Source organism: Pseudoliparis swirei, chromosome 23 (genome assembly GCF_029220125.1).
Source record: "Pseudoliparis swirei isolate HS2019 ecotype Mariana Trench chromosome 23, NWPU_hadal_v1, whole genome shotgun sequence".
NCBI classification, from domain to species: domain Eukaryota; kingdom Metazoa; phylum Chordata; class Actinopteri; order Perciformes; family Liparidae; genus Pseudoliparis; species Pseudoliparis swirei.
This window is the reverse complement of record NC_079410.1, coordinates 7088736-7232914: the sequence shown is the minus strand read 5'-3', so window position 1 is coordinate 7232914 and position 144179 is coordinate 7088736. Positions and strand designations below refer to the sequence as shown.

The window sequence follows — 144179 nt, the reverse complement described above, 5'->3', positions numbered from 1 at the left end:
GAAAATGTATCGAGGTACACTGAATGATGGATAAGATTGGGGACACGGAGGGAACACACACACACACCATTATTAATGTCAGGAGAATAGAGTGCTTGAGAACTCACAAAGCCGTTGGCCATAATGCGGTACAAGCCTTTCAGCGACTCCACGTCTTTGTTGGTGAAGAGAAACTGCACCATTCGAGAGTTCCTGAAGAGGTGACCTAAGGTTGTCTACGCAGACGGGACTTTAGTTATGCATCGTTCATAAACAACATATTCAAAAACAACAACAAAAAGAAAAAAAATAGCTAAACAAGCCCTCACCAGTAGTTGCTGTGGAATCAGTTGCATGATGAGCTTCTGTGGCCACTGGTCTGTGTTTCTGTGGGGAGACACAATGGCAGCGGTGAACTGTGTGCGCTCAGCTCGGGTCCGGAGTGATTGATCGTCTCACTCACAGGTTTTCCCCTTGGTTCACGTGCACTTGACACGGCAGAGAACGCGTTAGTTTGGTGGTTGAATCCATCGAAGAGGCTTTAGGCTTCTGCGGGAAAGGGGGGGGGGGGCAGTGAGGGGTGACACAGACGGAAGAGGAAAGTTAGACCGTGAGCCGGTGGAACACCTGGAGGATCTCGATGCAAACGGCTAACAATGCAACAACTGTGACGTGATCTTTCAAGATATCGCAAAACCAACATTTAAAGAAACAAAAGCCGTCCGAGCCGACACGCCGTCCATTCAACGAGGTCAACAGAGTGCATTCTAGAATGGAAAGTGAAGCATAAATCCTGATTGCGTTTCATAAAATAGTTGTGATGATAGTTTGAAAAGGTCCACCAGTGGTTCCACGCCGCGTCTACAGGAGCCGGTTGAGAGTAGATATGAACGACTCGCTCATTTTAACATTCAAATGCTTTGAGAAGAAATGGGATGGGTGGCGTGTTCTAACCGACTTGGATTCAACAGTCTTCTGCCAACATGCTGGAAAGGAGACTCCACATGATGCGCTCAGGTTCACGAGTCACGTTGGCCAACATTTGTACTTTCACAACTAATTAAATGGGGATAACAATTTCCTACTCGTTGACCCTTCTTTGTAAATTTGGCAAACGCTTAGAGCTGCAGAGGCACTGCCTGATTATGGAGTGCATGGGTTGCTGTGGTGATACTCACTACACTTTACTCTGCCTAATCCTTCCACATGACCTTGGGGAGGAGTTGGAGAATGCTGCTGAGGAAAAGAACGCGTGGCGGGCAGCTCGGCTCACCCCGTTGCCACCGTGAACCCTACCAGGACACGCAATTATTTATTTTTCTAAACGGATGGATGGATGGATGGCTCTTTGGGAGATCTGCAGATAACCTGTGCCTTAGTATAATGTCAGGAGTGAAACGGCATAAAGAACCACTTTCTAAGTGCATCAATGCTGCAATCCCACTGGGAAAACCGCCAGCACACTTCATCTGCAGAGCATCAATGAAGAGATCGATGACCGATCAATCACACATTAGTCCGGCCTACTGTAGTCCCTGGGCGGTCCGCTGTGAACGCATTGTGCTGGGCGCTCTCTGCAGAATGATGGGTTATCCATGTCAGGGACGCCGAGATGCCAACAGTAACAAAACAATCATCTTCAGAACCCATCTACCCACATTAGTGGCGGATTAAAGAAATAATGGGAGGAGAGCCCTTCTGGAAATGTAGCCCACATTTTAGACAAATGCAGCTTTTGGGAATTAACAAATGGAAACCGAGCCAAAAAAACCGGGGAGAACCATATTGATAACGCTTGTACTGAAGGAGCAGCTCCAGCCAAGTGTGCTGGCATCCCCTTGTGAGAGTTGCCATCAACAGCCATTTCTTCACTACGACTTTCAGTGTCTGCGGTGTAATTCTCAACATTACAGATTACGCCACCGCAGAATCACTTACAGGCCTGAACGCCTAATGAGCGAGCCGGAGGAGGAAGTTGCGGATTAAGAGAAACACTTCGAGCTCCCGATCTGCACTCCGGTCGCTCGCAGGCGAGATTCAGGAGTTTCCCGAGCTTTCCGATCTCACGCCGGTCCATTTAACGTGAATCATTTGACCGACGCAGCAGGGAGGATGACACTTTAGTCGACGGAGGCGGTTGATCCGAGTCCATCCACGAACAAACACTGGAAGGCCTCGTGAGTGTTGCGTTAAAGCCATCAACGTCCGCTTTCCCAGCGCCGCAACCGCAAACTCGTTTCACTGCGGACGAAAGCTCTCGCAGTGAGAAATATGTGCAATGAATCACACGTTACGACAATCGATGAGATGTCGTTATTAGGACTCACACCAGTGATATCAGGGTCATACACATGTTGACCAATGGGCTTCCAGGACTTTAAAGCAAATTTCTATGATCAAACATAATGTGTACTCTCGGTACCTTAGATGACACACATGAATGAGACAGTAGTTTGATTAAAATAATTATTTCTAATTCTTTTAATCAAACTGTGCAAATGAACATATGAGTATTACAAATTTACACGACTTTTCCAACACTTTTGGGATTTAATTTTTTTCATAGACTTTTCCAGGCCTAGAAATAACCATTTTTTAATTCCAGGACTTTTCCAGTTTGTCCATGACAGTACGGACCCTGTGATTGGTCCTAGACCCAAGTCCAGTTCTCAGACTACAACGTTAACTAAAACAACGAGTCATTGGTTTTCTTACTCAGGGTTGAACCATTCAATAAATAGCATGTCATATGTTGGATATAAATATAAAGGTGTGCCAGCAGCTAGTTAGCTTAGCATCTAAACTGTAACAAAAGGTGGGAAACGGCTCACTCTGCTCAAAGGGAACAAAATGCAGCGACCGAGACTTCTTCCGAGCGCACTGATAAAAACATCGTCTCTCGTTCCTGAAGTCGTGATGTCACGGTGAGCTTGCCAGGCAGCCTGCTAAAAATTCAAGCTGGCCAAGAAAAAATCCGCAAGATAACTACACAGAATCCCCCACAAAAACACATCTTGTTGTTTTTACAACAGAAAAATAAAGAAATAATTTTTGAATTTGTACATCAAATAAAAAATATATTACATGTTGGTAACTTTAGAGGTGCTTGTATGATTTTGTTGAGACTGTGGGTCAGTGGTTAGCAGGTCCGTCTTTCAATCCCCACCCTAGTTGACCCCTAAGTCGCTTTAAATAAAGGCGTCAGCTAAATGACATGGAAATTAAAGTTGTGTTTCCAGAGAAAATGCTGACATCAGCCAACAAGCTGCAGCTTCATATTTACAGTACAGAGATGAGATTGGTATCAATCTTTCTCCCAGCACTCTTAGCAAGAAGTCAAATAAACAGAGTTTATATTAAATGTTGAACCATTCCCTTTTCTGACATTTGCCCCCTTGAACTGGCGGACTAAAGTCTGGCAGCACTGAGTTACGACGGCTTCAGCTCAGCCAGAAGAACTTTAGCAGAGTTGTAACACTCGAACCACTTAATGTCCAGTTGTCAGTACAGTCGGTGACTAAAGTTCAGGGATGGATCCGATTACGCCTTTCTCTTAGATCTTTATAATATTGCATTATTTCACAGCTGTATTCTCAAGGCACCAACTACTCAGAACCAAACCTTTTCTAAGGCATTACCTCTTGCCACTCCAGGACGCCGGTCCACGCGACAATCTTATTCGCCACGCCTTGCTGAAGCCCAATTGGATTTACAACGCTCGGAGATCCAGACACACTGGGCTGTTAGGACAATAGAAGAGGGGAGGGAGTTGGTTAACAGTTTGTCAATTCAAAAGGAAACAAAAGACACCGACTAGACTAAATAGATGAATAGAAAGCATGTAATTCTGTACAGCTGATGATTATGAAATATTACATATGGCATATTTTAGACAGTTTATTTGATACCAACATGAGATTCACGTGTATGATGTAGTAGTAAAAGAATTACTGAATGAACTGTAAAAGAGTGAAGAAACGACACTGAATGAACCCACAATGATTTTCTCTGGAAAAAGGGACATCTTGAGGTTCTGATCCGATAATAGTACTAACATTTAAAATGTATTTTGATATTAGACTGCAGTAGAGTGTTAGCCTGCAAACTCCGCTCTTGGCTGCTGGCAGTACAGCATTGAGTCGTGGGCCTCTGATATGCAACAGGGCCACTTACATTTGAAAGTATGAATAAGATTTAAACATTGATAGTGTTTACAAGGGGTTGGGAATACCAAATCAAGTCTTCAGCTGAGTGCTTTGAGTTGTTTAAACAGAATGTTGGCGATGATTCACTGAAACACAATTCAATACAAGGCTCATAGCAAACCTCTCACATGTCAGGCTCTGGTCACCAATCTGCGTCGCGAAGAGTTTGAAGGTTCATTCAGAACGATGGCATACAAATCTAATAATCAACATTTGAATGTTGCGCAGCTTTTTTTCCTCTAGTATTTTTCTTCATTCTGTTAAAAGCAGCTATTTCTGCACAGTTGCAGGGAAACATTAAGAGAAACAAATATTATTAGTTTTATAGTAGTTGTAGAATTAAATTCTAGTTGCGCAGGATTGTTTTTGACTTGTGCGATACAAATATTTTCAATAACGCCAGAGCAAAAGTTAGTGTAAATCAAAAAAGATAGATGTAATTATTTAAAAAATTCACAATATGTTTTCACTTCTATAGTTTATATGTTTAATTTGATCACTCACTGCAGTCAAAAACTGTTCCCTTCTGAATACGTGAAATTATAATATTATTTAGGTGGAGGCACAATGCCTCTTCCTGCACTGTGATGTCATTTATCTCCATTATGTTTGTGTATTTTCTTTTTTACTACAAACTTGCCGATCCCACATTGTGAAGTTCTGTGCGCAGTCACCTGCTTTTTTAATCCGCCCTAAAGTCGCATCTTTATTCAATTAAAGTTGAGTTTTCGTAATGATCAAAAAAACTATTCCAAATGTTTTTCCTTTTGTATGTACGGCTATTTATCTATCTATTCACGTTTCAGACATTACATTAAATTGTCATTTACTCTGCGTTTGGTCAGATGCTTATCTTTTAGTTTTTTTCCCACCAGACTCAGCACACCTCGTTTACAGCAACAAAAGCAAACAATTATTTTTGACATTTCAGCACAGTGTCATTTGATGAGTTGGAGTAAAAATATTTAGAGCAAGACAAGCTGAATATGTGCATAATAATCTAATTTGAATTGACTGCAAGAGATGCAACCAGACCTTGGTTGGGATCTTAAGCTGTAACTATAGCACCCCCTCGAGGCAATTAGTATTATTTATTTGAAATATGAGAATGCAGTAAAGAGGTGCCACAGTTCCCACAATAACTCTTGTCCACTCTTTTCATTGGCCTGTAATCTGGGGCTTCATAAACAAAATGTTTTGGGCAAAAACATCAATGTGTAAATTTACACAGACAATTAAATAAAAAGGCAGCAATGCATGCATTTCTCAGAATATTTATCCTACATTATTAAAGTTGGACTAGTGTTAAATGAGAAGATTAATACCCCTTTTATATTCTTTCATGAAATTTTAAGCTACAGCCAGCTAAATTAATTTAGCTTAGCACAAAGCCTGAACGCAGGGTGAAACAGCTGGCCTCCCAGCACCTCTAAAGCTCACTGATTAAATCTCACAATGGTGATGGGCTTTTTAAGACCCTGTAGTGGAAAACACCCATAAAAAGCAAAACAATAAAACTGATGGTATTATATAACTTACCATGATGGGCTGTGCTGAAGGCACTGTGGGCTGACTCACAGTGGTTGGCTGCGGAGGTGGTATCTGCGGCTGCTGGATTGGTACTGGCTGCACTGGGGGTAGGACTGGCTGATTGGGAGGAACTTGTTGCAGCGGTATCACGGGCTGTGACGACGTCGTGACGGTCGCGATGTTGGGCTGGTTGAGCTTCACTCCGGCGACTGATGGGAGAGTTGGCTGACTGGTGAACGGAGGACCCTGAGTGACTATTCCCGGGACTGGAGGAGGCAGCGGGAAACACAACAATGTAAAAAAAAAAAAAAGCCACAGTCACACGTACAGCATGAAGACTGAAACAACTAAAAGCTTCAGAAAAGGCCCACAGCGTCTCCTGGTAACTCACAGCGACTCTTCTGGTTGCTGGCTGCCTCCACGGCCATCTGCGCCGCCAGCTGAGCGGCAGTCAATGGGGCCGTATTCTGTCAGCAGGCGGATGAGAGGAAGACAATGCTAGGTGATCGTTTGAGGGAAGGAACGTAGACACCAGCGTCTGAAACGGAGCCAAAAGACTTACGTTTTGTGGCTGCGTGCCCATTACCTGAAACGGGTGGGCTGTGCTGATGGGTGGGGGGGGTTGTGAAGGAACACCAAGAGGCTGATTGACAGGCAGTGGCTGAGGAGGGAGGACGGGCTTGAGCGGCCCAGGTCCTCCAACTGAGGAAACTGGAGACAGACGGCGGGATGAGCTTCAGAGTTTTCACACAGTTCTGAGATGGGAACTTCAGAATGCTCCCGATGTCGGCGTAAAATGGGGCTTTGCATCATGTGACGGAGACAAAGACAAATTTATATATATATATATTGTATATATATGTATATTTTATTACATTGTTTTCTATTATGTGACAATAAACTTGAAACTTGGAAACAAAGGAACTCCGGCCTCGTCACGGAAAGGTTTAGGAGCGACCCTTAAGAATAGCTCATGTCTTTAATTACTATTGCTGAAGCTACCACCAATTAAAGAATGACTTCACGTGAAGCATCACATCAGCTTCTGCTGCAGTCGACACACGTGAGATACAACCGTATTAGTCCGGAGGATATTACAGGAAACAATAATCAAAACACACTGGAGGTTGGAGGAAAGTCTGCTACTCCTAGGGGGGTACCTCAGGGAAAATGCATTATTAAAAAAAAGCAACTTTTTATGATGCATGGACGGAGACACCAACATTACACCAGCTATTATAAATCAGGGACATTTTCGTAAGGATTAATACAGATGGCCCCGTCACACATGCGTGTTAAATGTGGTTTCTCACCAGGCAGCATTATGCCTCTGACGAGCACCATGTGGAAGGGGTCCTGACTGTAGTCCACATGGGGTTCAACCGCCCCGCCTACCGGAGACGCACGCTCAAACAAAGACCGCAGAGCCGGCAGTTTCCGAGGAGCCACGACAGAGAAGTGAATTCCTCTCTAAGAAAGATGAACATGAAATGTATTCAATGACCATCCTGCGTTTTACCTCATCCAATAAAGTGCACCGAACACAAACATCACCCATACTACAAAACTCGTAACAATACTGAGGCATATTAAGAATGTCTGAAGCGAGTAATGGAGACAAAAGAAGTGGACTCACGTCTCTGATGATTTTGACCAAGTTGTCTGCTGTGCAGCCGGTGTAGCTGATGCTCTCCACGGCAGGAAGCAGGTACGGAGGAGAGTTGCACAGAAGCACACACACCTTGTGGGTTTGACCTCTGGCAAATGGAGAACAAAGAGAAGGCACAAACTATTTTGTCACTAAACACCTGCATTCAAGGGAGGGATTTGGAGGATATTCCCATGATCAGAGTTGTTTATGGTCGTCTTGCCCTTAGGTCGCCATCAAACAGAGAAGACGCAATAAATCCCCACCATATTTTTCCATAAACAAAGTTCTGTTACCTTGATCGCATACACAGATTTCAATACTTTGTAAATATGATTCCCTGTGGAGCCCTTTGACTGATTGGCATCTCAGGCTTACAAAGACCAAGCCCCTCCCCCAAATAGTTTAGTAGACAGAAATCCTCAGGAATAGAAAGACAGGTTCTCCCAGGTGTTCAGTGTGCCACGATCAAACAACTTTAGATCTTAAATATTCATGATGCACTTATCCAGTTCACCATTAAATGTGGCACATATTCTTATGTTTATTCTGTATGCAATCAATATAATTTAGGAAAGAAGATCATAAATAAGGGATATCTGTGACGACACCCATTAGACGGTGGTACTGGATCAATAAATGGTAGAAGGACAATGTCTCTGTTTTTTTGTTTATCATTTACATTTCACTTCATCCTGTTCATATTAACCTTGAGAAGTCTCGAAGGAGGGAATTATGTCGTGGGTTTATTTGCAATGATCAATAACACTATTCATTCATAGAAAACATATATCAACGTTCACTGATCATAAAACAAGGAAGATAATATATTTATAGATGGTATTGATCTCCAAAGAGTGTGCAGTCCTTGGTGAACTGGATTTGAGTGACAGAAGTTGAAACCCCCGAATAACCCATTAAAAAGGGAGGTAACAGGAATTGCTACAGGAGGAATATCTAGTGTGTGAATACATAAGCCAGTGTGATGTGTGTCGAACTCAGTTGTGTACTTTGACATGAAGAAACTTGTGCAAAGAAAGACCGACCCTGGAAGCGTCTTCCACTTCATGACCAAACGAGAAACGCTTCCAACGTTAATACATGAAGCGTTGAACACTTTTTAACGGAGCGATGATTGCTTATGATCCTTCCATTGGTGGGCAGAGAGTATACTTTGAAAATGTGCGGACTGTTCCATGGAATTAGTGAGCAGTGTGAAACAAAAAGGCCGCCTTACATTTGCTCTCTCATCTTCTTAAAGTCATCAAAGAGCTGCAAGGCCACCGACAGCCCCTCAGCAATGAGACTACAGCTTTCTGCTCCACCGCCCATGAACCTGTGTGGAAGAAAAATAGGGGCATATGGAAGTTCTGCTAAATCATTTATATCTTGTTATGCGGAAATATAGCAATGTGAAACCGACAAACGGAGTAAATTTAGTTATAATCATGTAAATCATTTGAATTACTTACTGGATGCTGTCGATCCACGACACAAACTCAAAGGCAGAGCTCGTTGGTGCGTGACACTGGACGTAGGACTCAGGCGCGCAGTCTACTGTGTTGAACACCACGAGGCCGTACTGTGTCCCTCCATACTAGAAGGACAAAGGAAACACAGGAATATGTATATTAGCAATATTAACAGACGTGTTTTAGGATCCATCTTCTGAAACCATTGACAAAGAATGTGAAACACTCACGTCTCCACCGAAATCTGTTTCTGCTGGGGGCCCTCCATTAAAATATCTATGGTAAATAAAATGAAAAAGTAAGACGGATGCATTTATAACAAAACATGAATAATGAAGGAATAACTTGGCAAAGGAGGGGCGCCGTAATGCTCTTACTCAATGGCTGGCAGTATATAATGTTTCCTTAGAGATTCAAAGTAGGGTCCAAGGTTTGCCGTCCCTTCAATGACAAATACCACATCGGACACCAGCTTCGTGGACGGCTCCATGAATGCCGAATCTGCCACCCTGAAGAGAGGACAGATTGAACATGTTTGTGCAAGTCGAAATGAGAGATCTCCATAGCACAGAAGAACATCTACTATGATGGTGTTTCAACCGCAACCACTAGGTACTGCATTTATGTCCTGAATTTAAAGATTCAAAAGTAGCACAACAACGAGGAGAGGTGAGCAGCACTACTTTACAAGCGTACCAACAGTCATACGATTGCAATTAATCCATTCATAGTAGTGAAATAATGACATGCATTCTAGTGAAAAAATTACATGAATTATATTGCAATGATTGCATTCATAATAGCACATAAAAGATATTACACAAGTGAAACTATTACATTCATATGAGTGAAATAATTAGTCACACATACTAGTGAAACTATATATTCATACGAGAGCAATAATTGCATTCATACTAGTGAAATAATGGCATTCATCACCTTTTAAAACTAGAACGGGCACTCGGTAGAGCGCATACCTTCGCCGCAGCCACTTTTTTGGTACCTTTTCATGACCTTGACCCGATCGATCCCAAAATCTAATCAAATGGGCCGCGGATAATAACCAATCATCCCACCAAATTGCATGCGATTCCGTTTAATACTTTTTCAGTTAAGCGAATAACACGCAAACAAATAAACACAGCGATCAAAACGTAACCTTCCGCATTCTCGAATGCGAAGGCAATAATATATTATATTATGCGTTTTACTTATTATTTGTTTTTGTGTGTTTTTTTTAACTAGCAATGATCAGGAGTATCGAAGTGATAAGTAGCTCCCCTTGCTGGCTGTCATGGAAACGTTAATCCGGGCAACCGCATCGCTTAAAACGCGCTCCGAGTTGAGCATCTCCGAACTCCTCAGTGAAGCTCGTGTTGGCCCCACTGGAGTAAGTTAGCTAGCCGGAGGGAGCAGCTTGATTTGAGGCAGTCTGACTGTAGTAAACGGTCTGCGCGAGAGTCGTGGGGTCCGATGCGCCTCCATCACTGTGACGTAGCGGAGACACGCTCGGTGCACAAAGTGTGAAGCCGGCCGGCGGTGTAACAACGTGAAGCAAACTGACCGAAGCGCCCCGAGAGAAGCCGAAAGGCGACGAGGCGACGCTCGAATGCGGCACAACGGGTCGCGAGCGAGGCGGCAATATAGATAGTGTTGCCATAGAAACGTTAAAAGCCAGAGAGAACTACGCGCTGTGAACGCGCACGGGCCCTCGGAAGTGGAGGTTATTGTCACAGAGCGATGGGAGCTTCGGTTCTCTCCAGCGGCCTGAAGTCGCCCGCCATCCCGCTAGAAAGTGACACGCACTGACCTGGCGGTTTCGCGGCTGCCAGTCGACACGTGGGATCACTCAGCCAAGTAGAAACTATAACGGGAAACAAGTTTGAAACTAGCTCCCACCACACAGGATGCTAACGTGAGCCATTTGTTGTATTTAAGACGGAAGTGACAACAAAACGACCCGCCCACAAGATGTGACGTAGCGATTAGCTTCTTCTTCTTCGTTTCTATTTTGTGCATACAACACGTTCTGCGGCGAGGTGCTGCCTCCCACTGTTAACAGCCCTGAATCAATGTGGTTGTGTGTGTTTTTCTCTTTTCTTTATTATTTAATTTTCTTAAATTGAATATGTTCTTCTTTGGTATTGTATTGTATTTTAAATATTGAGCATTTTCATATTGAAAAGTGTTATGTTTACTGTTACAAACAAATGTCCCCATGGGGATGAATATATCTATGACTTATCTATCTATCTATCTATATATATATATATATGTATATATCTATATTACATTGCATGCTCTGAATGAATAGCACCAAATAAAGGCAATGGCAAACAGAAGATAGTGAAACAATGAGAGTTGAAAGAGGCCTAAAGATGTCTGGACGGTCCACAACGTCGCAGCAAAATAGAAATGAAGTTGGTCCCATCCATACTATGACACACAAGAAGCCATGGTGCAGAGATCTGAGCATCTAGACTTGTTTTCTGAATTACTTGTCTGATTGACTTCATTTATAGAGGGACCTTTGAGGACAATGAATAGTAAAGTCTACTATGGATAAAAGCTTTTCAAACTTTTTTTGTTTGACAATTTATATATAATACATTGAAAAATTATTTGTATGTGTAGTTGTGGTAATGTTGAGTCTCTTATGTACCTGTCTCTATGAGTCACATGTTGTAGGTGAATGCAATGAATAGCTAATATTCCTTAGCTAAATGGATATAGCTTTCTATCTTGTGCATCCATTGAATTTCAATGTATTCTATTCCTGTGGCTGCACATGGAGCTATCTGCTTGTATACTAAAAAACAAAAGAATATTATAGATGCTCACATTTGGAGTAAATGAAGCTCGGAGGCAGGAGGTCATCTCTGATTGTTATCTTGGATCGTCACTCTTTTAAAGTGCTCTGCCGGCGGCAGAAAGGTCAGCTGTTATCGCATCTGCATTGTCACCATCTAATGGCCATCATGAGACAGAGCCAGGGACTCGTTTTAAGGTTAAAACTGAGAATCTAGACAATATATTTAATATCCTGACAGGCGAATAACTTGTTACGGTGTGTGGCGCGGAGGACCCAAACGCAGCCAGAGTTTCTTGAAAAAAACCAGCTTTATTTTTCAAGAAAGGAACACGTACGAACAACACACAGGAACAAAAAGGACGATCCGACAACAGACAACAGAAGGACACAGATTAAATACACAGGGGAACGAGACACAGGTGGGGACACAGGTGGAAACAATTAGGGCGTGGCTGGAAACAATCAGGAAAGAAACAGACAAGCACAGGGAGGGAAGAGCAGGGAAACAGGAAACGAGACAGGGACTTCAACATAAAACAGGAAACACTCAAATCCTAACATAACTAGTATTACACAATTAGCCAGTGCCTTAAACAGAGAACAATGACAGAGACGTGATCATCAGGTTTGCTCTTAACAAGCTCAAGCTCATGTCCAGTTGTGTCTTATTAAATTAACACGTTTGAGTTTTGAATCATAAACACGGAACACATCTGGACAGCAGCAGAGTTGATGCCGCTCAAAGACGTGCTGAACCACAGCCCTCTGAAACATGACCGCATGCTTTTTGCAGTGAGCCCGAAAGTGAGGTGACATTAAAGAAACATGCACCATTCAAGGATCAGCCTCGTCTGGAGATCCCCGGGATGCTGTTGATCTACATCTCCAGAAGATGTCAGCAAATATCTACGGTTAGTAGACTGGTCTTTATCAGAGAGGCAGAGTTACAGATCGTAACTTCAAGGGCCTTCGGTTGTGTATATACTTATATTTAGATTGGGTAAAGTTACATCAGAGCTCTCGGGACAATAGCACGGATACACTGTTGTTTCTTTCCTAAGAAACTGTATCCAACCAATATCTTGATGGCATCTAAATGGACATAGGCCTACGATGTTGTTGATTTTCTATTTGAAACCCTGAACCTGGTTTTCAGGTTTAGATGCTGTGTGAGTCTTCCTCTATTATAGCTTTTCCATTTCAGCTCTTCACCCCTCAGCACTCTCCAAAACCACCGCCGCTGAAAATAGAATCAGCGTAATGACTCCATCAGCATGGTAACCCGCTGTCAGATCACCGCAACGCACCAGCGGTTCACCTGTAGTCCTGAGGCTAACTTCCCCTTAGGAAAGAGTAGTCCACTGATTTAATCCAACTCTGTATGGAGCCAATCCTTGTGTTTTAGCGGGTGGTCCTGCCAGGAGATATAAATCCAACTGAAATCCGTTCAACACTGTACAGAGCCACACAAAACAGTGTATTTTTGTTCCTTATGGTTTTCAGCAGGTGGGGTCGTGAACTCCATCTGCCAATTACTGCCCACGAACAGAATCCTTAGTGCCGTGAACTGAGACAGATTTCTTCTCTTTGTACTCCTGGACAATATCAAGTTGTGCTTGAGACAATGTCCAACGCAGAATCCCCCAAATGCTTCATATATATTGTTTTTATCATTTCGTTTCTTATTCCCCCCTCCTTTCTTTACTCATTTTCTCCTTCTATACCTCCTCCCATCTGCAGCTCAGCTCAGTATCATCTTACATTGTTACAACTTAAACATTTCCCCACAATAGGTTAGTGACAAAGTATGAATCTCAAAACAAAAAGAACTAGAACGGGCACTCGGTAGAGCGCATACCTTCGCATATCACAAGATTGGGCATTGAATTATGAACATTTTGGCATTAGTTGCATGCCAAGTGGATAAAAGTTGACCGCGCTATGGTAAAAGGAAGATTTTGACTTTACTTTTGACTGACCTTGATTTTGATTGATCCAAATCTAATCAAATGGCCCCCCGGATAAAGCAATCATCCCAGAAAGAGGAAGTGGCTCCACTCGGCGGCTGGTGCAACCTGGCCCCCCCTGAGCCGACCTGTGAAATCTTCCGATCGGCCCCCACCTGGTTCCCTTCACGAATCACAGAAGTTCGCTCAAGACATGTTATTCTTATGGTTAGTAAATCTGTTAAACACACAGGGCAAAGTTACAAATACAATGTCAAGATACACTTATTGATTATACTCTATTCTCAGATCCTTCCGGGGTCTTATAATCCAGGAACTTGGGCCTTCTGTTTCGGCCAGCTTCTCTGGGATCTCAATTCTTGAGCAGACGTCTCGTCCCCTGTGGCCCTGCCAGCTAGTCAGCTCAGCAGCGTGTTGAGCAAGGGGCTTCAGAGCTCATCAAACTCACAACCTCCCACAGAAACAATGCCCCTCATCACTTTAACCCACAATTCTAGGGAGTGCAAGAAGCTGTGGGCTCAAGCGGCTTTTACAGCCAGGCGTCGGTAAGCAGGGCCGAAGAAAACATTCTCCGAGGGAAGGTTTATGCCCCCCTGGATGCACAGATTAAACCCCACACAACGCAGAGCGTTTTTATTTCTGACGGCGCTATGTGGGCAAATTAAACTGACAGAATGTGTCTGTGTGAGAATGTGTATGCGTCGGCACCCTTGATGCTTTATGCTGCTCTGAGGGATACACAGTGTGTCTCGCTGCTTTGAACCTACACACACACAGTGTCAGCGGTTGCCAAGCAATTACAGAGAGCCTGCTCTCTGGAAGCGCCTTTTAGAAAACCACACAATGTTTAAGTTTTTTTGTTGTCCATTTGGTTGATTTTTTTGTTGGGGTCGGAGAATGACATAATGAAATATGAATGAGAAATACGGGGGCTGCTTCGATGTCTGCGAGGTCCAGGTGGTGCGGTAAAGGCAATCCGTCTCCTGACTGTGGTATCCAGCTGGGACGCTGAGGGCCAGATGGTCTGCCCACAACAGGTAATCACAGCCAGCATGCTGATACACTGACATCCACACAAATGGGCAACCAGAAGGACCCAGAGCGGTGGGGATGCTGTGAGAGCACCTTCCCCTGCCGGTCTCTGGGGCTCTCATCCAGAATGGCACCGGTTCTGTAAAGTAGCAGTCTTGAGTTTTAGAAAAGGGGCTCAAATATGAATTTCACCTTCCAATCCTAATTTAAGGCCATGATAGCATAGGTTAAATATCAAAGGATGTTTCAAATGAGTTTCTGTTTGTTAGGTGAATATCATTAAGTTCATCCACGAAGAAAATCTATTTCTAGTGAAGGTCAGCTCCTGTAATAAAACACTGCTCCCCTGCAGAGGCAAACTACTTTAATACTCCCGCTGTTTGAGGTTTCCACTTGCTTGCTCTCATTGAATTAATTATTTCGAAAGGGTTTGGGTATTATTTATGGTGTTTGAAAAGAAATGTGAAAAACTGTATACGTGGCGTAATAAGTTCTCGCGTGAAAAGGTCAGGGTCCCTTTCCGCGGCGCTTTTTTACAATGAGAAAACAAAAGTTTGGAGTTTCAGTCACGAAAATGTTTTCACAACGTGTTGGTAATGTCATCGTATGAGTGCATTTTAAACACGTTCCCTAAAGATGTACATTCAGATGGCAGACGTCAATACGACGTCAGTATCACCCAAAGCAGTTGCATTTGGGATGCGAGGGAAATCATAATGACTATGGATAATAATCAGATATATTAGCAATAAGAGCTAACGCCTTGCTGTCACTGTCATCTTAATTTAGATAAATCCCTCCAGTGTGATGCAGACACCTCCCCCAGTCTCTAACTCGCTCCCCCTCCCTCTCTCTGCCTCTTTCAGCTCACTGAACTGAGTGAAATGTCTTTCCGACTAAATGATTTTTTTCCTGCACGGTGGGAACGTTGCCATGGAGACAGCAGCCCCTCCACCCACCCCCGGGCCCCTCCTTCCACTTTTCTCTCAAAAGTCGACAGCGTTAACTGGTGCCTTGTCACGTGTGCATGTCCATGTGCATGTGCGTGTGTGTGTGTGTGTGTGTTTCGCTCTTTCTTGAACTGTTATCACTGTCAGTATGCTGCCGGTGCCCCGTGATGAGTGTGTCTATATACAGAGCTATCCTCCTCCACCTCCTGTCTCCACTTCCACCCTGCATGTGTAGCTATCCCACTCTCTTCTCCAGGTTTTCCCACATGTGTCATCCTCCTCCTCCTCCTCCACACTGCCATCCTCCCGCTCTTCATCCTCCTTCATTTGTTTAATCCTCTCTTACTCCTCCTTCTCTGTCATTCCCTTGCACATCTGATCTCTCGTCTCCCTCCTCATTCTGTTAAAGTGCCGGAGCATGCAGGTCACGACTGGTTTGAATCTTTTGCTTTGGCGAGAGATAATATAGCCACATGACAAACGTGAGTGTTTTAAAAATAAAAGGAGACAGTGTACGGGGCAGGCAGCAGTGCTCCGTTTTGCATTTCGGCAAAATGCGGCCACAATAAAGAATTCATGGCAAAGTGGCTGAATAATTACACACGACTTAATGCACAGCAGAAAGTCCGAGAGCTTAGTGCTAAGTTGGGTTCGGACTTCTGTCCAGGTAGTGTCTTACCTCCCATGCCTGAGTCAAATATAGACTGTGTACATCTGAAATGCCCAGGGCCTTGCAGAAAATAAATATAGCTCACTGCCTGGGATGTGTGACAGTAGCTTCACCACTTCTCTTGCTTCTGCCCAGTGGATGAAAAGAAGTCAGAAACACGACGCTGGATGATACATATCATTTATTTCCATGATCATTGCTTCAGCCACACTGTTACTTACACATTCACCAACATCCTGCGACCTGGCACAGCTGTCCCGACCGAAACAATCGCCCTGACTGAACCCCTCATTCAAATTCTCAGCCTTAACCAATAAAAAAGTAAACCTCTTGAATAAATTATACGTAAAAAAAAAAATTGAATACCAATCCAAGGAAGATAAATACAGCATAAACAATGTTTTTTCATCATCGTTGTTTTTGACCACAGAGATAAACAATTGCTGGGCCTCCATTTAGTCGTCATTAGTAGGATTAGTATCAAGTTCATTGTCTGATTTTGCTTAAAGCATCACTTTTATAATTTTTCATTGCATCAAGTTGACATCATTCATGTTAATATAAGCATGCAAACATGTTTCCCCATGACCATTCAGAACTGCACTAACACAAGACAGTGAGAGGGATTAGAGAGGATGGAAGGGGGGGGGGGCGTAGACAGAAGAAAAAGAGGGCAAGATGGAGGGATGTGGGATAGAGGAGGGAGCAATAGAAAAGAGCAGAGAGAGAACTGGATAGTTGAGGGGAGAAGGTAGTGTGTGTGTGTGTGTGTGTGTATTGGGGGGGGGGGGGGTTGCTGTAGGACAAAATGAGAGAATGAGTAATCAGACAGTAATTAGACAAAAAGAGAGGGAGGGGAGAGAGAATAAGGGGATGTGCTGGTTCCACTATGAGCTTTGTAATCTATCACCGGGCAGGAACACAAGGACTAAATAGGGTCGACACCAGCAGAGAGAGGGAGAGGGAGAGAGAGAGAGAGAGAGAGAGAGAGAGAGGCTGGGAAAGAGATCATTATGGGGCCTCGAGACCAATGGGTCAATATCATATCTACTTATACAAGCTGGTCGATAATCCCCCAGTTGGCAAACCACACAGAATCCGTGCAGGTATGTATACCTCCCGTATATACCAGATCGAGCACGCCGGTGAGTAAGAGAACGAAACTAGATCTCCCACCCCGAAACACACACACACACACACACTCCTGCACCGACGTGTGTGTGTGTGTGTGTGTGTGTGAGAGAGGAATGGCAACGATAGCAATACAGGGAGCTGTAGTGAGGTGTTGCACTGTTGTTTACAGTCGTAGTGGTAGTAGCAGTGACAGACGTGGCTTTATGAGTCCGTACCGCTTCTCACAGGAAGTGCAGAGATCCCCGGCGCTCGTTTTCTCACGACACCTCCTCCTTGTTCGTCGTGCTTTTATGAGGGATCCAAATTCGTCATTATCTGTAGGCCGCAATAAATTATCCCTTCACGTAAAACACCCCCCCAACAATTACATGTTTGATCACTGTGCCATCTGTTTTCTTCCCTTCGGACATACAGTACACACATTACTGAAAGAAGTACACAATCAACACAGTTACTTACATCAGGCAAAGGGGTAGAGGGGGAGGGGAGGGTTGAAGGATTGGCAGCTGAGTTCTGATTACGACGTACACAATACCAACTAATGTCTATGAAAGACAGTGTTTCCCAACCTAGTGCAATGAGGCACGTATAGTACACACATACACACACACACAAACATTCACACACGCGCACATAAAATGGCTCTTTGTAAAAACACGGGACAATAGACACATTTGGCTCTGTGTCCGTGGATGCTGGGATTTGGGGAGTGAGGGAGGCAAAGACAGCAACGGACGAGGGGAGGGAGTGAGCACAGAAACGTGTCACGCACACAAGGTCACAGTGACGCACAGGCATACACACACGCGCGGACGCGCACAAATACAAAACAAACACGCCCACAAACACGTAAACACACTAATCAAAGCAATACAGACACGTGTGTCTTTCTAACGTTTTGTCGGGGACATGATGTGGACTTAAAGAGACATTATTTTTTGGAATTTTTGTTGTTGTTGAAGCTGGACGATGAATTCTTGAGAAAAAGAAAAACAGTCCCGGAATGATAGAAAAATAAAGCAGAGTGGTGACATCCTTCCCTTTGGGATACATCCCCCGGCGAGTGCGCTCCAAACGGATGCTGGTCCGATCCTGAAGGCAGGATTTCGTTGAACCTGCGTCGTCCTCCGTGAGGAGAAAGTCTGCCCATTTGTCCAGAAAGCAGAGGACGATCAAACAGTCACAGCGGCGCCTCTCCAGCGGACTGTAAAGATGGCATGAATGGAGAAATTCCTTTGCTGATGGACGTACGCGTATTTGTATCACACAAACAGAGCAAAACGATAATAAGAAAATTGCAGTCGATGAGCACCACGAGGATGATGACAAAAAGCGTGAGGAAGAGGAACACATTTCAAGGTTGCGTAACATGCTTAAACCGATGAGTCTGTCCTCATTTTTCACTCCTCTGACATCAATAAAGACCACTGGACGCTTTGTCGCCATGTCCTCTGTGGATAACAAGCCATTCGAGTCTGAAACAAGAGGATGCGGAGCCTGGAGCAGGCGTCCAACATGGCCGGGAGAATCCACCTCTAATTTTGATTTTCTTTTGTCCTGCCGAGTACCGAGTGTGAGATGTTTTCCCCACACAGTACGGCAGATGCTGTACACCAATATTGCAAAGAAAAATATCGACATAGTGATGTTCTTCTTTTATAGTCTGTACAAGGGCATGAACCTTTGGTCCCGGTTGAAAAGGCCATTCTAGGATGGCTTTCTTTTTAAATTTTTTATTTTTCAAGAGAGAAATGTTTGTCACATCACGCTCCTCCTAGATGAAATACACTAATCTAAAGCACACATGAACTATAATGCAAACTCTCTCTGTGTGTGTGTGTGTGTGTGTGTGTGTGTGTCTGTGTGCGTGTGTATGTGTGTGTGTCGGTTCACTTGCTATAGCTCACATTTACAGTGACGGAATCAGTCCCACCGTACCATTTATTATCTGCATGTGTCTGTGAATGCGTGGTGTCTGATGCTCGTGAGGGATATTGTTCGTTCTGCACAGGACTTGAAGGATTCATTAGCGGGAGCAAAACAGCACTAGCAGCTGGACACAAGCAGTGTGTCTCCGCGTCTTTCTTCCTTTGATGGAGAGAATTATTCACAGATGAGAGGAAAGAAAATGAAAGTCTGGAGCTGGAGAGATGATAACGACCTGAGGAATGAGGATAAGGGAGAAAGAGGCAGATTAAGCAAGAGAGATAGCAGGGGGCGAGAGAATATATAAACACTATGCAGTAATGTAAGTGTGGAGGGGGTGGGGGGGGGGCTGCATTACATAACCCAGAACGTCAAGATTATACAGATGCTTCTGCTTTAGAGCTCCTACATCTGATGGGACCACAGCTTCGTCTTCATCACACAGGTCGAGCCTTCAAAGGCTTCCTGTGTAAATCTGACCGGAGAGCATCTGCTGCACAGTTTGTGAATGCACTTTGATATTCCAACACAGTGAGGCCTGTTTGCAAGCAGAAATCACGGAGGAATTGGATCGAATGTGAAATCTATTCCAATGCACTGTTGCTTAGAAATGACTCACCCGGTCTGTGTGAAACCATGCAGACAGGAGAAAGAAAGAAAAAACCCCAATATGTCCGATCAAAGCGTGGAGAAGCTCACAGTGTTAATCGGAGTGAGGACTGTCCACCACGATGTTCGGCTTCGGGGAGGAGGCTGTCGCAGTCTTCGACACGAACGTACCAATTGCTTTTTCCTGCAGGGAAATACAGAGATAAAGATGACAAAATTCCGCCAGGAAATACAGAAATTCATTATTCATGATGAAAAGAACCACATTTTTAAACAATGAGGTTGATGAAAAGCTTTTGTATTTCCACTGGTTTAATTTCACCACTATTAGGGCTCCTAACAAGCCTGTAATACTCAAAAGAAGTATCGTTTCGCTTGGGAGGATAATCAAGGTGCATCGTCTAAAAACAAGTCCCTGTGTCTCACTGAGATGTTACCTGGTCATTGATTGTGTCTTATTAGGTGTTATGAGATATTTTGAATTGTAAGTAGACACATGTTTAAAAGATGTTGGACTTTTGCAGTGTACCACCACTACATGTTCTACTACCATCGTTAATACTGCATTTGGAAAGCAAGTACGTACATTTACTCAAATCCTGTACAAGTTTGGCACTTTGATAAACAAACTCATTCAACAGTCTCATTTCTGTTCGGTATATTATAAAGCTACAGCAAGCCGCTAGTTGGTTTAGCTTCATGTAGTGCAACAAGGAAAACAGCTAGCCTAGCTTTGGCACAAGATAACATCCCTCTACCGGTACCTCTTAGGGTTATATCATAACGCATCATATCTCATTTGTTTAATACTCACACAAAGAAGTGTTAGCCTATGAAGAAATGTTATGGTTTAAGGACAGGTTAGCTAAGCTAAGTTAACAACAATATCAGAGATGAGACGTTTCAGAGGGAAACAAATAAAACTCACCAGTTATAGTTCATAATTGCTGATCAAGCAGAACCATTCTAAACATTCTTTGTTGCAGATTAATTACCCACAAATATATAATGGCCCAATCAGTTTATAGAGCTCATTTTATTTAAAAAAATATATTAAATATTTTTGCTCATACCTAAACACTTTTATGTGAATATGACACTTTAATGTTTTTGGACCACTATTTCTATACTATCATGACGACTACTAGTACTACTACTATTACTACCACTACTATCACTACTACTACTACCACTACTACTACCACTACCACTACTACCACTACTACTACTACCACTACTACTACTACCACCACTACTACTACTACTACCACTACCACTACTATCACTACTACTACCACCACTACTACTACTACTACTACTACCACTACTCAGGCACGTGCACAGGCATTTTGGGGGGCAGGTGCTCAAACCAAAAAAAAGGGCACCCATCGCCAAAATGATTTTTCCAAGTTAAGGAGTTGGTTGCTAGCAACACTTGAAACACATTGTGTCGTGAGAAGACATGAGAGTTGAACAAAATGACATGTTTTCTTTTAACAATTACAATTTATTTTCATTTACAAAATAATAGGAGCCAAAAATGCCATATAATAAACAACGTACTAACCTCGACCGTTCGGTCATGCCGGGAAATATCAAACTTCTGTAAAAACGTTATAAGGCCTCAATCTGATATTTCCCAGCATGACATCACTCTTGGTTCGTAAGAAGCTATTACAAGTGTTGTTTTTTCTTGCGTTTACTCTTTTCACCCTCTGCAATTACTCATACAAGATTGATCTTTGTAAAACTGGAACAGACAAAACAAAGAGAAACATACCACATCAAACAATGTGGCACATGGATAGCACGACACCGAGAGCTATTGTTAGCATAGTTTAGCTGCTCTGTTCTAGCTGTGAATTATTGTGACATTTATAAAATGAATTAATAAATTCAACATACTATCGAAATTGTCTAAATGGCATTTATAAGACAGATCTCTCTCTCTCTCTCTCTCTCTCTCTCTCTCTCTCTCTCTCTCTCTCTCTCTCACTCTCAAACATGACGTCAGTAAACAGCTGGACTAGGCTTTGAAACGGATTTCGGGAATTTGTGTTTATTTTTTATTTTTAGGAAACGTCGAACCAGTTGTGACGTAATATTTTCAGTTGTGGTTAATTTATCACCAAACAACGTCAGGGGACAAACACCGTCATGACTCATGACCTGTGTGTCTGGTGCTGAGGGTCAGAGGAGAAGGAGGTGCACCCGTTTGGTGGCGCGAGGAGCACTGCGCGGAGGAGGAAGTGGAGGAGGAGGAGGGAGGGGCGCGGCGGGGGCGCGGCTGGGGCTCGTGAGCGCCCGCGGAGCATGTCGGGGCGAAATTCTCACAAGAACTCCAATAAATGCCCCGACAGATATCCAAACACATTTGGGAGGACATGATGACAGAGACTATTACTACTACTACTACTACCACTACTACTACTACTGCCACTACTACCACTACTACTACTGCCACTATTACTGCTACTACTACTACTGCCACTACTGCTACTACTACTGCTACTGCTACTACTACTGCTACTACTGCTACTACTACTACTGCCACTACTACTACTGCTACTGCTACTGCCACTACTACTGCTGCTGCCACCACTACTGCCACCACCACCACCACTACTACCACTACCAAATAACTACCACCACTGCTGCTCACCACTGACTAACAATAATCAAATGGAAACATAATTACATTACATTACATGTCATTTAGCAGACGCTTTTATCCAAAGCGACTTACAATAAGTGCATTTCAACCTAGAGTACAAACTAAGAACAACAAGAATACAGGAAGTAACATTTCCTCAACATAGTCGAACTACAAAAGTACCATAAGTAAGTGCTATCTAAGTGCCACTGAAGTGCTAATCTGTGATAATTGCGGTTATCAGGACCAGAACCAACAGAGGAACTGAACATAACAAATGTGGTAGGGGATGGCACATGAATGGACACGCACACACACACACACACACACACACATACACACACGATCCTATGCTCATTACCTCCACAAGCTGATACCAGTTCTCTATGGGTTTGCGTGGATTGGCCAGCATGGCCGTCCAGTGCTCCCTCCCTGGACCGTCAGCTTCGCTGCCCACACGACACATCCCTATGACCTCGTTATGACCAATACTGACACGGAGCGAGGGAAGGAAGCAAGGACAGGAGAGACAGAGCGACAGAGAGAAAGAACAAGGCAGAGAGGAAGGCATAATAAAGCAGGGAGAGAGAGAGAGAGGGAGAGAGAGAGAGATCTTGTAAGAAACACTCAGACAGTCTCATTTATCATCCTGGAGTATTAGGACAAGAGTACAGCTGCTGAGGAAGGATATTGAATAGCAGCTCACAAATACACACAGACAAACATACAGACGCACACACCTATGGAGATGCCAAATGGATGGCAGACTACATAATAGGGAGGCGGTGCATTTGTACACAAACACATCGACCGGCCAAGTGTTGCTGAAAGTGTCAGACAGGCAAACACTGGCAGGGTTACGCTTCTTTCCGTCACCATTAGCATAAATCATGCTTATTCACGAGGCCCTCGTCTATGCAGAACAGGGAACGTCCACCAGGAGGCTGACTCGTGAGGGGGGGGGGGGGGCTCCTCTGTGTTCAACACAGCCGCAACACCACGAAAATGTGAGGACCCAAAAGGCGACAGCAGACATCCCACTGCTGTGTGTGCAGACACACACACACACATTCAATAAGCAGCACACTTCACGGTAATGATCGGCTTGGTCCTTCAAGCCCCGGAGCGTGCCGCCACATCACAACACCTCTGCCTCGCTCACCAGTCATAGTCCATCACGGCAATGATGATGGATACGCTTTCTATATTTTCATTGGGGATGTCGAACACCAGCGCCTCGTTGTACGTGGGGTTCAGCGTGTTCTTCTTAATGGAGGTCTTCCTCTTCTTCAGCCGGCGCCCGTCGCAGATCAGAGAGGCCTTCACGTACGGGTCTGGAGGAGGGACGAGAGAGACGAGGAAAATGAGAGGCGCGAGAAAAGAGAGAGGGGTGCAGAAAGAAAAGAGAGTCGCGGGGGGAGAAAGAAGGGAAGGAAGAGAAGGAATTGGCATTAGAAGCAGCGTAGAACAAAGAGAGAGGGAGGAAAGAGAGGAGGGGGGGGGGGGAGCAGAGAGAAAAAGATGAGAGGAGGCTCCTGCAAAATGCTGTTTGGCATTGAGCTCACAGGTATCCGCGTCTGCAACACATAAAAGGCATGAAAATCAAGTCACCGTGGCAAAACTGGATTAAGAACACAAAAGGGAGAAAAGCAGGACAGGTTGAATCACTCCGCTGATCCGTTCAGCGCGTGCAGCTGGGGAAAACACACACACACACACACACACACACACACGACGACTCCATTTTAAGCAGCATTTTAAAGCATCTTTCTGAGGGCAGTGCAATTATCTGGGGATCACCGGGGCAATAATTACGGCGTGCGGTCATTATCATTTGAGATCTCATTGCCGTTGCAATCACGCCTGCAGGTGAAGGATAACCAAAGAATAAAAGCTTTTGTAATACCGTCGTTAATTCAATATTAGCATTAGCGATCACATCTGTTAGCATCATAGTAACTGTTGTTTTTGTCTTTTCACTGCAGATGTAATCGCTGCTCCTCCTGCAGCGGATTTTGATGGCAACAGAGCACATTGTGCCTCATTTTTACAGGTGTTCGTTTGTAGGTAATTAACTTTATAGCTCCGGGGAGTATATTCATGATGCATAACTCCACCTCGACGTGTGGAAATATAAATCCAACTTGTGAATTTTGTGAATTCAAAATTGGAGACTGTCGATACTCCACGCACATTAGGAATTATTTAGCAAAGATTTATGGTAATTTATTTCTTTGGCACTTCCCTGAACATAAGGGCCAAAGCTTCTTTTTTTATTTTTAACAAACCTGTTGGTTTTACAGTAAAAGATGGGGGTGCGTTCCTCAGTCAAAATGCAACTCACTGTATCTTGCAGCTGCATTGCATTCTGGTCTGATGAGGCTGTTGTAGTAGGAGAGAACTCTTAATTTAGTGCTAAACAGCTTTGTAATTGTTCTTTTATTTAAAGCAACTGACACCATGTGTGTACTTGTTATGTTTACACTTCTCTACTGCATGTTGGTTCAATCTGAATAAGCCAAAGAGCTGAAATAACTCACCGTCACCAGCGAGTGCTTTTCAGACAGCTGTTCTCTGTCGTTTCTTTTAAATGGATTCACAGCTTTTTCAGACTGCTCACTGGAAGTCTCGCAGCAGCACGGTGTGTGTGTGTGTGTGTGTGTGTGTGTGTGTCAGTGTGTCTTAATCCTTTACCTGAGAAGCCAGTGAGGTCCATGGCTTTGAGGTTGGTGGCCTTGATGACTGTAGCAGTCAGTCTGCCTGCAGTGGGCAGGTAACACAGCGAGAAATTAAGCTCCCCGAGATCAGCCTTCTCCTGTGGGTCACCACACACACACGCACACACACACACACACACATACAAACACAAACACACACAAAAACGGGAATCAGAATTTGAGCAAGGACACTGTGATCACACACACACACATGCACACGTCATCAGAAACAGGGCCAGACAGACAGACATTGTTTGCTGCGTTGCGATCGTCTGAGGCCGGTGAAGAGCTCCATGCGTGACGGCAGGCATCCTAATGCGGAGAGGCAGAGTGTTTAGGCAGAGGGGAAGCGCCGTCACTGTAAATGAAACATATGCCAATCTGTCGATGTCCCCGAGTGGAGGAAAGTGATAAGTAGAGGTGCCGATCACCCCCCCTCTCCCCATCCTCCTCCCACATCTCCATTCACTGATCTTCTCGCCGCCCGTGGTCTCCGTGGTAATGACACTGGTGGTATGCAGGTCGCACCGTGGCATGATGGCTCCCTTCGTGGCTTTAAACTTCACTAATCAATACTTCCCCGGGTGAAACACTGAAATACGCTAAGAGGCCGATGCTTTAAACTTATTAAATAAATGAAATATCCATGCCAAAACAATTTTATGACTTTGCTCCTTGTAATTCCCTAATAGCGTTCTGTGAATATTTTATATAAATCTACTTGAGCACTGCGTGATAAAAAGTTTGGATGTGGCCAGCGGTGCCTTTCCAGTAATCTGGACTCTCCTGTGCTTTTACATTTCCAGACTGACTGAATCTATACTGCAGACCAGTTTCAGTCTGAAGAGTGTATGCTCGGCTCATCCACAGAATATGATCTTCAGGCATCAGACAATAAGGTGCACGCTTCCCCCGAGCGATTTGGAAGTAAAAAGATAATCAGTTAAATCCGGTTAGAAACTGAACTAGCACAAAATGTTTAATCTTGAAAATGTAATTAGTGACGACTGGGTGGCATTGGAATATCTTACTTCATAAATCATCGATCTGAATTCATGTGGTTTGAATTCTTATTCCTACAGAGTGGCCGTAGAGAGAGAGAGATGAATAAATATCAAGTTAAACTTATTTGTGTGCATGAGAAATAATTCACGATTTATATTTTTGATTAATTTGTGGGCCCAAATTTAATAATGACATAATTTTGGCATTCGTCATTCATTACAGCCACCACGTTTAATACTCTTACTTTGCAATAAGCGAGGAGCTTGCAGATTTTATTTTGGGAAATGTAAGAAGGATGCGATTGACTTAATGGATCTGCTTCTCTGTAGATAGCAGTATCTCTTTCAAACAAATTAACTAAACAGTGGGAACGATTTAACTAGTTGAAACAAATTACATCTTGTGTGCACGATTTAACCAAAACGTGGCCTCGATTCACTTATTTCATTCTCTCTGGTCACTCCCCGGCTCCATATAACTCCAGATTCTCGTCTGTTCTTCTGTTCTTCTGTCTCGTGGCTCACGTGTGTGACAGAACTAAACCTCAGAGAAGCATTCGATACCCCCCCCCCCCCTGAAAAAAAAAAACTTATAATCTTTTTTCTTTTGAAATTACTTAACATTACATTTCTTTAATTTTGGAAAAATGCAAACATTTGACAAATTCCAAAGAGGGGAGTACAAGCCACATTAATTCAGATGAATATTTTAGTGAGAGAAATTAAGTGTTTTAATTTTTTATAGTAGTGGTGCAATTTAAAAGTTATTAATTTAGTTGCTTTTCAGATTTGGCCTTTCTTTGCTTCAATAGAGTCAACATTATGAAAGTATGAGATGAACAGACAAAACCTGCATATTGTGTAAATGCCGTATATATATTTATATAAATATATATATATATATATATCTGTGAGTTTAATATAATCTATACCATGAATCTGAGATGTGTATGCATGTACACAGCAAGGCATTTCCATATATTATATTATATGTACCCACGTGTGAACGAATCTTATTGTGTTTATATTTACCATTTTGGTTATTATACTGCAATACGATTTCTATACATTTTATTTCTCATTGATTTTTGTATCTCTTCTCAACGGTAATTCAGATTAATCTTCACACAATGAATGCACGCACTCCTACTTGAAATCTAGGATCGAAAGTGTCACCTGTGTCATGTTTGATCAGCTCAATTTCTGATTCCATCTTGTTTACCGCCACTCGAGCCGTGATTTGAATCCGCACCGGGCCGACAACGGCCACGAGGTGAACTCATTCCGCCGTCATCTAATCTAATCTCCTTCAGAAAAGAACGTGATTGCCCCGTCGCTGTGGCAGAGCCTCGCCCTTACCGCCGTGCCCTCCACGATGTCCCTCCAGACGGGCTTGTCCCCGCTGCCCTCGCTGAAGTCCAGCAGGTTGTCCACCACCACCTGGCCGATCAGGTCGTGTCTGGAGAAGCGGTCAAAGTCGTACACGGAGAAATGCAGCTTCCTGGAATGTAGCTCGCTCAGCGGCACGCCGAACTGGAACGTCTCGTTGAACACGGGGTTCAAGGTCTTTCTGTGGACCTGAGAGGGAGAGACGCACTGAGTGAGACGTCAGGAACACTTTACATTTGAAACCAAAAACAACTGTGATTAGTTTGCACGTGGCACCAATTAGTACATGATAATGGGGATTATTTTTCTGCCCGGTAACAACCCTACTGTATAATTACAGTGCAAAGGTTGCTAGCGTGGGACAACTTTCTTTTAAAGCCTCCACACCCCTGACTGACACTGTAATAAGGAGTCCCCTCGCCCACTCTAATCAATGCTTTGTGTTGATGGCAAAGTACTCAGAGTACCGGCCGTTACCTCTGCTAGACTTACTCATGTATACTTCTCAAAAATAGTGGCCAACATATGGAGAGAAAGAACATTTTATTTGGTCAATATATTTAAAACTGATCACTTGTCCAATATCCCAATATATTTAAAACTGATCACTTGTCCAATAAACCACCTGGTTTGTGAGTTGACACATACACACATATATATATATATATATTTTTACTTGGTCTGAAATATTAAGTTTTATGAGATAGATTTTAGACATTGGAAGCCAAAACAATATTAAAAGAAAATATATACATATATTTAGATAGATAGATACATAAATATATATATAGATATAGCTATTTAGACAGATAAATAAATATATAAATATATATACTGTATATATATATACCTTATTCATGCCCAGGGGGATATGTGGTTGTAGCAGCAGCAAACAATGTTACAGAGTAAACATAAAATCTGAATATTAAGTATGAAAAAATCCACAATATATACAATACAATAATATAGCAGAGTAGCAAATATTCTATTTAAAAACAAATGTATAATAAAGAAAATGCAAATGAAAAAAAACATGTAACCCGTGTATATAGTGTACCGTATATAAAGTGAGAGCGGTGCAAGGTTTATTGATGAGAGAGGTGATTTATTATAAATGTCATGTTATAGCTACACTGGTACCTCACTCTTTTCAGGGTTGGCCTACTGACACTAAATTATTAATAACAAGTGTATAGATGTAAAACACTTCTTTCAATACAATTACCTTTAGAATGTTTTGTTAATATGCCATAATTCTTAATTAAATTAAACTATATCTAATTTAATTAAAGCATCAACACTGTTCCCACATTCTTCCTGCTTCTTAAAGCCAGATCTGAATAATTACACAGTACGTTGTGTGCTATAATCAAAAGCGTTATCAAATTTGATTTCTGGCTTATCCCCGGTTTCTGCCATCATTTTTACACTGTAGACATTTGCATTGACGATTGAATTCCAGTCACAGACAAGAGCTCAGGTCTCTTTTGGCTTTGAATTCCAAAAACAACAGTGTTTTGTTTGACTAAACCTAATTATGTTCTGTAGATGCTTCCAGAATCCTCCGAGACTATTTTTCTGGTGTGAAAAATACTCCATCCGCAGCGCAGTAAAGTACATTTTCAAACTGTTTCGCAAGGTGCTGCTGAATGTATTTACAAAAACTCTGTCAAACGACCCGCGGGAGTTTGTCGTGTTGCTTATTCCTTCCGTGACTCAAACGTAACAATTAACGCAAAAGTCCCACATAAACAAAATGAAACTCTGCTTATCGAAGTGGCTGAAAAACTGGAGCTATATTTAGTCAACACACTTTGCTCTTAAAGCAGTAAATCGACGAGATCCTTGTTATCTTTTTCATTTTTTTGAAGTAACATCTTTATCACGGAGCTCTTGTTGCCGTGGTCTTTCCTGTACTGAATCTTGTTTTCCTTTTTTGGCACATTTCATTTTCTGCTCCTGCGAACTGCCCTGTTCTTCTTCCAAAACAAATTAGAAACATAAAAGGCATCGCTGCCAATGAACCGATGTTTCTCCCTCAGAGGAGACCTGTTGTGAATTTAAAAGCTCTGATTAAGTGCCTGCAGGATGAATCACGTTGTGCTGGAAGTCGTGAAAACAGACCATGCAAATGTCATGAAATTGTGTTTTAAATTGATCAACGTTCCGACGCAGGATATTCCAGAAGGCTTTGATTTGCCGTACGTGCCGTTGACCTTGAGCAACATAATTAACCTCGACCACACCGTCTGACCGTGTTCCTCAGCAAGAGGGAGAAATGGGAATTTCTTCCTTTTTCTTAAGGGATGAAGATTTAAATAAAACCCGTGAAAATAAAATGACTAAAAAACACTTTTAAAGCTCAATATGTCGCTTCCAAACATGTAAAAGATATAAACCTTTTCTTTCTTTTAAATATTCACAACACATTTACTCTGTATTTACTCGGTTTTCCTTCTTTTTCTGTCCGTCACCTCGATACCGAGTCAAATAAAATAAATCGTTTGAAAATCAGAAAATGCCCCTCTGATGAGTCATTTCCTGCTCATCGTGTTTGAACACGTTGCAGTCGGCGTTTCAATTTCAATCTCAAAGTCGTTTCCCCCCCCCCCCCCACTATTTGTTGATTAACTGGTGGGATTTATTTGCTCTGAAAGCATTTGGTACAAATGCTGTCAAGCAATAAAGCCTCTGATAATTAAAATGTGACGCGCGCTCTCGATTTTCCAAATCTAACTTTTTGCCGCTGCGTGAGCGGGTCTGTCACTCCGGCTTATTAGCACTTGATGATTACTTGTTAGCTTTGGAATTAAACGGAAAAACCAGAAGCACAAAGCGTTGACATCTACGAGGCGACGTCTGTTTCCCTTTTGAAATTAGTTTGAGTGATAAAAAGCTGGGCAAAAAACCCAACAATGAGTGGTGTAAAAAAATTCCATGTGACTGAAATGAAACAATCGTCTACGCCGGCCTCAACAAAAGGGGAGCGGTGTGAAATGATTGAAGCGTTCACTCCTTTCAACGGCTGAAGGGGCTTTTGTGATCTACAGGAGACAGTCACACAAAGGATGGGAACCAAAGGGGAGGCATTTCAAGCTGCTACTTTGTCACTGAAAAGCTTCTTTTTTTTTTTTACAACACTGCACCAAAGCACCACTGATATTTATGAGGTTGAAAAAAAAAAAACACAACTCACATCGGTAAAAGCTTCCGAGCTCATGAATTAGAAGAGAGGAGGATGTGTTTTCGAGGGCTCGGGGTACATTTCCCGGTACAGAATGTCCCGAAATGTAGTCAAACATTGACTCTACCGTCCTCACACACAAGAATAACACACAGGAGTTGATTAGCGGCGCCCTGTTAGAGTCTGAAGCACATTTCGTTGAATAAATTATGCCCCAGATTAGCGAGACTGTAATGACTCGTCCGAGCAGCAGGAAACGGCGAGTCAGACTTGGTGATGATGTTTGAATGTGTGTTTCCACTCAGGATGCAGGTGTGTGTCTGTGTGGACGTCACCTTGGTCTGGTATTTCTTCTTCCTGTCTGGCAGTAGGTAGATCTTCACGTATGGGTCAGAGAAGCCGTTGGCATCCTTCGCCGGCAGGTCCAGAGCTTTCAGGATCTTCACCACCAATTGCTCCGTACTGAGAGACACACACACACACACACCATCAGACTTTCAAATGCTCATAAAAAAGGCATTACATGTCAGGGGTCGCACAAATGTAGACAAGTAATCTATGAGAACCAGACGGGGTCAGCACACACACACACACACACACACACACACACACACACACACACACACACACACACACACACACACACACACACACACACACACACACACACACACACACACACACACACACACACACACACACACACACACACACACACAGGCTTTCTACTCACATACTGGTGTGGGAGGTGTCTCCGAGGCTAGGAACAGCCAAAATAGTGTGTGTGTGTGTGTGTGTGTTTGTGTGTTTGTGTGTCATCCCTGCAGCTGTATCCTCATCTCATCTCATTAATAATCTTCAACACAGTACCCTTGATTCTACAGTCACTTCAGGCCATATATACGGAGCAGGATTCCCACTCAAACTTATTCTGTGTTGCTTCACTAAACCGTGTGCTATATGTGTCATCAGTTTCCAATATATTTAGTTTTATTTCTAAAGCAGCAGCTCCCAAAGATGTGATGAAGCTTCGATGATAATTACATCTACACAAAATGATGTATTATTAATTCCACAGGACATTTAATAATCCACAACCTGGAGACGTTAAGTAGACACAACTTTATATCACTGGTTTAACATAAAACTATATAATGTTTATTTGATGTCATCAAGTAGAGTAGAAGTGTTTTTCAATTGCTTCTTATTCTTATATATTTGTAATCCAGCTATAAACACTAAAATCTAAAATACAATGAATGTGGCTACCACTCACAATTTGAGAATGAATGTTTTCTGATGCTGCTAAAAGTTTCTGGATGGATGCTGTTCAATTCAATAATAATAACAATGAATTTAATCTCAATGAGGCATTTACTGGTTAAATACATTTAAAATTAAAATAAAAAAATAAAAAATTCAGTGTTGTTTATAACCAGCATTATATTTTCAGTTATATTAGTGATATAGTATATGGTATAAAACAGAGAAAAGCAGCAAATGTTTAAAAACTCAATCAATAAATCAATAATCCAAATAGTTGCAGATCACTTATTGTTTGAGCTCTTTTATGACGATAAGTCAAACCCATTCATTGTGTATGTAAATATCTAATATTGTGACAAAAATTAGTTTGGGGCTTTAAGAAGAGTTTCAAGTGTTAGTTGACTGACATGAATAAACCTTTAAAAAGAAAGGAATATTACATTCAGCTTAATTTTCGGTCCTAATTGTCATAAAAATGTTTAACGGCAACGAATAGCAGTCCACAAACATTTACCGATCAGCAGCTTTTCTCTAGAAATAGAACTATTAATCCTCAACGGACCACTCAGATGCTGACTCACACGTCAGCACTGTGGCCGGCGTTTTTCTTTGTCACGCACACAAATATGCGTAAACACACGCGTGAGCACACACACACACACACACACACGGGACAAACGCCTTTACATCCGAATGCTCCGTCCACGGTCATCGCTGCGACTCACGCATCGTTCATTATGCATTTAATTACCGGGAGAAGATGAAGACGGCTGGGAGGCCCTTAATCAGATCTCGTTAGACTGTGTCTGCCCGTGTTAACCGGCGTGTCAGCGCTTCATTAGCTGCTTTTTGGAGGGCAGCGTGAACTTTGGAGCTGAAGAATGATCAGAGGGGGCAAACGCCAGCAGTGACCCTGGCAGTCATAACATCCTCTCTCCGTTTGTGCCAATCACAAATAAGATACGCTTGTTGACAACACGACCACGTCCGATCCAGACACGTGTTTACCTCTCGAGTCACATCCAATTAAAGGCCATCGGATTAAACGCGCCGATTCTGCCCTCACATCAAATACAGGGGGAAATTACATTTCCAGCTCAGCCAGAAAAAAAAAATTTTAATGAGAAAAACCGGGACTAATTTAAATATGTCTCGAAGATCTTTCATTCAGTATCATTCTAAGACATGTCGGTGGTCACCGGGATTAGCCGGATTGGATAATAACTGGAAATGACGGGAAAGATTGTGTAAAAAAAAAAAAAGGCGAAACGTGTGGATTTTTCTTCATTAGTTGTTTATGACAAAAAAACAGATTGCAGGTTTTCCCTGCACTTGTGTGTCTTTAAAACCGAACCAGACGTGAGTTTGAAGACTTTCACACACAATCCACCACGCACGCCGCAGAGAGTATACCTATTACCGCTCAGGCACAGAGGTAAATTCACTGCCTTATTCCTGGCAGACAATACCCGCAAGCTAGCTGTTATTCCCATAGTGGAAATGTGTCAGCTTTTAATGGGATTGTCAAAAGAAATGGCTTTCCCAGAGGACCTGTGGAAGATTGACACTGTTGTTCTGACTGTTACGCCCCCAACATCGGGTCTCGCACGTTAACATGCGACCCGTACCCAGGTTTAGGTGCTCACACACCTCGACATGTGTCTGCAAACAGGCCCACACCAGTCTGCGTTACTCCCCCTCTCTTCTCCTCCTCTCACTAAAACAACTCGTCTCAAGTGTAACGACATGGGCAACTAACCGCACAACATAAATGATCTTGTGACTTTATAAATGGGGGACGCGTGAATACTCTTCATCATAAACCTTTCTGGGCGTCCCTTGCTCGATCTGTGTATCTGTAGCTCCCGCTATAACACACTCTGGTGGTATTATGCGTTGACAGGGGCTGCTGTTTAAAGTGGCTGGCCATATATATATAATTCATGACGAAAACGGCCTCTCGCTCCCTTTCTTTTCTGACCATCGGCACTTTCGCCTCTTGTAATGTTTCTTCATGTCGGGACGGGCAAAGAAATGGGGGACTGCCAGCTGAGCACCAGACAGACCGAGCTGCACACGGCTCCTCTCAACCCACAGCCGCCCTGGCTTACAGTCCACGCACACACACTTAATATAAACACCCCCCCCCCCCCCCGTTAGCCGGTCCTCACAGCATGGCACCCACCGATGAGATACTGCTCCGGGAGAACATATTCCACGGAGGATCATCAGAGGAACACAAATAAAGTAACTCCAGCAATCTGTGCCACACGGTACATAAAATGCATGTTTTCACTTACATTTAATGGCACTTTGGTTATTTTTAAGCATTCAGATTTCAGTATCATAAATAAAAAACGCCACAGTCGAGACAACGAGGAGCTGGTGTTTTCCCCATTTCTACCTCGCCGTCTCAAACTCAATTTCCTGCAGTGCAGAAACCGTTGGTTTGGATTCAAATAAGCATGTCGACTACATTACTTCCACCGATGGTGTTAGTTTTAAGTAACATCAATACAGTAAAATAAGTCAGCGGTGGCTTTTTGGTGTCACGCGCGACACAAACGGGGGTCTCCTGCCTGAAAGTCGTGTGTGTGTGAACCAATCCGTTCTTCCTGACAACCTCCCAATGCGGACTTTGTCTGTTTGTACTCCGTCAGCTGGCTCCCTTCGCTGCAGCGTACGTGGGTTGTATACGAATTACAGTAATTCACTTTTCGGGAAGTATATCTCCGAAAAATTGAATGAAAACAGCCCCGCGCCTTTGGTGCTATACGGCAATTAGACACGGGCAAGAAGAACGATTGAAAAGCTTCTATTTTGATCAAAGCAGGAGGTTTGCGATCAATGGAGCTCCCTCAATGCATCTCCGGGCTGACCCGGCGGTGACTTAACGGGCATCATTGGTTACGGTTGAAACTTTAAATGACTGTGGCAATGATTTGTTCATGGAAAAAAAAAAGTCTAAATTAGAAAAGGACCCCCGACGGAGCGACTGATCCGTTTCCCCGTGAGCTCGGGGACTCACTTGAAGGCGTAGCGCAGGAGGAAGCTGATCTTGCCGCAGTTGTCGCCCTGTTTGCCGTCGCCCAGGTCGCCTTTGGGCCGGTAGAGCTCCGGTTTGATCTGCCCGATGCTGGTCACCTGCTCCTTCTCCTCGCCGTGGAAATCAGGACTGGAGAGCTGGTGAGTCATGGGCTTGGGCCTAAACAGACACATTAGAGCTTAGAGGGTGAATATTAAGTGAAGAGCGTCGCGCACACACACACACACACACACACACCAACAAAAGATTGTGATTCGGCAGCTTAATCTGAGGTGCAGCAGCGGGTAGGACATCTAAATAGAGTTCTCCCACATTTATTTGCATAAAAGTACACACCTCTCATGCAGATGCATGCATCATATTCAGTGTTATCTAATCAAGGAGCGTGGTGATGCTGCTACTGGAGTACAAGCCACAGAAGAAACACAGTCCATTACAAATTGTGAAAGGTTCTCTGTGGGTCGTTTCTGGTTTTGTAAAAGATAAGTGCAGCTGGGCCAAAATCAAGATTAAAAAAGAATTTTTTTTTTCAAGAAGACATTTTTAAGAGGTTAAAAACAAAATAAAAAGATGACTTAAAGATCTCAAAAGCCTTCAGGAGAGGCGAGCAAGATTACAGCCAACACAATGCAACCAGTACGGTCTTCATCAGTGTGCTCACAAAAACAACTTCTTAACAGGTAGAGCCCTCCTTTTCTTTTCTTTTATCACGAGTCCTGTAATTGATTTTCCTTTAATGACTCCTCCTCTTCTCTAAAGGTTACGGTTTACGCCAGTTTTTATCCGCCACTACATCTCTGAGCGAACAGAAACACACAACCTGCAACTACTAGACTATAAAAAAGCACACAATGCATGCACTCTTTTAAACCGACACACAAAGCCTCGTACAACGACACACTCGATACTGACCGGGAGGTGACCTGCTGCTGGGAATTCGCGTTGGGCAGGTCTTTATGGGGCTGGGCTCCCACCTCTGAGTTGGGGACATCTGGAGACGTCTGACTCAACTTCAGAGTTCCTAACAGAGCAAAGTGGACAGAATAATTCTCAATGCACGTCTCTTTTGTGAGCGCGCCTGTGGCCTCCCACATTACAGCAGATGTTGATGTTATGCAGTGTCAGCATCATTGATCCCATTGATTGCATTACATTGATTTCACAGTAATTAACAGGAAGGAATTAGCAGACACGCTTACAAGAGCACAACATGAGCAAGCATGAAATATGATGTCACACATATGAAAGAATTGCCGTAAAGATTTGACTGTGAATAGAGATCAACAACCTGCAACAGCAGAGTGAAAGCCCAAAGCGGTGACTTGTGGTGCACAGAATGAAGTCCTTAACGTGTCTCTGACATCAGTTTGTGAATGCTTGTATGTATTTTCTCAAAAGCTGTTTATTTGAGTTCCTGTTGAGCTTGATATGTCGATTCCAACCACTTCACCATCACAAGCTTTCTGGGAAGGATCTCGTGCAGCTCAGTGAATCAATATGTTTGTGTGTGTGTGTTAAGGCAGCCACTAAGAAGTATTACATTGTAACTGTTTTGTTAATAAAACATGATAAAACAGCGAAAATGATCGTAAATGCAAGTTAGAAACAAATGTTTTGTTCTCATGATAGTTCATATTTAATAAACAGTAGGAAATCTGAAAATGTAGCAAATATTTAGATTTAAAAGGTTTGAAGAGGCCAAAACAGAGCAGCAAGAGGCAAAAGATTTTGCCTCTTCAAACCTCTTAAATCTATATTTCTGTTTGTGACTAAATGTGTGTGAGCGCGTTAGCAATGGGAACTTTAGAAGGCAGAATCGTTCCTGCCCTGTATGCTCTTTTGAGAAACAAATAGTTATAAAAAGAAAAATAGAGATAGAATTCAACCTTCTTCTTGAAGTCACAGACTCCTGGATAACCTATATATAAAGTGTATCGTATATACGAGATTAGGCTTGTAACAGGAAAAGGTTATATTATTTTAATGTAGCACAACGGACGGAAAGGAATAATGGCCAGTATTCATCACACTGTTGCAGCACAGATTAATTATTTGTACTATGTGTATGCAAAATCTCAGGAATAAATGAATGTGAATGTCTTAAAATGAGAAGTTATTGACCGGGGCATTACATCACTCTTCCAGTCACACAGGGATGAACGTTTCATTTCTAGGAACTTGCTCCCTCTCTCACCGGCATTGTTGGGGTAGGAGTCCATGTCCAGGTAGGACGGCTCCTGGGTCTCCTGTGGCCCCCCAACCACCCCTCCGACCTCCCCCCTCTCCAACCCCACCAGGTCAGAGAAATGGGGGTGGTGCTGGCCCTGCTGGCCCAGGGACGGGTAGAGCGAGGACGAGGACTGGCCCTCCTTCCTCTGCAGCAGGGGCGGTAAGAGCGACGAGCCCCCGGTGCCCCCGAGGTTTCCCAGACCGGCGCTTCCAGGCAGCAACCCCGACGTCAGGCTCAAGCCTCCGCCCTCTTTGTCCCTCCATGGCAGCCAGCAGAGCTTCCAGGAGACGAAGAGGGAGACGGAGAGGAGGACGATGCCGCAGAATGTCACGATGACCGACAGCAGACTGACAGAGATCTCTGGAGGACCAGAGGAAGACATGGAGGGGAGGGACGAGAAAATAAAGAGATGAAAGACAGATAAAAGCGAGCCTCAACGTCATGAAGAGAAGAGGATGTAGAGCGACGAGCAGCTCTGTGAGGCGGTCCTGAGGCCCAGCAGCGCTTTGAGCCTCATGCCGACAACGGCAACACGTTGAGAAGACATCATGTTGAGGGTAACCCTACGAAACACCAACTAATGACTGTGTAATAACTAACCAATGGCTGTGGAGAAAGCGGAGAGGGCTGTCATCATGGGGCTGTTTGAAAGATTTGTGATTCACCACAAAGTCACAAGCTGTGCAGATTTTGACAGAATATAATGGAAATGTCTTTTTGTTTTTTAAATGCAGCGACAACAAGGACTGTGAAACTGGTTATAACAGGGTGAAGCCCAGCACCAACATACTCCGTGTTCCACATTTGGTTTGTTGGGGTCTGTCAGCCTCACCACATCCAATAAGAAAATCCACATCCAATAAAAAAAATGGTGAACCTCATGGTGATTCTGAAAGAAATACGTCAGGGGATCAGCAAAGTCTGTACGATTCATTGTCTGGGACTAATGAGTGGCTGTAAAAAAAAAACATCAATATAATATACCCCATGCTGCTAGCACGACTAAATATATTGATGAATAAACAACATCATCGAAAGCATCACGACAACGTCACACATCGCAGCGCGGGAGAAGGAAGCCGCTGAAGCCGTGGATTGATGCAACCATCCCCAGAAGCTTATGTCCCACACTAAATCCTGAACTTAAAATAGGGCCTAAAGTTGGCAGAGGGGATATTCTTAGGGAGGATGTGTGTGTTGGGGGTGGGGGACGACGACACAATTGAGAACAAAACACCCTCAGTAATTTCTCTATGCGATGTCATCCTGCATTTCCTCGTGGTTCTAATTTTTTTTTATGGGCTAGGGATAGCGGGGAGGGGGGTATGAGGTGGGGGGGGGGGGTTAAAGCTGTAGAGGATGTGTGTGGGGAGGGTCGGAGTATGACTCATCCGAAATGAAAAAGTGAACAGAATAAAAGGAAAAGTGCAATTTCAGCACCGGAGAGCCGGACAGTTCCAGCACCGGCTTCAGAGCCGTGGGGAACTTTCTCAGTTTTGTCGTTTTGTATCTGGTTTAGAATGTCGGAGTCTATGACACGTACATTCATGAGATCATACATTTGTAAATACCCTATGAATATTAATAAATAAATAGACGAAATATACGATGAATATTCATAATTTTCCGGGGCCATTTGAAGTCTCTTTATAAATAGCATGTTTTGGGTCTGACGACTACCTCGACGAAAGAACCAATCGGAGCCCAAATGAACTACAGGACCACGGCCCCGAACATGAATATTCATCGGTTGTAAGTAGACCAAGAGGACTAATTACGATACAGTGTGCACATTTCTCAAACAGAGTACTTCCCTCGCCTTGCAGCGTCTAATTGGGATTGTTGCCTCTCGCCATCTTGGGCTCTGTCCAGATGAGGGCCACCAATTAACAATCCTTCCTGTCTGCAGGCAGGCCAATCATCACCTGCGTGTAGAACAGCGATTTCTTATTCTGAACTCCCAGATGCCCCAAAAAAGGGGACTCCTTTTCCTTTAACCCTCCTGTTACCTTTCGGGTCAATTTGACCCCATTCAATGTTTAATGTCGGTGTTCTTTCGGGTCAATTTGACCCCAGGCTGTTTTTCACTGTGTCAAACATATAAGAAATATCAACTTTTTTTTATATTTAAAGGGCTATTTAGGTAGTCAACAAACAAACATAATGTACCTCACACTTAAACTTGGAAAACAATATTAATTCTAATAATTTTCTGGAGGTTTTAATTGCTGGGCTCAAATTGACCCAGAGGGTAAAATATGTCAGTAAATATAAAGGTAACAGGAGGGTTAAACATTGAATGGGGTCAAATTGACCCTAAGGCAACAGGAGGGTTAAACCCCTTTTCCTTCACGTCAGTTAATTCCAGAGCGTCTTGATGGGCAATCAACACTGTTAAATCTCAGAAAAGTGAGTGACATTTTATATTTAACAGGCTGACAACCCAGACTGAGAGCAAATGATTGAACACAAGACCACAGCAGCCAATCCTCCATCCCCGGGGTACATCTTCTGGAAATCGCTCCTCTATATAATTCCCTCAACTGCTCCTCATTCCTCGCTGTCATTTATTTTCCCATGCTGTCTCCGTCTCTGTGCGCTTTCTCCTCAGCGACTGTCTCTTTGTTCGTCACCCCATACCTTCTCTGCACTCCCCACCTCCTCCGCGCTTCTCCTTCCTTGCTCCGTCTTCGGTGAATTATTCATCGGTCTGTGTATGTCATGAATCAGCACTTGTTCGAGGGATATGATTGGGGGGCAGCGGAGTTGGGGGATGGGCGAGGTGGACATCGATCTGTCAAGGTGGTGAACAAGACAAGGGTGGGAAGTGAGGAACAAGCGCCGGGAAGGGGGGAGAAAACATGGAGGAGATAGCAAGGCGGGAAAGAATGTGAAGATGGAGATCAAGAGACAGGAGAGGCTTAAAGTGATGGAGCGGGAGGAGAGGAAATGAGGGCAAAGGAAGCCAGGATGAAGTGGAAAACAGGACAGTAGTGCTGAAGGGGAATGGAGTGAAGAGAAAAATGATCCCAACAACAGTTTGGCCGGCTGGGCCTGAAAAGACAGCGAGAGGGTTGAAAACAGATTGGCGCCCATGTTGAACAGACATATAAACTGACTGGGTTCATTCCCCCCCCCTTTTTCGTTTTCTCAGAGGAGGTAGGGGGAGGGGGAGAGGAAGGGAGAAGGGTTGATAAAAGTCGATGCAACTACCGCGCCATGTGTGCAAAAGGTAGAAAACCAAAGAGAGAAAGATCGAGCCCAGGAACAAAGCGGTGGGGGGGGGATGGGTGGAAAGAACCTCGCGAAGAGGGGGCCGAGGCCTCCTGTCACTCAGGGACTGATGCAGGCCCTCTGTGAGTTGCAAGTCGCTCCACATCAAACACGTCTCCGCCGCTCGCCGACAGCTTTCCGGCGTTCCTCGGAGGGTTTGCAAACACCGAAGAAGCACAGCTGGGCCAAAAAGGGGCCCGTGAAAAACCGTGGCGTGACACTTCTTCACACAGCCATCCAAATCTCAGGAGGGGAACTGTTGAATCTGCAATGAGCCACCGATATCCACGCTAATCTGCAGAACAGTGCGCTGCCTCATTGAGAACCCACACACGATATTTTGCACACAATACACGCCGCTGCGCAGGATGCACCGACTTAGTTTTGTAAAAACAAACGATACATTCTTTATTATTTTTATGTTATGTAATCCAGCTCGGAGACAACAGCCATATGAATCCACCAAGCCTCGTTTGGGGCTCGTAGACGTGTAACATTGTATTTTGATCAAGTAGAGGAACGTTTCATTTCTTTGTTTGTTTGTTCTGAGTGTGGTCTGCTCATAACAATCTCTAAATATGAGCGTTTATCTTAGCATTTTCCTTCTAATTGCTTAAAATATAAAACATGTCATGTTGCTGAGGCAATAATGAAAAATGTCTGCAGAAGATGTTGAAAGACAATATTCTTTTAGCGCTTTCATGACAACACAAACCACATTTAAAATATCCAGAGTATGTTTTTTGTTCCTTGGTGTAACAGCCTGATTCAGGCCATAACGGGAGAGTAAGAATCCTCACTGGAGTTCATAAGTGAATACTTTTTGAGTGGGTGATCAGTTCCTCAAAGCAATTCCCCAAATCTTTAAAGTATGAAAGACGTAGGCTTGAAAGGTGTCTATTAAGTTCACAGTTTCCTCCTTCATATCCTAGCGGAAGTGGTCTGCTTGGATGTATTACATTTAAAATATACAAACCAAGTAGTAACACTGAGGACGGAGGCAGATGCAGCGGTACATTCTGCGGGAGGTGTTTGAGAAGTTTCTGCCGACGTTTTAAAACTATTTCCATTTCAAAAAGCTCGTTATCTTTGGAGAACATGACCTGACATGAATCTGACCACAGACTCTGCATTCTTTCTGCAGGATAAATCCATCAATTGTAAAAGCCTTTGATATAACACGGGTACCTTTTGGGTGAAATATTGCTTTGAATGTTCTCGAACCAAAATTCAGAACATTATTAGACCGATAGCACCAGATGGTGAAGTCTACTTATAAACTGTTGAATCCTCCGAGAGCACACGGGAGCAAAGCTTCCTTCATACGTATTATATTTATAAGTCTTGGCAAAAGTAGACATTGTGAAAATAGAAATGAAGTCCGATGCTGCGTTACCTGCGTCCAGCTGTCTGTTGCTGCCTCTCAGCAGGTAGCTGAACTCCTGGCAGCGCTCGCTCTGGCTGTAACCTCTCGGGGAGTTGAAGCACAGCTCCTCCACCAGCACCAGCGCCTTCTTACACAGGTCTTCATCCCAGTCCCCCGACATCCTCCAATCCGCATCGCACTCTCACCGGCAGTCAGCCAACGATAGCGCAGCCCTCGCCGCCCTCACCTATCGGACGGCGTGGTCGAGGCGAAGTAGAGTTTGGGGCCCGTCCACCTTTTTGCAAGGTGTGAGCTCAGGAAGAGGAAGACGAGGGGCTCTGCGGGGGGGGGGGGGGGGGGGCCTCGGTCTGGATCACAGAGACCGGACGGATGCGCCCATGTCTGACTGAGCAACACCCACCGCTCCTACTTCTCCTGGAGGAGATGAAGGGAGAGAAATGGGGAAAATGATTGTAAGGACAAAAAAAGTGTACAAAGCAAGTCGCTCCATGAGTAATTAAGTGACGCCAAAACCATCTGTGTGCCCCTATAGATCACTGTGCGACATAATGTCACTTTAGTATACACGCTATGAGAATGTTACTCGACAACTGGCATTGTGTAAGAAATGAAAAAAGATTTGATTTTGTTGCAAGTACAATTTAATGAATGTCACATTAAAAGTTCAGCTATTTCATGAAAAACCCTTCTTCACTATCCACAGACAACTTATCTATCTATCCTAAAAAGCTATCAGTCACATTGTCGCTAACACAAACTGAAGAGCTTAATATTTGGTAAGGGTTTGGCAATTGGACCGATAAATCTGTTGGCGCAGTACATCGTCAGTTGTTTTTTTGGGGGCATATTTGTCATTTTATCTGGTTAATTAAATGATTTGCCTCCAGAGACGAAGGCCGTTCTAAAAAGTGCAGATTTTAACTCAGTGAAACAAGGATTTATTTCAACCAAACCAGATTTGCTGATTGTTGGATGTGTGGGTTGCTGAGTATAAGGTAATCATTTCAACAAGGGTGCATTGCTGTTGCAATATTTAAACATCACATGTTCAATGCTTCAAGGGCCTTCATTCATTCTCATTTAGCTCCATTGTAAAGGGGCGGCAGCAGAAGGCTCCTGGGCAAATAAAATCACCGTATCGTCCACGTGTGGCCAGAAGAACGATACCAGTTTGCTAATGAGCCTTAACCTGCCCTCAAGGTGCTCATAAAGTATCTAGAATTGATTCAAAAAGCAGCTGTAATCTATGTGGAGCTGCACAATAGTGCAGGTGTGTAGTTTGTAGTTCGTTCGACACTATTGGGAACTCTTTCACGTTGCATTGCATTGAATTCCATGTTAACATTAAAAGTATCGCCTAATGAGAGTTTACATATACTATAAATAAATGAACCCATTATGAATGATGAAGTTAATTTATATTCATCCGGAAATGGTGTGCCATATAGTGTTCCCCAAACACTGCTACAATAACTGTACAAAGATAATATATTACTTTTAAAATGTATAACTGGACACTCTCCATCATAAAAGCCTATTTTCAGCTTGAATAATCCCAGATGCTTACTCACTCATTGTGGTGCATACTTAATTACAAAGAGCCCTATATTGTCAATAATGTCCTTGGGATACAGGATTATTTTGGAGTCTAAAACTGACCAATGGGTCAATCATCACTTGGTATTTCAAAGCAAAACACTCTTTACTGTAATTACAGAGTAATTTAGGTCATTATGTGTTGTCTTGTGTCGAGTGCCAGGAACACACATATTGGAAAACAACTACGACCACTGTTAGAGGGAGAGAGAGAGTGAGCACTGTTAGAAGGAGAGAGAGAGTGAGCACTGTTAGAGGGAGAGAGAGAGCACTGTTAGAAGGAGAGAGAGAGTGAGCACTGTTAGAGGGAGAGAGAGAGCACTGTTAGAAGGAGAGCGAGAGCACTGTTAGAGGGAGAGAGAGAGTGAGCACTGTTAGAGGGAGAGAGAGAGTGAGCACTGTTAGAGGGAGAGAGAGCACTGTTAGAGGGAGAGAGAGAGTGAGCACTGTTAGAGGGAGAGAGAGTGAGCACTGTTAGAGGGAGAGAGAGTGAGCACTGTTAGAGGGAGAGAGAGTGAGCACTGTTAGAGGGAGAGAGAGAGTGAGCACTGTTAGAGGGAGAGAATGAGCACTGGTTTCACTTTTGTTTTTTTCAAGGTATGTTAATTTTTTTATTCAACATATTGCCTATTAAATGTAATAAAAAGGCCATTCTGTCTTGCTATATTTGCATGTTGTTGTTTTTTTTAAACTGTGTGACATTTTTGTAGTTTACACAGATTTTAATTGTTTTTAACATGCAAATATAGCACCTGCTCTCTACATTTATATTGAGGCCAATTACCAAAAACAGAGAAAAATGAAAAAAGTCCTGTCAGAGGACACGGTATCTGAAGATCATAGAGATGATTGAGTGGGATTATTTTTCTATAACGAGTCTAGACATAGTTTTTTAGGAAACTCCTGCTTTCGCCTCTGAAGATGTCATCGAGCCGTGTGTTTTGTCCCTTTTACCTTTATTGAACTTGACTCTTGAGGTGCTGGGCCATGTTGAATTTGCAAGCGGAGATGAGGAATGTGGAATTATGCTTGCAGTGCATACATAGCTTGTTATTTCCCTAATGTGTCCGAGACCAGACACGGGAGCCCGCAGACAAGAGCCCTTGTCTCCCGTAGCATCAAGTCGGGAATAAAGACGAGCTCTTAGTCATCTAGTTCCAACCGGAGTCCGTTCCCGTGGACTCCCCAACACGTCGGCATCAGATCTGAACCCACTGCCGGCTTTGTGCAGACTCTTTTGAAGCTGTCCAACATTACCCTGAAACACAATTAGAATCAATCAGCCAATAAGGTGATGAGAAACAACAAGATGGAGACCGATGAACCGCAAACTACAAACTCTCCTAAAACACGGAGGTATAATGAGATGGCGCTCCTTGTCCTTTCATCCACGAGAAACTAGACTTCTTCAGCATTCTGTCTTTATTCCTGAACTCATTCTATCTAAATAAAAGAAGGTCAATGCCCAAAATCCAGCTTCTCACAGTCTGTGAGCCTCCAGGGAATTAGACTGAGGAGAATATATGCAAAAATGTGTCTAATAGTGAAAACCCATGGAATTAAATAATTTTTTCCCAAAAATCATATATACAAGTTGTGGAGCGGTCGCAAAATAAGTCACCGGCAGAATGATGTTCTTTTCCACCCAGATGTTTTGTCCTCGTGAAGCAGTGGGCACATTTCTCAAGCAACGTGCCTCGTCGACAGTGGAAGGATTATTGATCATGTGATTTATGTTGTTCTGTGAAACATCAGCGTCAGTCTTCGTGCGTTGAGTGGCACCTCCCGAGCAAAGCGCTCCTTGTGTGTCCGTCTCCCGCCCATCAATCAATCAATCAATCACAGCATTAGACAAAGACACATTTCACTCTGAACAAGTTCCCGAAACAAGAAATGCTTCCACTCCCGTTAGAGTTTTCTCCCTGTCCTCTTGAAGACAGGGACACACGCTGTTTTCTCTTTTCTCTCTCTCTTGCTCGCCCTCTGTCGCTGTCTCCTTTAACCCTCCTGTTGCCTTCGGGTCAATTTGACCCCATTCAATGTTTAACCCTCCTGTTACCTTTATATTTACTGACATATTTTACCCTTGGGGTCAATTTGACCCCAGCAATTAAAACCTCCAGAAAATTATTAGAATTAATATTGTTTTCCAAGTTTAAGTGTGAGGTACTTTATGTTTGTTTGTTGACTACCTAAATAGCCCTTTAAATATATAAAAAAGTTGATATTTCTTATATGTTTGACACAGTGAAAAACAGCCTGGGGTCAAATTAACCCGAAAGAAGACCGACATTAAACATTGAATGGGGTCAAATTGACCCTAAGGTAACAGGAGGGTTAAAAAAAGTTGATTGTCACATTCGGATAGTCTGTCAGGCTAAAATAAACTCAGATAACGCAGTCCATTGATCTGTCCATCTCAGCTGCGCCTTTTGCAGAAATGAAACAGGAATTATCAAATCAAAATGTGGTGCAGACCCTACACCTTAAACCAGTCCTCCTCCCCCCTCCCCCCTCTCTCTCATTAAGATGGTAAATCTGTCTGAGTGACTTTAAAACCCAGGATATCTCAATCTGAGGAATGGCTGTCTGGCAAAAGAAAACGGGCCGCCTCAAATGCCAGTGCAGGAGGGAGGGAGGGAGGGGCGAGGAAGAAATGTAGCAGGCAGAGCGACGGAGAGAACGATTGTGTAGCAAGACAGAGAAGAGGGAGGAGGAGAGAGAGAGAGAGAGAGAGAGGGATATAAGAGATGCTGACATTAAATTGGAGGCAAGCAGATAAAGTCGGATGAGAAAAATCAACCGGAGCAGAGAAGGGCAGGAAGAAAAAAAACATAGGAATCTGGCGGCAAGGAGTGACACAGCAACAATGGTAATCAAGGGTTTGGAGATTGCTATTTACAACGAGCAAAATATTTACCGAGGATGATTATTCCCAGATAAATATATGCCTTCAGAACCATGTTGACAAATCATTCCACTCGCATCGCGCCATTGCCCAGAAACACTCATTCCTACTGTACGGAGCGAACACCAAACCTCCCGCAGATGCTCCATTGACTGCCGTTCCGCCCGGGATCAATAATCTCAGGGAAGAAAGACACCACAACACACACCAGTCGACAAGTAAGGTCGCTGTCCGATTGGGCGGAGGAGACGTGACGGCGGGCAAGGTCACAGTCTGGTCACACGACGGAGAAAGGAGAATCAGTTCACTGGGATGTTGTCCAATTACATAACGGAGAGGAAGAAGGGAACTAAGGGGACGTCAGTGCCCGATGATGGGGTACGCCAGCCAATTAGATCACCAGTAATGAGAGTCCAGACACCTAGTCAGCGTCAATGGATATAAACCCAAATTCAAGGGTATTCCAGAGGCTGCGAGATCAACCCAACACAGGTGTTCTTGAGTCAGGCACTCGAGGATAAGAGCAACATTTAAGTATCTAATTTTTAATGGCCGAGTCCGGCCGTTACATCCTCAATATAGGTGTAAAGCAGATGAGACGTTTATATGTGTATCCCCCGATAATGAAGGGATCATACCTGCACTGGAAGGACCGTTTTGGAGCCGCCCTCAGGTGCACAGGCAGCTAAGAAAGGAAAATCCATCAACCGCAATACCAATTTGGGTGAAGAAGCAAATCCCAAATGTGAGGAATAAACCAAGTCGACACATTATTCCTAATTCCTATTGCTCGGGCACACACCATAAATATGAATCACATATCGAACGCGATTGTTGGGGGGGGGTCATATTTTTGGGCTCTGCACTCCTCAAACAAGGATTCCCATAATTCTCTCCCTTGCTCAGAATATTCTACCAAAAACAGCTGCAAACGACAACACAAATAATCCCCCAGCGGGGCGAATGTGAATTTGATAAAAACCCCAAGGGACTCGGTTATTCGGAAACAAGGATCATGTTAAAGAGAGCGACTGGAATCTGAAATCTGTACGTGCGATCTGTGTCTGAGGGATGAATCACACACCTCAGCTGGGTTTGGAAATGACAGTGATAAGGCATTTGAAATGCCGCCGTCTGCGGAACATGAAGCAGACGACTTTCAGATGCGTAGCACATACCTGTGATCTATTGCAACCGCATATCATCATGTGTCTATTTCTATTGAATAGAACGTGTGAAATATGAATCTGCTACAAAGCTGTTCCAGTTCAGAGAAAACTGGCTTATTCTGATGAGTATCATCAGTGACATCATTCATCCGACAATCGGGCAGGTTTAAGATCCTATCTGTATTCACATTATCTGTCAGTCTCACCTTCTCTAATTGGAATTATTAAATGTCTAACTATTTTAATTGGGAGAAACTGAACCCCTTCACATTTGCAAAATTCAACTGAGAACCGTGAGACTCTTTTTTGTATGCGAACATAAAGCATCTGCAGGCAAAGGAGACTAATTCATTGGTTATACCTAACAGGATGTTTCAGTCTCATTGAACATGCTTTCAAGTCGTCCTATCTGCTGCCGCGCAATAAATTAATAAATTATTGAAACTCTTCCTTGCTCTGAATGCTTTTGTTATTGTTTTTGTTGAGATATGCTCTCATATTGTGTGATAACTTTATTACTATTTCTATCTAATTTACTAATGGACATTGGGCAACTTGAACTGATTGATGTGACCGATGAACCTGATTTGAGACACCTGTGTGTGGGCGTGAACTGTTTATTGAGTGTCAATAAAAAGCCTCACTGGAGGGTGAGGGCATCCCCCTGTTGGCTGTGTAACAGACAAGTCACGTATCTTGTGTCTCCATGTTCATTTAATTCCTCCGTCTAGTAAGTCTTACCGTTGGTGCTATTTGTGTTATGTTTTATCCACTGTGCTCTTAGCTCTGCTAAGAGGTTATGGGCCCAGGTGATGGCGAAAACCTATAGAGCAAAACATTTAAAACTAACACTTAAGACTAGGTGCGTGTAGGCACCAAACATGACTAGTAGCAGAAAGCCAGTAGAGCCGAGTGGGAGCCGCTGGTCGCGCTTGTTATTTGACGGGGATGAAAATAAGTATGAACTGTGGGAGACTAAGTTCTTGGGCCACCTTCGTCTGCAAGGGTTGAAAGAAGCCATTCTGAGAGTGCCTGTGACAGAGGACGAAGAGGAACTGCTGCGGAATGAGGCAAAGAATGAAGAAGCATATGCTGAGCTTATCCAGTTTCTGGATGATAAGAGCCTGTCCTTGGTGATGCGGGAAGCACCCGACGACGGTAGAGCAGCACTACTTATTTTGAGAAACTATTATCAAGGCAGAGGAAAGCCAAGAATTATCAGCCTTTATACTGAGCTCACCTCGCTCCAGAAGTCAAGCAGCGAGAGTGTAACCGACTATGTGATACGTGCTGAGACAGTCAGCACAGCGTTGAGAAACGCAGGCGAGACTTTGAGTGACGGGCTACTTGTAGCTGTGGTTCTAAAAGGGCTTCGAATCGTTTAAACCGTTTGTTATCTACATCACGCAAAGAGATGAGACCGTGGCGTTTCCTGAATTCAAGACGAAACTGCGAAGCTACGAGGACACAGAGAAGATGCGTGCTCCAGACACTGAGGACAATGTGATGACAGCACGGGGCGACGAGCAGCGAGACCCACCAGACGAGGTGGAGGTCCAGGCGAACGTGAGCAGCAGCAGCAGCAGCAGCTGGCGACGGGGGACGCGAGCCTGGGGTGTTTCAGGTGTGGGACACACGGACACCTCGCCCGCGCTTGTCAGCGCAAAGTGTGGTGCAGCCACTGCAGGAGCGACACACACAGCAGCGAGACCTGTCGGCGCAAGAAGCGACGAGGCCGAGATGACGCCCGTAAAGCTTCAGAGGAGACGGGGGAGGAGGACGAGTATGCGTTCCGGTTGAGCGACATGCCAGCAGATGTCCAGCCGAGCCAAGATGTCAACGTGAGGGGCCTGATGGTCGACTGCGGGGCGACCTCGCACATCATTACAGACCTCGCCAAGTTCAAGTGTTTCAACGGCGAGTTCAAGGCCGAGTCACACTGTGTTGAGCTGGCCGACGGCACCCGGTGCAGCGGCGTAGCAGAGCGGCGAGGCGACGCGGTGGTCTGTCTGACGGACAGCACAGGTCGACAGCTGAGAACAACGCTGAAAGACGCGTTGTACATCCCTCCTATCCGCAAGACATCTTTTCTGTAAGCGGCTACAGCAAGTGACGTGACGGTGATCTTCAAGAAAGGAGAGGACATTCTGATTCACAGAAATGGTACGAAATTCCACATACACGTACACAACAGGCTTTATTATTTACACACGGTAGATAATGATGTGAAATGTGATGACCAAGTTAAAGGGTGTCTTGATTTACAAACGTGGCATGAAGTATTGGGTCACTGTAACTATGAGGATGTGTTGAAGTTGCCACCTGTTGTCGAGGGCATGCAAATTAAAGGGCAACCAGTAAACCTCCACACTGTGATGTATGTATTCAGGGCAAATTTGTGCAGACCATAAATAGAAAGCCTGATGCTAGAGCTACAGAGCCACTAGGGCTGGTCCACACAGATTTGGCAGGACCAATATCCCCAGAGTCCAGAGAGGGTTTAAGTATACACTGTCGTTTACTGATGATTTTTCCAGTGCTGTATTTGTGTATTTCCTTAAAAATAAGAGTGACACAGTGCAAGCCACTGAGCGGTTTCTGGCCGATGTAACGCCTTATGGCAAAATTAAGCGTTTGCGATCAGATAATGGTACAGAGTACACTGCTAAGAGTTTCAAATCTTTAATGGTTAAAAATGGTATTAGGCACGAGACCTCAGCTCCGTATTCTCCACATCAAAATGGAACGGCTGAGCGAAATTGGCGCACACTTTTGATATGGCAAGATGCATGTTAATTGAGAGTGGCCTACCAAAAGGTCTGTGGCCGTATGCTGTACAGACAGCAGCAGTGATTAGAAACCGTTGTTTCAACAAACGAACAAAGCAAACACCAGTACAGGCGTTGACTGGGAGACAACCCAACCTGTCCAAAATGCAAAAGTTTGGCTCAAAGTGTTTTGCTTATGTTCAAGACAAGAAAAAACTTGACCCAAGGGGTGTAGAAGGTGTTTTTGTTGGGTATGACAAAACCAGTCCAGCATACCTTATCTATTTTCCTGACAGCGAGAAGGTGCAGAGAAATAGATTAGTCAAGTTTGTTTCTCAGCCTGGGGTTGAGCAACAGACTCAGACTAATGTTGATGATGATGATCTGATGGTAGAATACAGAGCAGATAGATTCAGGCAGAATGCAATCCCAGTCCTTGAGACTGAAGAGGTTCCAGTCATTGAGACTGAGGAGAGTAGCCAACCGAGAGCAGTTGAAGTTAAGCATGAGCCTAGAACTTACCCTTCTAGAGTGAGAAGGAAGCCATTTTACCTACGTGACAATGTTTCTCAGTCTGCTGAAAAAATGGACCAGGTCCAAAGTAACATTGATTACTGTTATAAAGTCACTTGCGACATACCTGTAACTTTTGAAGGAGCCATGAGCTCAGACAAATCAAAAGAGTGGGTTAGTGCCATGGATGAAGAAATGCAGTCTCTTAAAGCAAATAACACATTTACTCTAACCAACTTGCCTCCGGGTAAGAAAGCAGTGGGGGGTAGATGGGTTTATGCTCTAAAGAAAAACAGTACTTATGAACTTCACAAAGTAAGAGCAAGTGGGGGTGTTGAGATATGCTCTCATATTGTGTGATAACTTTATTACTATTTCTATCTAATTTACTAATGGACATTGGGCAACTTGAACTGATTGATGTGACCGATGAACCTGATTTGAGCCACCTGTGTGTGGGCGTGAACTGTTTATTGAGTGTCAATAAAAAGCCTCACTGGAGGGTGAGGGCATCCCCCTGTTGGCTGTGTAACAGACAAGTCACGTATCTTGTGTCTCCATGTTCATTTAATTCCTCCGTCTAGTAAGTCTTACCGTTGGTGCTATTTGTGTTATGTTTTATCCACTGTGCTCTTAGCTCTGCTAAGAGTTTTGTTCTTTCTTCCTTTCAATGTAATTTGCCTAAGTGTTAAAGCGAACTTCACACTTCCCAAGTCTGCACTTTTACGACAATTTTTGCATTGACGGTATTTTTTCGTAAACACGGTGTCATTTCAAGTCCGTTATAATCTACAGAGCGGCGACTTGCCGATGTCGCCCGCTCCTCTCTGCGTTAGACTTTGATGCCGTCTGCTCTGCGCTACCCTGCTGGGCCGTCTCATGTTGTGTGCTCGCTCAAATCAATGTTTCCATGTACCCTTAGATCATCCGCCATTCGTCAGAACTATCCCTGATTCGCAGAGGTCACGACCTCTCTCCACCAATGCTGGCACATCCTCCGTCTTGCATCGCATCGCTCCCTTTCGAGGCCACAGCAATGTCTGCCTGAGACAATGCTATCATCGCTCCTCTCTGCTCACTGGGCTGTGACAGATTGATGCACAGGGGTAAACAGATATGGCTACTACAACTCATCTCTTGGTTACTCCGGTGTTTGGCCGGGGCAGAGACGGCACTGTATAAGGCCAAGATTGAGCATGGAGATATTAATGTCTATTGACTAGAGGTAATAGCTTTGCCGAGCCTCAGCTTTGAGGTTGTTCCTATAATAGCTCCTGGACACCCTTTCAGCAAACGAGTAACAGGAGAGAGCCGTAATATCTGCTACATACCATCTTTACGAACATGCAGTCAAATAACTGTTCATATTCAACCCTATCTCTGCCTCTTTCCATCCCAAATTCACACGTATCAAAGGTTGCTGTTTTTCGGCTCCCACCTTACTACTCTGAGCCCGTTGGAGCGGCAAGTGTCTGAGAAGCATAGAGCATGGGGCAGGAAATAGAGAGTAAGTGGGCAGCCAGGAACCCTGGGATATTGGTGCTGCTCTTCCTGTCTCTTGCACAGCCAGTGGAGCAGCAGAGAGGAACCTATTTACAGACAGGGAGTGTAATCACACACACACACACACACACACACACAGCAGGCCGTCCTCACTTCATTTTTGACCTACCGCTATGTCAGAGTCGGTGAGTCAGTGACCGTGTTTACATGCATTCGAATAACTGGCTTAGTCGGACTGAAATCGAATTATCCGTTTCATGTAAACACCTTTGTTCGACTATGCGGTCCGACTACGATCCGATTAACACCCCTGGATAACTCGATCCGATCCGGTTGATAATTCGACTATCGCGGCATGTAACGGTGAATTGGATTAGGAACTGGACTTTGCGTCTTTGCGCATGCTTGAGATCCCGCCGCCCTCCCTCCCTCCCATGTCGTGATCTGGAAGTCGAAAGAGACGATAAGTTGTCACTGCCGGGAGCCTGGCCGGCAGAAAACAAACAACGCCAATAGCGCCATTTGCATTCGCTGTACTCCTATTAACATCATGCAAGAATAGTCGAGGGATGTAGCTTCGCCTTGCTCTCTGTTCGCCATCTTTCTCGAAATGTTGATGTTGTTGTTGTTGGTTGTTGGTAGTGGTGAAGAGGTCAAGCGGAAATGGCTGTATCACCACGAGTTGTAATGAAAACAGCGCCACCTATCGTATCGTATGTGACATGCTTTCGGCCAATGATTCGAATTACTCACTGCCATGTATATTGGGATAACAGCAGATCCCCCAAAAGATAGCATAGTCCGACTAAAGCAAGATTCGAATTATACCATCATGTAAACGCACTGACTGTCTCTCAGTGGTTGGGTTTGTTGACCATTAGCATAAAAATATTCTGTGTGTGTGAGCAACTGTGCCTTTGATGGTTGGGGGGGCCGTGGGGGCCGTGGGGGTGGGTGGGGGCGGAGGGGGAATTACGCACGTCTTACGCACGTCAACCTGTCTTCCTGTGTCTGTTCGGCGTGCTCGTGCGCGCACCCCACTGTTTATTCGTCATATCTAATAACGTTTGCTTGAGGAAAAAAAGTTAAATCATCATCATCATCTGCCATTGAAACAGACAGAAGCCCGTTATATGTTGTTTAGGCTAGCGAGCCTATATGACTGCCTGCACAATATGCATCCCTATATATATATAAGCTCGAAACATACCCACCAATGGCAGAATGCAATATGGAAGAGATTGGGTGATGCACAAATAATATACATTAATTATTTATGGCAAACAGACACATGCTGCTAGATTTAGGGCAGATTCAGCCCAGAGCCCGGTGCGGGATGCTGGATCAAAGAGGTATGATGCGAAGAACGGACACCTCGTATATAGCACAGGCCGAATGCATGCTGGTGACAGCGGTAACAAAAGGAACATCGTCCTACCTTGGTGTTGCAGAAACCACTGTGTCTCTCTCTCTCTCTGCCCAATGTACGATTTACAAGCCTCTCCGCTGTTTTAGTCAGATGCGACGCTCGTAAAGGGGCATTCCGCCCTCTTTCGCTCTCTCCACCCCTCCTGTCTCTCTCTCTCTCTCTCTCGCGCGCGCGCCGAGCAATAAACCCCGCAAACGGGATGGCACGCTGAAGGAGAGAAATGAACAATATGATGTTTCTCCCTTCCCGTTTCCTGTGTTCTTCTCATATATTTCCCCCCTCCTCCCGTAACTCCGTGTGTTTTTTCCCTCCTCTCTATTTCACTATCCCCTCCCTCTCACTCGGTTGCTCGCTCTCTCCCTTTTCCTTTTTCCCCCCTCCCTCCCTGTGCTATGAATACTAATACTCTGTGTCTCCTCGCACTGCCTGTGCAGCCCGGCCAGTGCTAAAGACATAGGGAGAGGTGGGGTGTGTGTGTGTGTGCGTGTGTGTGACTGTGTGGTAACCTGAGGGGGTCCGGGAATGGTGTGGTGGGTAACGGCCACTCTCAGCCTGGAGGGCACATGGTAAAATGGGCCCGGGATCGTGTTTGGTATTTGATCTGTGATTAGGTAATAATACTCCTGGAGGATGTCACTGGAGAGGTGGTAGTGGGTGGGTGGACTAGGTGGGGGGGGGGGGGGGGGATAAAATGTTACTCCTTTTTATGGAAGCATCCCCTGGATGAGAGGAGGTGGGGATGGGGGAGTGTGAGGCGAAGGTGTTGCTTGGATGTCAGGCGGCGGAGAGCAGAGAGGGAATTGAGAGCCAGTGTTTGGCTCTGAGCCAAAAAAGGAGACCGCTTTTAGCCTATTGTGTGTGTGTGTGTGTGTGTGTGTGTGTGTGTGTGTGTGTGTGTGTGTGTGTGTGTGTGTGTGTGTGTGTGTGTGTGTGTGTGTGTGTGTGTGTGTGTGTGTGTGTGTGTGTGTGTGTGTGTGTGTGTGTGTGTGTGTGTGTGTGTGTGTGTGTGTGTGTGTGTGTGTGTGTGTGCACCTTTGAAACCTCAAAGAGCAGAGCAGTTGAGGTGTACGGAGGAGGCAAATAAAGATCGGTGTTATGGTATTATCGCTGGCAAGATAATGGACCCTCCATGGCTGATTAGGTTTAGACATTGTATTTAAATGGTTGTTTTTAAAGTGGTGTTTCTCTAGGTGGCCTATGGGGGGTCCTATAAAATGAAGAACACTGTATTTAAATTATAACTGAGCAGTGGAAGAATGCACCAGAAATTAAGGTTTTGATATCCAGATGCTCAATTCTGTATCAAATCACATCCAGAAACAAAAATCTCTGCAAATCGTTCCAACGAAATGTAACTGTCAGACACATCCACATACTGTCGGAGAGCCTAAGCTTTATGTTGACGCTCTCGGTATCCTTCTGGTGTCATTCTGGACGTGTTTTTGCTCATTTCACGCATACACTGTATTTTCAAAGTAAACATCTGTGCTCACATGAATCAACTTGCTGAGATTCAGGCAACAAAACTACTATAGATTGTGTTTTGGATATAAATAAGTACATTTGTTAAGTCAAGTAAAACCGTGTGGTTATGTGGTTAAACAAGAAGCTTGTGAAGTCATAATTCTTTGTCGAAAAGGAAGTCCTTTTACTGTGAGTTATGTTGTCGAGGCACCTTCATATTTAAAGACGGCACGGCGATGAATTCATCATTCTCACAGACTGTCCCCAAACAAGGCCATGTATTTGCCACCAAATATATTCTAAATACACTGTTATTTATTCATAAAAATAATGCTAATTACAGGCATTATATTTGCAAATGAGAGTGGAGGGGTACTTGAGTTACCTTAATTGAAGTGAATCCACATTTGAGCTTGTGCTTTTTATGATGATAATGGATAGCAAAGATCAAGGAAAAGATTTAGAAAAACATTTATCCACATCTAAAAAGGGTCAAATTAAGAGAGCATTCAAGAGCACCAGCTGAGCATTTAGTTATCTAGATCAGGGATTGTATCACACTCCCTAAATCGTCAGATTGTGTCACTCCTTGTATCTAACAGTTCACCGAAATAATATCTTGAGAGTCCCTCGCCCGTTTTATTATGCTGCCCCACAATAATCTATTCCCAGCTGCGTTGCAAATAGCTTGTCACACTGACAAAAAATTATTTTATCTTGTCAGTCCTCACACATTTGCCAGAGAAATGGCAGAAAGCATAACAAACGGAAGGAGAAGAGGAAAAACACATCCTACATAAGTGCATTGAATTAACACACCATATGTGTTTGTCATCGTCTTCGTCGTCGTCTTCGTCATCGTTCTGGTAACAGCGATAGAATGAAGAAGGAGAAAAAAAGGATGGAGGATGGAGAAATAGCTGCGCTCGGTGGACCCCCGCAGCTGCCGATGATTGACTGATAAATGAGAGTAAACAGTGACCTCTGTTATCTGTCACAGCGGAGCACAGAGGGAGGCGGGGACACATAACAGAAGAGGACAGGGACGCATGGAGAGGGAATCGGAATACAGACCGAGGAGAGGAGACGAGGACGTTAAACACGCAGGATTGAGAGAACTAAAAGCTTGATCCCTTCAAAACCGGGGCCGGGGGGTGGGGGGAGAAGAGCCCACAGAGAGAGATTAAGAGTGAGTAAGACCACGGCGGCATTTTGAAAAGGCAAAATTAGCACAAATGTTAATGTTGTGTTCTGATTAAAAACATTAAGAGCACCACATGTAATAGCCGAAGATTAAAAAAACCAGAGAGGTAAAGGAGGCCAGGCTTTTCCTCCACATTGACCACAATATATTTTCACCTGTTTAATTTGTCCACTTTTGTCCCCAGAAATGTTGCCCGTGGGAGGGGGAGGTCTCGCTGATATCGGGCATCTTGTTTCCTGATCTTCCTCCTGTAGATGAATAAACACATTACACCAAAAACGGGCCATGTTTCTTGGAGGGCTGACTGTGGTCCACCCGACTTGTGAAACCCTGTGGCGCCATATTCCTTGGTGCACCAGATGGTTTGCAACACAGAACCATCTGACAAGACAATATTGGAAACTGTCTGGACGAAGGCAGGCACTTTTAAAGAGTGCTTGGCAGGTCATTGGATGAATCATTTGTCACCGTCGGGGGAAGAGCAAAAACATATTGTCTGCCGAGAAAAGCCTTTAGTGCCGTTGCTCTTCTTTCAATGAAGAAAAACTCTTCAGGGCCGCTGCGCTTCAGGTTCTCGCGGTTGCATCTCATTACACACCTGAGCCTCGGCCATAGCTCTTGGTCCGGTTCATGGCACACAAGCACATTATTTGAAGCCTGATAAGATGGATTTCTCCATCGGAGAGATAAACTGCTAAGTGAGGGTCACATGAACAACAAGGCGTTGACTTAATGCTTCCTCCATTTGTGCTGCTATAAGGCTTCCGACACTAAAGAACTGAGTTAATTTGAAAGCATGAATATTCACAACAGGTACAATGAAATGATATCTTGGGGGGAGGTTAGTTTGCTACTTGTCTTTAATATTCTATTCTCACGTTTTCTGATTTTCTTTTGCAGCAGAAGTCGAGTGAACCATACACCATTGATGTCAAAGCTCGAGACTTCATGATGAGCTAACCACCTCCATCCAGGTTTTCTCAAATCACTATCAACACACATTATATGTCTGGTTTGAAATGAGCATAGAGACTGAAAGACACCGGGTAATATAATCAGCAGACAGCAGGCTATAGGAGCTCACTGGGAGGACTGGCCACTGCATCAATAGCGGAGCAACTAGATGGCAGAACTCACAAAGCCGTCGGCAGGATTCATCGATAATTCATCCATGTTCCCAAACTCAAGACTACGGGTGTGTTTTCCGATATTAATGGACCAAACTTTTTAGTTTGCCAGAAAAAGAGTGAAATGCAGCATGGAAACAAATACAACGGTGCCCTAATGCAACGGGTCTGGAAGATACGTCACATCGTCGGAGTCGCCGAGAGCCGGACACGGACAGATGACAGCCTGATGACATCCGACTGCCGGCTCATTGACGAGAAGCCTCGGCGACAGATGTCAGTTGTCAGGGCGCAATGTTATGATGAAGTAGTACGTCCCAATTGTTTGCATGCTGCATGCCTCGGTATACGCAGGTTGTAAGAGCTCCAGTACCAAGAGAAGGTTTGGAGCGCCGTTCGCTCTCTCTCGCCACGAGGGGAGGAAAGCTGCACCTCTTGGGAAGGAAAGACATAGGAGACAGACCCAGACATCACTTAAAGAGCGGTGTCTCTGTCAGTCGGCTCGGTCTCGTCTTGCCAAAGGGGACGGACGTTCAAAGTCGCCTGGAGCTCACGAGGTTTTACTTTCTCCACCAGCACCAATAAAACAGAACAGAGAATTCTGCCAGCCAACGGCCTGCGGCAAAACAATATAGCACAGGGCGTTGTCCAACAAAGAGTTGAGGCCATACTTTTCTATCTAAAAAACATAAGGCTCCAACAGGGCAATAAACACAAAGGAAGGATGATGAACGTCGTAAAGAAGTGGCCAGGTAGCTACCTTACTGTGTCTGGTTGTCACCTTGTGGGCTTTGCCTAAACAAGGGATCGACTGTCATGGGCTGGCCTAGGCTCCTCCCACTAATTGACCGGCGCAGCTGCAAGTCGTTCTCCAATCAAGCTCCAGGCTTGATATCCTCCAGCCCTGCACTCACTTCTTGACAGATAGTCAGTTCGCTACCAAGAACTAACGCTACCGCTCAAACACCCTGTAACCTCTCTCGTCTACCTCAGGCTGCCGACCATTCCTCCAGCCTGCTTGCCGGATTCCAGCCCCTGGTTATTTCATAATAAATGCCATAAAACTATTTCTGGTGTCAGTGTTCTGCTCTTGGCTCCAGTTCCACAAACAACATGACATCAACAGGTCGAAAGGTCCAGAGGTCCAAAGAGTCTGTGGCGCATGAGACATTGTGTTAATTGTAATTATTCATTCGTGATTTGCACATCATGTCTAGAGGACATTGTTGGTGTGGATTTTTTTTCTTCATTTTGTGCGAATTGCGTGATGCCAAGTGGCCCAAGCTGCCGGATATGAGGAGTCGAAGGTAGACGTAAAAAAAAAAAAAAATTAAGTAAACAACTAACAAAATATTCAAAATCGTTCTGAGCCCAAAGAAAATATCGTCAGAGCAGAAGTGAACAGATAAAAACAGTTGTGCGCACACTGTGCAAACTGAACCTCAACGGACTGAATTTACTAATCAAATACATTTGGCAATAAAGAGTAACACAAAGAACCCACTTAATAAAGGAAACTGTTGATTATTTAATGAAACAATATTTCCCATGAGAGGCGATTTGCTGTACTTCAGCTTAATTTGACGTAAATGAATTGATAGTTTGTTAAAGTTTCAAACTTAAACCGTGAAACTTAGCTTTTTAATTAGCTCCCACCACAGGTGGCCAACTCCGGCTTAACATTGTCCTGTAATGGTATTTCCTGCCTGAGGACATCAAGAATCTTCTGTATGTTTTTGCACTTTCTTTCAAAAGGTCTTCTCTGATCATTCTCAACCTCATCATAATCACTTGTTACCATGACGACTCTTTCATAGGACCAATCGCCCACCTCTCTCTCTCTGGCTCTTTTTCTCTCTCTTTCCTTAGCTGTCTCTCATTCTTCTTTTTCTCTTTATTGTCTTTATTGTGACTCACACTCACCCATCAGCCGCTGCTATCACCCACTTTATGTTCTCATCAGAGTATTCCATTTGCTCCGTTTACCTAATTAATTATTTTGCTCTTTATGTCTTTGATTCTGGGTTTTTTCATCGGATACTTTCAGTGGAGGGAGACTCGGAAGCGTTCCCCTCGATGCAACATCAGCAGCCTGCACAGTCAGAGCATCTGGCACAGATCCCCTCCAGCCAACTCAGCGAGGTCAGTCCAGCCTCTTGCACCGGCTCTTTGGGGGGTTACCCAGCCTCCTGGCCCTTAGCCGGAGGCTGTTTGGACAGGCCCCGTATGCCGTATGTGCTAAGGTCAGGAACCTCACATGCATCCGCTGAACCCTCGTGGCAGGACACAGTGGCTGCGGCTTTAAGAAGAGTCTAACACACCCCCCTGTTACTGTTCAGCCCCGCCCGAACTTGTTAAAATCTTACGTTTCACTTTGCCCTGTCTACTTGTTGTGTCTTCCGGTGTGTTTTTGTCAAAGCGGAAACTCATCAATCAAAACCCTTCCTGTCAACTGCAATCCGTTTTGTTGTCAACATTTTGAGGAAAACAACAACCAATGAGCACTCAGTAAATCACAAAGATCTGACCCGCCACCAGTGAGGCTCATTTAAACGGGTGAGCAGCGTGGAGCCGAGCAGGCGAGGAGGAGGAGGAGAGGAGAGGGAGACACAGAAGAGACGCAGCCAGAAGGGGAACCGTTACCCAGAGGGACGTTACGTGTACGGGTAAGGTGTTCGGTGTCGTGCCTGTGTGTTGTGTGCATAGAGAGGATTCACTAGAGTACTGCATTCCACAGAGCTGCAGGCCTGCAGCAGCTCCACCCTGCACACCTGCAGCTCCACCCTGCTCCTCAGGCAGCAGATCTCGTGACACGATTGATGATATTATTTATAGTGAATATTGTGTAAATAGTCAATAAATGTGTTCTGTTTCTATTATTTGTTTTATATATTCAACAATTATTTTTTTTTTATAATTTTTATTAATAAAAAAAAAAAAATTATAATTTTTCATTTATTTTTACCATTTTTATTTTTATCTGCAATGAAGTCATCTCAGTCATTTCTTCATTCATTTGGTTATATTGTGATTTGGTGAATGTGTTTACTAAAAACATTTTTTAAAAAATTTTTTTCATTTATTATTTCATTTATTTATTTCAGAGCCCAATTTTATTTCCAACAAAATACAAAAATTACTTTACAATGTCAGGTGACATTTCCCATATTGACCCATCATCAGATCAGATCAGATCATCAGGAACAACAGGAGGAGGATGCAGGATGCAATGGTATTGTAGCAGTGTATATAGATATTTCCTGCTTTTGCTTTTGAGAACCTATGAACCCTGACAAACCAAACACCCAAACCAAAACAGTCACACCCAGGTTAAAGGTGTGTTTTAAGAAGAAGAGATATGAATCATTTTAATCGAACTTTTCAATGTCAGCTTTCAGGTTTTTTTTCTAGTGTCAAAGCGCTGTCAGTTGTGACGGTTCTACACATGCTGACCAGATGACCTCAATCGCGCCCATTTAACCTTCCTTTTTCAGTTTCTTTTCTGCTGCAGGCAGGATATTTTATCTTCATCTATCTCTCTCATTATCCATTATCCATTATTTTTAAAATTATTATAAAATTAGTGATATAGTATTTGAGTATTTCGTTTTCGTGTTTTGAAAGTGATTAATTGATCATTCCATTGAAATCAATGTATTTTAACGTTGCACCTTTAATTGAAAGTAATAAAAAAAAAATAAAAACAGATGCAGGTTTAATAAATTACATGTGTCCAAATGCTCCTGGCCCGGCCCCTCTGTCACATTTCAGAACCGAATGTGGCCCTCAGGTCAAAAAGTTTGCCCACCCCTGGTCTAACATCTGCTACTTCGGAGGTCAACCGTTCCTGAGAAATGTCACAATCAGTTGTCCGGCGATTTTTCCAACAGGGCTTTTGAGCAGGTGCTTTGTGTGATGGGTGATCGAGAGAGGCTTGCAATGCTGGATTGTGCATCCAAGAAGAACAGTTGGTGAGGCAGCACAGAGCGCCCTAAAAATGTTGGAATGGCCACAAGGAGCTTCTCCAAAGGAGCTGAGAATACTGAATGAAAACTCTCTTTACCTTTTAATCCCTGAATTTTAAGAATTTCTACAATTTGACTATTCTTTTGCACTTGGTCCCCGTATTCGTTGCATTTATTCCAGCATTAAAGCATTTCATTCGGTATCAACGGCGTACTTGCCTGCTATGAAAGCTGTCGCTCCGAGCAACGAGCCCACGGGGACTTTCCCCCCGGCTCATCGTAAGCCGTCACTAACCAGCTCGTAACGCTAACTGTGTCTGGATAGGCGACCTCTCGCTGCACGTAGCTGGAGATCTCTTAAATGTCTCTGATTCTCTTACTGGACAATATATACTTTGGTCTCTCTAACATTAGTCACGTCCCATCACATCCTGTCTCCGGGCGCTACAGGAGCCACAAAGCCAGGAGACTAATCTAATCATGTAGGGCCTGCTCGTGAGTAGTAAATAATGTTCTTGGCATATCACAAAGTTTGTGTGTGTGTGTGTGTGTGTGTGTGTGTGTGTAAGTGAGTGCATTTACGGATGTTGTGTAAATCTCCCCCTTGTTTCCCGTGTTTCACACCACAGTCCTCGAGCAGCAGCCAGAGACCAATTCTGGTTCTTTTGTATCTTCTCCTACGGTAACACACTACGGTCTATATTTCACGTCACTCCTGCTAAACTGCTCCGCTGTTGAGACGTCCACTTTAAAGCTTGATGCACTCCTTGTGTATGGATTTGCCTGCAATGCCAGCAAAGCACTTTGCCTGGAGAAAGGAATTAAACCCCCAAGGTTTTTTCTAACATTAAAGAGGGAGGGGAGCTCAGGAGGCTCGGCTAATGTCAGAGAACCTGCCAAATGCCAACGGGTGTGTGTGAGGAGGCTGGCCTTTTCAGATGTGTCTCTCCACATGTGGCTGAGTGTTTGTACATTATCAGGATTCATAAGCTGTGTGTAAAAAAAAAAAAGTCCATATGCCGGGTCCCGTGTGTGTAGGTACGAGACATTTTATGGGCGCAAAGGAGCTACAGTGGCAGAAGATTACGCAGCAAACATTTTTACATTAAATACCCGACAATACAGTGTAGAAAGTCGACATGAAAGGGAATGTCTGTTGAGTTTCAGAGATGTTTGTACCACGACATCGTATAATAGGAAGATGTCGTGTGCGTTGGGTTTGGCATTGAACGTATTCATTTCCAGTTCGGGGTGAGTGAAGCGACAAAAGGAAAGATTAAGTGACAAACAGAGGAATGTATAGTGCGCAGAAAGCAACGGGAGGGGTTGGGGGGGGGGGGGTGATGAGGAATGAAAATGACTAAAAACAAAACACAACACAGAGCGAGAGCTGGAGGAAGGTTGTGCGTGCTACGTCTCACATGTTTGGTTACTCAGGCTAATGAGCAACAATTAGACAGCAGCCAATTAACTCTGGCCATCAGACTGAGACCTGGGGGATGGAAAGGGGAGGAGCCAGGAAGGGGAGATAGATGGGTAAATAACCTGGGAATCACAGTCGCCCTTATCTGCCAGAGACGTATGGTGTGCGTGTGTGATTGTGTGTGTGTGTGTGTGTGTGTGTGTGTGTTTGGGTTCCAGCAGGGGGAGCTGTGTAGGCCCTTCTCACCGTAAGTGCTCTACATGACCATCTGGCTCTCACTGTCAGTGGATTGCTGAACTTACGCATTAACTCTTTCACTGCCAGCATCTCCTTCACATCCGTACGATAAAAATAAAAAAATGTTTAAAACGTGAACTGATGACACAACCGTCTCGCTGCAGACAGCTCCAGATAAGCACACGCCTTCGTCAGTACAACCGAATAACTGAACTCAGACCACAGAATCAGTGATATGAATGATTGATGATATTGATGGAGACGCTTGGTGATGCTGCATCTTCTCGGGCAGCCAGCAGACCAGATTGTGTGTCTGCTTCAGGCTGTGGAGGGGAGAAAGCAAATGGTTAATTTCTCATTCTCTGACTGCTGATGCAGTGTTCCAGCTGAACCCCTCGGAGAGTCTCTCGCTCTCTCTCACTCACACACACACACACACACACACACACACACACACACCTGTAAATGCACACTGTGGCGCGCTGCTTGCCATTCTTCTGAGTCGCCCGCTGCCCTCTCTTTAATTAGGCTAATTGAAATGTGAGAATAACCATTTCCAGATTGCTTATTATTTTTTGGCCGGATAAAAATGAGACGCATGCTTAATTAAAGGCCTATATTCAGACGGCGAGAGGCAGTCTTGCCTCCCTCTTTGGTTGAGCCTGTTGCCTGGTGCAGATGAGGGCGTGAGGGTTGTCCCTCTGGCCTCGGCGAGTCTGCGGCGTGGCCCAAAGCTTCCTCGCTGAACCTCTTCCCTTGCACCTTTGTCATTCTAAACGCTGTCTTGCCTCTCCATTTCCAGGGGGGCTTATTGTTATTTAAACAAAAGATTGGGATTTCACAGACATCCTTGAGGTCAATCGTGTGAGACGGTTTGTGCTTAAGTTCTCTGGGCTGGCCCACAGGTGGCTGGGCGACCTTTCCTGTGTGCTTATCGACTCTGTTATCCCCCGAGCAGGCCCACTGTCGGCCCTGAGCTGCGACCAAAGCCTCCCAGGGTAGCTCGAGCTTAAGGAGACCAAAGGGAAAGACTGAGAGAGAGGATTTTAGGAAGGTGGAGAGCGTGAGAGAGAGAGAAAGAGAGAGAGATATTATGCCAAAGTGCATCTGGAGCAAGGAGCTGGAGAGTATGTGAGAAAATGGTCGTATGTTTTGTGTCTTCCTGACAAGGAGGTTAGTCACTCCGTCGACACAGTCACACAATCAGGCACACACACGTACGCACACACTCTACACACATACAGCCTCACAACCACCGACACACTCATCTAGTCCTTGACTGCACAGGGCCAGACCACAAGCTGGTCATTCGCCCTGCAGAAACGTCCGCGGCAGCGTACAGTAATATTCACCTCACGATGTGACTTCAAACATTTGTCATACGTGCACATTATGCATCCACAGAGTCGTTTTGCCTTCGAGGAGCGTTGTGATTTCCTCATTAACTTCTCGAAATGTAATGTGTCATTGAACCAGGTCCTGTGGCTCTGTTAATTATGGCCCCGTTTCAGCAGCTCTCTCCATGGCAACCTAAAGTTCTGGCTGTCACCGTATGAGAGATGAGGGAATAAAGACATTTTCCCATTATGCTGCCACCCCAGCATGCATTTTTCTCCCCAAGACAGGCCTGATGAGTTATCCGCTGTTGGTCTTTTAGCTCCCTCTGCTGGACAATAGGATAACATCAAGCTCCTGGTCTTCTGTACTCGGACGCAAGGAACTGAGTGGTGACCATTAGCTTCGATACAGATCAAACAGATTGATTTTCTGTGTGTTCATTAGCAATGAGGAAGTCTTAAGGGAAGGCCAGGTTTAAGGAGTGACCACGTGTTGACCTCCTGACCTCCCTGAGATCAAAAGCTAAAACTGTTGAGCAGTTGGTATTTGAAAGCTCTGTGGCATCAAATTGAATATGATGAGGTTATTAGCACGCAAATGAGCCGTTTCCACTCATTATTGTTCTGACAAACCAGCGTCTGTTAATGGGTGTGTGTTTACGTTGCACCTACAGAATAAATGAGCTCGAGCTAATGAATGTAAATGAGCAGAGTTCAGAGATTGGTGAGATGTGACCAATTCACTCTGAAAAGTATACAAAGAGGAAAAGTTCAAATGGATCTCAAAGAAGTTGGATGAGGACATTGTGGAAGTCTGCTTGTCTCAGTATGCTCCCATGCTTTCTTTGTTCTCTTGTGAAACCACTGAAGCATGAGAGCAACATACTCCTCTTCCTCAAATGGTACACAGAAGGCCGTGGAGCCCTGGATACAGATCATATTCCTGCATTACAACCCTCTGTGTTATGTCCGGAGAGAGCTCCGAACTTTCACACTATTTGCTTCTCATCGTGTGTTGTTATTATAATATTTTTTACATTATAGCGAAGCATGAATGAGTCAGTTTCATCATGAAAAGGCTCAACTCCCACCAGAAAATTAATTCAATTCAATTCAATAGCCCAATATCCTAAATTTGCCTCAGAGTGCTTTACAATATGTACACATACGACATTCCTGACCTTTGACCTCACATCGGATCAGGAAAAACTCCCAGAAAAAAAACTTTCTGGGGGAAAAAAGTGAAGAAACCTTCAGGAGAGCGACAGAGGAGGATCCCTCTCCCCGAACGGACAGAAGCAATATATGTCGTGACCAGAAGGAATCATTACAGAGTTACATAAACACATTCAATGAATATGACAGAATGAATACACCCCATGAGACGAGAAGTCACGTAGACTCCGGGGTGGAGGAGCAGCAGTGTGTTTACAGGTAATAACCCGTATCTTTTAAGGGTCGGGTGGACCGAAGCCAAGACAAAATACAATCTAGTCCGTACCGGAGCGCTGCGGAAAACCAGCTCTCGGGTCATGGACTTGGTTCGTCATTGCCCATAAATGAACTCCTCGGCTTGTGGAAAACAAGACAAAGGATGACAAAGTGACTTTTTCCCACTTGCCAGTCCGCCGCTGCGTGTGGCCTTTGTGCCACTTCTCTCGCTAAAGTGTATTTTGAGGTGTCATGAGGGATTTAGTCATCGGTAGACTTCTTTTTGATGGATTGTTTTTGCCTCTACTTCTCCCCGCGTTGTGCAACAGAGATCAACGAAGAACACTGTGTCTGTTTTTTTTAAGAGGCTCTAAAGTTGTAATTGATCATTAATAATGATATCTGATTTTTCATTGATATTTTTTCTACAATAACAATGACGAATGAAAACGAAAACGTGACGATGTGAAAGTGATTTTCTCATTACCAAAGAATTATCACCTCAATGTGCGGCTTCTTTCGTCTTCACAAAGCTCTGAATCCCCACCGTACAACGTCGATTCGAGCCTTTGGTGTCACTGTAGTTTGTATTCTCCATCTTTTGACGGTTTTCCAGCACACCACTGACATGTTACAGGCAGCAGAGAGAAGGGTGTCAGATCTTTTGTGAACACGGATCAGAACATCTGCTCCAAGCAAGAAATCCATCACCAGGTGAGGGAATTCCTTCCAGGATGACATCATTATTTCCAATAATCCTGTGGAAACAGAAGTCCTCCTGTCTGCTTGTCTTTACTGCAATACTCTGAGTGTGTGAGTGTGTGTGTGTGTGTCTGTGTGTGTGTGTCTGTGTGTGTCTTCTTGGCTGATGGCCATGTGTTGATGTCGGGCTGCATCATCAAGATAAAAAGCAGCATTTGACCTGGACAAAGTTCTCTTGATACGGACACAATGGGCTTGAAAGTGTGTGTGTGTGTGTGTGTGGGTGTGTGTGTGAGTGTGTGCGTGCGTGCGTGTGTGTGTGTGTAACAGCTGACAGCTCTGTACTTGTAATAGCACCCGCAGGCCGGACTTCAAGACTCCAGAGGATGATTGCATTGTGAATCCATCACCCAAACCACCCCCCCCCCCCCCCCCACACACATCATTCTTTCCCTCCTAAATTGAATGATACTGGCTTTGTTTGTTGACAGTTTCACATTTTATTTCCAAAAGACAATTGCAAATGCATAGCTTTTACAAGGCACACGGCAAATAAACGGATACTGAAGAAGGCGAAGGACAAAGAGGAGGGCAACCCCAGCAGCGTCCTCACTTTGGCAAAGATGCCCTCCATGATAAGAGTCACACGTACCACAGTAACAACAGATGAATACAGACAGGAACACTATTTCTTCCTCAACACTTATTTTAAAGGAACAGTCTGACATGTAGGTACATATGAATGTTTGGTGTCAAACTGAGATGGCGATGAAGAAGAGAAATATCTCGACACCCTCTGAGCATAGATAGCTTCATATCTGGGACATGATTAGACCTCTCAAAGCACGTGTATCCACGTGAAGTATCTGCACTTATATCGCACTTCTCTCCTGTAGTGGGCAGAAGGCTTAAACGTTTGCTTCTCATTCACACAGCTCGGTGGTGATGGAGATGCAAGGCAGTGCTCTGACCTTTAGGAGCAATTTTGGGATTCAGTGTGGGATTGAACCACCGACTCTGCAAGTAATGGGCAACCCACTCTTCTTTCTGAGCCTTATCTAGCCCGAAAGTATGCAGAGCTGTGGAGGACAGCTGCCTGCTGGGGCTGAAAACAACACTGATAAGAGCCGTGAGGCTCAACCACAAAGGTGGCGGCACAGAAATACAAAACAATGGGCAGATATCCAAGAACAGCACATTCTCACTCCCGACTGTGCAAATGCTGACGCTCTAACTCAGAAGTGTTGTATGTGTGGGGGACATCGTGTAAATATGGGCTCATTACATGGATACAGGCTCTTTTCCAAATATCAAAACCTAGGTTTACTTGCTTTTTATGTTTCGTTAAAAAAAAAGAGGTAAAAAGGGATGCAAAAAAAATATTTGGTTAGCGTTAGGAGAAAAAACTGTATTAAGAAAATAACCTTACAAAACTAAGGTAAAATAAGTCAACATTGTTCCACAGTGGAAACAGTCTAAAAACCTCCCGCCCCTTACGCATTTTCTCGCGCTTTACACAACGCGAGTTGCTCAGCGCATCTAATAATGGCGAGGAAGGGTTAACCCCGGAGGTATCTGTTGGCCTTGTGGAGAGGAAACTGCAGAGTGATATTGTTCTCCGGGCTCGTCACACATAAGTGTCAGAATACAAGTTGCCGGTATATTGATTGTCTCCACTTTATGTAAACATCATATAGTTTCAGGAGTGTGTGTTCCCCCGACACCTGACACACACGGAGAGGAAAATAAAATCAATCTTCCCATCTCATTGTGTTTTTATGTTTGACAGCAAACCATATTCCTAAAAAATGTCAAACTGTTCCTGCACCGAAGAGAAACACAGGCCTTGTGGCAGAATCACAGTATTCGAGTTATTTTCTTCATTTGTTGAGAGGCTTTGTGTTGAGGTGTGAAGAAATAAAAACAGGTCCAGGACGATAGCAGTCCAGTAAAGCAATGTCAGCACCAAATAACTAGAGATATACGTTAAGAGCACTTTCTTTTACATTGAAGCGTATTATATGGCTTTAGTACAAGTGATCTATGCATACTGTATATATTAAAACATTTCTCAAAATCCTTCAAGAGATTACACAACCTGGATAGTTTTTAAACATCTCTGTATGCTAAAATCTTTAAGTGTGATCGTTCTCACACGGACCAGCTCTTTGGTGTTTCTCTCTCCAGCATTGACTTTATGTGTCGGACGTTTAGACGTGAAACCAGGTTGAGGTTTCCACAGTGAAACTCAGCGTGTGGTCTCGACGCTCTAACTACACCACCTCCACGTAGTTGGCCGGGTAAAGCCCCTCGCACCCGTCGTCTTTCATCCCCCGACACCAGCCCTGATCGTCCTCGTCCTCTATCTTCAAAAACTCCTCAGCTGAAAGGAGACAGAAATATATAAATAAAGGACCATTTCAGATTTCCAGTGCTAAAGTTGACGTCTTCAGATTGTTTGTCCAAACCCAAAGAAATTGAAAATACCATCATAGAAACAAATAATCACATGTGAGAAGTTGGAACCCATGAATTGTTCAAATATAATTATATATATATATTTTTAAAATATATATATACACTACCGTTCAAAAGTTTGGGGTCACTTAGAAATGTCTTTATTTTTCAAAGAAAAGCACTGTTTTTTCAATAAAGATAACATTAATCAAAAATACACACTATACATTGTTAATGTGGTAAATGACTATTCTAGGTGGAAACGTCTGGTTTCTAATGAAATGTCTCCATAGGTGTATAGAGGCCCATTTCCATCAACGATCACTCCAGTGTTCTAATGGTACATTGTGTTTGCTAATCGCTTTAGAAGACTAATATCTGATTGGAAAACCCTTGTGCAATTATGTTAGCACAGCTGAAAACAGTTATGCTGGTGATATAAGCTATACAACTGGCCTTCCTTTGAGCTTGAAGTTTGAAGAACAAAATTAATACTTCAAATATTAATCATTAATTCTAACCTTGTCAATGTCTTGACTATATTTTCTATTCAATTTTCAATTTATTTGATAAATAAAAGTGAGTTTTCATGGAAGACACAAAATTATCTGGATGACCCCAAACTTTTGAACGGTAGTGTATATATATATTTATATATTTTTTTTGTTTTGTTATATATATATATATACAGCCTTTTATTACAGCTTACAACTTAAGAAAACTCAAATATCCTATCTCTAAATATTAGAATATCGTGAAAAGTATACTAGTAGGGTATTAAACAAATCACTTGAATCGCCTAATTAACTGAAACACCTGGAAACACATTTTCAAATGTTTGATTTTGTTTTGCTGTTATAAATCTTTTTTACTTGGTCTGAGGAAATATTCAAATTTTATGAGATAGGATTTTGGGCTAGCAATAATAAGCAAAAAAGAAAAAATAAATCAATATTTCAGTTGATTTGTAACAAATCCAGAATGCATGACATTTTTTTTTTTTTTTTGCATTACAGAAAAAAAAAAAGAACTATATAATATTTCAATAATTTGAGAGTCCCCTGTATACATTTACATAATACTTAATTAAATGACGACTGAAAAAATATTTGATTAGGCCTATCACATTTTCTGCAGATCGAACTACTCTACAATTTCCATTAATTTGAGACAATAAAGAACACTTTGAGTGCAGTATGTACGTCCTGTAGGACGGTGCGTGTGAGTTTACCTGCTTTAAATGACAGCTCATCTGTCTCCTGGCCGACATAATCATACATAGCTCTCACTCTCACTCCTCCAATAATCACACTGCAGGAAGAGAAAGGCACAGAGAGAGAAAAAGAAGAGACAGATGGACGTCTGATCTGCTACACATCAGAATATTGCAAACGTTTATAGAACAAATTCCTTAAATGCATCATAAATACTCACCTCCTCTCTATTGTTGCTTTCTTTTCGACTTCTTTCTTTTCCACCTCTTTCTTCCCTTTTTTGTTTTTCTTTTCAGGCATCCATTCCTAAAAAACATTCGGAAAAAAATAATCACTTAAAATTTAACTTTAGAGCAAAAAACTGAATATTACCAAGTGAGCGTCACATCGGATGAACCATTTTAGTAATTGAATTGAATGGAGAGGTAAAAACTGAAATACCTGGAAGTGAGGCCAGTCGGTGGGCATGCCGGGCCCGTTGGTGTTCTTCCACCAGCGAAGGTCCTCGTGTTCATCGATGGCCATCAGTGTGTTGTGGAGCTGGTTGTACTCGGCCCTCACGCTGAAGGAGTGGTGGAGAGGAAAGAAGGGAACACAAAATGAGGTTGACAAATACTTGAGCTGAAGGAAACCGCTGCCTTTCACTGCTGACATATCATGAGACATTTTAATGTATTCACTGTGCAAAGACTTCCACTATCTCTGCTGCTTGAATTGTACTCTTTAAATGGATATTAAACTCAACTTTTACTTTAAATGCCTTTCAACACTTTTTATTACTTTGACGTCTTCCAGCTGCTTTTCATCTTTTATCTGTTCACGTTTTTCCAGCTTTTGCAAACAAGCAACTGCCCACAGAGCTTAAACTTGAAACTAATATTTACAGTGCTTTCAACTCTTACACGTCAATTTCTTTTATTTACGCTCTTATGCCTCAACACACACTTCTTACATTTGAAGAGATTTTTTACATGCAGTTTTTAGCTCATTTTAATGATAATTTAATAATAAACATGCATCATTAGCTTAATCTAGTTTCAATACTAATGGTCACACTTCACTAAAAACCTACCGAGATACTTGTGAAGACGTTGGCTGGTGGAACTCTGAGCCAAAAAGAGACAGTTAAAAATATATATTTTCATGTTGTTGTTTTTCTGGATGGAAATATCAGCCTTGGAAATAAAAAGTGTGACATTTGACTTGAAGTATTTCTTATAAGTCTTTACAATACATCATAAACTTAGCATTGTATAATCATAACCTACAGGAATCGAGGAGGATGAATACTTTCTGGATGTATGACGCGGTGTTATTTGTTTGAATTTAACCTGCTGATGTTCCTCTGATGCTTATACAGTAACTAAAGTGAATGTAAACCTCTAATTGACACAACATTTACTTGCACTGTCATCCAGTGTATTTTAAGTAAAGTGTTACCCAAAAATGAAGCCCATTAAGAGTATAGCATTTCTATCATCTACCCTATATCCCCCCTGTGGCCCCTGAATGTATATACAGTAATTAAAATGCTTCCATTGCTGTTATTTCCTTTAATAGGTTAAAAGTGAGTCCCTGAGTTGTGCCATTTGTTATTAAGTCAAATTATTGATACGTACATTGTTACATACTTAAAGACACGCCTGTTTCCATACATGTATCTTGTCGAGTCGGCACAGACAGCGACGAACAGCCAGCTGACAACAAACACACACACACACACAACAGTTGTCCACCTCTCATTGTTGGTAATGTCCAGGTGCTTGTGGATGGAGAGGAAGGCCTGTTTGAGGAAGACGATCCTCTTTCGCTCCTCATCCTGCGATTGGTCAAAAATGGACTCCATCTCTTCCATGTAGCGCGGAGCGTAGCGGTTCACCTCCTCCAGGACTTTTTCATAGCGGGCACGAACCTGAACATTGAGACACGCTTTCACACACCGCTCAGGGCTGCACTGGCTCTACATAGACACACAAAGGCAGAGGTGACCCGACCCAATCCGAAGCCCAACTCCCAACTCTAATACCCGACACCAGTGGTTCTCAAACCTTTTCTGTCACGCTCCACTTCGGAGGAAGAAAGATGTTCGTGCCCCAACTGAATTGTAACAAAAATGGTCCGTGCTGAATATTTTATTGAAATAACAACTTTTTATGACTCCTCCATCTGTGCTTTTTCAAATAATAGAATTGCTTGGCAATCACTTAAAATACAAGTTTTTAATCAAATACTATCAAATACTATCAGTGCAAAAAATAACTAATATTTAGCAAAAAATTGCTTATTGGGACTGTAATTAACCTGTTTTGCACTGAATATATTTTCAAGATAATAACAATAAAGTGTAACCTGTGAAAAGCTAAAGTCCGGCTGTAACGCCTTGGCGCCCCACTGTGATCAAAGCTCGATGAAAACCAGGACGAGAGGAAACACGTGGCTGACCTTCTCCGCCTCCTGCTGAGCCAGCTCTCTCTCCTCTTGGATCTTCTTCTGTTTGTCGATGGCGACGTCCGGGTTTCCCTCGGCGTGTACCTCTCGCTCCCGGGCCACCTGCTCCTTGCGGCTCACTTTGTGGTACGCCCTCCTGGCTTTATCCAGCTGTGGAGGAACCACAACGTAACGCATCACCTACGGCGGTGAATGGATGAGGTCAAAATGTCCACAGAGGAAACGTGTGTGTCTGCGTGGAGCTTTCACGACTCCGGCAATCATCCATTCAGGAGCGATTCAAACTGAGAGGCTCATCTGGAAAATGAAGATGCGCCTGGCTTTGAAAAGCCGAGCTCATTCCCAGAATAACAACGTGGTGCAATAGGTCCCGCTGGTCCAAATGTGAACCTTCAATTGAGGCCTTTTACCGAATGAGTCTCCATTTGTGATATTGCATTTTGCGAAGTATTGATTTCCTCAAGGTTTGTGTACATCGCTGATGAAAATGTGTAATTCCGCTCTGAATGGCTGTCCTCTTGTCCAGCGCTGCTCTCAAAGCCCAGATTGTGTAACTCCATGATGCTATTTCATTATTACTTCTATTGAATATTTAATTCTGCAGAAAAAGGATTCAAAACCAAGCTCTCAGGGGCTTTACGTATTTTTTTCTTCCACATATTGCTGTTTAAGTAACATATATGGATCGTGTGTATCTTTACTTTCCTCTTTGACATTAGATTTTGTTGCTGAAACTTTGCACACACATTCATGCAATTCACATTAAAATTAGCCGTTGTATTTTTAACAGTACTTAATTGAATTTAATTGAATTGAAATTTAATTACCCCTATTTAAGTTACATAATGCTAAACTAGGGGGGGGGTCATGAAAACAACTGATTGTTTCTCAAAGAGGTCACGGGACAAGTGACTTACAGAGTGTGTTGTTGGACGTAGGTCCACTGTGTGTTCATCAGGCCCTTTGCATCTTTAAAGAAGATGTGTAGCCCGGCTTCCTCTCCTCTACATCAGTCTGACTCGAGCTTTAAATCATCAGTCGAACACCAAAGCTGGCTTTAGAGTGTGAAAAGCTGCAGACCTTCTTCAGCCGTTTGGCCCACGGCTTCTGAGCGTGCGTGAAGCCCGTCTCGATGTCCTGGGACTCCTTGAAGCCTCCGAACACCTTCTTGTGGAAGGTGTCCTTCTGCCAGGTCCGGACCCGGTCACCATCCTCCGCCACCAGGGAGCGACAGATGGAGGCGTGCAAGGAGGCCAGCCGGTCAGCCGTGGACAGAAAACACTGCCACGCCTTCAGGATGGAGCCGTACAGCGGACCTGAGGCCGGGGAGCAAAGAAACTCAAATGTGAAATGTGAAATGTTCTTTGTGCTTCAGAAATAATTCTAATTACCGGCAACTATTTAGATGACGGACAACATTTTAACTTAACATATCAACCATCTGTTATCATAAAAAGGAGACAGTAGCCGTAGTAAAACGCTGTGGATCAAACCCAACCGTACTTACTGGCCTCCACCACTGGCTTCCACTTGTTGCTCCACTCACTGAGCTGCTGGGCGTACTGCCTCTCCACACGAGCTCTCTCTTGGAAACACGCCACGATGTCATTGCAGGCCTGGAAGGCGTCTTCTGTTCGCTTCACCGTGGCATGGAAGTTCCCAGGCTGCCAGGACACAAAGAGAGAGGAAGATCCACCGTAAAATAAACAAGAGGATTAATGGGCGAAGCGTTTTTTGAATCCCCGATATTAAAACCCGATAGTGGCCCGATGTTTTTTCCGGTATTCATCTTTCAGTTTATTTGTCTTTTTGGCTTGAATGCCTGGTTAAAAACGTTCATCTGCTCACATTTTAATCCTGGCAGAGTGGCAAGAGCATGATAATAAACAGATTTAGACACAGTTATGTACAACTCTTACTACCACTAGTATTCTACTGCTACTGTCAATACTGATGCCATTACTGCTGCTGTTACTTCTACTAATGTTATCAATATATTACAACTAATAGCATCTACATCTATTGCTAATACATCGACAACTGCCACTACTGCTCTAAGCATTACAACCTGACGGCTATTATTATTATGTATTATTATATTATTTTCACTGATAGGCTAATAGCAGCACTACTGCGCCCTCCAGTAATTCAACCGTATTTATGTAGCACCTGTCAAAGAAGTGATTAATAACATTCAAATGATGATTTAACACTTTAGGAGGAAGCACTTTTACACTCTTGCCAACTCAAATGGGAAGATTGACACCACAGGGGGCCGGATCCAGATATGTATTTACTATTCAGACGTGAGAATGATTTTGAGCTTCTCATCTGACTCGCAGCAAGAAAGTGAATCATCGTATTTCCTGAAACGTCTAATCCCTTTAATCGTTGCTCTGCTCCATTTAGGTCTCCCAGTCACCGTGCCAGTTAGCCAGCGTGCACAGCTAAATGGTATGCAGCCCTTATTAATGTCATTAGTGACACCAGTTTACATTGAACAGTCCGTCTGTGGGTCCGTATCACGTGCTCATAACAAGATCCAGCAAATGTGTTGTTTGTGGTATTTGGAAATCGCTCTGCAATTTTCCTGGCAGCCGCCGCGAGCTCCTTCTCAGAACTCACTGCTCTCGTTTTCCCTTTCTGTCGGACTCTATCTGTTCGTCACTGACGCTTTGAGACAGCTGCTTGAAGGGTTCTGGAAACCGTGCTGCCATGTTGCGTCAACTCATCTGAGGCAATGCGCTTATTGCAAATACCAGAAAAAGAACATGTATAAGTATGACAGAGACAAAAGTCAGCTGTGTTTCTCACGGCTGATCAGTTCCACTTGTCGAGTATTTCTGTCTTATATTTGATACTGTCTGCATACAGTATCAAAGTATATATATATATATATATATATACATACAGTATCAAAGTATATACATATATAGTATATGTATATATATATTTTTTTTGGTGGGGGGGAATTATATATGTATTTATTTATATATATTTATATATATAAATAAATATATATATTTATACATATGTATATATATATAATATATGTATATCTTCTGTGTACTAAAACGATTCATCAATATGCAGGACATCTCCAGTAGAATATAAGTGTTATTATTTCTTAATTAAATGACATATTAATGTATTATATTTTCAAATTGAGCTATTTGTGTTTCGGGTATGCGATATAAACAATTATTCTGTCTTTTCACACTTTCAGGGATATATCTTTGCTTTAATAATTTAGATTCAACATGCGCCTGGTCGTCAGAATGTATTAAGACGTGCATCAACAACTGTAAAGGTGATTAATGTTCATATACTAACAGCCTTCAAAGACGTTATATGCTTTGAAGGAAACACTAGTTTCCTTTTGCGCTCATGAGAATCAATCAGAGTACTTCTTATTAGTGGCCCGCTGTTTCTCTCTCTCTCTCTTTCTTCTTTCTTTCTGCCCGTTGTGGTTCACATTGACTCTCCTCACTCGTCTGAAAATTAAATAGAAACAGCTGAGGAATCCAGTTTGAGGTTTGAGGCCAACGGTAACGCTGCAGAGACCCGGTTGGCCAATCGCGGAGGCCGACACAAATCCACTACGAGAGGATCTGTCAGAGCAATAAAACGCAGTATCTGAGAAAATGTCCTCGGGCCTTTAATGAAAAAAATCACATTTCATGTCTGTAACCAATCATATCAAGACCATAGAGGGCCACGAGCAGAAGTTACCGAGCTGCTATAGTCGCAGTACTAGCAGTAGTTACAGCAAGAGTATTCATAGTGGTACAAGTTGTAGTGGCAGTCGTGGGCTTAGCAGTCGTATTAGTGGAAGTGGAAGAGTAGAAGTAAACTATATTCACGCCAGCTTCTGTATTCAGATGTACATTTTTCTCTTAAAAGAATAACAAGGTGAATCAGTCCAGTGAAACATGTCCAGTCTGTTGCAGATCAAGAGGACAGGAGTGACATCACAGCTGCGTGTATCTATTAATATAGTCCACGTCGACAGAATGCACCGCAGTTGCAAACATATCTCAAAGTGTTGGTGACTTTGCAGAAGCAAAGAGCTTCTGTCTGCAGCGTAATGACAGACAGCCCTGGAGCGCGTTCTGCAGGACCACGTGGACGAGAAGCGGCCCGCAAACGCATCCGACACAAAATTACAGGAAGGCAGAGATGAAAGAGGGGCAGCGCATCGGGGCCGACGGGAGAGACGAAGGCGCTTTTAAATGGGCAGGCGCGCGCAAATGAGATAGTCAGCCACTTTGAATGCTGGAAGTGTTTACAGCTTGTATACATGGCGGCCGAGCTGTGGCTCGCAGACAGAGTGCGAAGCAGTTCATAGGCAGAAAGGTACAATAGTTTGATGAGTTCTACTGGTGCTGAATTGGAGTGAAGAAAACGTTTTGCACAAAGAGTGAGATATTTCTCAAAGTAATGCTAAAATAAAAGTTTAAACAAGTTCACCGTGAGTGGAATTTCTCCCGTGTCATCGTGTGGATGATTCTCAATGAAATGCTCCAGTGTGCTGGAGACAGATCTCACGCTTCACTCGGCATGACACAGTGCACCGTTCTGTTCCCCTGTAAGACATCTTATAGGCTCTCCAGTGAAAGTTAGATGAGAAGATCGACACTCGAGTCTGTGCCGTGAATGTGCCGGCGGTTAGCTTAGCAAAGACTAGCAACCGCTGGAACAGCTGGCTCTATGCACCTATACACCGTAAAGGCATTAGACATCAGGAAGCCACTGTATGTGCCACTTTGGACAAATTAATGTCATATCAGAAAAGGAAGGGAAAAGATCTCTGCATAGGAGCTGAACCCTTCTCCTCCTGGAGCAGAAGAACACACAGATGAACACACCATGGCAGAACAATGATGTCACAGAGAGCGGTGAAAATGGAAGGGGGAAAAACCAGCGGGTCCTGGATGGCCAGAGAAACAAGGCCGGTGCTTTACGGACTACTCTGTGGAGCCAACTCAGGCGATCAGGTACCTAATGAGCGAAACCTCCTCCGGGAACACAGCTAACCCGAGCGCTTCAATTCAGAGCGTACAATGGGACACTGGTCACATTTAAAAACCAAAGCACAGCCTGGTTCCCAGCGACACGCAGCCCGGACCACTAAACTGTTCCGTCTGCTTTGAAAAGGAAGGTCACCGAGACTTAAGGGACCAGGAGGGAAATCCTCCGTGGATCCGTCTTTTTCTTTCCCCCGAAAGACACAGACAACTAGAACGGGCACTCGGTAGAGCGCATACCTTCGCATATCACAAGATTGGGCATTGAATTATGAACATTTTGGCATTAGTTGCATGCCAATTGGATAAAAATTGACCGTGCTATGGTAAAAATAAGATGTTGACCTTTTCATGACCTTGACCTTTGACCCGATCGATCCCAAAATCTAATCAAATGGTTCCCGGATAATAACCAATCATCCCACCAAATTTCATGCGATTCTGTTTAACATTTTTTGACTTATGCGAATAACACGCACACACGCACGCATACAAATACACGGCGATCAAAACATAACCGTCCGCATTTTCAATGCGAAGGTAAAGATGGAGCTCATGGGGGGGGGAGAGCGGTCGTCACGTAAACACAAGGTACCCGGTTCGATCCCCGCTCTGTCACCCATTAGTTGCATGTCGAAGTGCCCTTGAGCAGGACGCTGAACCCCCGGGCACTTCCCTGCAGCCCACTGCTTAATAACTAAGTATGGCTCGAATGCAGAGACGAATTTCCCCAAGGAGATCCATAAAAGTGTACATTTCTTTCTTTCTTCTTATTTCGAAGCACACGCATTCTCACCATCCAGAAGCTGTGGCTGCTGACATCTCCAACGCTGCAGTCTGAAGGCAGTGTCGACATCCTGTTCTCTACAGAGAGAGGAGAGAGCATGTGATTAATTCACAGTCGGCATCGTTCTGACTGACTGTTGTGTAATCATCTCCCATGTGGAGGTAATGAAGTCTTTGGGGATCTGAATCAACTATGATATGTACGTAATACATATTATAGTAGGAGCCTTTCTCGCGTGACAATCTCGACCATGAAGCTGTATTCCAGTTCACCAGAAGTTTGTATAAAGTATGTGACTCTTGTTATTGAAGACTGTATTCTCACATGATTATGTCCCCACCCACCTAGTCATACGCCCAGAGGGCAGAACCACTGATCCATTTGGAAACCAAGTCTTCTTAACTGACAAATATCATCAAATATATTGATATGAATGACTTTTATTTGTTATTTGATAATTTGTGAAAAATAAATTGTATTTATGGAGTACAACTGCAAGAAGTACCTCCATGGGTACAAGTATGTATTTTTGAGGGTTTCATTTATTTGATATCCTTTCAGATAATTGGCCCTTTAAGGGAGGCTCTAGGCCCTCTAAAGAGGTGTATGGAGCTGCTGGGGGGGGGGGGGGGGGGTGTTTACAGTAAACTGAGGCATCAGTAAGCATAGAGTATATTCTCCCAGCAATCCAGCTGGTAAACATGAGCCATCCTAAAATACATCGGGGGTAAAGGTCACAACATCCTATCGTTCCCACTGAGAAAGTAAACAAGTCAAAAGTCTGACTCCACATGAAATGATCAACATGAAGACTTGAGATCTTTAAATGACTTTAAGCTCGTCTGGTTCCACTTTTTTTTCTTTTTTCCCAAAGCTACTTTTCCAGTTATATTTAAGCACACAGCAGTTTTGCCTTCTGGTGTTTCAAACGCTCGACGCACCCGGAGCTGAACTCCACCCAGACGCAGCCTTCGTGTCGTGCCTGTTTCTCCTCCCTGCAGCCATCGCTCTCCATGGCTCACAATTAGATTCAATGATTTCCCTCCACCTCCTGCTGTTCACGGGGCATCACATGCTCCAGTGGGAGCGTAATGCCGGGTTTCTCCCCGCCGGGATCTTCCTCGGCTTGCTGTCGCGTTGCTCTGCCGCCGAGGTCTCGGCGATCACACAACCCTGTGTTCTGCAGGAGGTCAGAAACATAACGGATCCCCTCCCTTTTAACCCTTGACCTGGACTTCCTGTCCCTCGGCTGCCTTGCTGTCCTCGGGGTGCTGAGTTTCCAGAGGAGAGTGGGGGTGGGGGAGCTCCGCGGTCCCTTCCCTAATATCAAATCATTTGGTGCATTCCTGCAGGTTTTACTAAATCTCCGATCTCATGACACGAGCAAAGTGCCCGCGGGAATTTAATCCCCAACTGTATATTTATTCTCGAAGCAAGTCACTTACAACCATAACCTATTGGCATACCTCTCAAAAACGATTGTATACCCTTTATAAACATCAGGATCTGTCTCTGTGAAAGATGTGCAACTCCATAGCTACCTGATTCAATTTGTTAATCCATAGGCCTTTTAAATATCATTTCATAAACTTCATAATCAATTTAAACATCCTATGAAAGGCCGGGATGAGCCTCTCTATCCCCAATAGGCAAATAATATAAGTATGAAATGTATAAATGAAACAAATGGAACTTCCGATTGGCTCGTGTGAGTAAATTTCCCTCCTCTCAGGCCCACACAGAGTTTACTGTAATGCTTACCAGCACAGATCTAATTCCACCATGGGTCCTCCAGACTTTCTATAATCTCTTGGCAGGTCAGACAGGAACTGTGTTGCCCCAGTTTTCAATATTCCTGTGGTGACCCAGTCCCCAGAATCTAAAACTCTAACTCTTCAGGTTCATGTAACAAGGAGCAGAAGCTGAAGGTCGTTGGCGTTGTAAGATCCATCTGGAGTCTCCAACCAACCAACTCTTTCACCCCTGTATCCTGCACCCAGTCTGGCACCCACACTCACTCCTCCCCCTGTCCCCGTTTCATCTGTCACACATAACTCACCACACACACACACATTGCATCGAGGAAATATAAAGTACGAAATGAACACACAGAGCAGAAATAGGAGCTCCACCCCTCCTTTAATCTCTCCGAAATGCAGCGACAGCCACGGGAGGCTAACAGTTGCTTACCTCTGTGAATGTCGGGGCCCTCTCGGCTTCAAACCCCCTCTTCTTCTTTTGTTGGGCAGCTTCAAACTTTTTTCCAGTTCAACCTTTGTGCAGACTCTGAGGCTCCTTCTCTCCTTCTCTCCTTCTCGCTCTCTCTCTCCGTCTTGTCTTTGTTACACTTCTCCTCGTCTTCTCCCACTTTGATTTTCCACTCGTTCTAGACAGGGCTGCTTTTGCTCTTCCCTTTTCTTCGGCCCACTGTTTGTGACAGATGAGTTGGCCTCTTTTTTTTTTCTTCCCTCCTTTTCCTCCCTCCCTCACCCCCCCCCCCCCTCCCTGTCTTTCCCTCCTCCCTCTCTCTCTCTCTCTCTCTCTCTATTACCCTCATGCTCCAAAACAGCTGCAGGAACCTCTTGTTCTTTGCACTCCACCACTTCTCGGTTTTTCTCTTTCATTCACTCGCTTCTCCTCCGTCAGAGGAGTTTAATGAGGCTGGCTGTGCGTGTGTGTTTGGTGTGTGTTGTGTGTGTGTGTGTGTGTGTGTGTGTCTAGGTGAGTCACAATAGCTGAGTCAACAGCTAAGGTATGTGTGTATGTGTGTGTGTGTGTGTGTGTGTGTGTGTGTGTGTGTTACTATTTTACATAGAAGCATGATTCATGACCAGATAAGGAAAACTCCGTCCATCTCTATACCCCCTCTTCCTCCCCTCCACTCCCTTTGGGATAGTTCAGTAAGCCCGCCTCCACAGCTGGAGGACACATCCGGTGTGTGTGTGTGTGTGTGTGTGTTTGCGTGTGTGTGTGTGTGTGTGTGTGTGTGTAATAAAGCCAGAGGTTCTTTGAAGTTAGAGACCCCTGAAGAAGGATTGTTCACACTCACATGTGTTTCTCTTGCTTCTCCAAGCTGAACCTGACACAATTTTCCTTGTCAGAACTTGCCATGTAAATAAGTGGCCAACTGTTTACGCCCCGCCACAACCTGCTCTTCGGAAACAGTAATCCTATAATCACATCTGGAGGGACAGTATCATGACTACAATTATAACAACACGCAACAAGGGGAACACAGTTGATAGGAAAAGTTTAAACAGTATAGATTCAGCATGTTCAGTGTAAAGGCTTTAGGAAAAGTTTACAGGAATAAAATCATGTTTACAAATCAGCCTTCTTCTTCTGGTCAGCTACTCAAATAAAGACTCTTAAAAGACACATGTTTACTTTGTTTAAAATCCTTGATGTGAATTAATCCTTAAATGTTGCTGAAGAAAAGTTTGTCTCAGTAGAAAAGTGCTGTGTTGCTTTTACACCAAAATCATTATTCAGTAAGTGCAAAACGTACTCTTAAAAATAGTGTTGTTTACAAATGTTTTGACAAGCGTGCTTCCCTTGTTTACGTTGATGTGACATACGTGTAAATCAGAACATATGAACGAAACCAGGCAACCACGTGCAGTTGTGTTTAAAATGTATTGTTTCCAAGTTTTGACATTCAAAATTGATGCTGAACTGTTGTATACACCTCTGAAGAGTGATTCAATGCAAAGCCTTTGATCCAATGAGTCCAGTCTGTATGTAAGTCATACAACTCCATGTTGGTATTGTGCTGGGTAAAGTCCTACCACATCAACTGGTCTCTTCTGAACTAATTTCACAAATCTCATTTCAAATATTTGGCAGATTATATAAAAAGCCACAAGCCTACTTTAATTATATGTGGCTCGGTTTATTGAGGCATTGATACATCTTGCCTCAACATATCTGATTTGTAAGGTCTATATTCACTTCACGCCTTTCATCGTTTATCCTGATTTAATATTGTGAAGTTGGGATGGATGGATGGAAGTTACATCTACACTTTTGTGTTACTATAACTGTTTGTTAGTTTTTATTGTGACGTTTTCAACGGAAGTGGCAAATCCCTTCTGGTCAGAATGAATAACTGCAATTTAATTTGTATAAATATCTGTAGTTGCGTGCAAGGGCCATTACATGGTAGAAATCTTAGCAAAAGAAATGTGTCATTAACCCGTGCATTAATATTTAATCTTTCACGTTAGCCAGTATGATGAGTGTGTGTGTGCCGTCTAGTGGTCACAGTGAGTAACTGCACTCAGTATCGTAGTAGACAGGAGTAGCATACAGTATATATTCAGTAGTACTGTGGCTGTGATTCCTCACTGTAGCCACTGGAGGGCAGACATATTCGTAATTCGAAATACACAGGTTTGTATTGGTCTGAAGCCGGCTACTTGTACTGCTAGAAGGTAAACACAACACAACTGTCCTTCACTGTACTATATAAGAAGTGAATAAAAACGATGTACGTTTTTTTTAACCTGTTGTGTTTCAGTTCGGATAATGTTTGACATTACTAGAATAAAGCAGTTGCCGTTTCTCACCCACATACCTGCATTAAGGTTACTGTGTAACGCAGAGAGAGAAATGTTGTGTAACGATGTTCCACTCCGGTCCACTAGGCGGCGGTAATGTTCTTCAGCGCTGCCGGCGAACGGGTCATCTCTAAAAACCGAAGAAGCGGACGAGGCTTCAGTCATTTCTTTGTCATCCTCGACTGAAGCACTCCAGGTGCTGCTGGTAAGAAGATATCTTACACATTTGACTCGTATAAGGTTTAGTTTGTTAAATCATCGAATATAGTAGATTAGTATTGTAGTCATACAACTAACGTTAGAGGGATGACGTCAACATTCACTGCTGTGTCCTGTTTTAGTCTTATACCATAGCTTAGCTCATAGCCGTAACTTTAAACGTTCATTTAATTTGATAAGCTTTAACTAACACAAGCTGCTGGCCGTAACACGTTGTAGGACTCCTTCGTGCTATCGCAGTGGATATTGAAATAAAAATAATCCGGCTTTAGTGGATGTATTGAATGGTGCATTTTACACGATGACACGTGGCTCCGACCTGAAGCACATGAGCCACTAGTCGAGTCACGTGTTGTCTGATGCTAAAACATGTCAGCGGATAACTGATCTAACGTTAGCTCAATAGTGTCACTTTTGCGTGTTACTGTTACAGCCGGTTGCTCCGGTATATTATATTAGCAGATTTAACCCGTGGGCCCACCGCAACGTGGCGAGCCTCAACTCCCAGCGAGCTAACCGTGTAGCTTACAACGTCACACGATCCATAGCTATTCTCGATGCGTTTAAATGTGTCTCGTATTACATTATACTGTTACTATGAAAACGGTGATGCGGGTTTAGCTGTCCCTCTCCTCTGATGACGAGCACTGGGCTCTGATACTATTTGAGGAGAACGTGCATCTTTGGCCCTGACAAGCCAAAGTTTCTGAGGAGCTGTTGATGAATGAATGTTAAGGTCAAAGGTCATAGTGACGCAAATACAGTAACACGTGCGTTTGTCCTCCGCAGGTCTTTCAACAAGTGGCGCCACTCACTGGGTCCCAAGGGGTTTGTATAATGTACGTGTACTCTTTACTTTAAATTATGGACAGCGGTGTAGTTACACGCCGTGACCACTAGAGAGCGACACGTTTCATGACTTTGTGCTGCTGTAAGTTTATCTGAGGAACATACTACTTGATAAGGAGCACTTAAGAGCCCTTGTTCAGGGTGGTCTGGGACTCATTGTGTGTAGATACGTTCATAAGATGTTCAGGAGAGTATTTTTAACTTGGAAATTAATTTTACATATCAGCTACTGCATCCCAGTGTTTGATGTAGATTACTTCCTGTTTTAAACTCTCGCTGTTGTGTGGTTTTTGGCGGTCCCTCTCCCCTGATGACGTGCACTGGGCTCTGAGTCCGTTTGACGAGAACGTGCATCTTTGGCCCTGACAAGCCAAAGTTTCTGAGGAGAAACTAAACCAAAGATGGTCAGAAGTGCCAGTTGTGACAACACGCTAAACTGTTGCTTTTTTCTTCAGGTATTTCAAGAAGTGACGCCACTCTTTACACACAGGATTTAAATCAGGTATGTCGTGACTTCTCTTGGCCTTTTTAACAGCAGACGGTGTGCGTGTGGATCTCTTGGGATGTATAGCACTGGGCTCAGAAAATCTGTGTTGATAAAAGTGCAGATCTGCCCCTGACAAGGCAGACTCTGAAGAGATAATTGAAAAACATCTGTTAAACCGTGTGGGATTATGGATGTTCTGACTTCTTCTCCTTGCTGTTTCAGGTGCCATTTTTCCTGCAGAAGCCATCGGCCATTTCATATTTTCTTTTTTCTTCAAAAAAGAAGCCTAAAATCCTGTATTTGCTCTGATTGATTAAACTTAACTGTTTATATTGCTTTTGAGTCTTTAATTTTTTTACAAATACAGGTCTGTATTTATGTATTTAATAGCTACCTGCAACAAATTCTGTAAAATAATGTGAGACTAGTGTGAGGAGGGGTGGACTTTGAAATATTTCACAAATTCCATAATTACTGTAATTAGTAACTGAGTGGTGGTCTGAAATTAGATGCCATTCTAAAAGTATAAATGTGTAACTATCTTTTAAAATCTCAGGCTAAACATGGACAGTCCTGACACTATAACTTTTATCATTGAAGGGGAACCGTTCTTACAATGAACTCTGATCTGTCTGTTAGGAACCATTTACTTCCCGTTGGATGACATGAGCTAGGAACATGGAACTTAATCTATTCCTCTGAGTGAAAATCACTGCACCAATTATCCTTCTTAGTGGTCTGTGCATGATTTAAAATCAATCATAATACATTATTTAGAAGCTTCTAAATAAAATGTATTAAATTGTCAAGTGCACGTTTCTCCCGTAATTTGGCTCCTTTTGATGACTTACTGTAAAAGGAGCCCGTTGGCTGTCTTGATTTGAATCATTTTAATGTTGATACATAAGAGGAACATTGTTTATATACCCAAATTCAAAACCTGGGAACTATTTACGTGGCTGGAGACAAGAGACCTCTAAAGGTGGAAAATAAACATGTTTCGTTCAAGCAATCACAAACATTTAAACTTTGTTTCTGTATCTTTATTATACTTCTAACAATGTATTATCTCTTAAAACATTTGAAATTCATATAGGTCTATGAATGTGTGTATATGCTCTGGAAAAAATGAAGAGACCACTCAAATTGTTCTTAAATCAGCATCTCTGTGTATGGCAGCCGTTTCATTCCTGTGGGTGGAATTACAATGCAGACGCACCTGATTCTCAATGAGGGGATCAGCTGAACCACATCTTATTTAATGAAGCAAAATATAAAAACCAGTGCTGTGGTAGTCACTATCCTCTTGCAATGGGACCAGCTGGATGGCAGCAACAGTGCCTCAAAAAAGAGTCTTTGACCCAAAAGAGTTAAAAAGATCATTACAATGTCGCTCCATCAAGTGACCTCCAAAACGGCTAGGGCGGTAGAAAGGCCGGGCGGAGGTCACGCCATATGGATCGGACTTCAGAGGACTGGAGTGCGGCCGGTCTTCTCTGATGAGTCCAGCGTTCGGCTTGGTCCAACACCTGGCCGTCTGATGGTGAGACGGACACCTGTGACATTTGGTGGAGGTCTGTGATGATCTGGGGGTGCTTCAGCGAGGCCGGAGCAAAGCAGATGTGTCTTTGTGAAGGCCGCATGAATCGAGAACAACGTTGTCCTGGAAGAAAACCTGCCTCCTCCTCCTGCTCTGACGATGTCCCCCAACTGTGAGGAGTGGTTTGCTCCAGCAATGCTTCGTGCCACACACACACACACAGTGTGGATGAAGGACCCGGTCACGGCCCCATCTCCAGACCTGAGTCCTATTGAAAACATCTGGAATGTGGTCAAGAGGAAGACGGATGGTCACAAGCCATCAAACGAAGCCGAGTCCCTCGACAGCAAAGTGAAAGACTGGTGGAGAGCCAAGACGCATGAAAGCTGGGATTCAAAATCCAGGTTATTCCACCAAATATTGATCTCTGAACTCCTCCGAAGTTATTTTCTTTGCATTATCTGAGATCTGAAATCACTGCATCCTTTTCGTTATTTTGACCAGTTGTCGTTCTCTGCAAATAAATGCTTTGGGATAAATGTCAGTAGTTTATAGAATAAAAAACATTTCAGTTTGCTCAAAACACATACCAATCAATAGGAAAAAAACAGAGACACTGATCATTTTAAAGTGGTCTCTTAATTTTTTACAGGGCTGTATATTCTGTAAATTACCTTTCATCAGTTCATATTCTCATTTTTTAAAAAGGTCTCTTAAAGGAAAATAAATGCTTTCTGGAGTGTGACCGATTCCCTCCGATCTGTTTCCTCCTGACGGCAACAATGAGCCGCCGCATCTCCGTAATAACTTCTAAATGCAAAGAAATGATTACCGTAAGTTATTACTTTGCCTTATTTACTTTAGCAATCGTTTTAAAGACCTGAGAGAAACCAGCAGAATGAGGCCGTTTGGACCGGAAGATGCATTCTGCCGGTTCGCCCTTTCAGACACGCACATGCCCCGTGGCCGAACATCACTTCAAAAACCTTTAAAGGGAAATGTAAAACGCCGCCGTTGCTAATGGAAATAGGGCCGTTGCATAATGCGTGGTAATAAACAACTTCGTAGAAACAAGGAGAGGAAAATGATGCGCGGAAACAGACCGGAGCTCTAAACACCGTCAGGCCGAGACTCAGAGAACAGGTCAAACTGTACAGAGAGCAGAACAGTTCAATAAATACAGCGTACCCTTTTTCATGTTAAACATTATTTGGAAGACAGAGATTCTTTAGAACTTTTGAGACATTTGTTTCTTCTTTTTACATCTTAAACCATAATTAGATGACCATTGTTTTCATCGTCCTTATTGCTATGTCCTTTTGCATTTAAAAATCTCTCCTTGTCCATCGGCACAAAAGCAGTTTGTGTGGGATAATCTCTCTGAATCCCCCCCTTGTGTGTGTGTGTGTGTGTGTGTGTGTGGGATGAGCACATGAAATATGAAGCGAATGCACATTTGAGAGGTGAAGTGTTGTTCAAGGTAGAGAGGTCATGAGAGAGCCCTTATGTTTGATCTCAGCATCAGTGAGAGGAGCAGGACTGGGTGGCTGGTGGGATGTGCATGTGCAGTGGAAGCTGATGGCACGTGGAGACGCGATGGCGAAGGAATGGCGTCCGTGGGTGTGATCAACCGAAAAGGGGCGTGGCAATCCATTTAAAGTCCCGCTGACATTAATGAATACGTTATCTTCACTTAACGGTTCCCATGGGCCTCCCCGGAGTAACAGCTGCGACACTTTCAGTCTCTGCATGTTATTAAGTGACAGATAACGGTTTTTTTTTTTTTTAAAGAGTGAGGAAATCATATTTTGAGGCCATAAATGCCAACGTGTCATTTTGTTTTATCGCTTCACAGTCTGACAAAAGCAAAACGGCAAGGAGTGTTTCATGAAATGTGCTTCGTATCAAGTTGCAATGCTTCTCGTCACATAGAGGCAGTGTCAAGGGGACTGTGCACCAAATAAAATGCGTCTTTCAGTTCAAAAATACCTATATATACACATATATCTTTATATGTCGCCAGCACAGTTATCTTCGTCCCGCACCAGAGCGACACGCCAGTAACCAAGAGGCAGAAAGCAGGAACCCTGAAGCTATAATAACAGTAAGGACGATGAAAGTCATGATAAATAGTAACAATAAATCTCTTCATATCAATATTAGTATTCCAGTTTTCCCATTTAAAGTTAAAAAATTGTAAGAACAATCATAGTATTAAAACGTGATATAAGCATCTCTCTCACGTCCCCTCGGCTGCTTGTTCCCTCCTGGATTGTGTCGAGGAGCGAGAGAGGGAGGGGCCACTCCTGTAAGGAGCAGGGGGGATTGGGTGGGAAAGAGCAAGAAAATGGCAGTTGTTCCTCTTCCCCTCCCCTCTCCTTTCCAGTCTCCCTCGGACGGGAAGGTCTGAATGGTTGTACAACAGTTGCCTCGACGCTGAGGAAGTCCTTCTCCGTAGATTTAAATCCTCGGGGGGAGGTGTGTGTGTGTGTGTGTGTGTGTGTGTGTGTGTGTGTGTGTGTGTGTGTGTGTGTGTGTGTGTGTGTGTGGGGTATGCTGTTGAAAAAGTTGAAAGCACAGTCTGTCTCCTTTTGTATAAGTATATCTTGGATCCAAACATAAAGTGTGTCTATATATACGTGTCCCGTGAACTCTTAACACAATCACTTGCAAGTGCTTGTGTGTGTGTGTGTCTACATGTTTGTGTATGCATGCAGGCATGTATAGTAGTAACTCAGGTGCCTGTGTGTGTGTGTGATTTCTTTCTTTCTTTTAAATATATTCTGTTGGTCTGGGCACTTAATTTTGCTACACATTTGTGATACAGTGACCAGTCTGTATATACATATATATAAATGTATATATATATATCCTTATAAGACTTAATATGATATAGAGCTATAGAGAAACACAAAAGGTCCTGATCACAGGACCCGCAGTGAGGACAGAGCCCTCCCTGTGGTGAGGTAGCCGACCGAAGCTGAACGCCGTCTGCGCCCTCCTCACCTCTCATAACAGACGTGGAAGCTGTCTCGATGGACTGCCGCTGAGTCGTCCGGACAGAACGACGACAAAGAAAAAGCCTGCAGACATTCACCAACATTCACCCTCATATTCAGACACGTTTTAAAACTAACATCCACTCACACGGGGAGGGGGCGGTCCGTGTTCTCGGTGGGTTTCCTAAACAGATTGAACCCGCCGGCTGATGGGGGAGAGGACTGTTCAACAAGATGGGCGGCAGGATGAATGACACCTCCAGCTTCTTCTCTCTGCTTCCATTCCGCCCCTGCTCTCCACTCGTCGTGTCTGCTGCGTGTTAGATGACAGTGTGTTTGTGTTCCTTGTTTGTCGATCGGTGTGACGGTGCATGCATGTGGGGAATGTACTTGTGTGGATCAGCACCTCCTCGCCGCCCCCCCCCCCCTCGCATTTGTTGTGTGAATCCACAATGAATAGCAGCAGTTGTGTCTTCCTCCCTCATTGACTCCAACCCCTCCTTCTCTCTCTCTCTCTTTCTGCCTCTGCGTTTGCAACCTCAGCTCCGGCTCCCGTCGTCCCTCCTCCTCTCAGTCTGTCCATCCCGAGGTGAGAGAACCAGAATGGGAAATGGGCTACTGGACAGCCTGAGGACAGAAGAACGGACGCAGGACACGCGTTACGTTTGGTGTGTGTGGTTGTGCAGCACAGTCGTGTGTGTGTTGTTTTCCTGTGTGACTCTGGATTTTTTTTAATGGAGAGAACTGGTTGTTTCATTACAAAAGTATGGTGGCTCAGTATTTTTTTAACCATGTTTTCTCTACATAATCTGAGTAAACTTGTATTGTGGTTTCTTGTATATCTTCAGGTTAGGATTGGCTCACTCTATGAGTATGACCATCTAAATAAACTAATCGTCTCCGGCCACCACAATATACTAGATGGGGCATAACAATAGTATGTCACTCTAAAATGTCATTAAAAAATCAAAACATAGATGCCATAAACATATCATGAAAAGGCATTCAAATTTCATAAAAAAGTCAGTGCCGTATGCCATAAAAAATTTTTTTGCCATAAAAAAGTAATGTATGTAGTATGCCATAGAATGTCATCAGAAAGTCACCCATATAAAGGTCCTAAAACATGTCATAAAAGGCTGTGAGAGAAATGCAAATAACCAATTCCAAAGACTGGAGGTGGTCAATGAGGATGGAGAACTGCAGCCACACCTGTCCATGATGGTCCTCAGGGCCCGCTCGATGTTCATCCGGTGGCCGACGCGCGTCACGCCCAGGTCCAGGTAGTCGTCCTTGGTGAGGGAGGGCAGATGGGTGCCGTCAATCTCGTTGTCCAGGAACCGCTCTCTGTGCTCCCCCAGGTTCAGGTATCCCAGCCAGTCTGCGACGTCATACTTGGTCCAGTAGGGCAGCGGCTTGGAGGCGAAAGGCTTTGTCGGGGAAGGTGGCGGTAGGTGGGGGTAACTCAGGCATGTGGGTGGAGGGAGAGGGTGCAGGGGCGGAGAGGACGTCCCGGACAGGAAGTGAGTTGGAGAGAGGGATCGAGAGACGAGTAAGGCGGAGTTGGGAGGAGGTGGGGCACCGGAGGGCGCAAACAAGGGAGGAGAGGGTGAGAAGTAAGGATCCCCGAGAGGGTTCGCAGGTGACGGCGGCGTGTTGGAACCCTGGAGGTCGTACATTGCGCTGTAAAGAGGCGTGGTGGGGAGGAGCGGGAGGGACGATGGCCGCGGTGGGCCCGGCTTGGGCCTCTCTGCCGGGGAGATGAGAGGGCTGGGCGCTCTCCTTCGCTGGAACATGTGTGATTCTGCTTTCCGGGTCTCGCGACTGGGGATGAACTGGAACTCGAGGGCTTTGGTTCGGTAGACAGGTCTGTGTTTCGGGGAAGTGGGGTAAGGGGCGTAAGACGTCGGGGAAATCGGGGATTGTGCACGTGGAGGCTGAGACACGGCTGGAGGCTGAGGAGATGGGGATCTCCCCCAGTTGGGGTACTGGGAGGAGGGGGTGGGGGATGGGGACAACGACGGCTGCGATAATGAAATGGGAGATGGCGACTGGGATCGAGTTATGGGGGGGCTCAGAGCCGAGGCCGAGTCTTCTGAAAACCTGTGAATGAAGAGGGAGAGAAATTATGACAAGAGAAAAGCATGATGGGAAAACAGAAGACGATAAGATGGAGAAATATTGGTCAAAACTATTTACCAGCTATTGGTTAAAAAAACATTTCATAATGTCAACATCTTGATTTTGTGAACTCAGTTAGCATGATAAGTGTTTAAATTTAAACAAGCTTTTCTCTCCTTCCCTACTGTCTCACATCACGTTGAACATTTAAGCAGGTGTAACAGTTTTAGGTTCTTCCTGACAGAAAAAGAGTGTGGAAGTGGCTTTATTACCTGTTTCTGCTTCTGAGAGACACACATGGAAGAAGACAGAGAAATAAAAGGAGAGGAGAGTTTACACATGAGACACAACACTGAGACAGGACATACACACACCATACGCAGTTTATCGCAGAAGGCTTGAACTGTGGGAGGTAACATTGATACACGTGAGATGTGAGCACAGTGACAATGATGTGCATCGTCAACGAAAACAACAACAAAAGCAGTTCACGCTGTGATGAGTCCACGTTTCCACTTTACCTGTGTCTGCCCAGCGGTCTCTGGCTGCTCCAGCTCTCCTTGGTTCTCTGCTGCAGTTTACTGCTCAGCTCATTTATGATGCTGGGCTTCATACTGGATGCGGGAGGGTAAATCTTTTTCCCCTCCAACTGGTCCGCCGACATCTGCCCCTCGCCCCAGAGAGGCTTCATCTCCGGAGTGCGCGGGCGATCGAAGTACGGCGAGATGGGACGTCCCAAACTCTGCATGTCCCTGATGGCGTAGGCGTCGCGGCTGCTTTCCCCCCCGCCGTCCTCGTCCTCTTCCTGCTCCTCCCTCCGCCTGTGGGAGTGAAAGGATGCGGGAGCGGTGCTCGTCTGTCTGTGTAGATCACTGGCGCGCCCTCCCTCTCTGAACCGGTTCGATTTCGGGTAGGTGGAGGCTGCCGCTGTGGCATTCTGCATCTCAAAAGTTTGTCCGTCCAGGTAGTTCATGTAAGACTCCATAAAATCTCCTCCCCTTTCCGATTCCCCTGTCCCGCCGCCGCCTCCCCCTCCAAACCGCCCTCTCTCCCCGCGGTCGAGCCTGATGCGGTCCAGGTGGTGGTCGCTGCTGCTACGGCTGTCCAGCTCTTCGATTCCAGAGTCCACGACCGTTTCCAGGGACTCTCCTTTCCTGGTCGCAGGGTGAGGACGGTGGTACTCCGCTGCCCTGCGGCCGCCCGCGATATTGCTGGAGGATGTTGCATGTGTGCGCTCGTGGTAGAGCTGAGTGGAGGTGCACGTCGTGGCGGCGGCGGCGGTCGTCGCGGCACAGCTCGAGGTCGTGGCGTGTGAGAAAGGGCGCCTGAGCGGAGCAGCGTTGGCAGCGGTGGAGGAAGGAGCCGGGGGGCCGCGGTAGCCACGGGGCGGTGTGACTGTGCGGGGGGGAGGCGTGGGGGAGGAGCGCCCAGACGTATGAGAGCTGTTGTACAGGTGGTGGGGGTGGGACATGGAGAAGGGTCTGTGATAGGGTCGGGGGGGAGGCGGTGGGGAGACCGACGGGAGAGGCGGAGGTCCCGTCGTCGAGGTGGGCTGCAGTGTCGAGGGCGAGTGGGGGGGGGGCGGGGGGTTGGGCGACGTCTGGGAGGGGGAGGGGGCCGACTGAGTCAGGTTGGCCACCTCGCTGTCGTACGACGTGAGGCTGGAGGCGGTGGAGTCTCCGGCCTGGGGAGAAGCCAGGGGGGTGTGAGCGGGAAAGCCGCTCGCGAAGGGTTCTCTTGTGGGGGGTGGAGGGGGCGGAGGGGGAGGGGCCGAGACGTGCTGTTGGCGCGACAGGCTGTTCCGGTGCGTCCCGTGCTGCGAGTACCCCGAGGGTCCCGAGGGTCCCCCGGTTCCCCGGTCGAAGCTGTTGGCAAACTGCAACGGAGGCGGGAGAGGGTCTGCGAAGACAAACCCGTCGTCTGCGTCAATTGAGGGGGCGGGGGGAGGAAGGACCATCATGCCAGCGCTCCCAGTAGTGCTGGTCGCTGGAGGCGAGGGAGGGGTGAGGGACACAATATAGGCATCGGCTTGACTTTCCATCCGGAGGAAAGAGGGTCTTTTGGGCTGCTGAGGGTGGGCCCCCTGCTGAGCAGAGCTGTCGGCGGCTTGCTCGGCCCGCCTCATGTAACCCTCTCTCTCTGTGTCCCTCTCTCTCTCCCTCTCTCTCTCCCTCTCGCGCTCCCTCGACCTCTCCAGCTCCCGCTCCTTGTAGGTCGGTTGATATGGCTGAGGCTGGTAGTGGTGCTTGTGGACCGTTTTGTCCTCCGAGAAGCGAACTCTGAGCCCCTCGCGAGCCCCCCCTCCTCCTCCTTCGCGCTCCCTCTCTCCTCCGCTGCCTTCCTCGCTCCACACGCTCCCGCCTCCTCTCAGGATCCTGGGCGACGGCGGGCGACCGGCGGCGGCTGCGGTACCGGCCAGAGAAGACGAGGTCACCAGGTAGGAGGAGCTGGAGGACTGGGCGGCGGACGACACCGGCGGAGAGTTGACGGTCGACGAAGGAAACACCCCGCTCGACATCTGGCGGGCGAAGTGGTGATCTGATCCCCTCCTTAACCTGCTGTCGTCTCTCAGAGCACGCTCTCTGGCGGCCAGGGCGAGGCCGAGTGGCGATGTGGGGTCAAGGGCCTTTCCTGTGAGAGGGTGGATGAAGGTGGTTGTGCTGGAGGGCGCCGCCTGCCTGCCTGCCGATGTGTACAAGTCAGTCGGCATAGACTGAGGCTGATAGTCCAGGGCGGGCGAGGAGTACTCGGGAAGGCCAAAGGAGGGAGGCATGCTGCGGGTGTGATGGATGAAAGTGTCCCCGGAGAACATGCCCTCGTCGATGGACTTGGACGGGCGCAGCCGCGTGGATGCACTTTCCTGTGTGCCGAGCTGCTGCTGGGCCACTTGAGTCCTCGTTGCTCCGTCGCTGCCGAGACTCGCGTCCTCCTCGGCGGACATGAACGAGGAGGCGCTCTTCCTGCGCGCGTCGTGCAGCCGCTCCCTGTCTCGCCGAGCCGCGCCGACGACGGCCGCCCCGAACTGGCTAGTGAAGTCCGGGTTCTCCTGGGCTCGCGAGGACGGAGGCGGCGGCGGCGGCGCCGGGACGGACGGCGGCGCCGGGGGCTGTGGGGCGGGAGTGGAGGGGGGAGGGCCGCGTGGCGTCTTGGCGTCATCCGTCTCTCCTGATGCAGGAGGGTCGGCCTCCACGCTGCTGCCCTGGCTGCTGCTGGTTGAAGGGGCCTTGACTATAATGGTGGGGATGGGGATGGAGCTTTTCTCCACTGAGCCTTTTCCTCCCAGGGTCCCCTGGCTCAGGCGTAGGTCCTCGACCTTGGATTGTTTCGTCAAGGGTCCCTTACCTCTCCGGGTGCCTCCTTTGGGACCGCCGGCTCCAGCCACAGGCGCACTGCGGTCTGTACGCGGGGGTTGGCTCTGGGCGGTTTGTTGTTGCTGGGGCACGACAGTGGCAATGCTGGATGGGGGGATAGCGGTGGTGTAGCCTCTCCTGAGCCCTGCCGTCTTGGCCCCTCCACCAGCCCCTGGGCCGGTGCCAACAGGCTCCCCGGAGTAGGCCACCTTCCGCGAAGCAGTCCTGCTTAGAGCAGTGTGGACGGCTGCGTGTGCATACGGGGTTGCGTGGTCCACCGCTCCGCCACCGGGGCCGGTGCTCGAACCGGCCGCCCGGCCCCCATGGGTGAACTGCGCTGACTGGGCGTAGGGCTGGTAGTGGGCAGATGTGGCGGTGGACTGGGACACGGAGACAGGCTGCTGGGACGACTTTGCTCTCCAACCGAGTGGCGGAGCAGAGGAGAACGGAGGCTCCGGTGGAGCCGTGGTGGGGGGGGGAGGGATTTCGTCTGGGCCGGGCACCGACAGACTGCGAGCGAACTTCACGGCCGGAGGGTTCAGGAACTGCCTCTCCTCGTCAGGCGCCCCTGCAGTACAGCGTTTTTCGAAGAAGAAAAAAACCAATTAGGATGAAAAATGGATTCACAGGTCCGACAGATGGTGTGGAGTGAGGAGGAGAGAGGCTGAAGAAGAGGAAGAAGAGGAAGAAAAGGAGAACGATTTTGAGGCGAATACATGGAGCCAGGAAAAGTGACATCTGAGGCAAATGTATGAGAGTGTCTGTCTGGATCTGACTGCCCATCGACCTGCCAGCGGTTCTGTCCTCAATTCCTGCCTGTTGGTAGGTAAGTAGGTTAGTGCTCTGTATTGTACTTCACAAACAAGTAGCAACTGGGCAGCATCACACAGCATTGGTTTTGTGGGTCACCAGAGAGCACGCTACTGTTGCAGAAGAAGAGTTAGCAAAGCCGTGCAGTGAGCAACAAACCAGAAAATATTCAATCCGAATAAAACAGAGATTAGTGGTATTACCGGATGTACCAGATAGTAGTCGAGTGAGTATAAGACAAACACACATATTCACCTGACTGCACAGTCATGGTGAGTTAAACAGGCGTGTGTCAAACATACGGCTACAGACACAAAGTGTGCACATGTTTGGTGAGAGACGAGACATACTGGCCACAGACTGGCCACAGACAGGTCAGCACATTGTGGACCTCGACTGGTCCAGAGGACAGACAGACGGGCGAAAGGAGGGGCAGGCAGAAAAAGCAGACGGCCTCACCGATGGATTTCTGCCGCCGCATACCGTGCTGTGGGCCGTGACCCGAGGCGTACTGGCCACGGTCGTAGCCGAGGCCCAACCCCGACGACATCGTCCCCATCCCGGACTGATCCCCGCAGCTTGGCTGAAAGGCCAAAAGGGAGTGTGTGAAAGGAAGTGGCGAGTGCCGTGAGACTCCGTCGCTCAGGGGGCTGGAGAACAAGAACAATACTGAGAGTGACCGAGAGCTGCTGGGTTTGGTGTAAATTCTCAGGAGTTTTGGCTTCATGAGGGAGACCCTTTGCACGGTTGGTTTATTGTTCATTTAAAATTAAAATTAAAACACTTCAGGGAATACCTCACCCCCAAAGTGATCATGTATCAATAACTCACACTGTGTTTCTGTGCATTTTTAAAGAAAACTTTTTCCTGCATGCCTCCACAGTGAACAAAGAAGAAAACTACATAAAAATGTAAATTATCTAAAGCTGTGGCTAAAACCATCCAAATTAAAACCCGTAAACGGTACTCACGTGGACTTGTAGCGCGCCTGTGCAAAGAGACTGTTTATGCCAAAATGTTTTAAATAGTCGGATTTTAGCACGTGAGTGAGCAAATGATGAGACATAGGAGTATACTGTACGAGTTATGTGAGGGTTAGGAAACATGTTTTAATCATGGGATGTATTTTCCATTCTTTTATTCAATTCATCAAGATTTTTCAAGTGAATTAATGTTTACAAATGGTCATTATGGGGGTGACGCAGTCCTTTAATGTCCATTAATGTCCATTAATGCAGGCTTAAATGAGTCAAGAATAGAAAACTGTTCTTGTTTGACAACGTGCATATGTTTTTTTTTAACTACTGGTCCTAGTTGTTCACTTTATTGCTGCCAACATTAGCATATTACACATCTTTGTAAGAGACAGAAATGTAAAAAACAAAAAAAGGCCTCTTGTGTTGTGTGACTGAACGTATTAATACCTGCCTTACGTCTGCAGAGGCCCATCTATGGGTCTCAGTAAGTTGGGATCTTTAACTTGTTTTAACCTTTTGATTTTGGCATGTGGGGACAAGTCAAATCAACACAGGCACACACACACATCTACAGGACTGTCTGAGAAAATTAGAATATTGTGATAAAGTTCTTTATTTTCTGTAATGCAATTAAAAAACCAAAAATGTCATGCATTCTGGATTCATTACAAATCAACTGAAATATTGCAAGCCTTTTATTCTTTTAATATTGCTGATTATGGCTTACAGCTTAAGAAAACTCTAAAATCCTATCTCATAAAATTTTAATATTTCCTCAGACCAAGTAAAAAAAAAGATTTATAACAGCTGAGTGTTTGTCAAGGCTCAGGAAACCCTTGCAGGTGTTTCGAGTTAATTAGACAATTCAAGTGATTTGTTTAATACCCTACTAGTATACTTTTTCATGATATTCTAATATTTAGAGATAGGATATTTGAGTTTTCTTAAGCTGTAAGCCATAATCAGCAATATTAAAAGAATAAAAGGCTTGCAATATTTCAGTTGATTTGTAATGAATCCAGAATGCATGACATTTTTGTTTTTTTAATTGCATTACAGAAAATAAAGAACTTCATCACAATATTCTAATTTTCTGAGACAGTCCTGTATATGTGGTATGTCTCATGATGCACACACCTCATTGCCATAGAAACTTCGTCCTCTGTCTCTTTTTGGCCCCTGTCCCCGTGTCCCTGGCGCCTCATTGGTGCTGATGGTCTGCTGAGCTGCTGCAAGTATTTCATCCAGTTTATCTGAGAGTAGAGGGAGGGAGGGAGGGAGAGAGGGAGGGAGAGAGAGAGAGAGAGGCACATACGGCAATGAAAAAAATAAAAATGGACAGTGACACTTGAACGTGGATGAGAAAGAGAAAAAGACGAATAAAACATCCAGTGACAAACACGAGCTCCCTTACTCAAAGCCATCTGATAGACTGTCCTCTTCTTCTCTGTAACTTGTGTGGATTCGAATTCTAAAAAGGAGAAAAAAACTCAGTATGAGCCCAATAAGTGGCGAGTGCCGAGTCATTTTGGAGAGACATAAATACAATGCCTCAAGCGAGGGTGTACCGGAGCATACCTGATTTTTTTTTCCAAGGGGTAGCAGCTGGAAAGAGGACAAAAGGAGACTTAAGTTTTGGCAGGAGTGAAAGTGCGATAGCGTTGTTACAGTGAATACTAATTATATTCCCCGGAGCCTGACAAACTGAGTCACCTCGCCAGGCATTTCCATCTTCGACGTACAACAACGTACATCACGCCCACACTTTATGACAGCTGATGCATGCACACTTATGTTACAGTGAATATGCTGCACACTCACATACAGTATGCTACTTGCTGTTACTATCTCACACACACACACACACACACACACACACACAAATGTGGCATTAGTCTGAAGCGGACTCCCACCTCTCTCCACTGTTAAACAGTTAGGATGCAGCCGGCGGTGAAGCGCGGACAAAGGAGACAAGAAGAAGAGAGTCAGTGGTTAAGCAGTGGACACACTGGACAGTCAAGGAGAAAGTCTACAGGGGAGTTAAGAGGAAGAATTACAGGTGACCCTTTAGTGTTTGCATTCACTGGTGTGAGTGAGTCTTTGTGTGTGACCTGAGTTGAGCTGTTATCATCATGTGTAGTTTAAATTAAATGGTTGGTCCGATTGTTAAATCAAGCATGAAATACTTTTTACATCTGCTCTGCACAAATATTTTTTTTTAAATCAAGCCATAGTTTTGTCCAAACATATTTCAATAGCACTTGCGTGAAATTATTGACTAACGACAATTTGTGGACTCGAGTTCACCGTGGGATTGTTTCCGTGTTGATGTCCTTGTTGTCTTGCAACGTGACTTTTAGGTGAGCCGGGACACTGCACCAATCACAGAGGTGAGAGAGTTAAATATAGGCGTCACAGCTAAATTAATTCTGATGAATTAGAAGGAGCATCTGGTCGGGCTGACATGGCTTCATCACACACTCTGCTCCCTCCACCTTGATCCACGAGGACGCACAAGCAAAGAGAATCAAACTTATTATGAGGTGTGTGATTGCAAATAAAATAAAAAAAAGGGGATATCTATCGATAAATGCATATTGAGTCAAACTGACTCATTGAACTTATATGGAGATTTTTAAAGGTCAATACAGATATCAATATTTGGGATTTAAAGAATGATTTTATATCAGCCCACAGGAATTTTCTTTAAACTAAAACACATTATATAACCAGACTATATTGATAAATATTTTTTTTCCAAGTGGGACATCTCAATCAACTAAATAATTATATCTGGTGGATAAATGATGTAATGGTGACACTGTTTCTGATATCCCTCAAACCTAAAGCCAATAACTTAATATCCACCTGAACCCTGGTGCTGTAAACCAGTAGTGGTGAGATCATAGTGTGTAGAGGGAGCACTAATGGTGGAGGGGAGGTGGGTTAGGGGTCAGGAAACTGGCCCCGTTGTTTCAGACTGGGTGCTCATGCTTTGTGCTGGTCAGGTGAGGTATACGACACAGAGAGGAGGCAAGTGAGGAGAGGAGATGGGGGAGGAATATGGCAAAGATTCCTTCACTGATTCCTTCACTCTGGATACATTTGAGTCGGATCCTGACTTACAGCAGCAGCTGGGCAGGACTCGTGGTCGTTGCTGTTGTTTGGGCGACTTTACGTCCTTGTTTGTAGTGAAACCCGAGCTGAGACCAGATGGCAAAGCCCTGCAGGTTCTCCTCCTCTCCAGCAGCTACAGAAGTCATCAGCCTTCATACGTAATCAATCGCTCACTGGGCATGCTCAGAACCAGACAGCAGCAACCGCGCCATCAACATTTAGAGAATATAATCCAATCACATCATCTGCAGCGCTGATGCATCTTCTTTTTTTTTTTTATGCCAACCCAGAAAGGTGTCATCTCACACAAAAAAGTTTATAATACTTCTATAAAAGTTTTGTTGAGCAAGATAATCTTCACAAATTAACACAATTGTAATGATTTTTTAAGCATGAATGCGATCAGCAGCTAAAAAAGCTAACGCTATAGGCTATTAAAGACTTTTAGTCTCATTTATCCTCTAGTTATGCCTTTTCTAAGACATGTAGAAGCTCAACATTTTCGAGTGGGGTACATAGTGACGTATTTTATCTAAAAGCATTAACATCTCTGAAGCTTGTTTAAACTATGAACCTTGTTTCAAGCTTATAAGCAAAAACCCTTTGAGAAAGACGAATTGACTTTGAGACGACGGAAAAAAATGCTGATTCATTTCCAGGCGTGAAGGACTCACTCCTGCAGCACCCTCTAAAACACTGGCCAACGTTCGGATCCGTAAATGGGGGTGTTGACCCTCATGCACTCCCCTCCCACTATTTTGCCTCAAATAGAGATGGGATAAGCATATGGCCACACGTCGTGTGTAACCATAGCAACAGACCTGGAAAAAAAGTTGCTTTTATCTCAATAATTACTCGTCTCAATCATTTTTGATCCCGGGTTGCGATTTTGTCCAAATGAATCAAAAGACGTTCTCAACTAAAGATATCAAGGACGTAATTTTTTGCTCAAGAACGCATGACGACCAAACACTGTTTGTGGCACCCGGGAAAACTCTCCTCAGGTGATGGCCATTCCCCTGCAGTGTTACCTTGGCAACACATACTTGCTGAGTGTGTGTGTGTGTGAGTGTGCGTGTGTGTGTGTCGAGCAGTGGGGCTGGTAGACTGCTCTGTGGGCTCTGGGGTTAAAGCTGTGGGCGGGCCAGGGAGCACTGAGTGGGGGGGGGCAGGTGGGGTGCAGGGGGATAAGAGGTAAGAGATGCGGGCAGTTAGAGCGGGGTCACAGGGTGGATAGCGGACACTGCTTCTGGGTGGGGTTACCTGTCGTGGGGGTGCTGGAAGTGATAGTGTGGAACCTCTGAAAGAACAGTGAAATGCATCGACACCGTCATCCCCAGCGGAAGACAATCCTCTCCTTTTCTTTCCCTCTCCTTTCGCTGAGTAACTACCTCCTCTACTTTTTAGCTGTCTAAATTTAGACCTCGCTCAACAACCCCTTCACACTTTCGGCATCTATAGCAACTCCCAACACTCTGGTTTCACACCGTTTCCGTCACCCCTCGTCACCTCAATCTATTCCTCCCAGTGTCTTCAGCTTTAAGGCGCTGTCCGGATTTGTCTACATTTCCCTGTCTGTCTTTTCATCTTGTAATTCTTCTCTTTTCATCACCCAAAAGTTGATTCAATGCCGATGTCTTACCCATCTCCTCCAGTTCAGAAGTCATGGATTTGGATCTTAGTGCGATAGCCGGAGTGCTCAGCCGTTTGCTCTGCTGGGGGACTGGAGGGGGGGAGAGAGAGAGGCAGACACGTCAAGCTGATCAAGGACAAGGGTCAAGTACCACCAGCATTCACCTACAGTAGCACCCTAGCGGGCAGGAGATAGACTCTCACTTTTCTTCCTCGAACCCTCCTCCAGGTCGGAGTTGCGGGTTACCATGACAACCTTGACCATGAGGCTGTTGCCACCTTGTCGGATCATGTTGACGACCTGTCGGTGACCCACCTTCACCACATTCTGACCATTGACCTGAGACACAGAGACAGTGAGAGCTTAACACCATCTTTCATCAATTACAATTTAATTTGATTTAATTTGCCTGTTTATATATATTAATATAATATAATATATAGAAATAAATCATTCAGTCATATAATGGAAAAATATATTTATCTAGTTTTTACATGCTGGTATAAGTTATAACCTATTAACAGTTTTTAATGAACTTTGGGGGAAAGTGAGGTATTGGGATAAGGGATGAAGAAAATGAGTTTTTGATGCAGATAAGGTGTAAATACAGAAGTTTGATGAAATAAAACATGTTGAACCGAAACACAGATGAAGATGATATGTTTCCTATCCCATCTCCCCCATATAGAGGACTGCACACGGTTGTTTTCTAGTTCTGTATCAGTTCAGAGAACTCTAAAGAATCTGTCAGTGACGTCTTTTCCAACCCATCGTGCAGCGGTAAATCACCTCGATCAGGAAATCCCCCATCCTGAGACCGGCTCTCCAGGCCACGCCTCCCTCGTCCACCGACTCCAGGTACTGCAGGGCGGGGAAGGCCGGGGTCGGTGTGAACTCCTCGATAGGAGTCTGAGCTGGAGATACAATGAAAATATGAGAATGTATTACTAATATGATAACGTATGATTCTAAACACCATACCTACATATGTGAGTGTGCTTAAAAGGCGGCGTGCTTGAGAATATTTCACATTTCTCACCTTTGGCCCCTCGCAACACAAAGCCGAAACCCTCGCTCTCTTTTTTCTGCAGAAGCACTGACTTCTCCTTGATTATATAGTCACTAGCAGAGAGAGAGAGAGAAGAGAGATAGAACACAAGACCGAGGTTAAAGACAGAGACATGGACATGTGCATGTCTGCTTCCACTTTCTGCCTTAAATCGATGGAAATGACGGGTAGAAAGTCAAGTTTTAAAATCCATATATCACCACAAATATCTTGCTGGTGTTACTGTTCCCTTCCATGATAACACCACTCCTCCCCACTGCTGTCGGCTTCACACTTCCTGTGTCCCCTTCGGATGACATCATCACCAGTACCATGCAGAAAGTTTTCAGTTATCTGTTTATCAGATTAAAACTGAGATCTGTGGGTATTTACTTGGTAATATACATTCTAGTTTAAATATATTCCTCCTTCTTGTTCTTTATATTATTTACACAATGTTGTCATCTTCAAAAATGAAGTACAAAAAGTGTATTGAATTGATATTTGTCAATCAAAAAACATCCAAACAGCTCGAATGAAAAAGATGCGGTTGGTTTTTTTAACATTGTTACTGTCGAACTGATATTAACTTTAATGTTTTCTCTGTGAACTTTCACGTGGCTGTATGTTTCTGGCAGCGAGCCCAGAGCTGGTTTCCACCTGAACCTCGGAGAAGCTGCTGTATACAGTCTGGTGGCGCCGCTCGTTGCCTCAGCAACAGCTCAATCTGGAGGCGGAGAAACTTGCTCCAGGGTCCTCGGCAGAGTCACTCCGTGTGATGGAGAGCGAGTCGTCTCTGACAGCAGACAGGAGGGGCCTGTAGTGTACTTCCTGTTCCGTCTCGTAGCACAAACAGATGGGAAGTGTGCAACCAGTGGTTGAATGCAACCACATATATAAGGTAAATTAATCTTTTACTTGTTACATCGCTTTAACAACATTTATCCAACAGCTATAGATGGACGTTACTTTTCAGGTCAAGAGTTTACATTAAAAAAATTAAGAAAAATGTTTATAAAATACAATGCATTGTGAAGATTAAAACACTTGTGGGTTGTGGGCCCCTAAAAAAAGTTGTGTCGAGTTTTGACCTCTTTTCTTGGCAGAGACGTTTCCCCTATAAACAGCTCAGATGATTTAGGTCCCCAATAGAAAAACGTATCAAACTATTTTTTTAAAAGCAAAGATTAGAGAAAAATAAAATGCAGATTTGTGTAGCAGAACTTTTTCTTCTTTCCCACCACATCTCACATCCCTTATCATTTATCTTTGGCCATAGGTTCAACTACCGAACTGTATAAAAAGTAGTTGAAACTAGCTCCACCTCAACCAGATACAACTTTGAAATGGTACTTATGCTTTAATGCTTTAGTAATAATAGTGTCAATGCAACATATAACATTATGTCGGTCTGCTTTTACTTTTGATACTTTAATTACAATTAGCTAATGTGTCTGAAGTTGGATTTTTAAAACAGGACTTGTAATGAAGTATTTATTACCTTCGCATTGAAAATGCGGAAGGTTATGTTTTGATCGCCGTGTATTTATTTATTTATTTATTTGTATGCGTGTTATTCGCAAAACTCAAAAAGTATTGAACCGAATCGCATGAAATTTGGTGGGATGATTGTTTATTATCCGGGGACCAGTTGATTAGATTTTGGGATCGATCGGGTCAAAGGTCAAGGTCAAAGATCATGAACAGGTCAAAATCTTCTTGAATCGCATGAAATTTGGTGGGATGATTGATTATTATCCGGGGACCATTTGATTAGATTTTGGGATCAATCGCGTCAAAGGTCAAGGTCAAGGTCATGGAAAGGTCAACATCTTTTTTTTTACCATAGCACGATACATTTTTGTCCAATTGGCATGCAACTAATGCAAAAATGTTCATAATTCAATGCCCAATCTTGTGATATGCGAAGGTATGCGCTCTACCGAGTGCCCATTCTAGTTACATAATTGTATTGGTATTTTAACATAAATAGACTTCTTACACCACTCTGCAACATACTAGACACCCATTTTGACTTTCTTTGTGTGTGGTAACAAATTAAAGTTACCAATAGCATGAAACGGTGTTTCATAATAATCGTTCTAGCAGGAGAGGTGAGACGAGTCACACATAATGAACTCTCGGCCACTTTAGTTTCTACCACTGTGGTCTGAGAAACCGTCTCTCAGGGCGGACCGCTTAACGGACTCGTGTTACTTATGAATGCCAAGACCCTCCAAACATCCATTCAGCCAGTCAGTGAGTCAGAGGGGTATATATACCGTGTCAGCTGTGACATACTGTAACTACATGCTTATGTTTCCATCGTGCACCAAAATAGTCCCAGCCCACTCCATCTGTTCATCCCTCTTTCTTTCTCTCTTCACTGGCATTTTTCCATCCTAATGGCCCCGCCCACTCCATACCTCTCTTTACACTGGCTTCCCCCCTCCCCTTGTTCTTCAAACTTCTACTCATCTTTTTCTAATCACATTTCTTATTCCGTCTCTGGAGTGTGTGATTCTCTCCACAGGCTGTGACAGCCTCTCAGTCTCTGCCAAGGCTCTGTGTCTTTGTTATTCTTCTTCTCCTCTGTCCATCTCCGTTGCCCAGACCTGGTACATGCTGTACGTACCAACACATTCATACACATTTTACGGTGGGACAGGGTAGAAGTGCATTACTATTGGTAAATAGAGACAAAAAAATGGAAACGTCCCATCCCCCCTGTAGATGTCTCTGCAGGCAACAAGTCACTCCGTTGAATTTCAGCATGCGTGTAAACAAACATATTATTTCAGGAAACTTTACCATCAACAACAGATCATCTGTGTGCTTAGTCTCGGTGAACATTATGGATTACGACTACAATTTGAAGTTTATTTGAGGGCCAAGGCTCAAAGAACTATTACACCGCGTCGCTGAAGACGATTATAACTCTCGTTCTTGATTTTCTTTATTTCACGCAAACTCATAAGGCTAAGTGCCTGCATTGTAACCAGCATTATGAACTCATCAGAATGATAAATCGCTCTGAGAGAGGACACCAAACGCAGCACACAATGCAGAATATGCCTCGTGAAAACCGGACCACTGCAGAGATCCACTCGGAGTCTTTTGCACGGTCAAAAGTCTGTGAGAACAAAGTGACACTCGCACCGCCGAGTCATTCGCGGTGTGACCAAATAAATCTGGCAACTGCAAGTGCCTTTTAAAAATAAACACTGGTCATTGGAAGATGTGTCAGATCACATCTGTCATGTTTTTGTTGAACTGCTTCTGCTATATTCACTCGCTGTGTGTGTGTGTGTGTGTGTGTGTGTGTGTGTGTGTGTGTGTGTCCTCAGGGTTGCATACATAGAAATAATCCCTCAAATCCCGTTCAACCAACTTTACTCGAGCGTCTCCGTCTTCAAGGATGTCATCAACTTCAAGTGACATCGGCTGTGCCTCAAGTGACTGGATCCTGTCTGAACTATTTCTGGAGTGAATGTTCTTCAAGGTGCAGCCTACATTTGCTCACGGCCGCCCCCATTGTCCCCAAACACTGGGCATTAAAACCCAACTTAAATGCTGACACCATTTGCTCTATAACTTGTAATGCAACTATAGGTATCATTAAACTCATCGCAAATCATCACTGGTATTCATACTTTGTTGGGTATTTGAGAGAAATTTCCAAGTGACAAACTTTTAAACTTATCTTGACATGTTGACAACTAAACACACAATTACTTTGACTCGTTCTGATGCCACACACCTCACTTATTGAGAGAGAAGAGCAGGTTCAGCCCCTGAGGCCTACCTTTGTGGATTGCATCCTTCAGAGGATCCAGCGACTGGACTGGGACACAGCGACAGTGCCGCTCCGTGTCGCTGCCTGAGTAATAGCCTCCCATTGTCATCAGTGTCTGAGATGCAAGTGACAATCCAGAACATCGTACAGTCAGTCTCATACTGCATATTTAAAAGATGAGATATTAACCAGGTTTGGCCACGCAGGCTTCCATAGAGGTGTGAGAAAGGAGCTGGAACTTGTCATGCATGCTGCATCGTTAAAACTCCCTCACTGTTTCCAATTTGTCGGCAGTCTCTCTCTCTCCCTCTCTCCCTCCCTCCCTCTCTCCCGCTCTCTCTCCCTCTCCCTCTATCTCTCTCTCTCTCGTACATACACATACATGCTGGTTAACATACACGTCACACAATACGCACACATGGAACAGATGTAATCAACCGCTCAACACAAGAAGATAAATGTCCCTGCAAGAGCTTTACGTTCTAGATGGACAACCTAAAACACACCATTCCTGCACACACACACACACACACACACACACGTACACAAAAATAAGGCATGCATGCACACAAACACGCAATCAGTCTGCACGTCAGTAAAAGCAGTGTCACTTGTGTTGCTGCAGCATTGCTAGAGGACGTTTGTTTAGGGAGCGATTCAAAGCACAGAGAAAGAAAACAACACACACACACACACACACACACACACACAGATGTTCGTACAGCGAAACACAGAACGGCTGCACTGCTCATACACCGGGCTGTGCAGCAGCAGCTCTTATCCGTCTTCACACACATACATAACACACACACACTCACATTGAATCAGACACATCCGCCTGTAAGCATGCGTCGCAACATCTGCCAATCTTATAGATCCTGCACTGCTTTCTATGAAGTCCACATGCATGCATCCCTGGAGGGAGAGAGGGAGGGAGGGAGGAAGTGGAGGGTAGGGGGTATAAAAAGCCATGGCAGGTACCTGTAAATGAACCAGATGCTCCTATTCACAGGGCCGAGCGACGGCCAAGAAGAAGAAGAGGGGGAGAGGGAGAGGGAGAGATCCTCCTCGCCGCATGCCCCCATCGCCATTTCCTCCCCTCCCTCTCCTCCTCCTCCTTCTCCTGCTCCTTCTCCTTCTCGCCTTCCAGCGAGACAGCAGCAAGCGTGAGCCGCGAGAGAGGAGGAGGAGAGGAAGAGGAGGAGGAGAGAGAGATGGAAGAAGGGAAAGGGAGAGGGCCAAGCTCTCCCAACCCCTTCATACTTAAGACAGAGAGAGAAGGGAGGAGAGGGAGAGATGGAGATGGTTCATTGTGACTGCGACACACACAGAGCGAGAGAGAGAGAGAGAGAGAGAGAGAGAGAGGTGATAGGGTTTGTTCCATGCACAAACACACGCATACAGTCTAAACACGCATGCATTGATACGATCAACTCATAAACAACCAGCGGCACTTTTCCCTCGTCTTCTTCTCCATCCTCTTCTCCTCCCCTTCATCCATTCAAGTCACAACTGCACTTCCTGCTGTGTGGTTTGAATGTAGTATTCACTCTGCCCATTTATCATCGTCATGATGTCCCATTCATAAAAATGGATGTGACTGAGACGCCTCTCTGCTGTGTACGGTCACAGCTGATATGATATGCCGGACTTGAAGTTGAACTGATTGAACGGGTGTCATCGCCGTCACGTGACACGACAAGTCAAATTAGAGCTGTCAGTATTATTAGAAATCACACTTAACTGACCTCACGGCTTTTTTTTTTCCACTTTCGTTCCAACCTCACACATGAACACACATGAACACACATGAACACACTCATACACACACACACACATCGCTGTAAACAAAGCATGAATGAGAGGGTAGAGCCGGGCAAAGAGGGGGAGGAGGAGACACATCGACGCAGACAGGAAGAGGAGAGAGGACAGAGAAACAGCTGGCGGGTGAGTGGCGGAAGGAGGAAGAGCAGGAGGAGATGGAGAGAGAGAGAAAGAGAGAGAGAGAGATTCTCTCAAATCGCCACTCACATCATCTCTTAGTCAGAGCCTCCTTCCATGTATGTCGAAGCTGTCCTCCGTCGACTTGCCCTCCCTCCCTCCGTCCTCTCCACGACTCTCTCTCTTGCCTCCCTCCTGCATTCGAGGATGATCGCGCCTCTTGTCCCCTCTCTCCTCACATCGCTGCCTTTTGGTTTTTCTCCCTGCATGTCAGGCTATACCGCTGTGATTCTGTGTACAGTGTGTGTGTGTGTGTGTGTGTGTGTGTGTGTGTGTTTGTGTGTGCACGCATGTGTGATGAGAGAGGGATACAGAGAGGGCATGAAGGAAAGAGGGAGAGAGAGAGGGGGGAAAGAGAGAGAGGAGAGAGAGCGAAAAGGGGGAGGGAGCAGGAGCGCAAACAAGCATTGACAGAAGGTCCACATGATTGTGATTATGTGTATCTGCATGCCTAATGCGTGCTGTGTTGTGTGTGTGTATGTGTGTCTCTTTCATACAATGGGCAAACCTGAACACACATTCTTTAATGCTGTAGTTTATCTAAACAAATCAGATAAAGTGAAGTCCTACTACATGTTAGAGAAATATGAAAAAGCAAATGAGACTTTATGTTGCCTGTACGCACAAGAAAAAAGCAATGTGTGTGTCTCGCTAGACACAACTAACCACCACGCCACAGTGGAGCAGGCGGTTCTGCATCTCTTCTCCAAACTCTGTGCTCGCTTGTCCTTATTTGACCCAATGTTGGCTCAGAAATGCTCTCATTTGGCCTGGGAGATGAGCAGCAGCATGTGCAGATTGTGCAGAGTGTAATCAGTGGCAATGATACAGAGATCTGATGGGATCAGTACACAGCTTCCATCTATTTTATTGAGAACAGCGATGTTGTTCCGATAGTCATCACACCCCTCGCTCCTTGTGTTCTTAACTTCTTATTAATGTAATTGTCACGCTGCATCATCGAGGTAAAGCAGTGCGTCTCTCCGACTGTCGGGTTTTGGTTATCGCGCTTTGTCCTGTGCTGTAACGGCTACCACATATATGCAGCTGCCAATGCGAAGGCGAGGATCAGAGAATGGCAGATGAGATAACTTTGTTTATTAGAGAGGGGAATAAAATGTGCCAGTCAGCCATGTCCATTTCAAAACTATTTCATTGTAACTACACCAGATGCAGGCCGTAAAGCAAAACTATGTTATTTTCTTTACTTGATATCATCATATAAAAAGTCAGGGGGAATCACAGACTTCATATGGATTCATCATGGATATGTGGGGTTTTCACATGCTCTAAAACCTAACAGATATCAGCACAATATTTGGCAATGGAAATCGATCCGATAGTTGTGATAAATATACTGACTTTACCATTCCTAATTTTAAAAAAAAGATGAGATTAGTATCATATGAAAAAAGTTCATAGATGCAGAGGACATCCTTCTTCACACCTTCTTCTAACCTGCTTTGGCCCCCTGTTGCTTGAACAAAAACAATGCATATGTCTCTTTTCACCCATTTCTAAACACAGAATGCCCTTCTTCCTTCTTCCAACCACTTCATCCCTCTCTCCGGCCCTGTTCTCCCTTTAGAGAGCCCTTCACTGTTTGACCTCCAGATGGAGACACCACAGGGGAGAAAGGGTGATAGAAAGAAAATGTAAAAAGTACACGGGGATTAGCAACACAGTGATGAATAGAAAGCACAGGAGGGATGCAGAGAGGGTGGAGATGTGTGGCCACATCTGGAGGAATAGGTGAGATATTACGTGCAGTGATGAAGGCTGTGAAAGGAGGCTTATGTGAGGGCGGTTCTGAGTCAGAAATAAACAAATAGTCTTGGGCTCCGTCTCTGCTGCACGGGTTTAATTATCCATGCTGTGTGTGTAGCAGGCGTGTAAAATATATGTGTGTGAGTTTGCATGGCTGATTGCTTTGCTTGCATGAAATGTCACCGTTGATGAAAAGCATGTTAATAATGAATGCCACTGTGTGCAAGAGAGAAAACACAGTTACAGAGGAGGAGAAAGAGAAAGAAGCACATGAAAAGAAAAAAGAAGCAGGCTTGAAAGAGAAAGTTGAGTAATGATAAAGAATGATGATGAGCAAGAGGACGTAAAACCGAGTAAAGGCCTGATTTCATGTAAATAATACATGCGATGGATAATGACTTTATTTCTATGTAAATAATTCACTCGTTGCTCGGTCCAAGTCACGGACACTGAAATGAGTTTGCCTCAAAGCGATGCCGCGCTCGCCCTGATGCAGATGCAAGGCATTAAAGGGAATTCTATGAGGCTGAGTAAATGAGAAGTCACATTCAGAGAGGGAGTCATCCGAGTGGTTTGATTGCGTGTGCGCCGTCACCGACAAGTTCACCCCTCCTGAAAAGTGCAGCCCCACAATGCAGCTTGGCACGTCACAGCCAAAAGGCCGACACACAAGAGGAACAAACTTACTCTAAAATCCAGATGCTTCAAAGGCCTGCTTGTCAAAACCAGCTGGTGAACATGTGCCTCCCTGAGGATGACTGCGGTGTGAATGCAGGCGGATCAGCTTCTCGACCCGAGGCGGCGAACCCTCGCACGTCGCCATCCTACCGCATGAATAACTCGCAACGCATCGCATCACACGAATCAAAGCATCACCGGAACGCATGAATGTCTCCGTGAATCATCCGATCTGAATAGATGTATACAGGATGTTGCTGTACAAACAAATCCCCTCGCAACACGTACTGCGAGTCTAAACGTTGGAGAAGCAGGGTCACGATGAGAAGGTTGTCCGCTTGACTTGCAGTGCCCGCTGGGCGGATGGACAAGTCACTCCATACTCTCTAGCTCGGCAGTAAGCTCCTTTTTTTGCCGCAGTCGAGCAATAATATGAATGTCAAGCTGCCCTTCTCTTGACCTTCATTGAACCAGGACGTGTCGCTGTCATAATGGGATACTGTCATGCTTCATTCTGGTCCTCATGTCCCATCATGCGGGCACTGAAGCATCCAAATGCCTCTTTTGTCAGCCCAAGTGCCCCAGAGCTCAAAGAGCCCTCTGACAGGTGAAGTCCTGGAGTGACCCTAAATGAACCCGACTGTACCCTTAACCCTGTGAGCTGAAGCAGAGCCCCGGATCCAAGGACAGTCGCTCTTACCTGGGAGCGTCAAAGCTGTCATAGGACCCCACAGTGTAATGGCGAAAAAGCCTTTTGGCTCGCTCTCCACGGCTCTCTGAAACGCAAAATCACAGGAACATCAGCTCGGTTGCGGTTACTTTTAACTTATTTGCAAGGTTTATTATACAACAGGTACTCTTTAATTACTGTATACTATGACTATAATAATATTTGGTCACACTTTCTATGACGCCCATGTCTATAATGTATTAGAACCGTACTTATAATGTTATAATCTGCTTAGAGAACTGTATATTTTCAGTTACAAGTGCTCATATACATTAATATTGTTGAATAACATGAGTCATAACACATTGTAAAGCATTTTATAATGAGTTATATGGCCATGTATGGATCACAGAGTATTTTTATTATCATAGTAATACATTTTCCTGATCAGATGTGAGGTCCTGGGACAGGGATGTCTATGTGTACAGATTGTAAAGCCCTCTGAGTCAAATTTTTTATTTGTGATAATGGGCGATACAAAATAAACTGAATTTAATTGAATAATCACTGGTATAGTAAAGTTATACTTGGCCTTATTGGCTGTCATTATGAATTGCATTATAATGTATTGTGATGATTGTTTTGTACATCATTCTGAATATTTATAAGGGCTTTTAACTCTAATTATACAGTGCTATAAGCAAATTGTAATGCATTATAATTATAATTAAGTATAGACATGGACGTTATAGAAAGTGTTAACAAAATGGTATTAACCAATTAAGGGCTTAAAAGACAATAACATAACAGCTTATTATCCTCAATCCTCCCATATTACTAAAAATAGCATCTTAATGCATCATCAGGCTTTTTGTCAAAGACTAAATTAATTGAAAATGAATAGGAGGGTAGATATGAAACGATGTCTTCCTGTGCTGCTGGGTGTTTTTTTAGGATCAGCCTGCTGTGTGTGTGTGTGTGTGTGTGTGTGTGTGTGTGTGTGTGTGTGTGTGTGTGTGTGTGTGTGTGTGTGTGTGTGTGTGTGTGTGTGTGTGTGTGTGCTTGTGTGAGTTGAGTGTGTGTGTGTGTATGCTGCTGATCACCTGATCGGTTCTCTTGGCTTCGAAGCATCACTTCCTCCACACAGTCAGAGGGGAACCAACCTGTGCGGCCCCTGACCGTTCCCTCCCAGTACCCGCCCTCGCCAATGCTCAACACTAGAGGGGGTCAGGAAAGAGCAGCAAATCAGGAAAGAGCTACACGACATGCACCGACACCAACAACCGGGGAAATGAACCGACGCAAAAAGACAACAACATTAAACAGACACAAAATAAATACAAAGTAGACACACACACACGCACACACACACATGCAAAACGCCTACATACTCACCAAGACATACATACCTGACGACACCTTAGACTCACTCACAAACACACACATATTCATACCTGCAGACATTGAATACAAACATATACAGAGACCGTACACTCGTGTTAGGACATGGACATTTTACAAACTGGTCTGAGGACACCTGGATCTGACTTGGAGTCTGTCTCTGAGAATGATGCATCTCCTAAACAAGCACACCTGTCAGTTACATGGTACAAGTTATTTATTTGGTGTTTTTAGTTTGACATTTTGTGAAATATGTGTATTTGATGTGTTGCTGGGATCGTCACAGCCAGCCGCTTAATGTCTGATAGCAAGTGTAAACAGTGTGAAATGTCAGGGTGTGGCTTCATGAACTTATCCTGAATGGTTGAATCGTCATCAACCGTGTCCCCAATTAACTGAGAACAAAATGCAGAAAAGCTGAGCCAGAGTTAAAAGGTGAATGAAGATTGAACTTACATTAGTCAGGAATAAATAAAACCTCAATGGGATGCTCTGCTTGCTGTTTCCATCGGCATTTGGTAAGACGTTAGCCACACATCAGTAAACCAATGGTACAACTGGGATGTGTTTGTTTTGGATGATAGTAGTACCTACTGTACAGTATGGTGGTCAGTGGATTACTAAAAGAATGCTGCATCTCAAGTTGTGTCAAAAAAATGTGTTAGCTACGTTAGCTGCTAATTAAATCCCAACTCTGAAACCGTTAACCCCGCGCAGTCAGCAGTTCTTACTTCATAAGGACCGATATGGAGCCACGCCAAAGCCGTAAACAGAGAGGGATTCTGCACTTGAAACCTTTTGTTGCATGAAAGACTTTTAAAAAGTGCCTCTGATGTTGCTCTACATGTTTCTGAATGTGCATTCAACTAACTTTTACAAGTGTGTGGATGTCTGATTCATGTGGAGATAAGTAGCCTTTGTAAACAACAACAAAACACTATGGATCACATGGAAGACACAATGCAGTATTATGCTACCAGAGCTGCCAACTTTTCAAAAAACCTTGGAGTGAGATTTTGTCGGGGCTGACCAAAATTTTGCTGCGCACGCAGCCACACACGTTGGTGGCTCAAATATCAGGAAATTTGAATTAATGTGGCGTTGTACCCATGTTGTCCCCATGTTGTACCCATGTTGTACCCATGTTGTACCCATGTTGTACCCTGCATTCTGGCCTGGCAAAGGTCTTTTACGAGGCATCTTTGCTACCTTAAAGAATTAAAATGTTTTTTAATAACTCTACTCTCATTTACAAAAACATGCCTAATTCTATTGCACAAATGTCCTGTCTTTTTGTTAAATTATTTATAATACATTTACTTGTTCAAAGTGCTGTTTGGAAAATTGTTGAGAGGGTCCTTTTCCTAGGCCTGCAAATAAAGAGATAAATGCTATGTGGGCAGCCTTAATAAACAATGCGATGATGTTTTGAGCATGCAGGATACCAAGAGGTTAACAAGGTGCTCTCCTGCTGCTCCTTATGACAGCTGAGTTTACATCACCACACAAAATCACACGCACAAACACAACACATTATTTCAAGATTTAAAGTTTAAGAGAGTGAGAACTTAATTGAACCACATGTCATTAACAGGGCTCTTACGTTTTGAAGACAGGCAAGAGTGACATATCTATCCAGGATGCTTTATTTTCATTGGTTGCTGGAATAAATCTTACCCAGATACAACAGATACGTTTTTTCTGATTGGCTATTGTGTAGCCCATTTCTTTTTTTGATTGGCTGATAAGTGGCACTTCACAGCAGAACTCCAGGGGAGCGCTTGATTCCACCACGGTGAGGGCAGCGCGGCTCATGTTGGCGCGCTGCGGCACATTAAAACATTAAATAGCCGATAGTTTTTTCAGCGTGAGAAATACTTTGTGTGGCGGGAGTGCGTGACGTAAGACCGAAATGCGTGACACTTGAGAGCCCTGCACTAACACACCGTAGTCTCTGCTCGTTGAGTCTGTTTGAAAATCTTCTTCTGTTGCTAACTTCGGGACTCTTTGGGGTAAATAGGATGTCTATGCAGCGAATAGGTTTATAGATAAGCTCCTGAGCGCCATCTATCGCCGCGGAGTTTGAAAAGAAACCAACGCGCCTCGGCCCAAAATCTGAATTTCTTTTGCCGTGAGAAATTGGTTGTGTGGCGTGAGAGCGTGTGAAAACATGCAAAAGCGTGTGTCACACGGCGAAACCGTGAGAGTTGGTAGCTCTGTGCTACATCACACACACACGCACACACACACACAAACATTTATCAGCGCCTGCTTAAAATTTCAATCTCGGTGTCCACCATGCCTCTCAACGGTGAAGCGGTTGTATGTTAACATAGTGTGACATGAAAATGCACATACTGACCTTTGACCCTGTCTCCCTTGCTGAAGCTGATTTCGCGCTCTCCCTGGGCCGAGTGCGATCGAGTGGCTACAAAGACTCGACCCGGGACAGCGCTGTAGAGGCGCCTCCGCTGACCTGCAGTCGGTCCAGCTGTGCTGGCAGGAGCAGGCCTGGGGGGAGGAAGGAGGCGCGGTGGAGGAGTTGAGACTGAAGTTTAAAACTCAAAGCTCCCTCGAGGAATAGGACTACATTAATGAATGCAATATATACTATTTTTTTTGTTGTTGAGAGAAATGTAAACGGGTACTTCAGAATGGAACTTTTAGGATTTTACCTGAAAATGTGCCGAACAGTCAGGTCACATTTCAGTGTTTTTTTATTTATGTACACTCACACTCACTTAACAGATATTACATTCCCCTGAACAGAAGTAATAATATAATAAAACACTTTTTTTAAGTCAGTCTGAGACTTGTGACAAAACCATTTATCACTGGAAGATGATTGATTGAGGCACAAAGGAAACATTTCAAGACCAAAGAAGAAACCGTATTTTAGTCTAAAACTTTAAGGGTTCTTTTGGGTCCTGCAGAAATCCAGTGGAAAGTCTCGAAAGTACTTTGAAGGAGGGGTTTGAAGTGGTGGTTGTATGAAGTACTGCTTCATAGTCAGTGCATGGTCAGCAGGTCAGGGGTCAGTGGAAGCCGGCCGGAGCAATGTCCTGTTTGTACACCGCAGTGCAGGATGGGAAATGTTTTGGTCAGATGAGTCTCGTGGCTTTGAAAAGTGCTGAGTCGGATACAACAGCTTCACTTCCCTGTGAAAAAGGGCGTAAGTGGTGTAAACTCTAAATATAACCAAAGCTTTAACTGGTATTGATTCTTTGAGGTGTTTTGCTGCCGTCCAAAGGAGTGCGTTGCTTTGCTTCCGTGCTGTAGCTAATATTTAGTCTTAATACGTGCCAAGAGAGTGCACATGCCAATAGGCTTAAAGTTGTAATCTGGTACACTGTATCAAATGGTGAGATGTTTTATACTGTACATGGTCCCTTTAAGATAACATTAAATATAATAAATGAAGTACTTCATTCAACGCATGACCTATCACTTCAATTCGACGAGATGAACCAACAATATTCCAAAGTTAGAAAAGTGGAAGAGGGTTTTTTTTCCTCACCCCTGTCTCTGACTCTGCCTGCTCCGGTCCTCCTTGTCTCCGATCCTTCCCCGGGACGGAGAACGCGTCCTCGCCCCTCTGGGACTGCTGGAGCTCCGCAGGGTTCCTGTGTGCTTGTAGCCCTGAGAGGGACCGGCAGGGAGAGAAAACATCTTTCATTAAAGTTGTTAACAGACTTTTAAACAATCGATTGCAGCTGCATGCTGTATGATATCATGTCACAAAATATATCGCACAATTGTACAAGGTACATATAAATTATCTCTTAAGTTGTGATTAATGGAGCTGATTTTGGGATATTTTTCATGTTTTTTTATTTTAAGTTTACATATTATTTAAATTTGATGAGTACTTAAACTAACTTCAGTGTATTTTCTATTATTCTATTAACTACATTCTCTTCTTTTCTATCACTCTGACAACTTCAAAAAAAATTCTGATTTCCATATCTATGAGTATCTATATAAACTCTCCTAATGCCACTGACTGTGCTCACAATGTTTACATACCATGAGATCAACAATCGCAAAATGATAGATATAATAAAATGTATGCAATGTAATAAAATACCGTATTTACATTTATTCATGAGCTATTACTCAGCGTGATCACTTATCTGCTACATTGGCCATAACTCAAATATATGCACTCGGATAGCTTATGCATTAAAGCGCTTATAAGCTGCTGCAATGAGTCCTGTTCACCACTAGGTGTTGCAAAAAGCCATCCATTACTCTGCATGGTGTCCCTTCAAACTGTGTAATGCTATACATGAAGTACCTTTTATAAGACTGCCAAAGTCAATCAAACCCAGGAGCAGTTAGTACTTGAGAGTTAATATTCATAACATTATTGTTGTGATAATAACACAATCAGTAATGCGTAAAGGTATTCATTCGGAAGTAACTCCAAATTACTTTTAGAGGTCAAAGGCTCCAGAATACGTGAAACTTCAACATGGATGAGAAGATGCTCGGGTTTAAATATCCACAATTAAAGCAAACGCGGCCAGCTGATGACGACACTGATTGAGTCTGCTGTTTCCGCTGTAAGGGAAACTTTGAACATGCAGTCACACACCCTCACACACACACACCCTCTCACACACACACACACCTGCACCGAGACGATGTTGGGCCCTGTGGTGTTGGACCCTGCCATCCATTCGGGCAAGTTCATGCTGCTGTCACTGTTGGCCCGGAGGAAAGGATGCGGGTGGGGTATTGCCAGGCTCCGGGTGCTCTCCCGCCTCTGGGGGGCGTACTTTGGAGACTCCACAAAGGGAACTGGAGTATGAGTGAAGATTTTTTTTTAAAAGAGTGAGGTGAACGTTATTTCCAGATGAGTTTTTTGGCTTCAGTTTGTTTTCTTTTTTTTTGCTCCGCTTCATCATCTATTTTTCTTTATAATTTGAATTCCAAGATGCTGTTGTGATGCTCGACTATATTCCTTAGATTCTGCTTTTCATTGCTGCTCCCTTTAACTTGTTGATTCAAACCCTTATTCCGCTTGTGAAGATCCAACGTATCATTTTAGACGAACAAAACGTCGAACATTACAGGACACTACACACATCCAGGCCTCCGGTACTTACCCACATCTGTATCCCGGTGGTTTTTGATAATTTCTCCCAGCTCAAAATGGCCGGACATAACAGCCACCTGGTAAAAACAGTCACATGGCAACTGAATGAACAGGTAATGGTGGAACAAACGGTTGACTAGTTCTCTTGTAATTACAGTCGGCATGTATATGGGTGCTTTTAATAACTTCCTTAATTTCAGCATGCTGTTATCTTCTCATCTGTAAGGGCAAATTACCAAGAGGTGAAAACCAGATGGATGGCCTTGATGGCACGTTGAAAATCATATTCACGTGGTACATGGAATGACTTTTTCCTTGAGGAATGAAAGTACTCTTGTGTGAGACCATATTTCTGTGTTCTTTCCACCATTGCACAAATACTTTTGACCTTTTCGCTTTACAAACAAACACAGGTCGGCACACAATCCGGCAAATTCCAACGGCTTTCTCCCTGTCGTCTCCCCTTGTTCTCTCTCTCACGCACACAAACAACACAACAGATTGCCTCAGCTGGCTTTTCTTCTGCACTGACAGAGTTAACATATTTAGATTATGGGGTCACACACAATCCTGCCACCTGGGACCTCTGTGTGCATCGCAGCAGCCACACACGTTGGTGGCTATAATATCAGGAAATTTGAATTAATGTGGCGTTGTACCCATGTTGTCCCCATGTTGTACCCATGTTGTCCCCATGTTGTCCCCTGCATTCTGGCCTGGCAAAGGTCTTTTGCGAGGCATCTTTGCTACCTTAAAGAATTAAAATGTTTTTTAATAACTCTACTCTCATTTACAAAAACATGCCTAATTCTATTGCACAAATGTCCTGTCTTTTTGTTAAATTATTTATAATACATTTACTTGTTCAAAGTGCTGTTTGGAAAATTGTTGAGAGGGTCCTTTTCCTAGGCCTGCAAATAAAGAGATAAATGCTATGTGGGCAGCCTTAATAAACAATGCGATGATGTTTTGAGCATGCAGGATACCAAGAGGTTAACAAGGTGCTCTCCTGCTGCTCCTTATGACAGCTGAGTTTACATCACCACACAAAATCACACGCACAAACACAACACATTATTTCAAGATTTAAAGTTTAAGAGAGTGAGAACTTAATTGAACCACATGTCATTAACAGGGCTCTTACGTTTTGAAGACAGGCAAGAGTGACATATCTATCCAGGATGCTTTATTTTCATTGGTTGCTGGAATAAATCTTACCCAGATACAACAGATACGTTTTTTTCTGATTGGCTATTGTGTAGCCCATTTCTTTTTTTGATTGGCTGATAAGTGGCACTTCACAGCAGAACTCCAGGGGAGCGCTTGATTCCACCACGGTGAGGGCAGCGCGGCTCATGTTGGCGCGCTGCGGCACATTAAAACATTAAATAGCCGATAGTTTTTTCAGCGTGAGAAATACTTTGTGTGGCGGGAGTGCGTGACGTAAGACCGAAATGCGTGACACTTGAGAGCCCTGCACTAACACACCGTAGTCTCTGCTCGTTGAGTCTGTTTGAAAATCTTCTTCTGTTGCTAACTTCGGGACTCTTTGGGGTAAATAGGATGTCTATGCAGCGAATAGGTTTATAGATAAGCTCCTGAGCGCCATCTATCGCCGCGGAGTTTGAAAAGAAACCAACGCGCCTCGGCCCAAAATCTGAATTTCTTTTGCCGTGAGAAATTGGTTGTGTGGCGTGAGAGCGTGTGAAAACATGCAAAAGCGTGTGTCACACGGCGAAACCGTGAGAGTTGGTAGCTCTGTGCTACATCACACACACGCACACACACACACAAACATTTATCAGCGCCTGCTTAAAATTTCAATCTCGGTGTCCACCATGCCTCTCAACGGTGAAGCGGTTGTATGTTAATATAGTGTGACATGAAAATGCACATACTGACCTTTGACCCTGTCTCCCTTGCTGAAGCTGATTTCGCGCTCTCCCTGGGCCGAGTGCGATCGAGTGGCTACAAAGACTCGACCCGGGACAGCGCTGTAGAGGCGCCTCCGCTGACCTGCAGTCGGTCCAGCTGTGCTGGCAGGAGCAGGCCTGGGGGGAGGAAGGAGGCGCGGTGGAGGAGTTGAGACTGAAGTTTAAAACTCAAAGCTCCCTCGAGGAATAGGACTACATTAATGAATGCAATATATACTATTTTTTTTGTTGTTGAGAGAAATGTAAACGGGTACTTCAGAATGGAACTTTTAGGATTTTACCTGAAAATGTGCCGAACAGTCAGGTCACATTTCAGTGTTTTTTTATTTATGTACACTCACACTCACTTAACAGATATTACATTCCCCTGAACAGAAGTAATAATATAATAAAACACTTTTTTTAAGTCAGTCTGAGACTTGTGACAAAACCATTTATCACTGGAAGATGATTGATTGAGGCACAAAGGAAACATTTCAAGACCAAAGAAGAAACCGTATTTTAGTCTAAAACTTTAAGGGTTCTTTTGGGTCCTGCAGAAATCCAGTGGAAAGTCTCGAAAGTACTTTGAAGGAGGGGTTTGAAGTGGTGGTTGTATGAAGTACTGCTTCATAGTCAGTGCATGGTCAGCAGGTCAGGGGTCAGTGGAAGCCGGCCGGAGCAATGTCCTGTTTGTACACCGCAGTGCAGGATGGGAAATGTTTTGGTCAGATGAGTCTCGTGGCTTTGAAAAGTGCTGAGTCGGATACAACAGCTTCACTTCCCTGTGAAAAAGGGCGTAAGTGGTGTAAACTCTAAATATAACCAAAGCTTTAACTGGTATTGATTCTTTGAGGTGTTTTGCTGCCGTCCAAAGGAGTGCGTTGCTTTGCTTCCGTGCTGTAGCTAATATTTAGTCTTAATACGTGCCAAGAGAGTGCACATGCCAATAGGCTTAAAGTTGTAATCTGGTACACTGTATCAAATGGTGAGATGTTTTATACTGTACATGGTCCCTTTAAGATAACATTAAATATAATAAATGAAGTACTTCATTCAACGCATGACCTATCACTTCAATTCGACGAGATGAACCAACAATATTCCAAAGTTAGAAAAGTGGAAGAGGGTTTTTTTTCCTCACCCCTGTCTCTGACTCTGCCTGCTCCGGTCCTCCTTGTCTCCGATCCTTCCCCGGGACGGAGAACGCGTCCTCGCCCCTCTGGGACTGCTGGAGCTCCGCAGGGTTCCTGTGTGCTTGTAGCCCTGAGAGGGACCGGCAGGGAGAGAAAACATCTTTCATTAAAGTTGTTAACAGACTTTTAAACAATAGATTGCAGCTGCATGCTGTATGATATCATGTCACAAAATATATCGCACAATTGTACAAGGTACATATAAATTATCTCTTAAATTGTGATTAATGGAGCTGATTTTGGGATATTTTTCATGTTTTTTTATTTTAAGTTTACATATTATTTAAATTTGATGAGTACTTAAACTAACTTCAGTGTATTTTCTATTATTCTATTAACTACATTCTCTTCTTTTCTATCACTCTGACAACTTCAAATTTGTTTCTGATTTCCATATCTATGAGTATCTATATAAACTCTCCTAATGCCACTGACTGTGCTCACAATGTTTACATACCATGAGATCAACAATCGCAAAATGATAGATATAATAAAATGTATGCAATGTAATAAAATACCGTATTTACATTTATTTATGGACTATTACTCAGCGTGATCACTTATCTGCTACATTGGCCATAACTCAAATATATGCACTCGGATAGCTTATGCATTAAAGCGCTTATAAGCTGCTGCAATGAGTCCTGTTCACCACTAGGTGTTGCAAAAAGCCATCCATTACTCTGCATGGTGTCCCTTCAAACTGTGTAATGCTATACATGAAGTACCTTTTATAAGACTGCCAAAGTCAATCAAACCCAGGAGCAGTTAGTACTTGAGAGTTAATATTCATAACATTATTGTTGTGATAATAACACAATCAGTAATGCGTTACGGTATTCATTCGGGAGTAACTCCAAATTACTTTTAGAGGTCAAAGGCTCCAGAATACGTGAAACTTCAACATGGATGAGAAGATGCTCGGGTTTAAATATCCACAATTAAAGCAAACGCGGCCAGCTGATGACGACACTGATTGAGTCTGCTGTTTCCGCTGTAAGGGAAACTTTGAACATGCAGTCACACACCCTCACACACACACACCCTCTCACACACACACACACCTGCACCGAGACGATGTTGGGCCCTGTGGTGTTGGACCCTGCCATCCATTCGGGCAAGTTCATGCTGCTGTCACTGTTGGCCCGGAGGAAAGGATGCGGGTGGGGTATTGCCAGGCTCCGGGTGCTCTCCCGCCTCTGGGGGGCGTACTTTGGAGACTCCACAAAGGGAACTGGAGTATGAGTGAAGATAGGAAAGAGTGAGGTGAACGTTATTTCCAGATGAGTTTTTTGGCTTCAGTTTGTTTTCTTTTTTTTTGCTCCGCTTCATCATCTATTTTTCTATCAAATTTGAATTCCAAGATGCTGTTGTGATGCTCGACTATATTCCTTAGATTCTGCTTTTCATTGTTGCTCCCTTTAACTTGTTGATTCAAACCCTTATTCCGCTTGTGAAGATCCAACGTATCATTTTAGACGAACAAAACGTCGAACATTACAGGACACTACACACATCCAGGCCTCCGGTACTTACCCACATCTGTATCCCGGTGGTTTTTGATAATTTCTCCCAGCTCAAAATGGCCGGACATAACAGCCACCTGGTAAAAACAGTCACATGGCAACTGAATGAACAGGTAATGGTGGAACAAACGGTTGACTAGTTCTCTTGTAATTACAGTCGGCATGTATATGGGTGCTTTTAATAACTTCCTTAATTTCAACATGCTGTTATCTTCTCATCTGTAAGGGCAAATTACCAAGAGGTGAAAACCAGATGGATGGCCTTGATGGCACGTTGAAAATCATATTCACGTGGTACATGGAATGACTTTTTCCTTGAGGAATGAAAGTACTCTTGTGTGAGACCATATTTCTGTGTTCTTTCCACCATTGCACAAATACTTTTGACCTTTTCGCTTTCCAAACAAACACAGGTCGGCACACAATCCGGCAAATTCCAACGGCTTTCTCCTTGTCGTCTCCCCTTGTTCTCTCTCTCACGCACACAAACAACACAACAGATTGCCTCAGCTGGCTTTTCTTCTGCACTGACAGAGTTAACATATTTAGATTATGGGGTCACACACAATCCTGCCACCTGGGACCTCTGTGTGCATCGCAGCACAACAATGGTTTAAAGGGACATTAGGCCCCGGCACTTTCTGCTACGTTAACTTAATAAGACACTAAACCATACAACCACCCGACATGCGTAATTACCCAGCCAGGCATCGGCGTTACCTGAAAGGGGGTCTGCCCATTGTTGTTCTTTGTGTCTTTATTTGTTCCCCGATAGAGCAGAATTCGTGAAGAGCTTTCCTGCAACAAACAGCACTGATTAGTGTGCAATAATCACAATGTAAATGGTATAATTACTTTTTGATGTAGACATGCATGTGATGTGTTCACATGTGTGCAGTGGCTTTAAGTAGTGTGGCCTTCTTCTTTTTTTTACATTATAGGCTTTTTCTTGTGCTATAATGTTACACAAGTGTTGATATGTAAAGAATATTATTTACACTCAATCAAGTAAAATTAACTTCTACAGATTCAGGTTTAAATTAATATGTAAATTACCTCAAATGAAGCTTTTGTATTTTAATTACTGACATTTTGTTTCCTTAAAACCCTGAAGAAATATTTGTTCTGTCATGCCTCCACAGGAAGAACAGGAAGGCTTGATGAATTTAAAATAAATACTCGGCTTTAACTGCACGAGTTGTTTGAGACTTTGTAAACAAACGTTTTCAGGTAGTTTTTCCGTTGTAAAACACGGCGCTCTATTATTTTAATTGCTCAAGGCTTTGCGTATTTACCATTCACTTTGGAGGCGTGAGAGAAAATATGATTTCTTCAAGAATTCAAGGAAACACAGTGTGAGTAATTGATAAATGGTCAGCTTGCGTGTTTTGTATTCTTTTAATATCTTTATACATTTTCTCTGATTTCATCTTTTTTTGCTGGGAAGATAGTTATTTTGATAAAAATAAGGTTATCAGGGATGCCTCACCTAAAAAGATGCATCAATTACATAACAAAGATAAAGAGCACTCATGTGGCTTTCACTTTATTTCACTGCATGTTTAAAGATTTAAGGAGTTCCATTTTCCCAAACTCTATAGTCGCTGACATTTGATCTGCGTGAAAGGTGTGTCTACCTTGTTGTACAAAGCACAGATGTGCAAGGCAGTGTTTCCAGAGGCATTCTGGGAGGAAGAATCTGCCCCATAGAAGAGGAGGTGCTCCAGATGCTGCGAGTTACCATGCTGACAGGCCTGTGGAGGAGTGATGGAACGAGAAGGGGAGGTACATGTGGAAAATACAAATAGTTTGTCCAGGAGGTCAAATACAAATGTACCAACATTTTAAAAAAATTGAGGATTTATATATTTTTTTGATAAAGAGAACAAAGAGATGGAGAAGCAAACGAGGAACAGACAGTGACAAAGAGAGAGGAACAAGGTGACAGTTATTAAGTGACGCCACATTTAATTAACACCACCTCCAAAACTCAGAGGGCGAGAAAACAGAGTGAGAACAAAAGTGAGATCCAATGAGAACCCGAATAAAACACGCAAAGCAACATCTTACAGTGGACATACACTGTATACTTTTATCAATATTCCTATCAGAGTGGCTGAGCTATCCATTGCAGTCACACATCAGGACACTTATTTTAAGTCAATAACTGGATGTAATGGATGTAAATCAATATGTGGGGAACAGATACTAAACTACACGTGATCGTAGCCGTTTAATGTTGTATTATTTGGCAGTTTTCTCACTGATGGACTACTTCTTTTCAAGATTTCACCCGTTTATCCTGTGGTAAGGTACGAGCCATATAAAAAAATAATTAATTAAGAAAATATTTCACTATTTTCTTTCATAGGGAAACCTCAAAATGCAATATCACTGTGCCGGCTGCCTCAGTGTTACATATACAGTTTATCCAAATGAAACTGAAAAAGCTCAACTCAAAAAGTCTTACATTTGGAACCAATCCAAAGAAAACTATCAATATCAATGCTGAACGTATGAGTCAAAGCCCACTCAACACACACGCAGAGACGGAAGAAGATGGAGGCCACGAGCGGCGAGCAGGGCTGAGGAGACAGATGCTGATGAAGTGCGTGGGATCATACTGAGAGGAAGAGGCCGATACCTTGATTCATCCTGTCCACTTCACAGCAGGAATATGAGGCCACAGAAGCGAGGCGGGTGGGATGAAGGGTGAAAGGGGTCCGAGATAAATGAAGAGGGGGGTCGTGTTTCATAGCATGAATGGCTTTTTGACGTGGACACAGAGGCTGTACATGCACAGGCACTGGAACACAGAGGACACGGGTACATTACAAACAGCATCCACGCACACGTGTGCATCACAAACAAGAGAAGCTGAAAACCCAAACACCCCAAGGCACTCTTTGCTTGGTGCTTTCAAATCACAAACCCAAATTAGGCCACTGCCTGCATTGGAGTGAAAGGTTTCGCCTCGAGCATCCTCTCACAAAAGTGTTGCTGTTGATTTAGTTTAGAAAATAATTGGACGCGCAGAAAAAAAACAGAATTAAACTTGATTCATAAATACTTTAAGAAAACCCTTTTTTTTTTTTTTTTAAGAGGCCAAATAATGCGCAGGTACCTGATGTGTCTCGTCCCAGCCGTTCTCGTCCCTGATGCCTAGTTTGGCGTGGTGGTAAAGCAGTGTTTCGCAGCAGGAGGTGTCGCCCCCTGTCAGCACAGTGTGGTAGAGCGGCGTCAGCCCCCTCCGGTCCTTGTAGTCCACAGATGCACCGAGAGACAGTAGGACCTGCAGCGAGACAGTCAACCTCATGTACTCTCTGTATTCGGGGAATTCTCCGGCAGCAATGACAACAATAAGGGAGAATAGCAAAGTAGGCAATCATTGCAATGCAATACAATAATGATGACTTTTATGGGCAATACATATAAATAAACAATATAAAAATCATGGAAACGTATCTTACGGTGGTTTCCAACTTCAAGCTGAAGAATATTCATGTAATATTAAAATCGGAAAGGGAACACATAGCCGGGGGGGTTCAGAGGGGTCATGCAGCACCTCAGGCTGGACAGCTTTAAGTATTAAATCAGAGTTTGCAGTAAATCTTTATGCCGTTTAGCAGCTGTTTCTTTCCTTTGTGGAAAACATGGACTGGCAATATAACACGTGCAATTATCTCCCTCTTAATGAGTGTTCCCTCTACAGGTGCTTGTCTTTTTGGCGATACGGGAACTACATTTCTGGACAAATTACTAAAATGCAAATGTTCTCCACACCTTTAAACTGGGCAATCTGAATTTTAATGTCCTTTTTTCCCCTCTTTGTTTGAAGAGAATAAGAGAGTGTTTTGTTTCAGTGCATTTTGTGTGTGGCGGGCTGTTGATTGCTGTGTGGGCGGGTCTGTGTATTCTCTCTTCAGCTTGTTTGCTTGTACAGTAACACACATGAAGATAATACTACATGACTTCCAGGGCAAGTATCCATCCTGCAGCGACATACGCTGGTGTATTTTATTATATTTTGCCGTGATGACAATGAAAACTCATTACCTGTGAACACCATTTTCATAAAAGGACACCAACGTGTGCATGTTTACCAGAAGGGCCGTATGGCGGTGGCCTCGCACAGCTTTGTGGACGGGCGTGAGTCCATCTTTGGCGCGGAAGTCAATGTGAGCACCTCCTTCCACCAGGACCCGGATAGCCTCACCTCCACCCGGCTCACACTGCACCGCCAAGGACAGAGCAGTCTCTGGCACACACACACACACACACAGATTCAAATGGAGTTTTTAATGGTCAGAAGGATTGGTTTGGAGGTCAAACCATTCGGACGACACTGGCCAGATTGTTTGCTCCCAGCAGGTCGCTTAGTGGGAAAACTGTGTCCACAATACAGGTCAACTATTTACACTCAAACTCTTTGGAGGTTATACTCTTGAACACCTGCAGCTTTGTCCTTACAGGTTCGACAAAAACACATTTTATACAGCCCCAATCTAGACACCCAGGGCATTCAGACGGTGTGTGGCTCATCTTCTCGGCGTTGTGAGTTTCTGAGCAGTCAGTGCTCAGAAACTCAGAAAGTGCCGAAAAATGAAATTCTGCAGAAAAAAATCGAAATATCAAATGTTGTGGATGACAAATCACAGCATGGAGTTAGACAAATATCAACCCACAAAGTGCTGCAACAACTTAGGAGTTCCACTTCTGACAGAAAGTATAAAGAAGACTCACTCCGTGGAAAATCATCAGCTATAATGGAAGAAATTAGGAATTTAATCAGACTATAAATGATTTCCACGTCTCACACTACAAAGCCTGAGACAATTCAGCCAACTGTAAAGTTCCCTCCAATTGTTCAAATTCACATCTGTTCAATGTATTGCAAAATACTAGCTCCTCTCCATACCTGTGAAAACAGTTTTTTCCCACTGATGCTTGCTACACTCAAATATAGCCACAGAGACACTCAATAGGATTATTTCAAAATAAAACCAAAGCTGAGTCACAACACCTGTAACCTCACTTAACACAGTTGAACTCCTTCAGCAAAAAGAAGCAATAGCACGAAGAAGAATACAAGCATTGAACGTTTTCCCAGTGAAAACAGGCTGCCATGGCGACGAGAGAGAGAGAGTTGTTGGCAAAGAGGGAAACGACTGAGGGCTTTTATCCTCAAACAGCTTCTGTGGAGCTCAGGTGCAAACTATTTGGGGGTATGATTTGACTCCTCTGAAGTTACCATGTCGGGGCGTCTCGGGGAATGCCCATTAAACAATTGCCTTGGCAGAGAGGGAAGTGAGCGCCTGCTGACAGGACTCTGAATATAAGGGAGTCATGTGATGTCCTATTAAAGGCGCTCAGTGTGAGTCTGGGTGGAGGAGCAGGAAGAAACGTTTCAGAGTGACAGGCAGGTCAAATAAAATAGAAAAGGGTCTCCAGCAGTCTTTGGACTACGACCCAACAGTTCATGGACTAACTGTGAGAACACCTCGACACAGACAAGAAGAGCAAACCAGCTGAAGCTGTGACATCTTGATTGAACAGCTATTTCAAACATGTAGACGGAGTGAGTTTTAAATTAAACCGTAGCTGTTTTAATGAAAGGTTGTTTCATTCATAATGAAATGTATTGATTTTAAATGATCAATTCCTTTTCATGCCCTTGACTCCACTGTTTTTTTGTTGGTGTCATAAAAATATAGTAGAGAAGCACAGAAATCTGGGTTGAGAACCAAACCCTGATGTCCAAAGCAATAACCACCTCACGCATCCCTTTCAGGGGTGAAGTGTGTGTGCGTTGTCTTTCCCGTGTGTTCCCGAGTGGGTTCCTCGGGGCTCTCTGTTGCCCCCTGGTGTTCAGAAGTGGAAGTGTGTCTCACACCCATGATGTCAGGCTGTGTTTTGTGTTGTGACACTTTGCTCCCACAGCGGCTGGAGCAACACAGAGCAGCACACCCAGACTGTAAATGAGCCGTCTGCTGCGCCCCCTGAGCGCCAACCGGATCTGAGAAAAGACACTAAATTGCAAACAGCACTGGCCTAGATCCTTCACGGAGTGTGAGAGCAACATACTGCAGAGCTGAGGGCATAACACGGAGGGGGAGAAAGGGGGAGAAAGGGGGAGAGCTGCAGGTCACCAAGCTGCTGGCCACCAGCAATATGTGGCACTGTTGAGATGTATGTTTGGATGCATAAAAAGAGCTCCGTCAACCCTATTTCATCCTTCTTGTTTTAACCCTCCTGTTATGTTCGTTTCTTATATACAGCCGTGATGTTCCCGGGTCACTTTGACCCGGTTAATGTTGAATCACCCAAAAGTGGTCAGAAACCCCAAAATTCAAAAAACTATAGTTTGTACCTCATCACCAACAACATTACTAACAATTCAATCCGTTTTTAGTGGAATTGAGTTATTAACCCCTTCATAGATCAGAGTTCAATCAGGAGAACTCACTCGTTTTAATGAAAAATACATGTTCAAACAATTTGTTAGGTACGTTGAAAAAATCTAAATCTAAATTGCATTAGTCTATCATAACATGTATTTTCTCCCAGATTTTATTTGCATTTTGTAATATTTTTTTTCATGGGGTGATGTCGATAAATAGAGATGAGACACCTGTGCTGTTCAGGGTCATAATGACCCGCCCACTAAAAATCATGCCAAATGAGTCATAAAGGATTTGTATTGAAAGTAAACGTTAGTTATGTTTATTTTTACTGTTAAGCCATCTTACCTATCAAATGACTGCAATACGATCATCTGCTATTGTTTTGGATGGATGGATGGATGGATAGATGAAAGACAGGAATAAAGGGGAGGTGAAAAGTCCTCGGCCCGTGAGGCACTCCTTACCGCCGGTGTCAGCATCCTGGTAGTTGGGATCGAGGCCTTTGTCTAAGAACTTGACCATCTTGTCCACAGCGCTGGTTTGAATATAATCCATGAATTTCTTCAGGCTCGCCTGCATGCGGAGACAAACGTGCTGCTGTGTTATAGGGAACTCCTCTGTATTTTAAATAATGTATACGCAAACAAGGTTCTGTGCAGTCAGAGCACATTAAGCCTTGTACAGTATAGATGCATTATAGGGAAATGTACACAAATACACTGACGTGCATACTTTATTGATTTAAATGCACTCTGCAAGTACATTTATATGATTCAAACATGCAGTTGAAACCCTTCAGAGGGCCTACTTCACAAATGTGTTGCATACCTTAGTGTGCAGTTTGGCCAGTTGCTTCTCATCCAGATTGGTCTGTTTGTACACCCTGGTTTTGTATCGAAACTAAACCCGAGAGAGGAGAAGGGAAAGGAAAGCGTTAATCCTAACACAGAGGGCATTTGTCCTTAATTCTCTTTTTGGCCCAGATTCACAAAATGGGGTCTGCAGATTTATTGTACAGAGAAGCTTGATCTGGTTCGCTATACAAACCCCCTCTTCTACTTCACCGTAGACGAGAACTGTGAGAGAAATGGTCTCTCTGTACAGCAGTTTGAAGGCGCTTCAAAGCCTCCACGGGGCCATAATGTGGCATGAAGGAAGGTGACTATACAGACGGAGTAAGAGATTAGCAGCAGTTGCACTTAACAGAGCCGGGAAGCTGAACAGTGCTGTGACGTTGCTCTGAGTTTATGAAACTTAATTCATAAACATTTTTTTTTTATTGTTATAAGCTTACACGACACAAATAACATTTACAGTATGTCGTCTAGCTGCCTTCAAGTGCCTCTGTTTTTACTTCAGTCATCCGGGATCCTTCAAAATACAGAAAGTTGGAGGGTAAATCTTGGTCACATGTGATGCACACAGTTGATATTAATAATGCCATATATCTGAGACTCTTTGTTGGGATTCAGTTGAGTTTTCCAATCTACAGAAGGCAAATAGTTGTCTTTTAAAAGAATCCAAAAAAACAAACTTTTTAGAGAGCAGGCCCTCCTATCAGACTCTGAGCAATGCGTTGCTGAGTAACAGTGACATGAGGACATGCAGGCTACATCGCCTCTCTGTGATGACATCTTAAAACAGTGTTAAAGAAAGACTGGAATAGTACCTCTAAATATGGTACCCCTTTCTCAAAGGACTGTGGGTAGTCTCGGAGCAGCCTCTCCTCCTCCAGGAACATGGCATCATGGCCGTCCGTGGCGGGCTGGAACAGACCATAGTTCAGGACGTCCCGCAGAGATTCGGTGAGGGAGCACAGGACCTGCTGCTTGGCCTTCCACACCGTGGCATCCGGGTTGAACCGCAAACATTTCTACAGGAAACACCAGAAGGAGCTCAACTTGACGTTCAGAGAGCATCGGTGAACTGGGAACGATTAGAGGAAGACAAAGTACGTCGATTTATGGTCAACATCTTACCACATTACATTTAGCCGACGCTTTTATCCAAAGCGACTTACATTCATTAACCGTAGAACAGCTACAGGGAGCGACTCAGGGTTAAGTGTGTTGCTCAAGGACACATCGACTAGGGCTGGTCCACAATTACAGAATACGTTGACAACATGAGCCGTTAAAACAAGGTCACAGCTATGAAAAGACAGCAAAAGTCAACCACAATTATTAAATAAAGCCACATTCAAAGAAATCAGTGAATCCGAGTTTTAAGAACTGATCTCAAGGAGGATGAAGACGCAACAGCCATAATATTAACAACCTGAAGAGTATGTGCATATATATGTCAATATGTATGCAGGTTTTTGCATGTATACCCGTGTTTATATATATTTTCATTTTTTATCTTTATTTGTTATTTTTATGTTTTTGTACCATTGTGTACGTACAATGTGTACATATTTTCCTGCATGTGCATATCACCAATAAAAGATTTGATCACAAAAACAAAAAAAACTGAAAAGGTGTTAGGAGGCAGAACTTAAAGGAAAGGACACAACATTCTGGAAAATCCACAATTATTCATTTTTAAGAGTTTATACTGAGACATGTCTGACGACCTCAGGCTGCAAGCTGCCTCACATGGGGTGAAATTATCTGTCATATTGTTGGGGTCAAACCATCTGTGCATTAAAAATAAACTGTCACCAATCAATCAGAATATCATATATAGAACCGTTATGTTGAAAATGTGAGCAGTTCTTCCATCACTGGTTTCATTTGAATATTTGGTAGAAGCATGACTGGTGGTGAACTAAAAGAAACACGAACTGTGTTGTGCATCAGTACGATCTTTCTTATTTCCTATACTATATTTTGTGACCAAACTTAGTCTTTGCTCTCCTTGTGGAGGTCCCGACTGTCCCAGAGTCAACGCTGCGGCTCTGACCTTTAGCACTGCTGCACTCTGGGACTGTTCCCCCTGTGAGTCAGCAGGGGGAGACCGCCTCAGAGGGAAGGGGGGTCCACATTCTGCAGAAAGGGATTTGAATGGCGATTCAGTGCAGCTGGAAGTGTCTCCACCGGGGTCGTGAACGGCCAAATGCTCAGTCAACAAAGTGGGACGTTACTCACTCCGCAGATGGCTGACAGAAGGTTTTTGGCACATATTTCTCTCTCCTCCCTCCCTCTCTCCATCTCTCTCTTCCTCTCATTGCTCAGAGTGGAGTCGGGTTATTCTCTGACCTTGAGGCAACAGCAGGATGATTGGCCGATGCAGAGAACAGCCAGCTGCAAGGATCTCTGCCTCTTACTGCGTTACTGCACGGGCTCTTCTCTCTGGCCCAAACGTCTTTTAACCCAGAACATCCACTCTGTCTTCATCTCTCACACACACATACCAGTGTGTGTGTGTGTGTGTAACCCTTCATTGAGAGTTTTTTTTTTTGCAGAGAAGTAACATTTTCTCCCTCTATTTTATTCAGTGTCTCCGTTCTCGCACAGCCAACACGGTTGCCAAGGCAACCGGTTCATTCGTGGAGCAAGCAGCTTGTTGCCATAGAGACATCCCTGTGTTCCCTAGGAGATGGGGTACTGGAAGGGTGTGCATGCGTTTGTGTGTGAGCTTTTGCATTAGTTTTGATGGATGGACGCGCACATGTGTGTGTGCGCGCGTGTGTGTGTAGATGTGTGTGCTTGTGTGTGTGTGTGTGTGTGTGGCGGGGGGGTGAAAGACAGTGGAGTGAATGAGAGGGGAAGACTTTAACTATGAAACTATGACAGCAAAAGAGGAGGAAAAGGGCTGTTTGTATTAGATTATGTTTCACAACAACAAAATACACACACTGGCCTACACACTGCACACACAGTACACACTGCACACACAGTACACACTGCACACACAGTACACGCTGCACACTGCACACACAGCACACACTGCACACACAGTACACACTGCACATAAAGGATGCAGGCAAACAATCTCAGATTAATCACAATCACAGCAGGACAGGAGGAAGGTTCAGGATTTCGTGATCGTGCTGGAGGAATATTCCCACACTCAAACTGAGCAATCATGAACACTGATAATTATCATAAAATATAATTGAGATTTAAATGTGTGTCATGACTTTCCTTTCGGCCTAAGAAGCTTCAGGAATGTGATTGATCCTACAGCTTCTAACCGGCCAATTAGGACTCAACGCAGATTCAGACCTACAAGGTTCTTCAGAATGCTTCATGGTTCTGAACCGTTTTCACAGTTTCACCCTAATTTTCAAACACGTTTGTATATTTAATGCAATAGTATGAACTGTGCTTTATTAAAAATCAGGCCTATATAGTCACACACAGCCTTGCAACTTGTCATAAACCATAGATGTTGCACAATGGTTGAGTGTGTGTGGTGCCCTCTACTGTTCAGAGAGTTTAGTAAATCTAAATGAAGGCGATGGTTTGGAGAACGTCTCTGTACAATGACAATATTGTTTCAGTGACAGAATATAGAAGCACAAACACAGGATGGTATTTCCTTTAAATTCAAGCTTGTTTGCTCGTTTTTTGTGTGCGAAAATTACAAAAATGCTCAAGTGTTAACCATTCAAAATCCTTGTCACTATATTATATGAAAAATATTATGAGCCTATAATATTACATTAGGTTTTTTATCTTTTTGTGTGGAATATCCTATATATTCAGCTCCTCCATCAATTCATTTGCGATGGAAAACAATTTTAAAAAACACAATTTATATTAAGTGAGACCTCCCATTTATTTCAGTGTGTTTATCATCTTCACATCAGGCATCATCATATTTGAGTTGTATACTGTCTAACCGCTACTGAGTTGACTTGATGCGCCTGCGCACTGAAGCAAACAAAGTCTGAATAAGGTGTTTACATTACTCAATATTCAATTACCGTATAATAAACACAGATAAATATGTACAGAAAATTAATTAAAGGGACTTTTTAGGCTTTTATGAGGACTTAAAGTCATGAATTTAGCTGAAAGTCATCATTTGTTAAACTGTAACAGAAACGTTTGTCTCCCCGTCGGAATATGTAGAAATGTAATCTGCTGTTGGAATATTGATCCTGACGATTAAATAACCAAACAACAAAACATTGTGATACTGGAAACGGTTTTAATTGATGGTTTATAGCTTGCTCATCTGGATGGCTGGAGCCAAACGCCTCCTCTGTTGCCAACACCAGCATGAATTATGTTGACGTTGGCTGTAAACGGGTCTATTAAACAAAAGGAAGACAACAACTAATGCTGCAGCTTTTATAGTATAAAGCCGTACAGTAATTTGAGTACATTAATGCAGCTTTAAAACCCTTCTGTTTCTCTTGTGGTTTTATTACTATGCAGATCAAAATGCTGTCTTGTCTCCTGAAGCTGTGATCACACTTTCCCACTCACATACACCCACTCACTCTGTCCATGCTGCTCTTCATCTTGCCTGCCTATCTCTATCTTATTCTCTCTCCCCCACCCCTCTCTCTCTCTGTCGTTCTAAGCTCTGTCTCTTATATGCAGAAATAAGAGTCGCTCCCCCCTCTCTCTCTCTCTCTCTCTCTCTCTGTGTGTCTTGCACTCTCTACCTCTGTCCCTCTGGTCTTTTCCTGCAGGCCTAGTGCAGTGGGACTAGAAGCCTTTAATGAGATCTATGGGGAAATAATAACCCCCCCCCCCCCACTAAACATACATACACACTCACACGTCCGCCATGTCAACATTTAAGTCCACTTCCTCTCCATATCTCACTCTCTTCCTCGCTCTCACACACCCCCTCCAGCAATTCAAGAATGCAAATACATTCCTTTAAAGCGGTCCTGTCATCCAATGTTCTCTCTCCATTGTCTTTCTCTCCCTTTCACTCACCCATGCTGCACTCCTCCCCCCCATACTCCCCCCTTTCTATTATCTCCATCCCTCTGTTCACCTTGGAGCTCACCCTTTCATTAACATACAACCGCTTGAGAGACATGGTGGACACCGAGATTGAAATCTTAAGCAGGCGCTGATAAATGTTTGTGTGTGTGTGTGTGTGTGTCCAGACTGTTTGTGAGAGCGATTCCTGCCTGAGGGGCTGCTGCTTATACTTCGGAGTTTGCAGGAATCAAGTGGAGAAAACATAATTTGTTTCATGCTGTTTAATGCGCTCGGCACGCAGACGGCAACTTGACGGCGTAGATGCAAGTTTGACAATTTAATGAACCTTCGAAACCAAACTGCCTCGACATCCTGCCGTGGCGGGATCATATCAACCCCTTGAGAAACACATATCTGACTGTCGCTGTGTGCACAGTTAATGGACCAGTGGCTTTTCCATCAGCCACTGGTGGAAGAGGAAGGATCAGTGAGGAGTGCATCCACTAACAGATAATTCAGAGGACGTCAAACTAAACTAGAACTGTGGCTGTCAAAAAGATATTGTCGAGTTAAAAAATTCAATATGTCCCTTATAATTTTGGCATTAAATGGAAATCCGAGTACCTCTAAATTGTACGTTAGCAAAGGATTTTCGTGAAGGGACCTAGTTACTTTCCTTCACTGAGTTTAACAGTGAAACAGTTGAACTACTTCACATACCTTTGGGTACTTCAGTCTCACAGTAAATCATCTTTTAAGCACTGACTGAGGCCTCATTACCCAGGTGGATTTCAGGAGAATATTCCAATGCTAAACAGGTCACTGCATTAATAAAGTCACTCAAAAGCTGTTAAAATACTATATGTCACCTGGACCTTTAAAAAACGATTCCACCAAATTTAGCTCCATTTCTAGACATCGTTTGACCTGCCAATCATCAAAAGGTGCCCCCTGGGTAAACTGACGGGTTGTACATGAAGTGTTCTTCAATCAATGACCTTAAGCAGATAAAATGGGACAAGACATCAACTGTGCAGAATAACTTTTCATATATATAATAACCCCGATCTGTCTCTCTCTCCGGCATGAGACGCTAGAATCCATGGAACTACATTTTAGTTTGACCTAAAAAAACGAACCACTAAACCCCGGATTCTTTCCACATGTAGCCCGAACCTCGTCTTGACAAAATATAGCGATACCGCGCAACACGATATGACAAACAGATCTGTAGCGCTCTCCGTCACCAGCACGCCATCTTGATTGACAGCACCCTGAGAGCGATCTCTCCAGTAGGCGTGTACGGATTTGTTCAGAGGGCTTTAAAGCATAAGGTAAAACCCGCTGAGGGGAGGCCGCTCGAATCACCAGATGTTTCCTCTGAGGGCTCCGTGGAAACGTTTCAGGAGAGAGTAACGAACACTGACCTCTCGACAAAGGTCACAGGGCATTTATCATGTCCAAACATTTTCTGCAGTCCACAAAAAATTAAATGAATGCAGAAAAGGGAGCCAATCTCCTCAATATGTCTGCTCAATAACTGAAAATTATTTTCACGATATTGTTTTTTCCCCCGGAAACTGCAAGTTGCATTATAATAACATGAATGAATCTTCTTCTTAAAAAAAAAATCAGGTGCACCTGGTCCAGCCCCTTGATATGCTGCTATAGGCTTATATGCTACTAGGAGATGTTAAGGTTACACTGAGCACCTCTCTCCTCTTCTCTCTCTCCTTGTGGATGAATTTACATCTCTCTTTTGCACGCTCTGCGACCGACAGCCATGTGCTATTGCACATTACTAACTCTGCTTCTTCCTCGGAGTCTTTGTGACTTCACGTCTCATAGGGCCTTGTCTCATGGATCGTGGAGGTCTGGATCGTGCATTCATTCTGTCATATTCATTGAATGTGTTTATGTAAGTCTATAATGATTCCTTCTGTACACATGTCATCTATTGCTTCTGTCCATCCAGGGAGAGGGATCCTCCTCTGTTCCCTTTTTTCCAGTGAAAGTTTTTTTTTCTTCTATTTTTTGGGAGTTTTTCCTGATCCGATGGTCCTGAGGTCAAAGGTCAGGGATGTCGGATGGGTTCAGATTGTAAAGCCCTCTGAAGCAAATTCATAACTTGTGATATTAGGCTATATAAAATAAACTGAATTGAATTGAAAATGTGGCTCACGGCCCAAGAATTTACTGCATATTGTATGTTCAAGAAAGTTGCAATAATAGTATTAGTTATAGTTGAATTTTAATAATAGGTCATTTTATTCACGTGCAAGGGTCGTCTCCTATAGAACACTTTGGTTTTGAGAAATGCGGTGTCCTTACAACGGCTGGCAAGTGGGTGACAGAGTATGGGGAAAATATAGTTATTAGCCTGATGAGCAGCAGTACGACAGGAACGTTGACATGAATTGACATATCAAAGTTAATCGGCGATGAGAGCTCTGTAATCAAACTGCATCAAATCGGATCGTTTCGGGGATGCACATCCCGGATTAGCGAAGAGCTGACGCAGAACTGAATAGCAATATATTCTGCCAATAAATATATAAATAAAACCTAATTACCAGTGTTTGTGTGTTTGTGTCGTCTCTGCATTACTGCATGAGTCACTTACGTCACTCAAAATCCTCCCCCCTCAATTCATAACATTTGCATTTGCGTTCTCGAGTCACTCCCTCGTCTCATTACAACGCAATTAACAATCAATTAGATTTTATTGAGGGTGGATTAGCTGACATGTAGAACACATCTAATGTACTGGGAGTGTAACATGATATTACCCAACACCAGGGAGTGGAGGAAGAGGAAGAGGAGGAGGAGGAGGAGGAGGAAGACAGGAAATGAACCAGTGGGGGGAAAAAGATCAGAGGGTTTTTATTCTGAATGTGCAGAATGCAAATAAGAGACGGAAAGGGAAAAGTGACCTGAAGAGGTTGAGTCAGGGTCAGAGTGAGCGAGCATATGTCAGAGTGATGGTGGGTAACAACACTCGTGACCCTGGGGAATAACAAAATATGTACTGAGTCAGTACATCTTGGCAGGAAGGATTCAAGGTCATGTTTAAGTGCATTTATATGTTAAAGTGGATCTCTGAGTGTGAGTGTACACTCAACACACACATGTGGACCATCATGTGATCATTATTATGATCGTTAAGTAATATGATTGTAGTTGTCAATCTTGAAAATCAATAAATAGGACATTGTGATAACCAAATTGTTTACTTAAGAACAAGATTCTGAAAGGTTTTATTTTAGCATTTAATTTAAATTGAGTTTAAACAAAATGCATATTTTAGATTATTTAAAAATTCATTAAAAAACTCAAATGAGAGAAAGGGGAAATAAACCTCGTACAATGTATTTTCCTTCAATGTGATATTTGTATTTTATTTTTTTAATGCTCTTAAACAGCAGGGATAGACCAGGAGGAAATAGTTTGAAGAAAGAACATGTGTAATGTAAATTTGACAGACTTTACACATTTCTTTTAAAAGGTGCAATGTGTAAAATCAGACCAGAATACTAATCTTGAGCAAAGCACAGATTAGAAGACATTTATTGTAAAACAGGGAATATTAAAAATGTTGAGGGGTGTTGAATCTAAAGAGACAGGAAATCAACATAAAATATCTTAAATATCAACCAGCAACCGAACAATATCTGTACTCGCTGATCCAATTTCTATGTACTTCAAACTCATTCCACCTTTATTTATTTCTGTCTGCTTCACTTTATCCACCTGGATCTATCTCTATCTCTCTCTGTCTTGTTCTGTCGACGTGCATCTCCTTTCACCTGCCGTTCCTCAGATACTTTGTTTCTACATCAATGGACTTTGATCTGCTTCTATCTGCGTCTACCTCCGTTTACCTTTATCGCCATGCTCGTCTTTGTGCTTTTATCTTCCTCAGCCTCTTCCTGCCTCCTCTTCCAAACACCCATGCAGCCCATTCTATCTCTCTCTGTCTTCATGTGACTGTCGAGCAATATCTGAGTATCTCTCGCCAAGCTTGAGCGAGCATTCTCATCTCGCGCAATCCCATTCATCAATCTATTCACAATGAAATGTTGATGCCGATTTGTACGAATGAATAGGGAGAGGTGAATTATTTATGGCCGCTTTTAAAAACACAGAATCAAGCACACTTGGGTATCCACACACACCGCTCAAAACACCCATGCACAGATCAATAATAAATCACACGGCAGCGAGAGGGAGGAAGAAGCGTTGAGCGAGGCGTTTATAGTGCACTTGGATGGTAAATATAAAATATAGACACGCATACACACGGGCACTCACAGATGCATTTATTTCATTTGCAGTGTCATTCTTGCCGATGATGTATGAAGCCGACTCATCAACAGAAGCCACGATCGCATTGATGGAAAAGAGAAAGAGGACGAACCGCTAATGTCTGAGGGGAACGGCCTCCTGACAGTCGAACACGAAGGCAGTCTGGTTTAGCTTTAATCTGGCAATGAGCAAAGAGGCACACTCTCCCCTCTATCCCCGTCCTCCTCTTCCTCTTCCTCTGTTCTTTCTTCTTCTCTACCGTAGCCCCTGGCATCCCTTGTCGCTTCTTCACAATTCAATTAGCGGTGCAGTTGAGATGATTCACTTGAACGAAAAGCACAGAGGAGGAAAAAAAAAAAAGGACTGAGTGTCTGGCATCTAATGGCTAATTTATCCAGAGTGGGAGAATGGCGGAGTGTACGTGGAGGCAGCTCCATCTCCGGCCCGTGAGGCCGATTACGACACACTTCCGATGGAAGCTTTTGCACAGTTGTGATGTGAGACCGCATCTGAGAGATGGAGAGGGCCGGCAGATCGGTGGTGTATCGTGATTCTGGACAGCCCTCTTAAAACCTGTCACACCGAATAGGGCTTTTCACGGCAGGCTTCATCGCACCATTCAGAAGATCTTTGGCGACATTAAGCCGGAGGCGACGCTTCTTCCCCCTCTTTTAGCTTCCCCTCTTCACTTCAACTTCCCTCTCTCGGAATGCTTTCCGTCTTCTGGAGCGTGTGTTTTTTTTAATTTAAAGTATTGCCTGCATGTTGTCATTGTGATTGCTCTTGTATGTCTTTTTGGCTCCGTCTCTCCCTCTCTTTCTCTCCGGAGCTGGGTCACCTTGAACGTCTCTCTCACCCTCTCAGATAGTTCACTTTGCTGATGAGTATTTGCGCTTTCCTCAGTTTTCTGCTGGTGATGCAGTGTGACCAAGAGAAAGAGAGAGACAAAGAAAGAGAATCCAATCGATGTAATACGCCCAATCCTCGGAAATGTGTAGTGTTTCTGGAGCACTGCCCATTGCAGGATTTGACTGTTATGACACTCATGGTCAGATTATGAAATAATGGGGCCCAGGACACAGACATCCATCCACTCCCCCATTCCTCATACCCATTATTCATGTGCAGGGTCACAGAAACGATGTCAAGCAGATGCCTCCGAGAACTCTGAGGCATTTATTAGCCCACTTTATGTGAAAGGGATGGTTAGATATTTAGGGAGTTAGATTAGAGGATCGGCACCACTCACATATCGCTTTAAAAATAAGAAACTACAGACAGGAGCAGGTAGCATAGCTTCTTTCAGGCAAGAAACATTCCGATAAAAAAACAAGTTATTGTTTTTATTCTAAACAAACAAGACGTAACGTGTGAGTTAGTGAGTTTTAGCTTGTGTGACTTTGGTAGAGAAGATGTTTCCCCCTGTTTGCACTCTGTGCTAAACAAGATGCTGGCTTTGGCCTTACGACCTTCTCATGTTACTCAAAGAGCGCACTACAAAATGTCCCCAAATGTAAAAATGATTTAAAGACCTCATAAACTGATGCAATTTCCATGCATATTTTGGTCATGAAAAACATCGAGAATAAAGGCATGTATGCATGTATGCATGTATGCATCATTCCTCGAATGGTGAAATTAATAAGGGTTATTTGGGAGTTTTTCCTGATCCGATGCGAGGTTCTGGGGCAGGGATGTCTATGTGTACAGATGGTAAAGCACTCCGAGACAAATTTGTAATTTGTGAAATTGGGCTATACAAATAAACTGAATTGAATTGAATTGAATTAAATAATAAAGTGTGAAAAAAACACTTGTGTGTTTAACTAATGGGACGTGGCCCGCTGTGTTTGTCAACTTTGCTGCCGTGACGTGTGTGGAGTGTGTGGAGTGTGTGCAGTGTGTGCAGTGTGTGCAGTGTGTGCAGTGTGTGCTGACAGCACTAACCGTTTGCTTTATGTCTGGGATGCCGATGCGAAACACCATCATCGCGATGTGGGTGTCCTCAGATGACACGGTGCCGGTGCTGCGCTCCTTCAGCCTCCTCTGCTGCTGCGGCTGCTGCTGTACGTGATTGGCCGGCTGTTGGTGTGTGGGTCCGGGATTAGAGGCATAGGGGTTTGTGGCGTGTCCCGGGTTCCCTGACCGAATCTGTCTGTCCCCAGCGGGTCTTCCGGCCAGTTTACCTGGCTGCCTGTGTCCCTCACCTCTGCCCACCCGCGACAGGCCACCTCGCCTGACCTCCATCTCCTCCCCGTTGTCTTCCTCCTCCCCTTCCAGCTCGCCGTTCTCCTCCTCCTCCTGGTCCTCATCACGCTCATCCTCTTCCATGCCCTCCCCCTCCTCTTCCTCCTCCTCCTCCTCGTCCTCTGCCCCTGGATAGAGATGTCGGTTATTTCCCAGCATCTTTTGTTGCTCCTCGTCGCTGGACAGGGGGCTGAACGGCATCGTCATGGCGACAGAGAGGGCGGCACTTGTGGCAACGCCATCATTCCCAGAGAGACACTGCAATGAGGAGGAGAGAGAAAAGACGTGATGAAAACAGAGAGAAAGACAAACTAGAGAAGAAGTTTGCTAAAAGTTGGGCAAGAGTACAAACACAGAACAACAACAATAAAAAAAAGTCACATTTCTTAAAGAAAGCCACACCACAAAAGTACCATAAGTAAGTGCCATTCAAGTGCAAATCTATTTTTATTCAAGGTATACTCAAAAAAGATGTGTTTTTAGTTTCCTACGCAATCCAGGCCTCCATTCCACATCACTCTAGTTTCTGTGGGAACGGACATGCACTCCTTCCAACCCTCAATGCCGATGACATACTATTCACACCTCGTGTATAAATTAACTCACTTGTGCTGTTCATTTTCAGCTTCCAGGCTCTCGCTACTCATTCAGACATCCTGCTGTACTTTTACACTCAAGATTTGCCTGCAGACGACTGAACCTTCAGACACGTGAAACACATCAGTATTTCACTGTGAGCGATAGCTCCATGGCGGGTAAAATTATACTATATTGGAATCCGCTCATGCAGAGAGCACTGCTGTGAGACGTACTGCTTTAGAGGGCACGACTGCACTAGTAAGTTACCACCGTGTACTAACTGGAAAGAAGAATTATTGACGTCTATTCACACCATAAGCTTGAGGAAAAAAAAACCTTCAAAGGGGAAAGCAGGTACAAAAGACGTCAGACAAACAGTTGATGCTGAATTATCTGTCGTCGTGTAACAACCATTTGTAATGGCTCGCAACTGGACCGAAATGCAATCACACGATTCCAGAGATCTTTGATCTTTTATTTAAAGCTCCGGGAAACAGCAGGCAGAGTAAAGGTAACACCGAAGGATAGGTTCACCGGGGGTCGGGCTGGCGGGTTTAACGGGAACAGGCAGGTGTGTCTGGAAGGCCGGAGCCTAATTAGGGAGTTGATCAGAGGCAGGTGAGTGAACAGGTGAAGGGAGTTAGGCTGACGAGGTGGGAGTGACTGATCAATGGAGTGAGGAGGGGCCGAGCTGAACTGAGACGCGTCGTCGCAGGGAGACCCCAAGATAATGATGTCAACGCTTTCTTTTCATCTTGTACATCGACAATTTCAAGCAATTACTGGGTGGGTGTTTTTTTTTATTGTCGGTTGTAATCAACAAAGATCTTAGGTTTTAAGTCTTGTTACACGAAAGCTGCTGAGACTATTTTAGTTAATTGAAAGCTGTGTGAGAGCATCGGAGCTTCAGAGCTTCAGAGCTTCAGCGCCGCATTCAAGTGCAAGCTGAGATAACAGATCTGTCCCCGGTGGCTCCTGGTTGGCTCTGCGCACAGTTTCAGGATTTTCAGTCCCACCACATTCTGGACAGCTCCACACAGAACCAAACAGCAGAATGTCAAAAACAAGAGAGACAAGCTCTTGTCACACCTGAAGACTGACCAATCAGCAGAGAGGTGAAGAATCACCAAATAAACACAATAATCTGAAGGTAACCAAGTTAAACTTAAGTACAATTTCTACTTCTACTATATTCAAGACAGATAATATGTACTTTTTAAAGATTTAGATTAAAAAAGCAGATTTATGCTGCTTTGAACCAGTGATTTGTAAAAAAGAAATGTTATCGTACAAGAATATGTTTCAATTGACAGTGTTTCATTCATCTGGAAAGAAGAAAAAAACCGGTGTCAAGTTGCTGTTTGTTTTCATCTCACTTGAATATCAAGTACAGAATAATGAGGCTAATTTCAATTTTAAATTGAGTTTGTGTGTGTGTGTGCTTGTTATGAGGGAGCTGAAAGACACAGGGGAATTAAAGCCATGTTGTGAAGAGGATAAAATGTCTCCTTGTGAGATAAAACTAGCAGCTGTCCGGTTCGACAAGAAACAGGAATGAAGAATAAGAAATGAAGGAGTATCTCAAGAAGAAAAGAAAAAAGGAAAGGGGGGACAACAGGACCACATGTGGCCAGCAATGTTCCTTTTATGTCTCACATTTTATTCGGCTTAAGGCAGCTAGGGGAGATTTGTACAACTGTCTATGATGCAACCATCGGGTATAATTTATAAGATGCCAGTTGAGTATCTAAAGTGTGTGCCGTGTGGAGGCCATACCTAAAATAAGGTTTTTACAGAAACTGAAATTCTTGCCACAATCCATCACTCGATCTAACAAAAACCCAATTTGAAGCCTGAATGTGAAGCCACAAGTTGTTCAATTTCAGTTTGTTTTTTCATGTTTGGAGATGATATGCCAGTCGCCTCTTCCTTTGATTTCCTCCACTTCTCACAAGAACACACCGAGTAACAAATAGGCATACCCTGTTGCAGGAGTTATGAGGAAACAGATGGCAGACGAGTGTGTAGTAAACTGTAGAAGTTTAAAAGACATTAGAGTATCACTCACTCAAATAGACAATAACTTGTCACACTTGACAACCAAGGACAAAGGATGAATCAGAGTTGAAGCCTCTAAAAGCCATTTTAAACATTACTCTGAGTACTAAACATGCACCCTTGGGCTATTAAATCTTATTTTATGATCTTGTCCTGTGTTATACATGTGAAATATGTACGTCTACAGTGCCATAAGATAAAT

The 144179-nt window shown here is 44.0% G+C and overlaps 4 protein-coding genes, 1 long non-coding RNA gene and 3 other non-coding genes across 19 annotated transcripts in view; 4 read left to right on the top strand and 4 right to left on the bottom strand.

Annotated features, from left to right (window-relative positions):
• The window catches only part of med25 (mediator complex subunit 25), a 17825-nt gene extending 7059 nt beyond the window's left edge, over window positions 1-10766 (bottom strand). For 3 of the 10 annotated variants that reach the window (XM_056407153.1, XM_056407155.1, XM_056407156.1), the window contains exons 1-14: window positions 10645-10766; window positions 9212-9343; window positions 9065-9110; window positions 8835-8959; window positions 8600-8698; window positions 7351-7471; window positions 7028-7184; window positions 6277-6425; window positions 6106-6181; window positions 5724-5980; window positions 3618-3719; window positions 443-528; window positions 309-366; window positions 108-215 (exon numbers count right to left, since the gene is read on the bottom strand). In XM_056407153.1, the coding sequence (XP_056263128.1) occupies window positions 108-215; window positions 309-366; window positions 443-528; window positions 3618-3719; window positions 5724-5980; window positions 6106-6181; window positions 6277-6425; window positions 7028-7184; window positions 7351-7471; window positions 8600-8698; window positions 8835-8959; window positions 9065-9110; window positions 9212-9324 (1497 nt within the window). In that variant the 5' untranslated portion in view covers window positions 9325-9343; window positions 10645-10766. The remainder of the gene's footprint in view (window positions 1-107; window positions 216-308; window positions 367-442; window positions 529-3617; window positions 3720-5723; window positions 5981-6105; window positions 6182-6276; window positions 6426-7027; window positions 7185-7350; window positions 7472-8599; window positions 8699-8834; window positions 8960-9064; window positions 9111-9211; window positions 9344-10644) is intronic. The other 7 variants (XM_056407146.1, XM_056407148.1, XM_056407152.1 and 4 more) reach the window with 4 other exon arrangements.
• Window positions 10767-16428: 5662 nt separating this feature from the next.
• On the bottom strand, window positions 16429-42358 carry syt3 (synaptotagmin III). Of its 2 annotated transcripts, none has more exons than XM_056407068.1 (11): window positions 42093-42358; window positions 37388-37783; window positions 36106-36214; window positions 35176-35352; window positions 31217-31343; window positions 27668-27886; window positions 25282-25402; window positions 23750-23921; window positions 22949-23078; window positions 20025-20118; window positions 16429-19560 (listed from the first exon to the last, which is right to left on the bottom strand). In XM_056407068.1, exons 1-10 carry the CDS (start codon window positions 42241-42243, stop codon window positions 20029-20031), a joined length of 1692 nt encoding a protein of 563 aa, XP_056263043.1. In that variant the 5' UTR covers window positions 42244-42358; the 3' UTR covers window positions 16429-19560; window positions 20025-20028. The 2 variants fall into 2 exon arrangements, with proteins under 2 accessions (XP_056263043.1, XP_056263044.1); XM_056407069.1 differs by having other exon boundaries at window positions 16429-18603.
• Window positions 42359-67335: 24977 nt separating this feature from the next.
• Window positions 67336-81223, bottom strand: si:ch211-51c14.1 (protein kinase C and casein kinase substrate in neurons protein 2). 2 transcript variants are annotated; one of them, XM_056408015.1, is made up of 10 exons: window positions 80983-81223; window positions 78802-78869; window positions 74486-74642; window positions 74059-74294; window positions 72973-73128; window positions 72267-72442; window positions 70972-71092; window positions 70751-70836; window positions 70548-70627; window positions 67336-69242 (listed from the first exon to the last, which is right to left on the bottom strand). In XM_056408015.1, exons 2-10 carry the CDS (start codon window positions 78859-78861, stop codon window positions 69133-69135), a joined length of 1182 nt encoding a protein of 393 aa, XP_056263990.1. In that variant the 5' UTR covers window positions 78862-78869; window positions 80983-81223; the 3' UTR covers window positions 67336-69132. The 2 variants fall into 2 exon arrangements, with proteins under 2 accessions (XP_056263990.1, XP_056263991.1); XM_056408016.1 differs by lacking the exon at window positions 80983-81223 and adding an exon at window positions 80554-80718.
• Window positions 81224-83506: 2283 nt separating this feature from the next.
• Window positions 83507-85241, top strand: LOC130188870 (uncharacterized). The gene is made up of 3 exons (XR_008830668.1): window positions 83507-83556; window positions 84360-84921; window positions 85129-85241. It is a non-coding gene; the product is annotated as an uncharacterized LOC130188870 (long non-coding RNA).
• LOC130189415 (small nucleolar RNA SNORD88) lies at window positions 84197-84287 on the top strand. Its single transcript, XR_008830795.1, has one exon. It is a non-coding gene; the product is annotated as a small nucleolar RNA SNORD88 (small nucleolar RNA).
• On the top strand, window positions 84719-84809 carry LOC130189416 (small nucleolar RNA SNORD88). Its single transcript, XR_008830796.1, has one exon. It is a non-coding gene; the product is annotated as a small nucleolar RNA SNORD88 (small nucleolar RNA).
• Window positions 84972-85061, top strand: LOC130189417 (small nucleolar RNA SNORD88). The gene has a single exon (XR_008830797.1). It is a non-coding gene; the product is annotated as a small nucleolar RNA SNORD88 (small nucleolar RNA).
• A 686-nt stretch (window positions 85242-85927) lies between the features above and the next one.
• On the bottom strand, window positions 85928-141547 carry shank1 (SH3 and multiple ankyrin repeat domains 1). Its single transcript, XM_056407212.1, has 26 exons — window positions 141041-141547; window positions 130624-130827; window positions 129783-129854; window positions 129419-129527; window positions 126654-126808; window positions 125675-125842; window positions 124188-124304; window positions 123271-123348; window positions 122561-122627; window positions 122089-122258; window positions 120973-121094; window positions 119818-119966; window positions 112517-112630; window positions 111444-111519; window positions 102493-102575; window positions 102243-102367; window positions 101657-101792; window positions 101463-101543; window positions 98617-98625; window positions 98282-98308; window positions 98118-98174; window positions 97841-97956; window positions 96186-96309; window positions 92087-95484; window positions 90658-91553; window positions 85928-90072 (listed from the first exon to the last, which is right to left on the bottom strand). The coding sequence occupies exons 1-26, from the start codon at window positions 141545-141547 to the stop codon at window positions 89985-89987; spliced, it is 7248 nt and encodes a 2415-aa protein (XP_056263187.1). The 3' UTR covers window positions 85928-89984.
• Window positions 141548-144179: the final 2632 nt, after the last annotated feature.

Excerpts from the sequence above, each read along its gene's own strand:
- si:ch211-51c14.1 (XM_056408015.1), bottom strand. The coding sequence starts at position 78,861 with ATGTCGACACTGCCTTCAGACTGCAGCGTTGGAGATGTCAGCAGCCAC. Across the intron at positions 72,443-72,972 it reads CTCAGCAGGAGGCGGAGAAG|GTTCGTGCCCGCTATGAAAA; the intron begins GTCAGCCACGTG and ends CTCAATGTTCAG. Across the intron at positions 70,628-70,750 it reads AAAGCAACAATAGAGAGGAG|TGTGATTATTGGAGGAGTGA; the intron begins GTGAGTATTTAT and ends CTCTTCCTGCAG.
- syt3 (XM_056407068.1), bottom strand. The coding sequence starts at position 42,243 with ATGTCGGGGGACTGGGATGAAGACCTGTGTAAGAAGGCGCTGGTGCTG. Across the intron at positions 35,353-36,105 it reads CAGCAGCAGGTCACCTCCCG|GCCCAAGCCCATGACTCACC; the intron begins GTCAGTATCGAG and ends GTGTCTGTTTAG. Across the intron at positions 31,344-35,175 it reads CTCCTGCGCTACGCCTTCAA|TACGGAGCAATTGGTGGTGA; the intron begins GTGAGTCCCCGA and ends TGTGTCTCTCAG.
- shank1 (XM_056407212.1), bottom strand. The coding sequence starts at position 141,547 with ATGACGATGCCGTTCAGCCCCCTGTCCAGCGACGAGGAGCAACAAAAG. Across the intron at positions 129,855-130,623 it reads AAGGGGTACCATATTTAGAG|TTTCGATACAAAACCAGGGT; the intron begins GTACTATTCCAG and ends TCTCGGGTTTAG. Across the intron at positions 112,631-119,817 it reads CAAGGGAGACAGGGTCAAAG|TGTTGAGCATTGGCGAGGGC; the intron begins GTCAGTATGTGC and ends GACCCCCTCTAG.